General features: G+C 40.5%; 2 long non-coding RNA genes across 7 annotated transcripts; both read left to right on the top strand.

The window, feature by feature from the left end:
• The first annotated feature begins 67,248 nt into the window (after nt 1–67,248).
• LOC109615680 lies at nt 67,249–73,385 on the top strand. Of its 6 annotated transcripts, none has more exons than XR_004575675.1 (11): nt 67,249–68,642; nt 68,773–68,828; nt 69,703–69,932; nt 70,125–70,299; nt 70,406–70,499; nt 70,665–70,769; nt 70,875–70,952; nt 71,091–71,208; nt 71,527–71,623; nt 71,759–71,945; nt 72,044–73,385. It is a non-coding gene; the product is annotated as an uncharacterized LOC109615680 (long non-coding RNA). The 6 variants fall into 6 exon arrangements; XR_002196665.2 differs by having other exon boundaries at nt 70,125–70,499; nt 72,044–72,211; nt 73,287–73,385; XR_002196662.2 differs by having other exon boundaries at nt 70,125–70,499; nt 72,044–72,485; nt 73,287–73,385.
• A 1,279-nt stretch (nt 73,386–74,664) lies between these two features.
• Nucleotides 74,665–110,563, top strand: LOC109615711. The gene is made up of 3 exons (XR_002196683.2): nt 74,665–74,917; nt 108,428–108,539; nt 110,373–110,563. It is a non-coding gene; the product is annotated as an uncharacterized LOC109615711 (long non-coding RNA).
• The last annotated feature ends 33,616 nt before the right edge of the window (nt 110,564–144,179 follow it).

Raw genomic sequence — 144,179 nt, 5'->3', positions numbered from 1 at the left:
CACAGATTTCAGTTAATCTTGACTGCTTGAGCACTTGTTCAAGCAAAAATCACATTTCAAAACCGTTAATACACAGCTCTAAACAATCATTGACAATGACAAATTTAATTTGGAAAATGCTCTAAGAAACTCAAGAGTACAAGCACACAAATTAAAAACACTTGAATCCCAACTTCTCATGAAAAGTTATTTTACTCAATCATTACATAATGGCCCATAATATAAAAAATAAAACTACCAATGTACCCTAGGATGATGAACCCTCCTTTATATCTATGAGGCATTGGTTGATAATGTAAATATATTAAGTACCATAAAATATATGTAAATATCATCACAGCATGGGCTGTATATATTTTCTTTAATATGATTTGACTGAAGAAGACATGAAGCAGAATGTAACTGAAGAGCATGAATATCCAAAAACAAAATAATTTAAGTTTTGTCACCTTTTTCCAACCTTTACAAAAATTGACACAGTTGTTCTGCTGGGCAGGCTGGACCCGCTGCCCAGCCTCTCTCATGGAAAGGCCATGACTGACAACATGGTCATTAATTGTGGCACACATTTTATGTAATCTCTTTTTATTCCACTTTGAGCTACTCCACCACCACACATCTGAACCCCTCTTCTCTTTCCCTTTCTTGGTCCATTCTTGCAAATAGAGAGTTGTGTTTACTTATAATTTGGGAAAATGTGATAAGCATTGACAGTGTGTGTAAAACCAATGAAAAATTATGAACTTTAAAAGTATGTTACCAATCAAGAAAAAACGAGGTATTCCTCCAAGTACCATAGAATAAAGCAGTTGGCATGTTTACTTCAGCGTATCCCTGGTTCATCTTTTCCTGATTCAAACGCACATCCATTATTACTGGAGGATTTGGTGATTATATCAGGATTTTCACTTTTCAGTCACAGGTTTATAGCTTCAACTATAACTATTAGTATGTTTTGCTTTCATCACTTAGGGTTGTTAATTCTCTGAGCACACATATCTTAATGTACCATAAAATCATAAAATCAAAAGTAATTTATGTATTCTTACATAAAATGAGCTTTACCCATGCTTAACGCATAAAAGAAAGGATACATTTAAGGTTTCTATAGCAGGAAATGATTTATGGTGAATAAAATATTGGTAAATGTGAAGAAGAAATAAATATTTATAGTACATTTGTAAAACAATTGCTTAAGAGACCAATGCAGTAGAAATAGATAAATGCATTTGTATGGCTAAGACAAAATAAATTAATATGTAAGGCTCATATCAGAAATTTTACAGAAGCCATGTACGGCAGCAAAAGTCAACATTTATCTAGTAACATGATTTTCAGGGAATTGTATGTCACTAAATGAATAAGGAAAAACCTTGGGAACAACTGTGCAGAGAGTCTACTGCATGACAACATGAATTAGTATAGAAGAGTTTGCCATTTCTAACCTAGGGCATGTGGAGACGATCTCACCCCCCAGAACACACACACACACACACACACACGCAGGCACACACGCTGTGGCAGCCTGATATGGTGTATAATAGCAAAGACACACACCGCAGGAGGCTGTTAAATATTTACACCGTTAAATGCACTGATGATCCCTTGAGCACATCCCATGGTCTCTCTTTCTCTGTCTAACAGCTGAAGGTGGAACCACTCACTACATATGTGAGCCTTTCTTCAACATCTCCCCAATGCCTGAATGTTGTGGGCGGTGTTGGTGTGTGTGTGGGTGTGTTTGTGTGGATATGTGTCTGCGTGAGTGCATGTACATGTGTATGTTTGCCTGCATGTGTGTTAGTTTGTGTATATGAGAGAAAGTAGCTAATATATATTTTTTTGCTTTAAATATATTTTTATTAAGCACAGGTTATAGGAGTTCAGCAGTCACAGATTTGACTGTGGGAATCATATAATTGTTCTTTGTTTACACAGCTCCCAGCCAATAAACATGTTGTATGTTGCCAATCTTAAAATGCCTTTGTTTGGTAGAGAAAACGGATTTTTGCATTTTGTGTAAATAATATACCAAATTCATATCAGGTCATCCCTAACCTGTTTGTGGTAAATGTCCTCACCTGTGTTCCTGATCACTGTCCTTATCTAAGTTCCTCCTTTCTAAGTGTATCTTGTCGCTCGTAGCTTTTCATTTCCGTTCTTTTGTGACCATGAACTTTTATTGTCTTGTTTTAGTTTTGTTATTAAAGTCCTCTGTTCTCTCTGTGCCTATTTTGAGAGCAGCCTTTAACTCAATTAGTGATACTGCAAAAAAACTAGGCAAGATTTTGGCACAAAATATAAATAATTGTCTATACTTTTGTTTTGTCAAAATGAGACCATTGCATTGCTCTTCATTACAGGCACCAAGATAAACTTAGAACAATTAAATTAGTGCAAAATATGTCTGCAATAAAAAAAATACTATTATTCCACCACTGCCCTGTTGTTTAAGGACATGGCTGATTTAAAGGTAATAAAATGAATATACGAAGCCTTACATTGATTTGCTTTTCATACCTGTAAGTAAGCTATGGTTACAAGCTGCAAGTCTTGTACTGTTCCAAGAATTTCAAAACAAATAGCTGAAGGCAGGGAACTCTATTGTTGCGGAATGATCTGCTGAATCATGTTAGAGACGCAGACTCAGTCTTAACCTTTAAGTGTTAACTGAAGACTCGTCTCTTCAGTAGGGTCTATGATTAAGTAGAGTCTGGCCTGAGGGTGTGAAGGTGAACGGCAATGTGCTGGATTTATAAACCATCCTCGCTGTCTTTGCCTGGCGGGCTCTCATCTCCATGGGGATATTCTCTCTCCAATACTATTACAAGAGCTGAGTCACTGACTTACTCGTGTTACCCTATGCCAGGGGTGTCAAACCGGTTCCACAGAGGGCCGAGAGTCTGCAGGTTTTTGGTTTTTCCTATAAATTGGTTCCCAGTTCAGACCTACACAACCAGGTGAGGGTAGAAACTAACCAATTAGTGACCTAATTAATCAATCATGTACAAGGAGAGAGCAAAAACCTGCAGACACTCGGCCCTCCGTGGAACCGGTTTAACACCTCTGCCCTATGCCATTCCTCCCGCTTTTGCGATGGGAGAAAAATCTGTGGTGAACTTGGTTGGTGCACTTTTGGTGGTCTGGGGCATCGCCATGTGGGAACAGATTTTGCCTTATCTGTGGATATTATAAGGCCACTTTGTTTTCCCAGACCAATTCGCTTTTGCCTGATGATTCCACCTGGTCGTCTCTGTCCAAGTCCCCCTGGTTGTCCCTGTCCAGGTGAACCTGATCATCCCTGTCCAAATTCACCTGGTCGTCCTTGTCCAAGTTCACACGGTCATCCCTGTCCATGTTGACCTTGTCATCCCTGTCTAAATCCTCCTGGCCGTCCCTATCTAAGTTCCCCTGGTCGTCCCTATCTAAGTTCCCCTGGTCGTCCCTGTCCAAGTCCATCTGGTTGTCCCTGTCCAAGTCCATCTGGTCGTCCCTGTCCAAGTTCATCTGGTTGTCCCTGTCCAAGTCCATCTGGTTGTCCCTGTCCAAGTCCATCTGGTTGTCCCTGTCCAAGTTCATCTGGTCGTCCCTGTCCAAGTTCATCTGGTCGTCCCTGTCCAAGTCCATCTGGTCGTCCCTGTCCAAGTCCATCTGGTTGTCCCTGTCCAAGTTCATCTGGTCGTCCTCTGCCCAAGTCCAGCTGTCTGTGGTGCTGTCTCTGGATTCTGCCAGACTCTGGACACAGCCCACTTGTGTTTATTGACCAGTTGGTCACCTGAATGTGCAAATATATTGATGTGGCTTTAAAGGTCATGTACTGTTATAATCTTCACCAGGCAGAGCCAGAAGAGGACTGGCCATCTCTCAGAGCTAGTCTCTTTTCTAGCTTTCTTACCCTAGTTGGTTCAGACCCTACTAGGGTGTTAATCCTAGCCATTGTATATACTTCTGTTGTAGTTGAGTTCTCTATGATATTTAATTACAACATTAGATATCATATATGAATAAACAACAATCAACAATGGCCAATATATCATTTCTATTGTTTGCAGTTTTACAGAGTGGTAAATGAATACTCTGCTAACAAGGCATATCCGGGAGTCCAGGGGAATATCAAAGCATACCTGTGTCATGATTCCACTGGTTCACATAGAGAACTAAGACTTCTGATGGTTGATTAATGCTGAGTCAAGTCAAGTCAAGTCAAATTTATTCATAAAGCACATTTAAAAACAATTTATGTCGACCAAAGTGCTGTGCAGTCAAAACATATAGCCAAATAAACATATTTATAGGACATGACAAACAAACAGAACTTCATAACCATTTGCAGACTCAAATGCTAAAGAAAAAAGATAGGTCTAAAGGTGGGATTTAAAAACGTTGCTGCTAGTAGAGGACCTAATATATAAAGGTAGGCTGTTCCACAACTTTGGAGAAGCAACAGAAAAGACACGATCTCCTTTAAACTTCAAAGGTGACCGTGGAACACACAAAAGCAGTTTGTTGGACGACCTAAGGGTCCTTGAAGAAGAGTGCTGGCTAAGGAGGTCTGAAATATATGAGGGTGCTGATCCATGTAGGGCCTTAAAAACAAATAAAAGAACCTTAAAATAAATCCTACATTTAACAGGTAGCCAGTGGAGAGAGGCCAGTACAGGAGTGATGCTTTTTCTCTTTTTTGTACCAGTTGAAAACCTAGCAGATGCATTTTGAACAAGCTGAAGGCGGGACAAGGTAGACTGACAGATTCCTATATACAAAGAATTACAATAGTCCAGACAGGAGGAAATTAACACATGAATAACTGTCTGGAAAAAGCTATGTCTTACAACAGCATTTACTTGTTTATCAAAGTTCTGATCTGAATAAAAAATTAAGATTTTTTGCATAGCTATGTACAACGTTGGATAGGGGCCCTAAGTTATTAACACTAACCTTGTTGGAATCTGTGGGGTCAAACACAATAACCTCTGTTTTTGTATTATTTAATTGAAGAACGTTTTTAGCTAGCCAGTATTTTACCTCTCTAAGGCAATCAGAGAGTGATTTAGGGATTTCTTTTCATACATTTTCAGGGGAAGGTACAACTGAGTGTCATCAGCATAGCAATGGTAAGAGATGTTATATTTCTGAAAGATGGAGTCCAAGGGAAGGATATATAATGGGAATAAGATAGGGTCTACGACAGAGCCTTGAGGTACCCCACAGGTGATTGATGCAGAAGAGAAGAAGTTCCCAATTTTTACAGAAAATGTCCTGTCTCTCAAATGTAAAGTAAGTAGCTTTAGAGCAGTACCCTGAATGCCAACATCTAGTTTAAGATGGTCTAGAAGGATGGCATGATCAGTGGTGTCAAAAGCAGCACTAAGATCAAGAACAATTAAAGTAGTACAGTTTCCATTGTCCCTAAACAACAATAAATCATTTAACACCTCAAGAAGAGCTGATTCAGTGCTATAGGTTGCCCTGAATACAGCCTAGTGAACACTATGAATGAAGCCTAGTGAACGCTATGAATAAAGCCTAGTGAACACTATGAATAAAGACTAGTGAACACTATGAATAAAGCCTTGTGAACGCTATGAATTAAGCCTCGTGAACGCTATGAATAAAGCCAAGTGAATGATATGAATGAAGCCAAGTGAACGCTATGAATACAGCTAAGTGAACGCTATGAATAAAGCCTGGTAAACGCTATGAATAAAGCCAAATGAATGCTATGAGTAAAGCCTAGTGAACGCTATGAATAAAACAAAGTAAACGCTATTTCACTAACAGAAAGGTGCGTGAAAGGGACTGACGTGCGTTTAGCCCCTACTAGACTCCTGGTGGGGAGCCATGCTCATGTTCCTCTATCCTGCTGGGTTTACTGTATTTCCTACACTTGCAGTGGAGAGTACAGCGAAGGGTCTGGCCAATTAGGTTACACAGAAAGAAAGAAATGGAGGGAAAGATAATAGAGGGAGAAGAAAATGAGGAGAGTAAGTGAGAAAGAGAGAGGTGATGAGAAAAAATACTAATAATAAGGGCCTTCCACTGACAGGCTAGACGCTGGGGAAACGCTAAGGTTGAGCGGGAGGAGAGGACAGGTAACAAACAAGTCAGCAGGGAAGAAAAGGCCTGTGTGTGTGTGTGTGTGTCCTCCGGCTCTACAGACTGCCTGACATTGGCCTTCCTCTGAGAAATAAACAGTCACCATAGACATAGTTTTGTACCCCCTTATTTGACAGAGTCAAGGTTTGAGGTATATTTCCGGCACACAAAATTTGGCCATGAAGCATAAGAGTAAAGGTACAACAAAGGGAATTCTGTTGTACACAGCTATGAGGTCTAAATATGACCCTGCCTGCTTCCATACTAAACCATTGCAGATCTATGAATTGCGATAAACAACCACCAATTGTATACATCATAACAATGAATTTAAAACATAGTTATCCTTCCAATCTAGGAAGGTCCTGTCAGCCACCCCATAAAATGTTGTCGCCCCCTATTTGTTTGGGAAAACCAGAATTAGAACACCTAATTAGAGACAGACTGGATTATTTTTTTTAACTGCTGTTGTTTTTAACTGCTGATATATTGGCACAAGACTCTACCTTTCATGGTAACAGAATCAGAATCACACTTACACACACACACACAGTCATATGCACAAACTCAGACACTTTCACCCATGTGCTATCACTTGATTCGCAGGCACACATTTTTCTCTGACACTTTCTCTCTGGCTCTCTTCACAGCTAGTGCTAAGTCAAACACCCCATCGGTCCTGAATCTGCTCAACCACTGCTACCTTTCCAAGCCACCTAAGGTACTACAGGAGACCTTTACAGGCTTCTGATTGTTCTCTCCTGTGGCTTAATAGTCCTCTATTAAACCAACACCTGCTGTACTGCTGGGAGTTTTTGTGCCATTTAATCTGAAGTGAAAGTAAATGACCTTTAAAACATTGAAAAACTTTTCCTCAACCAATTCTAAGTTCTTCCGTTCACCTCAAATCAATGGCAATGCATTGACCAACAGAGTAGCCTATGCTTAGCATCGTTAACCGAGACTGGGTGCCAAAGTGACACTTCCCCTCTCCTCGTCTCTCGTGCTCTCTTACTTTTTCGCTGTTCCTCCTTTTCTCCCATCTCCCTCAGTCTCTCCTCAGTATTCAACTCGCTCTTCATATTCCTCTACACCTCCTCATCAGCTGAAGCAAACAGTGTTCTCATCAAAGACTCCATCACTTTGATCAGGCCTTCAAAGCCTCCCCTCCCTGTCATCAAAGTGCACAGGGCTGGGGAGCGTATCGGCTGGGGAGCCTTCTGCCCTCTGGTAAAACTACAGCAAAACCTCTAGGCTGAAATGCATTACAAATAGTTAATTACTGCATAGGTCTGGGAGACTTTCAAGATTGGGTTTCAAACCACGCCACACGTCCTGTAGAGTGCACTCATTTTAACCAGGTCCCATTAAACGATGCCAAAAGTAGTGTGCTACTGAGAAAGTGTTCTCATTAGGATGCCCCCTGCTACAAAACGTGTGGAGTAGGTGCGGTGGGATCTTACAGAGTGGACTGAAAGTGGACACATTTGGGTGCAAGGTTGTTTGGCTTAGAGACTCTTAGGAAAGAAGAAAATATGGAGGAGAGAGAGTGGGGGGGGGGGGGGCAAATAGAAGAAAGGGAAGTAAAGGGAGGTGACAGAGAGAGAAAATACAAGTAGTGGAACAAAGAGATATGGTCAATGGGTGATAAGATAACCTACATTCTAAATGAAGGGAAGCACCCTTATAGTCCTGAACTTCCCATAAGATGTTGTAGCATTTAAAATGGCATTATAGAAAATATGGATAAAAAAATGCTTATGACGTATCCAACCCAATATAGCCTGAAAGATCGCAAAATGGACGCCAGCTCAAAGCACTCTGCAATAGGGGATTTATGTAGGTAGTATGAATGAAGAATGGTGGAATCACGAAGCCACACCCCCCCTTCCTGGGTGTCCTCTCCTCCCAATCTGTCACCCAGCCGTGCCGGTGTTTTATATAAGACACAAATCCCCACGCAATGTATCGAGTGCACAAAGTGATATTACCACTGATTCTCTTCTGTTGAAATACAAGACAGCGTCACCTAAGGCTGCCACTCTAATGAGTAAAAGGAATGGAAATAAAAAGGAGCGAGAGAAAAAGAGTGGAAAGAGAAAGGGAAGAGAGAAGAGAGAAAGTGATGCACTGGAGTAATAGAGAGAGAAAAACAGAGTGTGAATAACGGAAAGAAAGGGACTCCAGAGGAAAAGTACCATCTGCATGTGAATGAATCTCTCCCGGTGGGATCTCTCTTTCTCCCTGTCTTCTCTCCCTCTCTTTCTTCCTGTCTTTTCTCCCTCTCTTTCAGATAAATTAATGATCTTGGGAACACAGAGCAGAGGCTCTCTCCTCTTTGGCAAAACACATGGTCCTCATATTCACACAGGCCTCTCTATGCCTTTCTCGCTCTCTCTGTTTCTCTCCTGTTCTTTGTACTCTGTGAGATATTAAATAGCTTTGTGGTCTCCTAGGGCAATCTGAGTCACATCCGTTTGTTAAAAACGCTGTTATTTGATTGTCAGGGCTCAAGCTTGGTGGGCTGGGCCATGCCGCACAGCGTCTCTGCTGAAAGGACCATAATCAGGAAACAAGAACGAGAGATTTCGATAAAAAAGGAGCTATGGATTGAAATAGAGAGGGAAACAGGGAGATGCAGAGCACAGTGAGAGGGGGAGAAGAGGGAAGGAGGGAAAAAACGAGAAGAAAAGAAAGTGAAGGAGGAAAGAATGTTGAAAGCAGGTGATTACATGCGTGCCACCCACTGGCTCTCTCCGTGAAGGATTAGCATAGAAGAGAGGACAATCTAGCACTGCGGGCCAGCAGAACAGGAACAGACCAACAGATGATAATCAGAGCGGCATTCAAACGCATTATTGTCCAATTGCACTCATTATTTCCTTTGTAGGAATATCAGGCTTCTCATATGGGACTGCTTGGTAGAATGGCACCCATGTAGAAAATAACAATGTGCTAAGAAAAATAAAGCTCTCTCTGCGGGTTGGATATAAGCCTTTCTAAACTATTTAAGTGAACTAAAAGCACACCTGTTATTATTAAAAAAAACAGAAAGAAGAGTTGGCTGGGGGGGGGGGATCAGTACACTACAGTGAAGACGGGCTCAAATGTATCACTCGAGGACACCAGTTGCCTGTGAACCTTCTAATGAACACGGATTTAGAAGCCCCATAACCATTTCCCTACTGCTTCATCCCAGCAGTATTTTCATTACTAGATATGTAAATCCCTTTATTGAAATGGCAGCATTTTTTCGGCAATGCCTCCCGACCTGTGCCTTTCCTAACCCATAGATACTCTGTTTTATTGCAATAGTATTCTCTCCCTTTCTCTCTCTCCCATCTCCATAGCCCTCTATCCTAGCTGCAGTATACAGTAGCTTGAACAGTCCTGTACAGTTAGCGTTAAATGTTCACATGCGGCTGTTTATAAAGTCTAATAGGCGTGTCCCGGAGGCTTTGTGGCAGTATACAGACATGGAGATTGGGTTTGAGCTGCATTGGCTGGGACAGTCACACACTCAAATACACATACGCACACACACTCACATACACACAGCAGGCAGTACAACTCCTACCTGCCGCAGAGCTGATAAGTGAGGCTGGGCGCTGGGGCCAGGATGTAGGTCTGCATGCTTCAATCCAATAGTGTCAATGTATAACCCAATATACTTCATGTATACATGTGTCAGGAAGGCTGCAGTTCCCAGTGGGATGTAGACGTCTGTCCAGGTTCCTACAGTAATGTGTTTACTACAGTATATGCACATTCTAGACTAGCCAAAATGGGCGACTGTGCTCACTATTACAATGAAGTATGCTGATGAATAACCACATATTCAACAATAATGTTGCATAGTGGAACATACATTTTTCCACATTATGTTACATTTACCCACCTGGGTCAGGGTTCATTAGAGGTTTGTGAGCATTAAATGTATCTGACGGTGTGGATGTTTCACAGCTAAGCTGATGCACACACATGCCAAGTATTCAGGAGTCTTGACCCTAAAGAAGCCTTTGAGAGAGAGAGCATACAGTATTTAACATTTCATTATATTATTGTGGAGTGAATCTGTGATACATTTTATTTGTAAGTGAGAAAAGTGTATCTCAGGGGTCTCAAACCATTTAAAGCATGAGAACTACTTAACTTTTTTTGCAAGTTACTCTTTTTTGCTTTTAATGAGGCACATATTTTCTTCCCCTGTTCTCTGCCACTTCCTCTAAGTCCATAGTGTACACACGTTATGCAATGCTTTCTGTCAATATACCTGGTAAAATAAGCCCATATGAAATCTTTAAGCTTTTTCCTGTACTCAGTTTCTATGGATTCATTAAAATTGCAAGTACTGTAGGCCTATTCACAGAATTAAAATGACTAAATAACATCAGATGAACCCTTAAAGTAAATTGGCACTTCAGATTTTCTCAATTGCTAAGACACTTTTAAAGAAACTGAGGGCAAGTTGATTTCCATTATTACCTAATGAGCAAAGCAGTAACCTTTTTATGCCAACTTTCTACAAAAACAATCCAAGTTGTGTAATTACTTTCAGATTAAATGAAAATATTGACAACTGATACAAACAACTCCCTTGAATGTGAATCTTTTCTGCACATATAGAAAACCTATTTGCACAATCAATCAATCAGCAATCAGAACAAATTCATACATGATAAAGGTCACCTGTGAGTTGCTATTTGCAGGAATGGACCAAGCAGGGGGATTTGATGACAGACGCAGATGTCTGGTGGTGGAGTAGCTCGAAGTGGAATACAAAGACCTATAGTTTTACATGAAATGATTGCCGCAATTATTGACCATGGTGTCAACCATCCATAAATGAGACCTGACAGTGGGTCCATCCTAATGTCACTAAAACTGTGGCATTACTAATGGCAATGGGTAAGTTACAATGCTACACCTCATTGTGTAGAGTACAATAAAGTAAAATATATTTTTTAAATGGCTTTGTTTTAGCATGAAGTATTTTATCCTCTGTATATGCAGCATTGGAAAAGGAACAAACTGTAAAGCCTTTTAGAAACTGCCCATACTGTAATATGTTAACTAGCATTTTAGTGTACAATCTATAATTACAGTTTAAACAAATGGCTCATACATACATATGAAAGATGGTTAACCATGCTACGGTATATTGACATTTGTAATAAGTATTTTTTAGGCCACTGAGAACCTTTTTAATTAAACCTGGTTTTCGGGTAGTGGGGTGGAGAAGTAGCTAATTTCTTGCAGTGTCCAGTAATATTGTTTATGACAGGTTGCAGTGGAACATGTACAAACTGTGTGCTCTTTACAGAATAGTTTAGGAAACTGCCTCCACGAGGCCGCCCCAAGATGAAGCCCCCTGCTCTGCAAAGTGTTCAGTCTTTTGAGTTTGATGACTCCCTCAGCTCAGCCCCATGCACTTCTCCTCTGTAGAAAACGCTGACCTGGGCCTGAGTACTTAAGAGTACATTCCCACTGTCTCTCCGCATTATACGGTCATATTGTATTTACCATTCAGGTTTTTTTAATCTAAATTATGCTGATCGTGACTTTATAAATTGCTCTACACAGTAAACAACAACGGTCACATGATTGGTTGCAAGATCCAGGGTAAGCAGGTTTTCAACAGTCATGTATTCAAGTTAAAGGCAAGTGCACGAAAAAAGCTTCACTTCCGTCTCGGAGTTATACACTAGAATATACTTACGGTAATCATATAGACAAGCTTGCACTACCAGTAAACATCGACGTGTCTATATAGTGTATACATATATAGAATATGGCAGTGGTGATATCTGTAAGCCATCCCTTTAAGAGTCATCATTAGCTGTAAAACACAGAATATGCCCAGACTAAGTGTGATTTTGGCTTCACCCTCTCTTGCACGTTCTTCTCTTTCTCCCACTAACCTTCCACTGGCTCTCTCTGAGTCAGTCAGTCACAGAGTTTATTTTTTTTATTTTGATGAACCATTAAAGCCATGAGAACTCAGGCCAAGAGTGATTAGCCAGGCCTGGTACCATGTTCTTTCTGCATCTCAAATGGCACCCTATTCCATATATTAGTATTCTAATTTTGATCAGAGCTTAAAGGGCCCAATGTAGGTGATACGGTGCCATTTGGGAGCCAGGCTCTGTTGTAATGAGCCCATCAAAACCAGAAAGTGCTGCAGTCATTATAGAACATTCCCATCAGGAATGCGCAGAAATGCATGACATTTCTGTTTCAGTTATTTAAATTAAAGTTTTGTATTCGATGGCATTGTATGGAATTATTTTGCACATTGTAGACATATTTAAAGGAAGGGAACATGTAGTAATATTTTATCTGCAATTATGTCAGGTTTGTGTGAATGTCAGTCTGCCCTTGCTCTGCTTTTCCATTTGGTTGGGTGATACCTGGAAGTGTTTGGTAGACTCCGCTGAATGACATTACTTTGAGCAACATCACAGAAAATGATAACAGTAAGATTTAAGACTTTGGCATTGTACAGTCACAAACAGTATTAGTGCTCGTTCATTGATTTGTTTCACATTGTTATGGCATTAGCTACATTACAAAAACAGAGACAAAAGAGTGCATGATGATACAGTGTTCTCAGTTGATACGGAAATTGACCCACTACGCACCTATGTCAAGTTGCTGAGTACCCTTTACAAAAAAACTTTGAATAATGGTCAATGTCTTTTAAGGCATTCTTGCCTGGCAAACATTTGATAATTTGATAAATTCTCTACTGATGTCCTTTTTTTGGTTTGTAACAGTATAGTGAAAAGACATGCTAAAGGCCCAGCTAAAGCTAATCACTAGTGCATTGATAGCATTTGTTGGTGAAAAAATACCTCTGCCCCATGCGCAGAGTTTGCCGGGGGGAGGGGGGGGGGGGGTACTGCCCCCCCTGGTGGCTGAAACATGTTTTCTTATGTTTTTTTTTAAATGACAAAAAACAACTAAATGGTGGTAGGTGATACATCTGATTTCATATACTGCTTTAGTAAAAATGAGTAAAAAAATTAGTAAACATGTTGGCCCCCCTGGCTCGAATGTCAAACTCCGCCTATGCTCTGCCCAAGATTTTATCACTGGACTAAATCTTCAAACACATGATTGCCTTTTATATAGTTTTGATGGTAAAGACAGCCCTTGTTCAGAAGGGCTCGCCACTGGCAGCAATTTGTCTTCAAGTAAGTTCTCATGTAGCTCCTACATTAGCTGCTACATTACATCACTATTAAACTGGAAATCCATCTATTATCAAACTAAATTTCAAGATGGTTTTCAGAGGTGGAAAGAAAACACTTAGGTTGGTGTCCCTCATTAACAGAATGGTTTACAGAGAACTTGAAGCTGGATTTTCTGGTTTCTTTGGTTCATTATAGGTGCCATTGATTTGTTTGATTATTTTATCTGTTAATTTAGTTTTTGTATTTGCTTCAAATGATTGAGTGGATTTGCTGTGATAGGTTTGTTCACAGGGCTCATCTGTCTAAGAGATGTTGGTATCAGCTTGACGTCCTTGCTGTAATTAAATTAAAAAATATATTTTTAGTTGGCCAGAGGAGGTACAGAAGACATATTTTCATTTGATCCTCCTGTTGTTCTAAAAATTGGCTTCTGAGGTTTATAATTTACTCTTAATCATTTGAGACTTCCACTAATGAAATATGTATCAAAGTCCATTAAACAAATCACATTTCCTGTAGCTGCAGGATTATTTTCCAGCTGTGTGAAAATGCACCGCTCAAATTTAGATACTGTATCTGCAAGTATCTACACACATGCACACACACACAAAAAAAAACACACACACTTGCCTCTAAGCTGTTCCTATGTCATCTGTCCTAAAGTTGGTTTTCTCTCAACTTTCTCCAAGACAACAACATTTGTGCTCACTCAAGGAGAAGAGAACTGTTTTATGTCAAGATAAATTGCCTTCTGTTGGTCCTCTAGAGCTCAGTTTTTGTTCATTTTCTCAACCTCGTTTTTCCTTTTGTCCTTTCTTCATCATACAGATAGGTGAGTAGGAATGAAAGACCGAAGGATAGGCAATCTAACAACTTATAGATGAATAGCTTATTTTCAGAGTAACAAGAGATAAATAAAAAAATTAAAAAAGCATTCTTGTATCACTTATATGCACAGAGTGAGGTACAAGTAGCAAGAATTCAACCAAACATCCTTACTCGCAGATTATTCAAAAAAAAAAAAACATAACATCCAACACTGTCAAATTCCTTACACTATATTTTCTACAGAAGACAAACAGTTAATGATGATTAGTGACAGTATCCAGATAACTTGGCAGAAAGATAAGGGAATTTGAGGGAAGTCCACTGTACTGTTCAAAACAACATTTGGTTAGTCTTAGAGCGTATGGTTAGTTGGACTGCTACTCTAATGATGGAAAAAAAACGTAGACACGGTTGTATTTGTGAGTATCTGTGTGTGTGTGTGTGTGTGTGTGTGTGTATTTCTATTCTCATTCATTTGACAGCTACACCTTTGTATGCCTCCTCAGATTTTGCTAGCAACCCATGTTAGTATGACAGCTGTCTTCCTGGAACTACCCCACATGACCCTGTTGCAGCTCATAGGAAGAGAACAGAGAGTGAAACAAACAGAGGGACAGATAGAAATATGATGACTGATAGAGAGATGGAACAGAGGTAAACAAATAATGACTGAAAAATTTTATTAATAGTATTTCCCTTCATGAAATAACAACACCTTACACTTTGCATAATAAAAAAATACGAAAATGCCCATCCACATACAGCTCACACACACAGTTTGGTCAGGGGGTTAGCCAAATATGACTGGAAGTATGCTTGGCAGACCAGAAATCTGTTAGTGAGGCCAGAGCACTAGAGAATTGTGAAGAAATGCACCTCTCTGGAGCTACCGGACAGCTTTTCAAGGTCAGAACCATTCCTGGATCGATTGGAACAACACAAGGGATTCCCTGAGGCAAGGCAACAGGTGGTAGACGTCTTGACACACTCCCATGGCCAAAGTGTGTGTATGTGTATGATTGTGCATGCATGTCAGGCTACTGCCCACTGTAGCAGGACAACTCCCTGTCAATTCCCTTCTCCTCTCATACTTCAATGACTGGTTCCCCGGAGCCTCTGGGCTAAAAGGGCTGAATAAGGCCCTCTTAGCATGGTATAGTCACCCTACTTTCTCTCTTCTGGGGCTCAACGGGACAAGGCTGGGCAATAGGCAGGGGAGATTCCCAAATAGCTGGCCCCAATTTCTACCTCACTGCTAGGGCATGGGTATCTTGCTCTGATTTTTGACACCCAAACCAAAGGAGGTCTGATCCAATATTTCTCATAGAGGGATCAAATAAATTTTCCTCACCTCCTGAGGGTCATACATTCTCTCAAACTTATTCTCTCTCTACCTCACTGTACTTCTGCTCAGTGACATTTTTAGTTTATAGTTGACTGTGTTAAAGTTGTGTGACTGTGTAAAAGTTTTTTTTTTTTACTATTTTCTTACATGGGATAAGTTCAGTAAAACAAAAATATCTACATTTGGACCATAGCCTATAACAATGTCTCGTTCTAATTATGGGGGCCCAAATTTCCTGAGACAAAGTAAACAAATGTACAAGTTTTATGAGTTTGGAATCCAGATGTTTGCTGGTATTGCTGGGTAATTATAGCTGGTAATGGGAATTCAACTGCCAAAGTGCAAACCAATGTTTTTACATGAGGGGAACTTAAGAGAGAAGGGTAGACAAAGACAGGATATAGCTTTTGCAGGTATAGTTGAGGAAAGGATTGACTTGAACAAAAAGGGAATACAGGTCGAAAGACAACAGAGAGGATAAACAGATACACACACACACAGAGAGAAAGAGGGATACAGAGATACAGAAAGACAGACAGAGCGAAACAGAGATTGACAAATAGGAGAGGAGAGAGCTTAACATGGCATCCTGTGGTAGAAAACAGGTAAAGATACAAAAGCTTGAAAAAGAAATCTGCTATAAAAAGATAATGGACATTCTGATTCAAAAGCTCTCTGGCACACTGGAGGCTGTTCATGGTCACACACTGTTCATGGTCGCACTACCGCGCACAAACACACACAATGCATGCTGCTTTACCATGTACATTCTGAACACAGGTCACTTTCTGTCTCGTTTCGTAGCCAACATTTTGCTACACCCGTAAATCAAAATCTGCGCTAGAGTGTATTTGTCTACTGCAACATAAAACTTTTAACATTTGGATGAAGACATATGCAACATTTCTAGGATTGATGTTTACTGTAAAGAGTGAACAATGAATTTGAACCACATTGCATTTTTATTTGAACTTCAATCAAATACATTCAACATCTTATACTTCAAGAATAGTAGTGAAAAGAAACAACGTAGAGAATTGTCAAATACACCAACTGAATACTTTAGCCCCTGTATTTTGAAGTTGTAAACTTTTTTTGAGTCCCTAAAGTGTGTCTGTAGATGCTCTACATATTATCAACAGAAAATCTGTAAACTCCTACCAAGCCTTACCCATACCTTAACCATTGTAACAAATACGACACAGGAAACCAGGTGGAGTGGTTACGCAGTGCCTGCATTTAACTCTCCTATTGTGCTGGGGTCAAATATTCAAGTTTAGATGTGTGAAACATACCTTAAATTTTTTTTTCTGATCAAAACAAGGCTTTATTACATCCCCAACAATGGCATTCTGAATACAATGAACACATTTTGATAAATAAAAAGTTACATCCGTGGTTTTATGGGTCAAATTTGACCCGGTAGTAATTGTGGGTTTTTCATGCAGAAAAATACATAAATAAATGTTGCCAAACAATCATGAATAACAACACTCACAACAAAACAAAAATAATAGTAATAAAATCCTATGATAATAGTATAATAATAGTGTGTAATAATATGAAAATTAAGTTTCATGGCAAGAAAGTGTATTTACTTGAACTCAATTGTAGAGTGGCAGGCAGGAAATATGATCCCACACATGCACTCCCACTGTCTCTTTCACACACACACACACACACACACAGACACACATACACACATCTTCTGTCCCTCAGCTGTATAGCAGTATATAGGAGAGGGAGCTTTCTCACGCTCTCCTCAAAGTTTGCCTTTACTGAAGACACCACAGTTGTGTCATACTGTCCCATGACACAATACTGACACCTTATTGTGTCATACTGTCCCAAATGTGATGCTGATGAGCACACTTCACAGGAGGAGTTAACTTGGACAAGGTCACTGGCACCTACACTTACAAACGGATGACAGCTAGGTGGCCAATGGTCATCTTTTACAACATCCTGGATGTTTTGTCTTACAGTGAATTTATAGTGTGGACTGAAATTAATCCTGGGTGGAACTCTGTAAAGCCATACAAAAGTAGGCTCTTTTCGGAGGAGCTAGGAAGATCTCTGGTGAGCCCTCATATTGAACAATAGTGATGTCTACCCTGAAGCCCTGCCTATGCCAATGTGGTGATGTCTACCCTGAATCCCTGCCTCTGCCAGTGTAGTGATGTCTACCCTGAATCCCTGCCTCTTCCAATGTAGTGATGTCTACCCTGAAGCCCTGCCTCTGCCAATGTGGTGATGTCTACCCTGAAGCCCTGCCTCTGCCAGTGTAGTGATGTCTACCCTGAATCCCTGCCTCTGCCAATGTAATGATGTCTACCCTGAAGCCCTGCCTCTGCCAGTGTGGTGATGTCTACCCTGAATCCCTGCCTCTGCCAGTGTGGTGATGTCTACCCTGAAGCCCTGCCTCTGCCAGTGTGGTGATGTTTACCCTGAACCCCTGCCTCTGCCAGTGTGGTGATGTCTACTCTGAACCCCTGCCTCTGCCAATGTGGTGATGTCTATCCTGAACCCCTGCCTCTGCCAGTGTGGTGATGCAGCTTCAAGGCAAGGATGCAACCGTACCTATTCATCCACCTGTGCCTACTGGAAACAAGAGGAAGAGATGCCAGTGCTGCCCTCACAAGGACAGCTTCATTTGCCACATACAGCTCCGGAAAAACCACTGCACCTTTTTCTTTCATTTCCCAATTATTTTTTTTGAGTGAGGAATGGAAGCGTTCAATTTGCAGTGGTCTCTTAGTTTTAACCCTTCTGTTCCTCACTCTAAACCTTCCTTTTCAACTTTTTTGGAAAGAAAATGGTGCAGTGGTCTTCTTTTCCGAAGCTCTATGTCCAAAATACATTTACAAAGCACAAAACCAAACATTCACATGCTGCCCGTCATGCTTATTAACATGAACAAATACATTCATTGATGTACGCGCACACACACACACCTACACACACCTTGCCGGAGATGACACTTCTTCTTAAATCCTGTTGTGTGATTGATTCTCAAAAGCAAAATGTTGTTTTAGGAAATTAAACTGACTTATCTCCTTTTTTCATAGGAAAGTATATGCTGTCAATTAACACAGCATATGTAACAATAATTGGTCATTTGAACATATCAGAAAATCCAGACATGTTTTTGGGAATTATTATGTTCATCAACAGCCTCTCAAGATCAAGGTCTGCCTGTTTTGTTCATCATTTTGCCTATTTTAAACAAAAAATGTTTTGTACATTCTCAAATGTGGTCTAAGGTACATAAAATATCTAAGTAAGTATATATATATATATATATATATATATATATATATATATATATTATATATATATTACTTATAAGTATATATATTATGGTTATGGGTGAATAATAAGTTACTTAGCAGATAAAACATTTCATTGTATAATAATTTGTGTAATGAATTCAAACATGGGTCAAATTTGACCCACGAACACTAACAGTGTAAACCCTAACAGTGTAAACTGATCAGTACCCTGGAGGAAATTAGTGATAAACGGTCTTAGTACGTCATAACCAATACAAACAATAACTCACAAAGGAAGTGTGACACAAACAAAACTAAATAATGGATCTTAATGAAAATCAGATGAGATTCATAGTTGTTCAGAAGTCGGGTGATTGGGACCTGGGGAGTGTGCTGCGTTCAGGATAAAAAGGTGTGGAGAGAGAAGAGGCAATCTAACAACCACAATCTAAATCCTAACTCTAATCTTAACCCTTTCCCGAATCCCAACCCTAACCGTAGCAACCAGTTGCTTATCAACAAGTAATGTTTTTTATTTGTTTTTTTGTTGGTAGTATTACTACCTATAGAAAATCTACAGATGGAAATTAGGACTCTCAAAATGATATGTTACCTTTGAGGTAAATTCAGTATTTGAAAAACTATTTGGAACTAAATTTGGTTTTAAAAATGTTGCCATTCGAACAAAATCATTTATGATGAGTATTTGACAGTACTCAAACACAGAAAAATACCTAGTTGTTAAGTACATTTACAAATGCATTTCATACAAGTTCTGATTGCATTTCACTTGACATTGCATTTGATATAAACAGTCCCAACAGGGAATCATTAACCCAGAAGACAAATCATCCATGAGAAAGATCACCCAGAACACATATCACCCAGGAGGAAGATCATCCAGAAGACAGATGATCTAGGAGGAACATCACTCAGAAGACAGATGATCTAGGAGAAAGATCACCCAGGAGGAAGATCCTCCAGGAGAAAGATCACCCAGGAGACTCATCATCCAGGGGAAAGATCATCCAGGAGATTGGTCATCTATGATATATATCATCCACGATATTGATCATCCAGAAGACAGAACATCCAGGAGAAAGATCATCCAGGAGAGTCATCCACATCAATCTCTTACATATACATTCCTTTTTCCACCTGTATTCTATGAAAGGAAATAGATGTGAAAAGTCAAAGTTGGGATGCCAGCTGAAGCTGTATGTAAAAGGTGTGCTCAAGTGTAACTATTGGTTTTGTAAAGGGACTCCATGATTACTGGCAACTTATAAAACAATAAAATGCAATACAAAACACGATACAAAATCCAATATTGTTGCATAATTTTACAAATTAGGAGCTGTTTTTAATTTCACCATTCCTATTAGAATGTCCTACAAGGGCTAGAGACATAGATCTTTTTACCAGTATGAATCCCAGAAATGTATTCTGTTGGTTTGGTACTTTATGGGTTCTAAATATTTAATGTTCTCAATAAATAAAAAGCAGAACTATTGCTGTGGCCAACAACACAATCACAACAAGCAAAGATCTCCACAGTGTATATATTATGGGATTTATGTCCCTCCCCACCTTCGATCCCCCCACTTTCCTCATTCCCAACATCCCTCGCCATCTCCGTTGGCCTCTGAGAGGATTAACAGAGACCAATCAGGTGATCCTCAGCACCGACACGTCATCCAGATCAATAAAGACGAGTGACTTGAACAATGACCCAAATGACACCCTATTCCCCATGTGGCGCCCTATATTGTGAATCATCCCATTGGCCCTGGTTGAAAGTAGGGCCATGTGGAAAACGGTGCCATTTGGGAGGCAGCCTAAATGAACAGCACATCCCCTTTCATTACCACGCCGCTCCCCTCCCGCCCTCCGACGCCTGCTGCAGTGGAAGCCTCACCGTGCAATAATACCATTTACTATTTATTTACACCCTGAACACGATCAATGAATATATTTTAAATAGAGGCGTAAGACAAGCGGCGGGCCTTAATGGCTCTTTATAATGAAAGTCTGAATCCCCGAGGAGAAGAGGAGGAGGTGATTGTTAAATGAAATGTGGTTTAATGTGTTGTTAGGAGAAAGACAGTGGAGTGGATGGTGGATTGCCTGTGTGTGTGTGTGTGTGTGTGTGGCTGAGCTAACTGTATTTGTGGCCAAACAGAGCAGGAGGGGAGAAGCTCTGAATCAGGTCTTTTAGTAATCAGTGTCACATCGGCAGAGAGGCTGTCTCAGACTAATGAGAGGTGCTGACAGCTGGGTCGGTTGGGGTTTGTGTGTATGTGTGTTTGTGTGAATCTATTCACGTTTTACTAGTCTGGAGCAAACTGAAAATCCCCACAAGCGTAGTTAAACAAGGACAATTTGATCTTCCGTTTTGGCATAGGCGTTACATTTAGAGTAAAGTTACAACTGGGATTTGGGTAATTACTGTAACGGTTTGGAGTCAGGGGTGAGGGGTTGTATGTGGAGGGTTAGACATTTGGGTAGGCTTTGCTGGTAGGATTAAGGATTTTGGGGTAGTGATAGGGTGCGTTTTTGCTCTCGCTGAGTGTTGGGATTAGAGTTACGGAAAAGCATCTCAACACAAATGCATGTGTATCTGTGTCTTGCTACATCTCCCCTTCATCATTAGTTTGTGTAGACAGGACTTGTCTTCCGCCAGTGTACCAACGTTTCTGAGGAACATGTCTCCCGGAACACATCGAAAACGCAAAGCATGTCACTGCTAAGGGAAAGCGCCTGGATCCGCTTCTTGCCTACGCTAAACATTAGTACAATTCACGCCAGCATTTCACGCCCTGCATACCCAAAATAATGATTTGTTATGAGAGTCGTCGGTCTGTGACATATTTATTCTCTTTCAAAATTTCAGAGAGGAGACAACATCCTCCCCAGACGCCATGTTACTGGCTAGCTGCTGATGCTCCAAGCAATCCCAGACTACCCCCCCCCCCCCCCCACAACCCCTCTCCCTCTCTGTCAAGTAGAGAAATGACCAGTGATGAGCTCCAAGGTGTTCTGCCTGCTGATGTGCAAGGTGACAGATTGACCGGGGCAAAAAGGGGCCTGCTGATGGAGCTTAACGGTAGATAGAGAGGTTGGGATGGTTCAACTTCCCTGTCCTGTAGAAACCCAAAACTGCAAATCACATCAGAATGGAGGGGGAAGGTGGAGGGAGAGAATGAGAGAGACATGGGAGGGAGGGATGTCAAAAAATGTAGGGGAGGAACAGAGTTGAGATAGTTGACAGGAGGACAGTGACACCACCCGTCTCTGTCCTGAGTTATGGACTAGGAAACAGAGGATGACAGTAACATCATCCTACTCTGTCCTGGGTTATGGAGTAGGAAACACAGGATGACAGTAACATCATCCTACTCTGTCCTGGGTTATGGAGTAGGAAACACAGGATCACAGTAACATCATCCTACTCTGTCCTGGGTTATATAGTAGGAAACACAGGATGACAGTAACATCATCCTACTCTGTCCTGGGTTATGGAGTAGGAAACACAGGATGACAGTAACATCATCCTACTCTGTCCTGAGTTATGGACTAGGAAACAGAGGATGACAGTAACATCATCCTACTCTGTCCTGGGTTATGGAGTAGGAAGCACAGGATGACAGTAACATCATCCTACTCTGTCCTGGTTTATGAAATAGGAAACACAGGATGACAGTAACATCATCCTATTCTGTCCTGGGTTATGGAGTTAGATCGGCTGTCTACTGAAATTAGATTAGATTCTGGATCAAGATGGCGGTGCGTGCACAACTTGAGGCTCGGTGTCTACCCAGATTTAGCAAATTAGCAGTAATTTATTTAATAGTTTCTAGTTTATTCACTTAGGACAGCCTAATATACACTCTATAGTTTTTGTCATCTTCCAACGTCCACTGGAGATCGTGACAACAAATCCTTAATGCATCGACTGTCATACTCAGTTCAAACACTCTTCATGTATTCTTTCTGGGTGTATCAGTTAACCCATTGTTAAGAACAGAAACAGGCCGACCTGTATGGTATGCAAAAATAGATAGATGTTGGAAAATTGCAGATTCAAATCAAAATTCAATATCCTTGGGGTAATATGTGAAGACTGTGATGACATTGGGACTCTCTTGCAGTGAGATTTGCTTTCTGAATCTAACCTTTACATCAATCTCTGCCGGCAAATACTCTGTTTACTCTGTCACTTGCTCTTCTTTGCTCCCTCCACCACGGAGGTCATCAGTTTGTTATGAAGAACCTGGCTTATCAATCTGCGAGAGTCCGATAGAAATGTGATTGAGCCCAGGAAAACAGAGAGCGGTTTAATACAGCGGCAGGATCATGGGTGGATCAATACTCCAGGTATGAACTGATCACTCTTGTTTAGCGTCTTTGGGGGAAGACAATATGTAACCCTGTCCTGGGTAATGATACAATCAATGTAAATAGAGTTAGAGAGGAGCTAAACCGTTCTGAGTAGCTGTCTTGTCAATGTCGCTCTAGGGGAAAGCTTTCTTGCTACTAGCTGCTATTGCCACAAACTGATAAACCTCTCACATTTCTAGAATTTGTCATCGTAGAATGAGATTAGATAAAATCAGAACTCCCACTTTAATTACACTGTTCAATAAAAAAAAGTGTTTTACAATCTTGATTGGAATGACTTCGGTCTTAAAGTAGTCACCTGCTGATACAAAACGAATCTAATAGAAAAGAGCTAGAGCCAGCTACATCCCCTGTACATTTGTCAAGTACTACACAGAGCTTTGTTCAAAGGGTGGTAATGGTGTCTTAAAATGCATTTCAAAACTCTAAAAAGACTCATAATCTGATGAATGTCTGTAATCATTCATTCTCAAAGTGTTATGTAAGGCAAATTATGGAGGTGCTAAAATCCATAAATTCTGTCTTTCTGCATTGGCCATCTATCCGTTGTGGTTTGACGGCAGTGTTCGTTTTGTCTGAGTAGGCTGTTCTGTGGCAGATCATCATCATTATTACCTACGTACACTCTAAGTTGGAAAACAAACATGCATAATCACCTGTAGTTAGTTTCCAAAAGCCAATTCTCATGTGGAACCTGTACATTCTTCAAGCACAGTGTCTGCCATAGCCTACTCATAGAGAACAGGCACCTTTATCCTGCCATAGCCTACTCATAGAGAACAGGCACCTTTATCCTGCCATAGCCTACTCATAGAGAACAGGCACCTCTATCTTGCCATAGTCTACTCACAGATAACAGGCACCTCTATCCTGCCATAGCTTACTCATAAAGAACAGACATCTCTGTCCTGCCTTAGCCTACTCATAGAGAACAGACATCTTTATCCTGCCATAGCCTACTCAACAAGTACAGCATTCAGTTGCTGCAGGAATTCTGAAGGTTCTAGTATTACTGGTGAAATGTAATACAGTAATACATGTAATACATAGTAATACATGCGACAGCATTCTGCATAGTAACCATTTCAATCTTAATCCTTAAAAGTAGGTGTTGTTTCAAAGTAGCCTGTGTCAGTTTGAATTATGTACAGTGAACACACTTTAGAGCAGATGGTAGGGTGTTATTTATCAACTTGTCCAATGAGAAATTTCTGTTTTCTTTTCCATTTCATATTTTCAATGATATAAACGAATGAATATCTGGTAAACGCGCTTGGTGCTACCGTTCTGAAGGCGGTACCTCACCAGATTGAAAAGCGCCGGGCCAAATTCCAACTCATCACACATTTTCCGGCGGCTCCACGGGCTGATTCACTGACAGCACTCTCTCAGTCAACTGGGAAACAGAAGGAGATGCTGATCAGGAGCTGGCTGGGGAGAATTCTCTGAAAGAATTAGCTAATGAGGGTGGATGGGATGGAAAAAGTAAAGAATGAAGAAAAACTGTGTGAGATCTGTCATAGTGGTGTCACTGTTTCCCAATGGCCTATTGCTCCTGTGCATGATTCCTGAACAAGCATGTGATTCATAGACACTTATTTGACTACATGAGGATTAAGAACAATGAAATACATTTAATAAGACTGTATTCAGTCAATTTGTGTGGGAAAAAGACAGGATGAGCAAGATAGGTGTGACGGGTTATATAGAAAGGATATGGTCAGAGGACGATTGAGCAATAGAGGGAATGACTGACATTGAGAATGTAGGGATGGAAGAAGACAAAAGTATGAAAGAGACAGATGCTGATGTTAATAAAGACCACATGGATATAATAAGAGCAAATAGTGCAGAGATGAAGCTGTATTATCATGAGTTTTATTGGCCCTAACAGGTCTGTCCGATGATTCAGAGGGAAACATTATGATCATCCTTCTACATCCTCTCTGAGAACACCGATATTTTGCCTCAACAACAAGATACACAGAGTAAGAGGGTCAGTGACTGGGAACAAAAAAAAAGAGAGAAACAGTTGCGATTTTTGGTCTCTATTCTCTTGTCCCGAGTTAGTCTACCTAGAGTTTTGAGTGTTAATCATCCAAACCTCCAGCCCTGTTCAGAACTGCCCTAGGGAGCACGGAGCCAATTGGTTACTTTGTTCTGTCATGTTTTATTGAGCAAGAGAGGCAGACAGGGAGAGAGATAGAGAGAGATAGACTGAAATAGAGAAAAAAAGAGTGAAGCCATTGTCTGCTTGCTTGTCTCAAACAATAAGCAAAGTGACAGGTGACAGGTGAATTTACTCACAGATAGATAGCTAAATGACAGAGAAAACGAGAGACAATGGCAAGTATGAAATGTTTTGCATGCCAATAATGCAATTTACATTTGAATTGGTGAGGAAGAGAGAGAGATAAAGCATCCAATATAGAAATGCAAAATTGTTTCATTGTTTGTGATCAGGTTGTGTCATCAGAGATTGGCCTACACTGACTCCAGACCCACCCCCTCCTCTTTGTCCCTCTCTCGCATCCTCCCTCTTCTGTTGCCTCAAAGTCTTCTTCTTTCTACATATGCCTCTATCTGTCGACTTCTTCCTGTTCTACTCTATCACTCTATTCAATTAATTTTATTTACCTGGGCAAAATTTGTTTACATTGCCAAAGCAGGTGGAAATTAAGGATAATAAAGTAAACCATATAAAAACAAAGGCATTTCAAATGTTATATTGCTGTAATTGTAAGACAATTTCCAAACTGTTTTTAAGTATGAACAAGAAGGGGAAATATATAAAGGAAGACATACATTATGTTTACTGTGTTCTTTGTGCTCCACCGGTTGTCGTTTTCCCATGGCTATGGAATGGAATTTCGTAGGATAAGGAAGTGCAGCTCTGTTTCCACCAATTAATATTGGTTTGTTGCCTCTCTCAATAGCAACTGCATACTAACTGTACAAGATAAAGTTACTTATAAACTGTGCAGTTTGAATCCTGAATGCTAATAAGCAGATATCCACAAACCATTACATGTCCGTGGGTCTACACACGATTCATCTCAGTGGTTCTCAAAGCTCTCCTGGGGACCCACAGCCATTCCATGTATTAGGTGTGTCCCAGAGCCAGCGCACCTGAATCAACTTGTCGACTTATTATTAAGTACCTGGCTGCTTGATTCAGTTGAGCTAGTTTCAGGGACACACCTGATACATGGAATGGCTATGGGTCCCCAGGAGAGCTTTGAGGACCACTGATTTATCTAACTGTCCAGATTGAGAAACTGTCTCCACTTAAAATTACATGTGGGGTATATACAGTATGTAGCACACAATGATTATGACCTATTTTTCTCTGTTGAGAGTGTTGCTTATTTATTTCCAACCAGATGTCAACGGTTACTGTTTTGAATAATTGAATCAATATTCATACCCAATTAACATAGCACCTCCCTGTTGGATTTCTGATAGTTTAGTGGGACTACCAGCTCTCTTTAACCTTGAGGACAACCAATGGGTCCATCTCCTCTCTACCATGTCTCGTCTTCAGTCGCATTGTGTCTGTGTTTTGAATTCAATTGGTGAAGTATGGGTTTATACTCTTAGGCCAAAGGCAAATGACCACCAACCTTATGTATTCCAGATATAATAAATGCTATTTCTGTTTCCAGTGTTGAATCCGTGTTGTTTAGCTTCTGACTCGTACATGGGAGCCGAGCATGCTGAGCTTGTGACATACGACTCTAAGGTCAATGGATGGACCTTGGGTGGGTGTAGGAGTCCGGATTGGGCCTGATGCTCTGCTCATGTCTGTTTGGCTTGTAGAGATCCTTGCCCCTGGCCCGGTAAGATTGGCTGGGTTGGGGGTATGTGGTAGTTAGGCTGTGGTCTTGATTTTGTCAACCATAGTCTGTTTTCATTTCGCTTCCTTGATTTCCGCCGCCCCCTATCTCTCTGATTTTCTTTTCCCTTTGCCTCCCGCTATCACTTTTTCTCCCTCTCTGTCAGACACTCTTTCACTATTTCCCCTCTTTGTTCTCAGTTCCTCTACCCCTGCCAATGTCACAACTGCCTCTGTGAGGAATGAATGGCGAGAAATTGAGGGAGGGATGTATGGAAACCAAGGCAAGAACAGGGAGAGGTTAGCGCAAGATCAAAGAGTGCTAGAGCTTAAAGCTGCACTATGTAGGATCTTTTCTGTAAAAAAAAGTTTTTCCCCCTAAAAACATGTTGTGTAACCTAATCGGACCCTGTAAGAGTTGTTTAGCAACACAGACAGCTCAGTGCCACTGGAATGACAATTCATAATTTTTGGAGTGTGCTGCTACTTTCCAGCCAATTCTGTTCCAGCAATCATGTTCCAGCCAATCATCTTCAATGAGGTGGGCTTTCCTTGGCTTAAGAATAACGTCAAAATCTGAGTTAATTTATTTGGAACAGGTAATTCTATTTTTCATATTATTGTTCGGAACTTCATTCTCCATTGGGCATTGGTGCGCGTAGCCTGTTGGAAAAAAGTAACTTTGTTCATAAAATTAGAGTACTGTTGCTTTAAACAATCCTGATTGTTCTTATAGTTTTTAAAGACTGTAACAATCTAACCTGTGGATAATGGGTAGTAAAGGGTTTAATTGGAAGGGAATATGTAGTTAGCCATTCAGCTGTCAGTGTGTCACTGAGAGGGGAGGACCTAAAGTGAGTGCAAAAAGACATTGTCAAGAAAAGAAAAGAGTTGCAAGCTAATTACCAGGACACCGAAAATAGTATTTTGTTATTTTCTCAAGGAAGAACTTAATTGTCAGTAAGATAACTGTTAATTAATTGGGTTTGGAGAAAATAGAAGTATTTAAATGTTTACTGTAAATTAGTTATTTTATTCCGCTGCCTATTAAGGAGGAGTGCTCTGTGAATAACTGGATATGCTAGTTGCTTATGGATGCTAGTTTCACGCTAAGCATTAGCAAAGAAAACTAAACATTGTTAACTAATCCAGTGAACCTGGTTGAGTTAAATTGTTGAAGGACTTTATCTCAGAGGATTTTATGCTGTGGATGGTAAAGGATACCAGTTAGCAATTTGGGTGACCGGGAAAAGCCCACATTTATACTGGTTACGTTGGATTAAGCAGTTGTCATACAACTGCTGATAGCCTACTACATTATGTTCTTTTATCAACAAAGACAATTGGGGACCCGAGTGCTTATTCTTATGAGGTTGGACATTTCAACTGACACAACGACCAGGTAATGGCCAAATGTTATTTAGCCCTTAGGAGTGAAGAGGTAGTTGTTTTGCCACTCCGTACATAAGCATCGGACAAGGCCTGCAGCGAGGGGTTTCATTAATATATATGTATCATTTCATTATTTGAGTAATACCTGTATACAAACATGGATGTGGTATATTTGGGTAGTGTGGAATACCTTGATTGATAGATCAAATCAAGATGGATCTAATGAACCTTTAAGTGAGATTAATATTGTTTTATTTTGCTTATTAAATAAGCCCCAGTTTGTACATAAATGGCATGTGATATTTGATTATTATATGGGATATTGGATGGCATTTATTGTATTTTGTCAGTAAGAAATGTTTAAGGAAATGTTATCTCACCACTTAATTGAAATCTAAATTAAAGAGAAGAGTGTAGTTTCTACCAAACATGAGGAACTCAGGGCCCACCGTATCCTAGTATACAGGGCTTTAATTGCCCAGTATTTCCTCCCACTATATTTGCTCCTGGATTGATGTGCTAATAAAAATAGATACAAAGAAAAAATATATATACAGTTACATTAAATCAATTAATAAAATTTAAAGGTTTGATGTTGCTCTGTGTCATTTATTTAGATTTTCAAAGCACACCTCATTGGAGAGACAGAATGAGAGAGAGGAAAGGGAGAGAGATAGAAGGAATCAACATTACACTATATTAAAATGTGCACTATATTCTGTGGACCACTTATTTTTAAAGGGCATACTAAAATATCAAGTACAGTAGTACATATGCATCTAGGTTTTTTGAGGTCAATAGATTTCCCTTCCATAATCCTTTGAAACCTACGTAATATTTTGGTTAATCTCGAGTATTAGAAGTCTGGTTGTAATTCTGAAATATGAGGTTAGGGCAGAACCTACAGCCTTACCGAAGATGTCCTCCTTTACCCCCTGCAGCCGTGCACAGATCCCCATGGAAGGTAATGATGTCACACTTAGGACCACACACACCCCCTCTCTGGACCTCTGTCAAAAGGTTTATTCTGCTCTATTAAAGTGTTTCTGATCAGTCACCTCCTCATTTCACTCATTTATTTATTTTCAGTTCCAGGTTATACATGCAGATGGTTAGTGCCCTCTGATCTTATTTTCAGTGCCAGGTTATACATGCATATTGTTACTGCCCTCTGATCTTATATTTAGTGCCAGGTTATACATGCATATTGTTACTGTCCTCTGATCTTATATTCAGTGCCAGGTTATACATGCATATTGTTACTGCCCTCTGATCTTATATTCAGTGCCAGGTTATACATGCATATTGTTACTGCCCTCTGATCTTATATTCAGTGCCAGGTTATACATGCATATTGTTACTGCCCTCTGATCTTATATTCAGTGCCAGGTTATACATGCATATTGTTACTGCCCTCTGATCTTATATTCAGTGCCAGGTTATACATGCATATTGTTACTGTCCTCTGAGCTTTTCAATTAATCATTGACTCCTTGCTTCTTTTGCGTTATATCACACTGTGTGTTGCCAAACCTTTCCCAAATTCCCTGGCCTTTTAGTAATTCTGCTTGACAGATAACTCATTTGGGAAGTAATTGGCAATAATATGTAGTAATTCTCCATGTAGGATTTCTGTAAAACCTGGGAATTGTACTGGGAAGTTACCGGAACTTTATAACCCTAAATTAAAAAAAAGTATTAAAAGGATGACAGGAGAAAGAAAATAACAATCAATGCTGTTCCTGAACCAAACTCTCTAAATATGTTTCAATTCAAGTGCTGGACATGAGAAAACCAACCGAGCAACAACATAACTGGACACTCAACTCTTCAGTCCACTGCTCGGAAACAGCGACTGATGAATCCCTGCAAGCCCACTAACACAGGATGCCATTACAGCAACAGCAAGACATGTACTCTCTCACACACAAACACATCCTCCACTACTCATACCAGATACTCCTGTCAGGCCTCTCTTTAATGACCACTTACTGCAGAGCGATAGTCCAGGGTTGCGGCCCGAGTCACGCCCTAGGTCTATTAAGTGCACTGCTTTTGTAAAGAGATCCGGTCAAATGCAGTGCAATAGTTACAGTAGTTTGCCGTTTGGGATGCTATCAAGACCCCGGCTCAGCTCACACTAGCATATGTCCAGCTAACAGGAGTTATAGGGAGATAGAACCAGGTTTTGGCTCACTGCCTTGTTGTCACAGACTATGCACCTGCCCTGCGAGCATCCAGTCTGGGCAGACGCATGTGAGTAGTGGGGGTCTAATGTTTGGGTGGTTGAAAAAGAAAGCTGTGGCGGTCACACAAATACATACCTATGCATGCACATAGCCACCCCACAAACACACACAACACACACACATGCACACATATGTACGCACACACTGTCCTGATATCTGGAGGCCGGCCAGCGCAAGGGCCCGGGATAGTGAATTACCCCTCTAAGGAGCACCGCTGGTGGGGCAGAGCCAGTGACTTATCTCCTTAAGGACGAGAGGGTAATGGAGGCCGGCCGCTAGACATCTGTTTCCACACCACGGGGAGATTGGGAGGGAGATAGGGTGTGTGTGTATGTGTGTGTGTGTGTGTGTGAAGAGAGAGAGAGTAAGATGGTCTCCATTCATACGTTGTAGGATGGATGAGGATGAGGGTGACAAAAAAGGCAGGTGCAAATAAGGGTAAGGTCATTCAGGCTATTTCACTATGTTCATGTCCTGAACCAAGGAACCAGGTACAACACGGTCTAGACTCGCTCTCATCGCCTAGGCAGCTGCTCACTATTCAATCACCTTCAAAAGCCAATGAGAGTTCTCACCAGACTCATGTTATATAATGACAACACTGCCTTTAGCACTGTGATTCTGGTTCACTTTTACCGCCGTTTATTGGTACTTCGCTAAATGTCTCCTGGTACATTGTTTTTACCCTTTGTCTACTACTGTTCACCAGGGGCGTGACAAATACAGCATTACATTGATTCGGATGAGGTGGAAAAGTTTTGGAGGGGAGAAAACTCGGCTGGAAGGACCTGTGGGATATGGAAGCAAGCAGAATCATCGTACTTGTCAGATCAACTTACAATGTGTTTTCTTCACCCCAACACCTACTGGCTGGGTGAAGATCCATCATGCCTCATGTGTTCAACACCAGCAATCCTCAGACACATTCTGAGTGAGTTAACAGTTACTTGGGAGGATTCTGTTAATGAGGCTTGCAGCGGACGAAGGGCAGCGGGGCATTAAGGCAGAGGTTTGCCCACAAGACATTCGGTTGAGAAATGTAGTTTTACAGATACCCAGCCTGAAAACCCAAAGAGCAAGCAACAACAAGAAACAATTCATAGTGGCTAAAACATGTATCCCATGGTATATGATTCAGACCCTTGTCCCCATCCCATAAATGCAAAATGAAACACTTGACCCTGTGTCATGGCAATTCCATCGATCGCACTCTTAAAGGAGTAAGAAACAGAGACAAAATACTCTGGGCACAATTTAACAGTTTATTAATTATTTGCAAATAAGAGAGACATGTCAACCGCTTACAAACATAATCGTCCGAGGAGTCTCTAACTTGATACAGGCCATTCCACAGTATATATTACATAGAAAAGGGGTGTGGTAAGTTGTTGCCCATCTGTCTTGTCAATAAAACACATTCCCTTTGTTCTATCACATGTCCTAGGTTTCAAACAAGTCACATGTTGTCCTCCCCATCTGGGTATCCTCCTCAACCCTTGAGGGGGACCTAAAGCATCTGGACAACCTACAGATTTACGATTAATCCTATAATCTACTGTTACCAATCAAGAATGCCCCCTAGGACAAATACCAGATCCCTCTCTAACGCATTCATCTCCACCTCCAAACAATGGGACTCAGTCCTTTAAACAGTAAAAATGCATCATGTTTCAGAATTTCCACAACACCCTGGTCCCCTGGAATTATAGTATAGCAGCGCAAAACAAGGGACTGAGACGGGGTGGTCCCGAGGTACTGGGGCCACATCCAAAAATAACCCCGGGCAAGGCCAACCAAGAAGGATGGAACTCCACCCACTTTGCTAGGCACCAGACCAAAGGGATGCCACACAACAACAACCACCCCGAGACAAGGCCGAGTATAGCCCACAGAGTTCACTCCCATCGCATGAAAACGGCAAGGGGGAGCATGAGTAAGCCAATGACATTGCCCTCAAATGGCCTTGGAGAGAGGAGATCCCAGAGGAGTTGAGAACCCACCAGGTAAAGACAGCAAGGGTCTGTAAACCTAGTGCCTTGCTGTTCACCTTCACACCCCTGGGCCAAAGTAAACTTAATCATAAACCCTACTGAGGAGATCAGTCTTCACTTATAGGTTAAGGTGGCAATGTTTCAAATTGGACTCCTTCTGCCTAACTAGCTGCTCAGCAGGGAAGAAATCTGAGAGTGAGTGTCAAACATGAGATTATTTTTAGTATATTGCTGGAAATGACAAAGGAAAATGTAATATGCATAGACCTAACAGAAGTGAATACAGTTGCATAGTGTAGGCTAGCATTACCGTAAGACAAAAGCACCACTGCTCAAGAGGAGCGAGGAGCCAACCTTTGGAAAATTCTACAAAACACTTAATCCCAAATGTAAAACTCCTGGCACTGCAAGAGTAAACGGGTTGATTGCTTTGAAAATGAATACAGCATCCCAGAATCTTAAGTAGATTCCTAGAGGCAAGAAAAGTAACCCTATGTGTTGATGTAATGGAGCTTGTGTTTCACATCCACACAGGAGATAACAGCACAATGTATTCACCACACATAAAATACATGGGACATAGCAGAAGGCATTTAACCTGTTGAAACTGACAACTGGAAAATTATTCCACAGGACAGGCAAGTGGCAGTGGTTTCTGGTCCTGTTTCAACTAACGCCAATTCTAGCAGTAACATCAGCTTTACATCCACCTAACACATAATATGGAAATAGCCTTGTTCCTCGTGGGGACTAGCTAAAAACATAGTGGGGAGCAAATTGTGAGGTTTTTCTGTTTTGGTGTAGGACTGTGCATATTGTGAAACATTCTGTGGTTGCTTAGAGCCCTGCCTATTGGTTTAGGTCCGGATAGTGTATATATCAGAAACATATCACTTGGGACAACCATTCAAAACTCTGCTTATTGGTTTATGTCTGGATAATGTACATATTAAAAACTCAGAGGATTTGGATAGCAGCCAATTCAATTACTTAATACATTCTGCCTTTTTCAATATCTTTCTACACTGACAGTGCATGTTCATGTCATATGGATAGTCCGAAATGTGTGCATAGGTGGCAGGCTCACATATCAAAAAGCATATCCGAACCATTGTCTGTGAAGTACATTGACATGTTAAATTAGCCTGTATAACTGACATATCTTACTGCTGACTTATTTGTCCACTTATTCCAGCCATCTCACTTGCAAGAAAGAACACTGTACTCATTCATGTAATAAAATAGCTATAACGTACGGCAAAAAGATAATCAAATGTAATCTGACATCCCATTTTAATCCTCTTTGAGTTTCTCTCTGCCTGAGTCTGTGAAACCTTTACCACCTCTTTCAATGTAACGTATACCATTGGCATTTACTGCCACTGAAGGTGGTGGATAAAGAATGATTCAAAAAGTGGAACATTGAGATGGAATTAAATAATGAAAAATAAGTAGGTCTAAGACTCAGAAGGCGTTGAACTCAGATAAGCTGTTGAATGTACAGAAAGAGCAAAGGGCTAAGAGATAGTCTTTGAGCTGTCTTTGTGTCAGTGCCATCATGCCATGGCCTTTTAGGTTATAAAGGAGTTATCAGCTATCAAGGTCTGACCAGGACAGAGGGGTTGGTTGGCCTGATCCCACCCCTGCCTCGAGGCCCTATCTCTGGTTAGACTCACAGGAATTTGGCCTTTGGCTGGAGGTCCTGGGGCTAGGAACCCACTGGCTGATTGCTTTTAAATGGCAAATCACCCGTCTCTCTGTCTGAAAAAAGGAAACAATTCCTATCCGGATCTATGTTCCAGAGGGAGAGATGAAAGGAATAATGCTTTGGAGCACCGATGAAAGGTTCCACCGGGATCCTGAATGGCTGACTGAGTCTTGACACAATAGGAGAGAAGAAAGTTAGAGGAAGAGAGAGTTGCCTTGAACTGATGCAGGCTTACTTTAGTTCAGGTAAACATGCCCTCATCACCTTAAAACAGCACCTGGATTGATTCTTTCAGATACCACACAAAATGTCTGCTTGTTTTTTTCCAAAGGATTTAACTTTCCATCTCCCACAGACAGATCCACTGTCTTATGTTTTTGATTCAACTAATAGTGTTAGAGCTTCTATAATAAAATGCATTTTCAAGAAAAAAATATTCTTAGGAAAATGGAGCAACTCAAGGTTTTCTATTCAGTATATTTCAAAAGCCTTAACACAAAACTTAATGTCAGATCCCCTTTCGAACTTTACAAGCCCTTGCTATGACATCACCCATGAATGGACTGTATTCACAATACACATGAAATGTAAATGCTAATGTAAGTTTAGAGACCATCAGAGATATGTATGTATTAGCATTCATCATTATCACTATTATAGTCATGAAAAGTTGATATACTGTGCACATGGCTGACAATGGTATTAGTCAATTAAGGGAACGAGAACTAAAGACGCCAGCCTTGTATCAGCGATGCGAGAATACGGAACTGAAAGCTTAACACAATGAATGAAGTACTGACTGAAACTCCTCAGAAGATAGGAGTGAAGAAACATCTGGTTCCGATTTCAGATGGGGCCCCACACACTGTCCGTTTCTTATTGGAAGAAAATTGACTGTGTAGGCGTTGGCTATATGATAATAGACCCCCTCTTCTGGCATAAAAGACTGTCAACTTTTGAAATATTGGAGAACATGTGACAACAAAGAAGATCAACATCATGGACTCATACAAATAAAGAAGGCCCTCCTGACTTTACGGTTTTATGATATTTGTTTATGGATTTTGTTTACAAAAGTGTACAAAATCTAAGAGGGAGGTTCTGGTTTGTACTAGTAAAATGTCCTTGTTTTTTCTTTGCTAATGATTAGAAATGTAATGACGTGCTGAGCGTTTATATATTCGAAACATAACTGCTTGTCGTTATCTGTATTCTTGTATGCATGATGATGCAAACCCAGTGCCTCCTTCTTCAGTGTCATGTGTTTTAAAAGATTCTCTTTGATAACGTACAACTCAACATTACAGCCAAACACAGATACCCTTTCCGGTGTTTCCTTTTCAACAACTCCTTCTACAGTTCCTGAATAAGTCTTTCACCTCAGGATAAAACCTCAGTGCTATGCATATTACCTTCTCTCTGGGGAAGCTGATGTGCTACAGATTGCGGTGAAGAGTTTCCCCACTGAGGGACCAATGTACAACAGGACCCTCGTGGACATTGTGTGTGTGTGTGTGTGTGTTTATGTGTGTGTGTTTGGTAAAGAGGGGGAAGGAGGTGTTTATCCTCTGAGTGCCCCCCTGTGGTAACTCTATCACAGGGGTGGCAGGGGGTCTCTTCTGGAGTTAAGTAGAGGTGTGTATTGTGTGTGTGTGTGCCTCTCTTACTTTCTCTATCTTAGTGTGTTTGCGTGAGTAGGCGGGGTCGTGTGCATGTGTGCAATATGTTTGTGTGTGTGTGTGTCTGTACGCGCGGGATAGTGCATTTCCCTCCGGCTGTACTCTACAGCCCAGAGTTGGGAATAGCTGGGTTATTTTTTTAGCTCTCTCTATCCATATCTCTCCCCTACTCCCTCTTCCTAGCTTTCTACCACCCACCCCCACCCCCCTCTGCTGTCTCTCTTCGCTGGGTAAGAGGTTTTGGTGTAGTGTCTCTAAGATAACCTTGTAGAGAGGTGTACCAGATAAGATGGGTCAGCTATGTGGGAGTTTTTTCTGAAGGAGACAAGGAGGTTTTTCATAGCAAAGCATGTTTCTAGCAGTCGAAATGTGCTGCTACAAGTTAAAACGATACGACTTCTCAAAAGTGTTATTTTCAGTGAACATCTGCAAAACATTAAAACTATGAGCAATACGAGGTAATGTATTTCAGTTATGTTCAGATCTGAAATTTTCCTTAATCTCCATTTCTTACCCTCCTGCACAACTACGCCCACATGCACGGGTGTCCAAGGAACGAGCCTTGTTGTTTCAGTGTGAGGTTGTAGCATAACCACCTCAAGCACACGACAATGAGGCACATCTATAATAATAGGCTGTGTTTTGGAACCGGTATTTCTCTGACCTTTAGAGACTATCTCTCTCGCTGAAAATTCAGAAGCTTCTGCGTAAGTACTGATCACATTCTACACCAGTATTTATTCTTCAAAGCTATTCATGTATAGTTTTTCTTCCTCCCCCCACCTAAACTTACGTATATGCTGATTTCCCTTTACATTGCTATTTGCAGCTATGTGGGAGCTATCCTCTGGGGAGAACACAGTGTTGGCCACCTGTGACTTCATAATCTGTAACTTGTGCATTTTACTCACTAAATATTCATATCATTAAACCTTATATCTAACTTCTATCTTTATAGCCTACACTGTTGTTTTGCTGTAAATGTTTGCCTGGCCTCTCAGCTATTTTCTTCACTAAAAGACTTGCTGAGGAGAGAGGTTTGCGTGCTTTTTACTGCTAAATGTATAGCCTATCAATATGCCACAGCTTCCATTTAAAATAACTGTGGACATTTGAAAGGAGAGAGAAAGCTTGATGGTTGTGTTAATGCTTTAGATGGTGATGAACTGATTCTTCCTGATCCAACCCAGACTGATACAACAAATGTATAATTTGTATCATTATGTGGTAGTGAGTTCAACAATCAACTGTAGTCACACTGGACATTGAATGCCTTTTAGTTGTGGGTCCACTCATCAAGTTGACATTACTTTTTAATAATTTGTTCTGAAATGAAATGTTCCTTCACCAATTATATAATGATTGCAGAAGGTCCAATTAGGATGATGGGTCTATTTTTGAATCGGAGTTGGGGCGGCTTTTGTGACAATGGACATTGGGTCCTTGACGTTAGAATTCCATTTGGGAATTTGAATTGTACTACATTTTTTTTGGGACTGTGTAAAAAGGATTAAATTTTTACTGAAGCATTTTAATTTGGAGAAAATATGTCTTCTGCTCATTATAATTTTGTCTGTCTTGCTTTGGGTGCTTTCATATAAACATAGTGTTCATTTTTACTTTAAATATCTGGTGCACAAATACAGAAAAGCTTTGCCTCGTCCTCCCTCATAGTCTGAATACTGCACTCATCTCCTTCCAGAGTGCTCTGAAAGCCTAAATACCACGCTCCTCTCCTCAACAGATGGCTGCTTATTCAAAAACCCTAAATATCTGACATTTAAATTGTATTGCATATATGCATTAGGCCTACCATTGGGAAAACGTTGGAGACTTAACTATACTTCACTTTATAATGATGATCAGTAGATTTATCAAATTAGGCCTGTAACCAATTCTACTATAGCCTATGAGCAGGGTTGGGTAGGTTATTTTTTTTTAATGTAATCCGTTATAGTTAAAAGTTGCCTATCCACATTCGTAATCAGTAACGTAACTTTTGGATTACTCAAACTCAATAAATAATTAGCATTTTACCTTATGGGTTATGTACAGTGCCTTTGGAAATATACTAAACCATTGCTTTTTACTTCAATATGACTGGGCTACATCTCTACATTACACAAGAAAGGTTTGTCAGATATTAACTCATTGCAATTTATCCAAAACCCCTTGATTTTCCAGAATCTGACTTTTTATCTGACCATAACCCAAAATCTATGGATGTGTTATTTAATGCCTATTCTTTAACCTTTTCACGCGTGAGTTTCAAATATTCCTTACCGACCCCCCAGCGTGAGTTTTTTTGCACGTGACTTCGGTACTCTCCAGCATTTGAACTCACGCCAGCCTTTGAACAGTCACCTTGCTAGGTAAGGAACACTACATGCATTGCATTGCAAGCTTCTCTCGTTGACTCGAATTCTAAGAGCTGCAAAAGTTGGTTGATTTATTACTGTAGCTAGCTAGAAAACGTCAGCTAACCGCTAGCAAACGTCAGCTGCCCGCTAGCTAACAAATCGTGACCAGTTATTCAGTGCAGTGAAAATGAATAAACTATATAAAATGCATACAACGGGGAACGTAATTTCTAGAAAGTTTTTGCAATGGTTTTGATCGGTAGTAGTCGCTAATATAATTTGTTTTTGTGCATTAGTGTTGGCTGTCTGTTGGTACGTAACTAACACTTCTTGTCCCGATTTGAATGCTTTCTACCTGGTTAATATCATAGTATGGTCTTGAAACAATTACAATCAGGAAATAAAGTTATAAACACTGTTTGAGCTAAATGTGAGTAAATAATAGCGCGGTTTTACCAGCCATTGTTACGTTACTTGTAGCTAGGTATGCTAATGGTGCGTTCTAAACATGACGTTCTAATCACACCGGTGTGATCGTACGCTCCAGGGACCACTCTACATTGATCACACCAGTGTGATCGTACGCGCCAAAGGGTTAATTTGTATTTTATTCATGATTTTTATTCATGATTGAACCCAAATAACAGTTGCGTGTCTCAGTTGTTGTGTGTATGATCATCATGTGCGCAAAGGTGGGCGCGCATTACCAGATTAGTGATCGATGAAGTGGTAGTTACATTTTCTCTGGTTTTGGCTAGTATGCCTACAGTAATGAGTTACTTGTTATCCGTTACTCCCATACTCTGCCTCTGACGTATGACAGGTGGTATTATCTGGTTTCGGAGATTTACATTTCCTTATAAATGGGGTTACACAAGTAACCTCAGTAGTAAATGTAGGGTATATTGTGTCAGAATGGTGATTTACGATGATTCTTCCAGATTGATTTGACAGGTGGGCGGGACATCCGGTTTGCTGGGTGGGACTTCCTGTGTGACGTATATGGACTTCCTGTATGACGTGTGTTAGGGCGGGACTTCTGGAATGATGTAGCATGTCTGGTGACTTTGTAATTTATGATTACATTGATGTGTCCGTGTTTGATGTTTTACAACGACTGATGAGCAACCCAGACTAGTGTTATAACAGGTGGGTTATGTTTGATGATTAACAAATGGGTCTTAGTGTCTCAGAATATTAAATTCCCAGGCAATAAATAAGTGTTATATCAGCAGCAAGATGTTTGGTGTTCAACAAAAGGGTGCCAGGGTCCAGCAATTCTATAAACCCCCCAGGGGGGGGACAACAGATGTCCTACAGCCGGTGGTTGTTAACCTTTCATGTTTTATGGGATGATTGGCGTGGTATGTGTATTTAATGGTATTGGCACAACACTTATTGCTAATGGTAGCAAGCTCATTATTTTTACAGACAGAGATACATTGATAGTCATTGCTTTCTACCGATGAAGTTGTCGGTCTTGCCACATGCTATGGGTTTTAAGGATTCGAAAAAAGGCTACTTTCCATACAAGTTTAACCCTGACGCGTACGATCACACCGGTGTGATCAGTCTAGAGTGGTCCCTGAAGCGTACGATCACACCGGTGTGATTAGAACGTATTGTTTAGAACGCATCATTAGAACGCCTAGGTACGAGTGACGTAACAATGGCTGGTCAGACCGCGCTGTTATTTACTCACATTTAGCTCAAACAGCGTTTATAACTTCATTTCCTGATTGTAATTGTTTCAAGACCACACTATGTTATTAACCAGGTAGCAAGCATAAAAAAAGTGTTACTTACGTACCAACAGGTAGCCAACACTAGAAGTTAGATTTTCTACAATAAACATAATACGCAAAAACGAATTATATTAGCGACTACTATAGAGCATCTAACCATTTCCTGAAAGAGCTGACAACCTGTCAAAATCATTGTGTAAAAACTTTCAAGTTAAGTTACCTGTTGAGGGTGCTGCTATGCTTTTTATCAATCAAAGATAAAGAAAGGTGAGTAACTCTAAGACCTCATGGTCATTTACATTTGCCAGTCTTTCGGACAGATTTGCCATCCTGGGAAAACTATGATCTTAATTTTAGCTGCACTGCATTACAGGTCAAACTTTGTTAGCTAGCGGTTAGCTGACGTTTGCTAGCGGTTAGCTGACGTTTGCTAGCGGTTAGCTGATGTTTGCTAGCTAGCTACAGTTACACATAAACCAGCTCTTTGCAGCTCTTTGAATTTGAGTCAAAAAGAGAAGCTTGCAATGCAGTGTATTTAGTGTTCCTTACCTGGCAAAGTGACTTCATGTCAACCGTCTGAACGCCACTCAATGCATGTAGCTAACGTGGGGTTAATCCAGTCAGTTTGTTTTGGTAGGGTTCACGCACAATAGTTCAATTGGCAGATCTAGTAGCAAACCGATGGCGCAAACTAAAACAGTATTGCAGCACTACTTTTGTTGAGAAAAAAGCTAGTGATCTTCAAAAATCTACCTTTTCACTGATCGCATTTGGCCATTACTAAATGCAAGAATCGGAATCTATAATTTTTTGAGAGCTTCTGAATAATTACGTAAAACTATTTACACACCACCTATTGCCTGATAGATTGCGTATGTTTTATTGATACAACAAGTGAAGCGTTTCAGTATCTTTCTCGCCGCGATCTTTAGAAATAGGACAGCATTTTTAAGATTGGTTCATAATTATTCAATATACATTTTTAACAGTTACTACCTGTAGAAGTTTGTTAATATAATTTAAATAAAAAATTAGATGCATAACTAGTAAGCAGCGTGGTGTTTTTGGGAAGCTGCAGATTAAATGTTTTGTGACGTCACAATCAAATTCTGGAACTCTGAGTGAGTGCTGAACTCACGCGCAAAAAAAACTCACTCTGGGGGGCCGTTAAGGCATATTTGAAACTCACGCGTGAAAAGGTTAACATCAAGGAGAATGAGAACTATGTTGGCCTGCAACCGGAACCGCATTTCCTACGGTGTGAATACGATGATGGCTAAAGAAAAAGATGAGTTTGTGCAATAGTACACGACTGTTTGTGCTGAGCCCTTTGTCATGCAGGATGAAATAAAGGCTTACTGCGTGAATGATGTGGTCATCTTGAGAGGGTTGACTACACTACAGACTCAAGTTCTTGGAGTGTGGTGGTGTGGACACATTCCGGTCAATAACAATTGCTTTGCCTTGCATGACAGTCTTTTGCAACAGATTCCTTACCAAGGACACCATTGCATTGATGCCCTCAGACAACTACAACCATTGTCAGAAAACATTCTCAAACAGCTCAATCCAATGGCTTGAATAGGTGGCCTCCGATGAGAATATATCAATACAGCACGCCCTGAACAGGGATGAAGTGAAAATCGGTCCCTACTATGTTGATGGATATGCTGAATGAGATGGGGTGAGCACAGTCTATGAATTTCTAGTCTGTTTCTGGCATAGTAACCCAAAGTGTCATTGTTCAGCAAGCATCAATCCAGTGACAAAGATTCAGTACAGTTTGATGCGCCAGCAATGGCTGACAAAGCTAGAGGCTTTAAAAGAACAACACAACGTACACTCACCTAAAGGATTATTAGGAACACCATACTAATACTGTGTTTGACCCCCTTTCGCCTTCAGAACTGCCTTAATTCTATGTGGCATTGATTCAACAAGGTGCTGAAAGCATTCTTTAGAAATGTTGGCCCATATTGACAGGATAGCATCTTGCAGTTGTTGGAGATTTGTGGGATGCACATCCAGGGCACGAAGCTCCCGTTCCACCACATCCCAAAGACGATTTATTGGGTTGAGATCTGGTTACTGCTGTTGTAGCCCCTCCGCCTCAAGGTTGTGCGTGTTGTGGCTTCACAAATACTTTGCTGCATACCTCGGTTGTAACAAGTGGTTATTTCAGTCAAAGTTGCTCATTCTTTCTAAACCCTAGAAATGGTTGTGTGTGACTGAGCAGATTGTGAAATACTCAGACCGGCCCGTCTGGCACCAACAACCATGCCACGCTCAAAATTGCTTAAATCACCTTTCTTTCCCATTCTGACATTCAGTTTGGAGTTCAGGAGATTGTCTTGACCAGGACCACATCCCTAAATGCATTGAAGCAACTGCCATGTGATTGGTTGATTAGATAATTGCATTAATGAGAAATTTAACAGGTATTCCTAATAATCCTTTAGGTGAGTGTATGTTCAATATATATGGGAGTGTGGGTGGAATCAGCTTAAAAACATATCCACAGATGTCAAAGCTTTCTGGAAGACCTTTGATGCTCCAGAGCGCCTTGACTCTCGGGATGCTCCCGGGATGCGGTCATACCAACGCAATTCATTTGAAGTTTATGGCTCGAGAAGGGGAGGATATTCAGTATAACGATGTCTATAGTCAAACCAGGTAACTGATTGTTCACATACTGATTCAGAAAGATCTGTAACTGTTATCTGGGTTTCTATTGAGCTGGTTAAGGCTGTTGAGAAAGGTTATCGCATTGTGAAAATATTCAGTCTGGGATTTCACCAGGACATCAGATTATCTTTTTGCCGATTACTTGAGAACATTCCTGAAGCACAAGCAGAAAGCTAGGGGCTTCCCGCCATCTGTGATTGACGATGATGCTAAAGACCAGTATATCTGTGAATATCATGAAAAGGAGGGTGTGCAGCTTGACAAGGAAATCATTGTTGTAAACAGTGCTAGGCGATCTTTGGCTAAATTGGCAATGAATAGTCTTTGGGGTAAGATGGGTGAGTGGTCTAACCTTATGAACACAATGCTAATTACAGATCCAGAGGAGTTTAGCCACTACCTTTTTTCCAGTGAAATTGAAGTTGGTAATTGCTCTTTCATCTCAGACACAGTTGCAATGGTACCGTGGTGTGACACAAAACAGATACCAATCAAACCACGTAACGGCAACATTTTTATTGCCGCGTTCACAACCGCTCATGCTAGACTCGAGTTGTATTCCTTCTTGGAAAACTTGGATAAACGTGTACTCTACACAGACACTGATTCAGTGATCTTTGTCACACGCCGCAGGGATTGGTACCCCCGCTGGGGCCATTCTTAGGTGACTTGACCAATGAGTTACCAGATGGTGACAGCATTGCTCAATTTGTTAGTGGCGGGCCAAAGACATTGGTTACAAAACCGTTAAAGGTCTGACCTGTCTCAAAGTAAAAGGCATTACGCTCAACAGCTACAACACAACCATTGTTAACTTGGAGACGCTTACACGACTGGTTGATAACTTTGAACGAGGCGAGGGTGGTGATGATGATCACATCCTTGCTACTGCAGACACAATTGCGAGAGATAAAAGAACCTTCACATGGAAAAACCTAGTAGTGTCTAAGCCTCTCAGAGTTGTGTACAACAAGCGTGTACTGCTCCCTGATAATGGGTACTAAATCACATTCTAGGATGGATAGCTGTGTCTTTAGTGGCCCCAGTGACTCAGGTAAAACATATTTTGTGAAGATGTTGTTGGATAATGCTGACGTTATTTTCTTCAAAGAAATTCAGAATATCGTCTAGGTTTATTCATGTTGGCAACCACTGTATGATGAAATGTTGAAGGTGAGGGAGATTACTTTTATAGAAGGTCTACCAATATCGCTGTGTGATGAAAATCTGCTTCCGATTCAGAAAAACAACCTTTTTATTATTGACGATTTAATGAAACATGCATCAGAGTTTGGAGATTAAGTGAGTTTTCACGCAATATTCACACCACCGTAACCTGAGTGCAATTTACCTTGTCCAAAACATGTTTGTTAAAGGGAAATCTAGTAGAACTATTAACATAAACTACCTCATCTTACTTAAAAACCCCAGTGACAATCAGCAGATTAGTATTTTAGGCAGACAGATGTACCCCGTCTTTCTTGATTATTCATGGAGAGTTTTAAAGATGCAACACATCCGCCTTTTGGTTATTTACTTATTGACTTTAAAGCTACAACACCAGAAGACTACCGTCTGGGAACTGGGTTATTTTCAGGGGATTGGCCTGTCGTGCACGTTCCTAATAAAGTTTGATCATGTCTAAACGCATTCGTAGACATTTACCACTTTTGAAGATGTTATTTAAGGCACCGGCAAGTAAATGAAAAGTTATTTTATAATCAGCCTCCAACGACCTCATTATATCACTCTGTGAAATAGCGCTTAATCTAAGTCACAGGAAGTATACCCTTAACAGAATCGCAGCTCCGAAAAGTAAATAGCCAAAAAGCCAAAATGATATACATAGAAAGAACACTTCAGTCGAAAGGAAAAGAAAAACCATCAACTATTCTGGAGGTTTACTACTACCGTTACTAAGTGTTGCAGTTCCATTCCTAACCAGTCTAATTTCATTGAGACATGGTTAAACAACCTGGATCATGCTCAGAAAATGTTTCTGGTGACACAAAATCAGAAAAACTGTGAGAATCCAAAACGAAGCCTGATATGGATTTACATGAGAAAGCTAAAAGATATTCTGCCATTTTACAAAGATTTTTGACTGTTGTGCGACAGGGGGATCTTGTTACAAATACACTGACTTTAAGTCTACCCAGGTCTGAGACTGGGGCTGATGTAATAAACGTGACTGAGACAAATCAAACTGTTGACCGAAATGTTAACCTTGTTGATGCAATTTTGGATAATGTACCAGGGGGGGTTTGGCGACACTGTGGCCCTATCTGGGGGAGGGACAGGGCCAAACAGGCAGGAAAATCAATCCACCCACATTGCCAAGCATCAACCGAAGGGACACCCACCAACCGCAACCACCCTGAATGAGGGCCGAGTATTACCAGCAGAGTGAGCAACAGAGAGACAACAACAAGCCCTGAGAGGCATTGGAGGGAGGGCATCCCAGTGGCGATGAGAGGACACCTGGTAAGACAGCAAGGGTGGACAGTATCAAGCCTTTCTGGTCACCTTCACGCCCCTGGGCCTAAGAGGCAATGGGATGTCTCAACATGCCTTTTACAACTATTCCAAATGTGCCTGTAAAGCGTAAAATCTATTTGAATAAACAAAGATCTGGTGACACAATGGATGATTTAGCCACTCCGCCAGCAACTTGTTATCAACCAACCAAAGCTTTTTTTGTACCCCCTACCACAGACCCCACAAAATGGAAGCCATTTTAATAGGTTTTTATTTTATGCTTTTTTATCATTTATGATACATTGTCAAAGTGTATGTTTTACTTTGAATAATTGTTACTATGTAAACATTGATGTGGTTTTACAAATTGTTTTATTTTTTAATAATAAAGTTGACATTCACATGATTTACAACCATGACACAAATTAAACGATTCACAAGATTGAACATGTTGTATGCAATAAAAAATTTGCTTATCACGCTTACTCTGGTACATCTTAGCTACAAACCTTGCGACTAGCGCATAATTTTCTCGTAAATCATCAATATAAAAAGACATAGCATTTTTATAACTCAGACCTCTTTTCATTAGATAGAGAAAGAACACACAATGTTGTCCACACGTGGTTGAAACCATGTCCTGTACTTGTTTTGAACTGTATTCCACATTCTCACAGGTTTGCATAAAGGCACTGATTGACTTGGGAAAATATGTCAAATCTGGGAGATTTCCAAAACTGTCATAAAACCTTTCGTCTGTTATGTAAATAGCCAGCCAGGGCTCCCTGGGGTGATTGCTCAGGTGTGTATTAACAATCATCATTGATGCAACATCTTGGACTGGTCCACTAGGTAGTTGGTCGCATGCCAGCACACCATAGAAATTAGTCCTAGATGAAAATTGGTTCACCACACCAGTCAACTCTGCGGTATTAATTTCCACACCGTTTTCCTAATAGTATTCAACCATGACTTGTCGCTGGTTCGACACTTCAATAATAGAGTCAAAGTTTGAATAAACAACCAAATTAATTGTGTGGGGTAGTGGTTGTCTGAACCTCATCTCAAGTCGTACATTCCCTGACTTGATCAAGGATAGGTGCTGACCACATTCCTCATCCGGCGCACAATTGAATGCATAAACGGCATTACCATGAAAGAAGTCAGACATGTCAATAGCCAAGGCTTGATCCTTTAGGTGTTTTCCTGAAGCTAAGGCCAATTGGTAAAATTCACGCACTGCTGATCCGTGGTGTAATTTGGTTGGAATGGTTTTCTAGGAAATCGTGTTGCTACTTTAATGATCACCCAGGGAGACATCTACTTGTGAAAATAGGGTGGCTATCAGGTAGTTGATAACCCCAACACGTGCTCCGTCATCAATATTAACTCCGTCCGCTTTAGTGACTTTTACATGTAGGTACAACGAAGTATTGTTTAGATCAACGTAGTCTTCGCCATTTCCTGCAATAAAGACTTCCAGAGGAGCTGCATCTGATATTGCTGATAGGGTCAGTATTTCAATGTATGTATTTTTCTCAATAGATGTCTGTGTGAAAGGAACTGTGAATAAATCCAACTCTGTTTTCATACATTCACCAGACATAAGGTGTATGAGTGCCATCTTTCTAAAATATATTCTTAATCAACTTTGCAGTTTTCCCTTTGAGAGCCCACATGTCTTTTTTTAACCGTGGCTCTTGTTCTTGTCTCATTCTTGCGTTTTTTTACTCTTTGGTAGGCTCCTTCTACCAGGTGGTCTCTTTCTAACACCTTGAGTCATAACCATCAATCCAGATCCGTCCTGCTGTTTTGTTTGTCGTGACATAAAACTGCTGACAACATCGCCAACTATATTCCTAGCCGCATTCTTCAGATGTTGTTTTGCTATTGAGGACCCGCTCTTCAACAAAGGTATTGCCATCCAGAAAAGCCCTCGGAAAAGGCCCCCTAGTCCAGCCCCATACATTGCAGCGCTACCATGATACCTTGATAAACTGTTGCTGGCCTGTGTTATGTAGTATTCAACATACTTTTGAGGATCATCATAGAGTTTCTGAGGCTGCATCTTACAGTCAAAAAGATTGTTTGACGGGTCTGAAGTGTAATTTTGCAATCACCTTCCCCAAGTTTTGTTGTGTTTGAGTCATGTAGTTCAAATGTGTTTTCACCCCATGGAAAAGTCCTCCACGTATGTGGGTATTGGAATTCTATCAAAGATACCTCCCAATCACCATTCAAATCTATACCTTTGGCAAATTTTGTGGTATAGTTTGAACTCGAATTGTTTAGATAGACATGTCTCGATGAGTTACTGGGAAGCGTTATGTAGAAACCACTGTCACCCATGCTGATCGCAGTCAATGTAAATGACGTGATCCTGAATATCCTGGAGTTTTATCCAGTTTCTAGGTCAAGCACTAGGTCAAGCACTGGTATCCAGCTGTTGAATTTCTCAGGCCAACCAAGCCATTTCACAAGATTCATTTTCTTTGCATTCTGTTATTGTAAAATATTCATCTGTGTACCCTTTTTCATAGCCTTTTGTAAACGCACCTCTCAACTTTGAGAGTCTCACAGTATCACCAACCTGGAACTTGTAGCTTTGATTACCATTTCTCATTATTGTTGTACCATACAGGTTCTTGAGAACTAATCTAACGTTTTCTTCACAAACGTCAGCAGGCTTCATCTTAATAGACCGATGGTAGCTATGGTTGTATCCATGAACTAAATCTTGAATAACCTCAACATAGCGATAAGTGTTGGCAGCTGTGAAATACCTCAACATATGTGATTTAATTGTTTTATTAAATCTCTCAAAGTTACGTGCTTGGAAATCATTTCCTGTAGCAAAATGTTTTGTTGTTCTTCTTCATTAACATTTCAAAATGTGAATTAAAATAAACTCCTTCCCCTTGTTCGTTCGTTTCTTTTAATATGTCTTCAAATGCTTGTTTTACCTCGATAGCGCTTTTATTTCTCACCACACGAATCCATGCGTATTTGCTTAATACATCTATGCATGTTTACATCAATTTCATGTTATCGTTTTCCACACTGTAAGCACTCATGTCAACCAAATCCAGCTGAAACTGTGAATTTATATCTTTGAAAAAGTATAGCTACAGGCATGTGTAGCGTTTATGCATCCTGGGCGAGTAGCCAGTCATCGGCCTCGCCATTTTTGAGTTTTCTCCAAGTACGCTCTTTTCAAACCATCTCTACCCACATAAGCACCAGGGTTTGCCGGGTCGTAGTAAATCATTTTCATAACCTGTTCAGACACTGTAGAGCATTTGGGCAATAATGAGAAGTAATACATGTTTAACAGTGTTTTATTCGAGTTTTCAAAATTACACATCATCATAGAAATTACACAAACATTCAGATTTCAAATTCTGTAAACACTTTAGAAATACAATCTACATCCACAGCGAACATGAGACATGTTTCGTAAATTCTTTCTGACAGCTTGATAGTCACAGGCTAAGAGTCGGTTTTTATGCTGTGTTGAGGACGGTGTAAGCTTAAGGCGGGGCTTCAGGGTCTTACGTCAGAAGAACAGTCCGTAGTTGGAGTCACAATCTAACCCACTGACATTTTCCGTACTGCTTCATTCCCTCGATAACTTTAAACAGTACATCTAGTATTATGTGTGCCCTGTTTTGGCCCCAAATAAATCACTTTTCAAAAGGTGTTCCATAAACTGGTATTAAAAACCACATGATCAGTCACACCAACCTTAAACTCTTGGCCTTCAGGTAATTCATAAAATGCAACCTCCGGTATCTCTGGGTTGAAGATGTATCCCCCGATCCGACCGTTGTCCAACTTTCAATCCCGTGCCAACATATCCTGGTGCAGATGATGGATTTGTGTTAAACTCGGTTTCTTGTTGGGTATGCATGTCCGGTAAATTACAAAGATACCGGACATGCATACATCATTCCAGAAGTCCCGCCCTCACACACGTCATACAGGAAGTCCATACGTCACATCGGAAGTCCCACCAAGCAAACTGGATGTCCCACTCACCTGTCAAATCAATCTGGAAACCCTGACACAATATACCCTACATTTACTACTAACCTCCCAAACCCTAGCTGTGAAATATGATTGCAGAGATAGCCTTTTTATGTTCTTCCCTCACATGTGGCTCTAATATTTTAATGGTCCAAGTTCCTGATATGTAAGACACTCATGAACATGCGTGTCTTATGTTTCCTTCTGAAACCCGAGTAGACAAAGCAGAAAAGCATTTAAAGTTGTTGCCTGATGTTTCTGGTGTATTTCAAACCTTTATATTTAGGCTGGTGTGTGTGATCTGTTGAAATTTAACTTCCAGTACACTTTCTTTTTTATAAATACTAATGTTTTCTGACCTTGTATGGCCTTGCAAGGCAACATTAAGACTGGATTAAACCTAATTGAAGTTACAAATAACAGTAGCCGACTACAGGAATTCATCATAAAGTTGCCTAAATTAAACAACTCTACTACCTGCCTCCTTAATCAATTTTACAATTAATATTAAACTGCCACTTGGACTGCCTCTATTCTGGTGTTTGATGAGCTGCCTGAAAAGCTTGCCTATATACAGTAGAGTGCCTGTTTGTGTCAAGCATGCCTATTGGACAATGCATCAAATTGACTTTGGGTCTGGGAAAGAACGAGTGAGAAGCGGCAGCCCACTTGAATGACCTGTCTGTCTCCTTGTTTGCAGTCACAATGAGAAATAACCTTAATTTGCCTAAATGGCTTGCCTAAATCAACTATCTGTGTGAACATGCCCCACAAGACCGGTAATGAGGAGAGCCCTGCTCAAGAAACATTGCTTCAGCTGGTCAGCTTCTGAGCTATAGAGACTGACATTTGTAGGTTCACAAAATACCATTTAAATAGTATATAATGATGAAAGATGTATTAGTTATAACACCTCACCACTATTCCTTTCTTTGTAACAGATCTGAATATAAGAGACTGTGTTGGTAAGAAAAAAAACACCATACTGCATTGTAAGCCTGCTTTAAAGTGTCTTAAATAACCATGGCATTTGAGCTGTATGTAATTAGTATACAAGCAGAATATGTTCTGCAGGGAGAAAGTGTTGCTACCTACCTTGCACTCTTTAAGTAGTATGATGGAAAAAACACAGATGGAGGCTTTTCTCTGGAAACCTTTAAATAACAATGAAAGAAATGTAATTGACAAGCACACACTTGTCACACACACTCAACAAACACTTAATACAATGAAGGAGGCCTGTGAAGGAGTGAGGTCATTACAGCATTGCCACACGATGGACCACTTAGCACTAATTAGCAGCCATTTACCATCAGTAGGGAACCTTGCCTTTGTCTGGGGCTTTGAAAAGCGCTAGGATATGGAGAACATTTAGGTTTTCTCAAGTCTAATCTAGCCTTGAGTAATATGAGTATATTATTAACCTAGTAGCCTGTTCATATGCTACCTCACTTTAGCCACAGGGGTGTTCACCCACACAACACAGCACACATTCACCCACACAACACACATTCACCTACACTACACAACAATGCTAAACACATCACAGCATATTACGACACAGCACAACATATCAAAGCATGACACAAAACAGCACAGCACAACACATCACAGCACAACACAACATAGCACAAAACATCACAACACAGCACAACACAGCACAGTACAGTACAGCAAAACACAACACAAGACAGCAGGATACAACCCAACCAGGCCCAAAAACTCATAGCTGTCCCTGTCCAAAGTCCTCCTTTGGTTTGTTGCAGATCAAGTAGCTGATGATACCTGACAATTCTGGATTTTAGGTTAGGTTTTATAGACTCTCGACACAGCCCACATGTATTTATTAGTTATTACAATTTGTACTCTTAAAATGTTCACCCAGCACAGTCAGATGAGGACTGGCCACCCCTCAGAGCCAGGTTCCTCTCAATGTTTCTTCTCAAGCTTTGATACTATTAGGTAGTTTTTCCTAGCCACTGTGCATCAACTCTGTGGTTGCGTTCTCTTTGGGGTTTCAGGCTGGGTGTTTGTAAAAGTACTCTGTCACAAATGCTGATGTATAAAGAGCTTGATCTGCAACACAACCAGGATGACTTTGGACAGGGGCAGCAACAAGTCTTTGGAGACTGGTACTCGGGAGATGTGGGCCAAGATCTGTTGTCTTAAGTTAAGACAGAGCAGGAGACAAGGGACATTTAGAAAGTGCATTCCTTTGGTTTACAAGGATTTACAGGGGAGAAGGAGAACTGAACCCTACTCCCCCAGCACAATAATGTAGCACTGTAAAAGCTTGGAGCTGAGACGGGGGGGGGGTCCAGTGACACTGTGGCCCTTTTCGGGGGAGGCCTGAATAGGGGTCTAACAGGCAGGAAGCCAATCTACCCACGCTGTCAAGCATCAACCAAAGGGACACCAACCAACCGCAACCACTCTGAATGAGGGCTGAGTATTGCCAGCAGAGTTCACCCCAATTGCACAATGGGCACAATGGACAACATCAACCAGTGTATGCTAAACAGCAAAGACAAAACAATGGACACATTTTTGGCATAAATGGAACCCCATAGAAATGATGCATTATGTGCTATAGGCTTGTGCAGAAAACAAAAAACAATATACAGTCCACAGTACATACAATACAGAAACTTCTGAAAAAGATGGATATAAGATGGACAGTGGATATCAAAAGTCTACACACCCCTGTTAAAATGCCAGGTTATTGTGATGTAAAAGAATGAGATAAAGATAAATCATGTCAGAAATGTTCGACCTTTAATGTGACCTATAACGTGAACAATTCAATTAAAAAACAAACTGAACTCTTTGAGGGGGAAAAATTTAAAATTAAAAACTCACAATATCCTAGTTGTGTGCACACCCTTAAACTAATACTTTGTTGATGCATCTTTTGATTTTATTACAGCACTCAGTCTTTTTGGGTAGGAGTCTATTAGCATGGCACATCTTGACGTGGCAATATTTGCCCGCTCTTCTTTGCAACAGTGCTCCAAATCTGTCAGATTGCGAGGACATCTCCTGTGCACAACCCTCTTCCGATCACCACACGGATGTTCAATTGGATTCAAGTCTGAGCTCTGGCTGGGCTATTCCAAAAAGTAAATTTTCCTCTGGTGAAGCCATGCTTTTGTGGATTTGGATGTGTGCTTTGGGTTGTTGTCGGGCTGAAAGGTGAACTTCATCTTCAGCTTTCTAACGGACGCCTGAAGGTTTTGTGCCAAAATTGCCTGGTATTTGTTCATTCCCTCCACCTTGACCAAGGCCCCGGTTCCAGTTGAAGAAAAACAGCCCCAAAGCATGATGCTGCCACCACCATGCCTCACTGTGGGTATGGTGTTCTTTGGGTGATGTGCAGTGTTGTTTTTGCGCCAAACATACCTTTTGGAATTAAAAAAAGTTCAATTGGTTTCATCAGACCATAACACATTTTCACACATGCTTTTGGGGGACTTGATGTTTGTTTTTGCAAACTTCAGCCGGGCTTGGATGTTTTTCTTTGTAAGAAAAGGCTTCCGTCTTGCCACCCTACCCCATAGCCAATTCATATGAAGAATACGGGAGATTGTTGTCACATGTTGCACACAGCCAGTACTTGCCAGGAATTCCTGCAGTTCCTTTACTGTTGGTGTAGGCCTCTTGGATGCCTCCCTGACCAGTTTTCTTCTCTTCTTTTCATCAATTTTGGAGGGACGTCCAGTTCTTGGTAATGTCTCTGTGGTGCCATATTTTCTCCACTTGATGATGACTGTCTTTACTGTGTTCCATGGTATATCTAATGCTTAGAAAAGTATTTTGTACCCTTCTCCTGACTGATATCTTTCAACAATGAGATCCGTCTGATGCTCTCTGCGGACCATGGCTTTTGCTCTGAGATGTGTCAAGAAAATCCTACTAGAACAGCTGAACTTTTTTTGTGTAGACTTTTTATATCCACTGCGTAAATAGATATAATTTGGTAATATACTTTTTGTTACAAGCTGTATTCTGTCAAATGTCTCATGTGACTGACAAGAACAAGTCCTGCTATCAGTGTATTCCCCTTGTAGCTTGAGTGAACTGTGTCCACTCCATACTCAGGCACACTAGCATCTGAATTATTAAACACAGCATGCAGAATGACTGTTTGTTACTGTTTCACAAAACAATGTCTATACAAACAAAATACATAATGCAAAAAGATGGAGGTAGCTTCCTTTTTTGCACAAGCTGCAGCCCTATGCAGAGTCAATATTATGGTCAAGTGGCTTTACTGAAAAGGCAAGTAGGTACAGAGACGGAAGCTGACACCTACAGAAGGGAAATGTTTCCTGTTTCATTGGAAGTCAATGAATTACCGTAAGTGGACTGCAATTAATAGTTTTCAACAGTAAACGTCTGGAACACGAAGATAAAGATCCACTATCTTTGATGTGTATGTCAAATGCACTATGAACATAAGGGGGTTGGAAGGTACTGGTGTGTCAGAAAAAAACTTTTCGCTCAAGCTAGCTGTATTTTCTCTCACTGTTTCTCCTTGGTGGTATATTTACACCACCAACATGCGTAAATACCTTGCTGGCACCCCCAAAAATATAATTATAATAAACCCATTTGACAACACCCGCAATGTTCGGAAATGGTAGATTGTGTAAAGAATCTATCCGATTTTACTTTTGCTGTGAACACCGGCTGACGTTGAGTATGGCCCCACAATCTACTTGTCTCTCTTCTTTTTCCAGATTATTCTTCAGATGGTGGCAGAAAAGGGCACACTGTACATGTATTAATATAACATCCAGATGTTTCTTGCAATAGAATACACAGTATATGTACATCCATCCACAATCTACTATAGACAGTTAAGCCGAAAAGTATTCATACCCATGCCAAATTTTGAGCTTTTATTTGACCAATAGGTTTCTTCTGGTTGGAAATTACATAAACAAGTGACAAAACACGGTAAGACATTGTGCTGGAGATACAAATTAATAATGTCACTATTTCTGTTCTTAGCCATGATTTGCAGTTGACTAGTAACTGACTAGACAACTACTGCTGTTCAGTTGTTCAACTGCCCTCAATTTATAGGTGATTAAAGTGGTCTCTCATGGTGGAAATTTAAATGGTATAGAAACTAATATTTTCTAAAAAATTTGCAACAATTTCAAGGGGTAATTTTCAAGGGGTAACACAAATAGTTATGTTATTGCAATTCCTAAAAGTTTCATGCAATATTTTTGTTCAACCCCTTGAATTAAAGCTGAAAGTATGCACTTCAAATTTTTCGCAGTGGTTTCATTTCAAATCCACTGTGGTGGCGTACAGAGCCAAAATTATGAAAATTGTGTTAGCGTCCAAATATTTCTAACCGTTTAAAGCAGGCTGCTATCCAATTCCAAATATAATAAAGGGGGATTAAAAAGTGTCTTATGAGCAAGCAGCGACTTCAATAATGCTGCCCAGGCAGTGAATATCAACTGTGGGAGGTACCCAAATACAACACTGTGCAGTGGTAAATCACACTGGCTTGTCATTACATTAGCTAATTGTCAAGTAACAATGACATCCAGATGGATGTGCAAGAAGCATTGATTTGTTTATCAGATATGATCACACAGGGTTAAAAGGTTTTGTTCTTTTCACTGTCATTGGGATCCCACACAGCTTCAGTGATGTAAAGAATGGAGCCCTGAGGTCGCCAGTCTAATGCTGTCAGTGTTCAGATGTAAGTACGTCTTCGTAAGTAGCTCTTGTCTTTTTTGGGGTCGTTATTGTGCTGAAATTTGCCATTCCCCAGCTCACCAGTGTTTTCCTTCTTTAAAATTGTCTTCTAAATGGTTGTTTTTGGTACGTTTTTGGCTGTTTCTGATATTATTTTTATCTGCTAATGAACTGATTGACTTTGTTACACCTCTGACAGGTCCTTAGGATATAGTTATCACACTTTTCTGCTGAGTTCATAAGTGAAATATAAATTAAATTTATGCATAGTACCAACACAGAAAATAATGATATTTAATGCACCATCAACAACAACAAATATTAACACATATGGTTATATTTTCTACTTTTTATTACTGTAACAATAAAGTTTTCTTGAAGGTCAAAAATGTAATTTATATGTAGGCTTGGGCTATGAGTTGAGTAATGTTGCCCGCCAACATAAATTAGATACCATTTTAAAATAAATTATTACTATTAACATGACCAATGATTTCACAGAGAAGTAGCTGAGTTTATCTTCCTGGACATGATATATTTTTTATATTGAACATTGCGAAAATTGAATGTATCAAATATTGTATGATTAAATCTAGTATTGCCATCTAAGTCAAAAGTATGATATTTTGACAGTTTATGCTAACATTCTGGTGTGACTACTGTAGGCATAGTCCTACTCTACACAGCATCCATTTCAGCAGTTTGTCTAAGTATCTGCCCAACCATTTTTCGGTCTGTCGGCTAGACCAGGTAAAAGGCTAAACCAATAACCAAAAACCCCTGGGAAAGAGAGAGGGAGATGTCTGTGTCCTCCCATACACTGTCCCTCTTTCTGTGTGTCGACTAGGTCCGCTGGGGGGGTGGGGTGGGGTGGGCTGTATGTCGGCTCATCATCCCGGCTGACTGTCTAAAAGGCACAACCAGAGAGAAAAGGAAGGTGAAAAGGGAAATGGACCACTCTTTCCACTGTCTGTCTCTCTGTCTTTTAGATAACTCTGCTAAAAGGCTAAAACAGTGCCAATTAAATACAAGTCCATGCAGACTACAAGAATATTTGACATCTTTAAACTGTTCCCTTGAGGAATTGTGATAAAATAAACATAACAACTGCCATAGTCATTGTAAACAGAGAAGCTATTTTAACATGCAAAACCTTACATAGCAATCTGTGATTATATTGTATTGACACACACCTGCAGCCTTGAGTGGAGGTGTTTGTTTTGAGATTCAAGCATAGATTATTGCTCATTTCTGGTCAGCATTGGAGAGTGATTGTTTTCTGAAAGTTGAACAGAAACATAATTTTCTATGCATCTATCAAAATCTAATGGGGTACAATTGTCAGGAATCCACCTCCCAAAACATAAATCCTGAAATGTTTTGAAAGCCAATGTTCTATCAGTGGGTAAAATGTGTTTTAATGACCATGATTTTACATTTATGTGCTCTTTCATTTAATAACAGATTAATGGTATATTCTGGTCAGAGGAGATGGGGAAAACATAATATCCCATTTAATAATGCTTTTAAAACAATTACCTGCACTCCAAATTGCCAAACAAGCCAGTAGATGATAGGGGCATACTTGCAAACATTGTTTTGTCTATATTGTCAAGACAAAGTATATTTTGTTTCCTCATGGTAAACAGTGCATCGTCAGATAAATGTCCTTGGTTTGTTTAACTACCATGATGCAAATCAGTTCCCTCATTTCCCTCACTGTCTCAATGGTAGCAGGCTTGCATTGTTTGTGGCCAGAGCAATAGAGTGATAGACAGCAATGAGCTAGTAAACAATCATTACCAAGTTATCTTTAACTGCTTAATTTATAGTGTTGTTTAAAAAAAATCTCCTTTTAGAGAAAGGTTTGTCTAAGTTTAGGGATAGGCCTAACTTTAGGGATAGAAATGTGGACAATTTTCAAGAAAAAAAAATCTGGAGCAACTTTTTTTATGCATTTACATTTTGTTGTTTCTTGAGATTAACATAAGTCTTCAATTCATTAATTTCCATTTCTATGTTCGGATATGCCCTTGTCGACAGTAATGTATACCAATTTTCTAAACAAAATAATGAATATAATCTTTAAAAAGGATCTTACATAGTTTTTTTGCAATATGCAGTATAGACCGTTATTTTACTGTGGTGTCTCACAAGGGCCTTGGACCTTCCAATCTGTGTAATAACTGCTCAAACTGCCCTCGGAATTAGTATTTTTCCCAAGAGCACAATGATATTTTCTATTGAATGACTGTGGAAGTGCAGTTTGTAGTTCCAATAATTACAGTTATAGTATGATATGACAGCCATGACTGTCTTACTCCAAAAACCTGCAATTGCCAAACAGTATCAGAAGAGATGAGTTTTGAGTAGTATGCATATGCATAGTATACAAAGGGCAAACAAGTTCCTGTGTAACTCACTTGGTCGACCATATCGCTTACAACACCAGGGTTGTGGGTTTGATTCTCTCAGTGGCCCAGTATATGCATGCATTAATTACGGTAAGTGAATGTGGTAAGAGTTTCATTTAAGTACTGCTAAAGTACTTAAATGTAAACCATGCATCAAATGTTTAACTTGCTGGTACCATATTTGACAGTCCTAGAAAAATACAAGACATGATGGGATAAGACAATGAATAAAAGCAGCATGGCACTGTTTAATTAGTACTGTAGAAACACAATGCATTTGGACATTTTTATTGCATTTCTAATCTAATGTTAGAATTACATATGTCTTTAAAAACTTGTCAGACGATGCATGTGAAAAAACGCCATTTATTAATCAAGTTAGCTGACAAAAGAAAATACATATAGGAATGAGGTTGTCTCTATAATGATAGCTGATACTTTGCTCACTCTAATTATACTCCATCCTGGTTGCAAAAAAAAGTTGTGACACTGTGTAAAATATAAAGAAAAATAGAATGCAATGATGTGCAAATCATTTAATCATAGAAATGTTATTGTTTCTTGGAAAATACATGCTTACTTAGAATTTGATGCCTGTAACACGTTTAAAAAAAGCTGGGAAAGAGGCACAAAAAGACTGGAAACGTGTGATATTAAAAAACTAAACCTGTTAGAATATCACACAATTAATTAGGTCAATTGGCAACAGGTCAGTAACATGATTAGGTATTAAATGATAATTGCAGAGAGGATGGGTCTGTCAGAAAAGAGGATGGGGATGGGTTGACCACTGTGAAAGACTGCGTGGGCAAATTGTGCAACAATTCAAGAATGACATATCAGTGTAAAAATGCAAAGAGTTTGGGGCTCTCATTATTTACAGCAAACAATATCATAAAAAGATTCAGATATCATCATCTCTGTATGCATGTATGGAGTCATCTCTGTATGCAAGGAACAAGGGTGAAAATGAATTTTGGATGGCTGTGATCTTCGGGCCCTCTGGTGGCACTGCATTACAGACACAATTCTGTAGTGGACATCACTGCATGGGCTCAGGAACACACTTAAAACCATTGTCTGTGAACACAGTACATCGCTGCATCCACAAATGCAAGTTAAAACTCTACCCTGCAAAGAAGAAACCATACATAAAAAACATCCAGAAACACCAGGGTCTTTTCTGGGCCTGAGCTCATTTAAGATGAACTGAGGCGAAGTGGAAAACTGTCCTGTGGTCTGACAAATCAACATTTTTTATTATTTTCAGGAATCATGGACTGTGTGTCCTCCGGGCTAAAGAGGAGAGGGACCATCCGGTTTCTTGGATTAGATTAGATTCAACTTTTGTCATTGAACAGTACGAGTACAGTACAACGAAATGCAGTTAGCATCTAAACAAAAGTGCAAATAGAAGAGGGCAGGAAATGTACAAGCCATGGCTTTTGCTCTGAGATGCAACTAAGAAAATGTCAGGAAAATCAGAACAGCTGAACTTTATTTGTGATTAATCAGTCACTTTAAATGATGGCAGATGTGTAATTACTTATTTTTAACATGAGTTTGAATGTGATTGGTTAATTGTGAACACAGCCACGTCCCCAGTTATAAGAGGTTGTGCACACTAATGCAACCAGGTTATTGTGAATTTTCTATTTTTCCCCCTCAAAGATATCAGTTTGTTTTTCAATTGAATTGTTCACATTATACACTCACCTAAAGGATTATTAGGAACACCATACTAATACTGTGTTTGACCCCCTTTCTCCTTCAGAACTGCCTTAATTCTACGTGGCATTGATTCAACAAGGTGCTGAAAGCATTCTTTAGAAATGATGGCCCATATTGATAGGATAGCATCTTGCAGTTGATGGAGATTTGTGGGATGCACATCCAGGGCACGAAGCTCCCGTTCCACCACATTCCAAAGATGCTCTACTGGGTTGAGATCTGGTGACTGTGGGGGCCATTTCAGTACAGTGAACTCATTGTCATGTTCAAGAAACCAATTTGAAATGATTCAAGCTTTGTGACATGGTGCATTATCCTGCTGGAAGTAGCCATCAGAGGATGGGTACATGGTGTTCATAAAGGGATGGACATGGTCAGAAACAATGCTCAGGTAGGCCGTGGCATTTAAACGCCAAATGCCCAATTGGCACTAAGGGGCCTAAAGTGTGCCGAAGAAAACATCCCCCACACCATTACACCACCACCACCACCAGCCTGCACAGTGGTAACAAGGCATGATGGATCCATGTTCTCATTCTGTTTATGCCAAATTCTGATTCTACCATCTGAATGTCTCAACAGAAATCGAGACTCATCAGACCAGGCAACATTCTTCCAGTGTTCAACTGTCCAAATGTTGTCAATCTTTTTCCTATTTGTAGTGGAGATGTGTGGTACCCGGTGGGGTCTTCTGCTGTTGTAGCCCATCCGCCTCAAGGTTGTGCATGTTGTGGCTTCACAAATGCTTTGCTGCATACCTCGGTTGTAACGAGTGGTTATTTCAGTCAAAGTTGCTCTTCTATCAGCTTGAATAAGTCGGCCCATTCTCCTCTGACCTCTAGCATCAACAAGGCATTTTTGCCCACAGGACTGCCGCATACTGGATGTTTTTCCTTTTTCACACTATTCTTTGTAAACCCTAGAAATGGTTGTGCGTGATAAATCCCAGTAACTGGGCAGATTGTGAAATACTCAGACCGGCCCGTCTGGCACCAACAACCATGCCACGCTCAAAATTGCTTAAATCACCTTTCTTTCCCATTCTGACATTCCATCAGGAGATTGTCTTGACCAGGACCACACCCCTAAATGCATTGAAGCAACTGCCATGTGATTGGTTGATTAGATAATTGCATTAATGAGAAATTGAACAGGTGTTCCTAATAATCCTTTAGGTGAGTGTAGGTCACATTAAAGGTGCGAAAGATCGACATGATTTATCTTTGCCTCATTCTTTTACAAGACAGAAAAATTGCATTTTAACAGGGGTGTGTAGACTTTTTATATCCACTGTAATACTTGTACATTTCCTGCCCTCTTCTAGTGTGTAAGTTACAAGTGTAATGTATAGATGTGCCATCAAGGCAAATACAGTGCAACATGGCAATTCTAAATGAGCAATGAAGGCAAATTGGGGAGGGCAGAAGTGTACAAATTTACAGTACTAAGTATATGTATATGCAAATGGGAATTAATAGTTGTGTGATGAGGCAAATGCAAGTACAAATGGCAATTCTGATTTTGCAATCGAGCAAGTAGGAGTAAGGTAGTCTGTGCAACTGAAATGCAAGGATAGCATCAATGAGGTTCAGAGGTAGATGTGCATTTAACATCCGAAAAAAAAAAAGAAAAGCAAGTACAATGGCAAATCTAAATGTGCAGTGCAGGCAAATTGAAGGTGCAAGGTAGCATGTACAACTGAAATGTTGGGATAGGAGCAATGAGAACGAAGAGACCTGTGTCAACTGCCTGATGGTAGGAGGGCAAATTGTGGCATGGGTGTGAAGCGTCTCTGATGATGCTGCGTGTCATGGAGTTTGTTGACTGTATTGGATGCTGACCTAAAGTCTATGAATAGCATTCACCCTGCTCAGTGCAACACTGCAGTGGATAGTCTGAGGGGGAGGTCGTCTGGGGGAGTTCAGCTTTGATGGCTTTGTTGTCCTTGTCGAAGCGGGGCAGGGTTGGCCCTGGATGAGCTGTAGGCCTCCGCATCGCTGGATCTGAAAGCAGCATTGTGTGCCTTTAGGAGTTGTTGGAACTCTCTGTTCATCCATGGCTTCTGGTTGGGGAAGGCCTTTATTTGTTTATGGGTGGTGACATTGTTGATGCAAATGTTGAGGTAATCCAGAACGGAAGAACCGTATGTTTCAATGTCTGTATGGGAGTCAAGGGTGGCATGTGTGGCAAACTCTAGTCTGTGTGTTGAAAATGGTGCTGTAGCAATGAGTCTGACCACTGGCTACAATTTGAGTGTCCTGACTAATGGTTTCACAAGTTTTATGAGGTGTAAATAGTTGGGGAGCAGGAACAGTAAACGATGATCCGTCTGCTGTTTGCTAATGGCAGCCTGCAGTTCTTTCATTGCTAGTTTAGCATTAGCATCCGGGGGTATGTTGACTGCAATAACAACAATAGATGTAAACTCCAGAGGCAAGTAAAAAGGCCTGCATCTAATCATCAGGTACGCCCTTCCAGCTCGATTATATTGTCGGGTATATTGTTGTTAAGCCACGTTTTTAAAAAAATCATGACGCTGCAATCCATAATTCATTTTTGTGAGGTGATTCTCAGCCGTATTTCATCCATTTTGTTCGCAGTGACTCCTGGAAAAGTTAATGTTTGTACACCATGTTTTGTTTACATAAATTCACAGCCCACCTCCTCTGGTCTTGCCGGAGTCCTCTACCATCTGATCAGCACTGAAGACATGGCGCCCTTCCAGCTCGATTATGTTGTCGGGTATATTGTTGTTAAGCCACATTTTTAAAAGAATCATGACGCTGCAATCCATAATTAATTTTTGTGAGGTGATTCTCAGCCGTATTTCATCCATTTTGTTCGCCAGTGACGGTCCATTGGCGAGGAAAAGGCTAGCTAGTGAAGGCCGATGCGGGGCTAGCATTAGCCTAGCTCGGAGACCTCCACGCTTCCCATCTCGATAACACCTTCGAGCACTTCCAGTCGGCGATGTGAATTGCGTCTCCCAGGGCGTCTTCACAATCTCCGGTGGAAGTTGGAGGTTATGAAAAACTCTTTCTGTGCATTGTGCTCCAATGTCCAGGAGTTCTTGCTGACTGTATAGAGTGTATGCTGGGCTGTACTGAGTGAATAAACGAATAACTAATAAGTAAATTCCCGCTTATTTGCAAAAACTGGGTAGATGCTGGGCCTCGCAATGTACAGTACGCGCCTCCATCTTGGTCACAATTATTTTCAGTGCAAAAGCCAATATCTGTGATGGTATGGGGGTGCATTAGAGCACATGACATGGGTGACTGCCACATCTGTGAAGGCACCATTAATGTTGAACAATATATACAGGTTTTGGAGCAACATACTGTGAGGGATTTTTTTTGGGATCCCCTGCTGATTTTGTACGTTTTCCCACTGACAAAGAAATTATCAGTCTATAATTTTAATGAGAGGTTCATTTGAACAGTGAGAGATCCAGAAAAACCTGTAAATATTTATATCCAGAATAAATCCAGAAAAACACATTTTAATGAGCGAAATAAGTATTTGATCCCCTCTCAATCAAAATGATTTCTGGCTCCCAGGTTTCTTTTATACAGGTAACGAGCTGAGATTAGCAGCACACTCTTAAAGCGAGTGCTCCTAATCTCAGCTTGTTACCTGTATAAAAGACACCTGTCCACAGAAGCATGCAATCAATCGGAATCCAAACTCTCCACCTTGGCCAAGACCAAAGAGCTGTCCATCACCAAGCAGCTTGGTGAGAAGGTGACAACAGTTGGTGTGATTATTCGCAAATGGAAGAAACACAAAAGAACTGTCAATCTCCCTTGGTCTAGGGCTCCATGCAAGATCTCACCTCTTGGAGTTGCAATGATCATGAGAACGGTGAGGAATCAGCCCAAAACTACATGGGAGGATCTTGTCAATGATCTCAAAGCAGCTGGAACCATAGTCACCAAGAAAACAATTGGTAACACACTACACCGTAAAGGACTGAAATCCTGCAGCGACCGCAAGGTCCCCCTGCTCAAGAAAGCACATGTACAGGCCCATCTGAAGTTTGCCAATGAACATCTGAATGATTCAGAGGAGAACTGGATGACAGTGTTGTGGTCAGATGAGACCAAAATCAAGCTCTTTGGCATCAACTCGCCGTGTTTGGAGGAGGAGGAAGGCTGCCTATGACCTCAAGAACATCATACCCACCATCAAACATGGAGGTGGAAACATTATGCCTTAGGGGTGTTTTTCTGCTAAGGGGACAGGACAACTTCACCGGATCAAAGGGGCGATGGACCATCAAATCTTGGGTGAGAACCTCCTTCCCTCAGCCAGGGCATTGAAAATGGGTCGTGGATGGGTATTCCAGCATGAAAATGACCCAGAACACATTGCCAAGTCAACAAAGGAGTGGCTCAAGAAGAAGCACATTAAGGTCCTGGAGTGGCAAAGCCAGTCTCCAGACCTTAATCCCATAGAAAATCTGTGGAGGGAGCTGAAGGTTCGAGTTGCCAAACGTCTGCCTCAAAACCTTAATGACTTGGAGCATATCTGCAAAGAGGAGTGGGACAAAATCCCTCCTGAGATGTGTGTAAACCTGGTGGCCAACTACAAGAAACGTCTGACATCTGTGATTACCAACAAGGGTTTTGCCTCCAAGTACTAAGTCATGTTTTGCAGAGGGTTTGAATATTTATTTCACTAATTAAAATGCAAATCAATTTGACATGCGTTTTTCTGTATTTTTGTTGTTGTTATTCTGTCTCTCACTGTTAAAATAAACCTAACATTAAAATTATAGTCTGATAATTTCTTTGGGCAAACGTACAAAATCAGCAGGGGATCAAAAAAAATAAATCCCTCACTGTATGCTATTATCCAGACAATCTCTTTTTCAGGGAAGTCCTTGCTTATTTTAGTAGGACAATGCCAAACCACATTCTGCACATATCATAGCATGGCTCTGTAGTAAAAGAGTTCTGCTGTTAGGTTTTCTTTTTGTTCTGTTTGGGTTTTGCCTTTCCTTTTGAATGTAGCCTGTTCTGTTAGTTTTTTTCCTTTGTTCTTGTACATAGCCTGTCTTTGTCATTATTACTTTCACCTGTGTCATGTTTGCCCCTTCGTTACTGTATGTCCCTATTTAAGTTCCTATTGGGTGTTATATCAGTCATTGTTGGTTGTTACGGCTGTTGTGTTTAGAACTTTATCTTTCAGTTATTGAAATAAAAGAGCCTTTTGTTTATACACCTCTGTTCCTGTGTCCTGCTACGCAACCTCCTGAAATCATGACACCTGCCTGCAGTCCCGACCTGTCCCCCATTAATTATTAATGACAGAACTTTCATAATGGAGTAAGCTGCCATTTTTCCCGAAGTGCTTCTCCAGCACCAAGACATCCTACATTTCTAACTATTTACTTGTTTTTTTGGTTTCATATATAAATATACTATATGTACTGTATGTGTGTATACAGTATACACATACAGTATAATGCATTTGAAAAAATCGAAGGACCAGCAACTCCTTGTGTATCCCATAAGAGAACAGGCTGAGAAAAAGAGAAGGGAAAAGAGACAGAGGAGGGAAGAGAGAGGGATGACCTTTCCTCTAACAGAGAATTGCTTTTAGGTAAACAGCACCTCAGGTACAAGCCAGAGACAGGTTGGCATGTACCGCTTGAAGAAAAGAAAAGATCAGGTCAACAAAAAAAATATATAATGAAAAACTAGATGAGGATCACATCACTTAGGGCTCTCAGAGCAGCACTGTGGAAATACTTCAGGATATGTCCCAAATGGCACCTTATTCCATTTTTGGTCTAAAGTCAATCACTTGAACACGTCATTTGTGTGTAAAGGTTTGCCATGCAGTGTGGTGAAATTACCTAACCATGGCATGTTCTGTGCCTTGTGTACGGTGTTTAGAAGCCATAAGAACCTGGAATCAGTCCGGTATTATGTATCTAACTATCTCATTGTACATTAACGTTTGTCCAGGTTTGCAAACATCTATAGGGAAATAAAATAATATCTGCTCTGTATGAAGTGAAAGGGCAGTGAATGGTGAGAAAGTAGGTTAACAGCAGGGGTTAAATTGGGATTTCAACTTTCCAGTTGTATCAAAAATGTTAAACTGCTGGCCAGTGGAGGTATGGGAGCTCAGCTCCCCCTTGGTATCATTTGGACCATATATGCTGGAGCTCAGATCCTGCTGGCTCCCATCCAATCCCACTCCTGCTTAACAGATCAACACCAATTTATAAAGTGAAAGTAAACACAGATCTGTTTGGTTTACTTCAACTAAATTAATTTATGTTTATTATTGTAAAAACTTTTATTCATTAACCATACAATGTTTTTGTCTGTTGTGTCTAATTTCAGCTGTGAACTGTCATCTTCTCAAACTAAAGGCCTATTTGGTATATCTACAGCCTTGTCTGAGAACACACACACATGAAAAGGTATGTCTATTTTTCTTTGAATTGAGTTCTTCAGGATTTCCTGAAGAAAGGATATTATTATCTACCTTTTACCTATTTTTCTCCGATAATGGGATATCCCAATCCCTACGTTTCATTGCAGAAACTCCCAGCAGACTCAGGACAGTCGAGATATGTGTCTTTAAAAACCCATGCAATGCCTTTCTGACCCTTATCATACTACTCGCTCAACCAGCAAGTCTAGACTAGAATCCTTACGGCCCAGGAGTGCACTCTGCAGCCTTGTACCTCAACTGAGCTCACAGATGCCCAAACTGGTTCATTTATTGACCCCCTCACACCCATGCCACAAACTGTTTGTCCTCCTTCCATCAGGCAGGTGGTACAGGTCTCTTTGTTCCCATACCAGCAGGCTGAGGAACCGCTTCTTCCCATCTACTGTAACCCTGCTGAACTCTGTCATGCCAACCATACCCATCTGCCCACCACTTAGTACTGCCTCTCATGGACCTTGCTGCACTACTCCCTTGTACTATTTGTCTACCTTGGAAACCTCATTGCTGCTATCCCTACATTTCAGTTGTACATGCCACCTTGCACCTTCAATTTGCCTACACTGCACATTTAGATTTGCCATTGTACTTGCTTTACTTCCCCCCCCCCCCCCCGGATGTTACATGCACGTCTACCTCTGAACCTCATTGATGCTATCCCCGCATTTCAGTTGCACCTTACCTTACACCGCCAACTTGTCAAAATTGCCGTTTGTACTTACATTTGCCTCATCGCACCCCTATTCATTCCCATTTGCACATACATATACTTAATACTGTACATTTGCACATTTCTGCCCTCCCCTATTTGCCTTCATTGCTTATTTAGAATTGCCATTTTGCACTGTATCTAACTTAAATAATTGTACATTTCCTGCCCTCTTCTATTTGCACACTCCGTTACATGTAAAAGATTACATAAAATTAGTAACTGTAATCAGTTACATTACCAACTAAAATATTGTAATCGGATTACAGATAATTTTGAAAAACTTTATGATAACTTCTGTATTACTTAAATTAAGAAAAGATTAGGTGTGAGAAACAATGACAACACGTTGCATACTTGATTTTGTTTTTAAATGTTTTGAATGAAAATAACTTTTGCACGCATCAGTGTCATCATCATGCAAGCAAGGGTGGGCAAGCAGATTAGTGACCGATGAAATGCTAGTTTAATTTTGGTTGGTTGGATGGCTGGTAAAAACAGAGTACAGTACATCTACGAGAATATTAGCCGACCCATATTGAATGTGATTTATTTATCTAGTATCAACACATCTTTTTTGAGAATACACGTTTTTTTTTTCAAGTTTCAAGGTTTATTTGTGAAATGCACCGAACAATGCCAGGAAAAGTTGCACTGAACAACTCAGACATGATTTGTTTAGAAAATTAGGCAAATATTTGTTATATAGCTGTAACACAACGCTGCCTTCAAGGAACCCCCTATCTTCCTTTTGCGTACATATAACACGGGTTCACACTTTCGTGCTATGCATACCCCAAAGTAATTTTTCCGCAATTTCCTCCCATTAATAATTATGGTGAATACATTTGTTTAATTGACACGCACCAACTTAAACCTATTTGACGTCACCACCATCGAGGCTCGGATTTCCCGAAGATTGACGATTTGTTTATAAACCGAAGATTTACTTTTTTCTTGAAAGAACGTCAACAGGGGTAAGGGTAAAACTTAAATTTCGAACAATGTCGTTGCATTCTGTTCATTTATATGTAAATATTTTTATACTTGTATACAGATGGACATTTATCCTGGGGAATTGTTCAATATCTACACTTATACGTTAGTTATCGTTACAGTATTTTCTTTTTTAGTAAAATAGCATAGCGGTTCTCTAGTTAGCTAACGCTGCCAGCTAGTTTGCAAGTATACGTTGCTAAATTTTCAAAATTCTGTGAGATGTGCTAGAAAATGTATTATTACTAGATTACCCAGACCTGGATTTGATTATTATATTGTGCTTAATCTCCCAATGTTTTTATTATACCTTTTCTGAGGATTTCATTGTTCCCAATAAAGTCCTGCTTTTACCAATACAGTACCTATTCACATTCTAATGTATTCACATTTTAACTACTCACTACAATTCAGCAGTATTGTTCATCAGTATAGATTAAATCAATATGTTGATTACGATTTGGTAGAGATAAAGGCTAAAATACCACAGTAAGAGTGTAACCTAAGATGTATAGGCTTTTTAAGCAACACCATAAGAGCTTTTCTTAGGCGCATAGCAGAGTGCCTGGACACCTTGTTGTATATTGGCAGTATATCATTAACCCCCAAGATGCTGCAATGCTCTTATAAACCAGTTACCAACGATTAAAAAAAAGTTATGTCATACCAGTTGTCATACTGTCAGCCAAACAATCAGGATTGAAAGCATTCAGTTTACAATTAAGATTTGTTTCTCAACTTCACACGCGTTTTTAAAAGTTCACCGTCCCTTAGCTTTGTTACTGTGAGTAAAAGTGCCTGATGTACAACAAGCTTTCACTTTTACTATGACAGAGCTCGATATAAATACGTGTTTATATATTCCTATGTAGATCGCAGATCACCTACACTTTAGTGTGGCTGGGCATATGTCTGTTTTATTTGCATCCCAGCTACTCTATTTTGGATTTGAATCAATAACACACACTTTATTTTTCTCTAAAAGAGTGTCTGGTCAAAGTCGAAGGGCCGAACACGAGGTGGCAATTCTGCTTGGAGATGCATTCCTTGAAGAGATCAACAAGTTTATTTTGTATTATGTAGCCATATGGGATTCATTTCACTCCAGCCACTTAATTCCCATTATTTTCCTACTGTATCTTTCATCACGTTGCATGTTCTAACCCCATGAGAAGGGTCAGTCACAGGAGAAAGGCCAAGTGAAAAGCCATGAAAGCCCCAGAGTCAACTGGTGGAAGAGGTACTAGGATGGGCAGCGTGTGACCACCACTAAACGGAGGAAGAGTGGGCCACGTCAAAAGGTTTCACCTGCTGGTTAGTTTCCATCATGTAAATCTAATGTTATAGATGAATTATATTGACTGATGCCTTATTTCAAATGTAGGTGTCTCGTTGCATGCCTCATGATATGTTATTTAACCACCAAATGTTTTCCTACCCAAAGTTCCTGTTCCTCGATGTCAACGTCTTCCTCAATCTCTACCACCTATCAAGATGCTGGTAAGAAGAAAACCTGAAAAGAACACTACATAACTTTCTGCACAGTCTCCTAATCACATTTTTTGATCTACTGTCCATCCAACTGAAAATGGAGAGATAGTAAAAAAATTTTTTTATATGTATTGATTTGTAGCTATGTTTTTTTTTCTATTGTATACATCTTCTTCTCTTTGAAGATTTGACTATGCAGAGGCTTCATAGTCTTCTGCATCGAGAACCTCGATGCAGAAGACTGTGACAATAGTCAACAGCCATTATTGTCCAGCTGGAGTAAGAGGCAGAAGGGAGTCCAACAATGTTGGCAACAAGCAAGGCCACAGAACCTGGAACACTTGTTGGCTGCTGAGAATGTCAGTAAGATGACATGTAACCACTGTGGCTCAGGAGAAGCTGTCATCTGTTGTAGGGAATGTATGCCTTTAGACTGGTTCTGTGCAGAATGTGATCGTTTGGTGCATAAGCAGCAAGCATTGCACAACAGGCAAACCATTCTTAATGGATATTACGAGTCCATTGCCCCAGGCGAGTCTGTCACCCTCCATGAAGGCAAATACAGCATCTGTGAACAGGGTTGGTGTCTCAGTTGATTGCCAAATTCCATTTTCTAACAGATGTCATTATAGTCTTGCATTTTGGAATAAAAGTACACACAATGCCAAGATTTTCCTAAGTGACATCCTGATTCTGACTTGTCACTGTAGTGTGTTTCCTGCCAACTTCCTTTCCTCCAAGGATATGCTCCTGTGACCCTGTTGATGTTGCAGTCTCTGCTGGGTGGTCGATCATACTAGTTTGCATAAATGGTAGGAATACATTCGATTTATTGATACTAGATAATACTGGAGTTTCTTTTATGTATTTTATCTGCTCTCAGGCCGGTATGATCGGAATGTTCCTGTGCTGACATGCAATCTTTGCAATAAGTATTGGACTCCAGAACTCAATGACTTTGTAAGGAGTGGGTATTGGCCAGCCACCATGCAAGCACAGACTTTATTCCATCAAGACCTGTTTCATTCGTTTGAGGCAATGAAGACAACTGCTCCAGGGTTTAGACAAGCCTTCACGGCAATGCTGGACCAGAGAACAAAGCACCTTGGAAGGGTTTGTACAAATATACATACCAATAAAAACATTAGGGGGGTGGATCTAAGCATGGCATCTAGTAATTACGGTCTAGGAATAAATTGTACTTATTTGTATGGAGAATTTGTTTTTGCAAAAGTAAAATATCTGTGTATCATATATTAATCTACTTAGTAATTGTAAAATCGATAGCAAAATTGTTTGTTCCAGATTGGCAAAGAAACCCCGAATGCCTTTCAAAAGGGTTTTCTACAGTATGTATACTGTAAATTTGAAGTGAACTGTTTGGAATTGAGCAGTTTGTCTGTCCAGCCTGTGCTCCTGAAATGGTGGCTGTTTCAGTGGACAGCAACCAAAAACTTTATCTGTTCCAGAAAACCAATCAGTGAGTAGTATGTGTCCTTCGAAGTTGTTGATTCAGTATAGGGTACTATCTGTATATGCTCCAACTGTAATGGTAGTCCATAACATCTTCTGAACTTATGTTGTAGGGCTGAGGAGCCAGCCTTTTTTAAAGGAGTGATTTTAGTCAAAGACAGTGAGATGTTCAGCTTTGTTGAGGAGGTTAGGGGGGCTGTCAAGAGTGTAAGTATTAAATCAGGTCCATCAGGGCTACTATTTGAAACCTATTAGTTACTGGCATGTTTTAAATTGTATTTGAACTGCCAAGATCCATCCTCTATGAGCAATGGGTGGACATGGAATATGCATCAACGTTTGATCACCTGGCATCTTCACTCGTTCCTGCAGATTCTGTGGAGGGTGTGTGCAGATCCAGGTGGGTGCAGGCACTACTCTTGGAGAAGAAGCTGAGCAGTTGAACAGCTTCCTGTCCAGATGTGCCCTAACCACAAAGTACATGGTCAAGTCAGGATTGTAAACTTCTTTACACCCTAGCCTTACAATGTTTGTTGCATTTGATACAGTTTTATATTTTAAACATGAAGTTGTCCTCTACAGTAAGAACTGACATGCTAACTGTCCATGCCATGGGGTAGAATGAACGAAAAAAGGACAGCCTCCACATCTCCTTGTCAGGTGTGTTGATGTAATTTTATTTAACCAAAGAGATTTGTATTACTAGGTGTAAGTCTTTAAAAAGTAATGGAATTAATTCATGAAAATATACTATACATTTTCACAGTTTTTGACATTTTCCTTGTTTGGTTTTTATAGACAGTAGAAAAGACATTGGAGGTAACTGAAAGCCTGAAAAAGATCCAGGACCAGTTTTATTGCTCTGATGACATGCTGGAACAGTGGGTTTTAGATGTCAACCAGTGGGCCAATAGTGGTAAGAACATACTATACCAATTGTTTTGTTATATATAAATGTTATGAGTTATTTGGTTGTAATACGTATTGCTGAAGAAAATTATGCAGTGTTTATTATTTAGAGATAAGTACTATTTGAACAGGCTGTTTAGACAGTATTGTTCAAATGTCTCTTCCAGTGTAATTCACTACAGTGATAAAAAAAGCACAAAACACATTTGATGATAATCTGTGTCCAGACAGCAACCTCAGGTGTCAACTTTCACTACCCAGAGTTTGTTGCTGTCCTACAAGTTATGCCTGGAGACATAAAATCTGCACTGTCTGCAATTAACAGTTCCAACATTCAGGTGAAGTTCATGGTTTGCAGATCTCCATAGAAGAGCTCTTTGTGAGCATTCGCCGCAAGAATCATTACCTCTACAGACAGAATGGTATGGAAAGTGTAAACATAGTTCACTAGAGAACCACCACTTGTAAATGTTCTATAGTTTTTAAAGCATTTTTTATTTTATGTTTTGGGTATTGCAAAGCTGTTTCATTGTCCCAAAATTGAATTTCGATTTCAGATCGTAACAAAAGGCTCCAGAAGGTCACTCGGAAGATTGCAAAGCAAAAAAAAAAGGCTTCTAGATACCATCCAGAGGTATAACAAAGTGCCCCATCATAATGCTGTTGACGCAACTGCAGTTGGTCAGAAACTTGCAAACAACACTACAGAGAGCATGATCTGGTCATGGCAAGAACAGAACACAGGTAGGTACAGTACCAACATGAAACTTGTATGATGCATTTACAATGTGTCATTTTTGGCACATTTTATCTGTAATGAGAAATATTTCCATCCTTTACAGATGTTGTTGACATTCTCACCACAAATAAGCTTTTTGACCAACGAATGCTAATCTCCCGACTGGCTGAAGAAAAGGACATTCTTGTGAAGGAGATGATGCAGCACTGTCTTTACCTCAAAGACTTAGTGAAAACAGTCCAGTCACTGGTGGCTACCACACTGACAGGAAGTATGTTTGAATCTCATATTCATTCTTCATTACTCTTTCTGTGTAAAATCTTTACGTTTTTGAAGGAAGTCCAAATGGACTCCCGTCGGCTGGGTCCCAAGTTCTTATCTGTCTGCTGAAGAGAAGACTGCATGAACTCTGACTAAAACAGCAGACTGTAGCCAGCTCTTACAAAGACACTCTTGGTCAGTCCTTGGCTGGTGGAAGGTTATTGTGATGTGCTCCTGAGGCTCCCAAGAGGGGGGCCATGTCTTCTTGCTGAAACATACAAAAGGTGAAAATTAGCTAGTATATTAATAATAATTGTCAGTGACCATTAGCTCTAGTTGAAAAGTGGGTCCAAACCAAGTCAGGAATATGCCTCCTACAGCATAAGAGGCTCATTCATTCAAGTTTTTCCTTTAATTTGTCCCCATTCTTGTGCATTGCTTAAACATAAGGTAATAGCTGTAGAGTTTAGTTTCCAGTCACATGGCTCTGAGAGCAAATGTTTCAAACAAGTTGACAATATTTCTTGCAAATTATGTGGCAAATTATGTCCTTACTTTGGTATGGGTCAATTTCTGTTTAATTTTTTCTGGTATATTAACTCACAAATAATGTTACCTACTTAGCTACAAACCTTTCTTACACAGCTTTTGGACACAGATTGCACAGGTAAAATGTCCAAAGACTGATGGTATAGGCATTATGTGTTCAAAAACCTTTACACCTCAACATGTGAAACAATGCTCACTGAAGAACCAAACAATTTTGAATTACAAATATTTTGTCTTTCTTGTCTCTCTTTCCCTGTTTGGTTGCCAAAATGGTGACGGCTGACTTCCTGTGCAGGAAGGCAAAAACATCTGCTGATATACATTTCTTATTGAACACGGTCTCACACTTAATATACACAAAAACAAACAATACATACTGTCATTAATTTTGTGAGCTTGTGTGTGTTTAACGGAGACCTGATTTGTGAGAATTCACAATTTAGTGGATTCAGTACAATAGTATGGTGAGATTAGTATGGGCACTAGGGTCATTAGTACACGCTTGTAGCTTTAAATGAAGGAACGTCTTGTTACAGAGTTCTGGTCAAGGTTGGCGACTGGACATAAACGCTACGGAATCAGACCCCAATCTGTGGCAGCTCCAAAAAAAATAAAATGGCTCAGTTATAAAAATACGCTAAATGTCTTTATTCTTGCTGTTTGCCTTTTTAAATTCCAGAAGCTTGCCACACTGAGAGAAAAAGATGGGATTAATAAATCCAATTTCCCAGATGGAAGAGAGTGGGTTGTCACAAATTATTGAAACAACAGTGCATCAGCCTACAATTATTATTTGGACGATAATATTGGGTACAAAAGATGCAAGTTCCCTGAAAAATGCAAGTTCCCTGATTTCCAACTACTTTACTGGAACCCCAAGGAAATGACAAATTACATGTTTTACTAAAGATGATCATGTGCTGCAATAGAATAGTAGTTCCCTTCTCCAGTCCTAGGACCCAGACTACTGCCTGTTTTCACCCTAGCCCACTTATCAGTGACTGGACTGTGACTGGAACACAAGGTGAATGCATTTAGCTAACAGGTACACAGAACCTAATGGGCTATGAGTCCCTAGATAAATGTTCTGACCACAGTAAGAAAATGTATACACTTAAGATGTTGTGTTACACTTTAAGACATTCTAAGATAAGAGCAGGCACTAAAAATTGTAAATGTCCCCACCTGTGAAAATCAAACCAGCAACCCTAGCGATCCAACGCCATGCACTTACCAATTGAGGGACCTGCAATAGAACCACTGCAATAAAGTACAGTATTGTCTGTCCAATGTTTGTATTTGTAACTACATTTAATTTCTAACAACTGATTGTATACAGTTGTTCGTTAGCAGATAAATAATATTACATTTTTATAGACAAAATTGTGATGCAAATATGTGGCACAATATATTTTAATTCTAAACCTACTGACTCTGGCTTTCAAGCATGAAAAAGACTAGCCATTTATGCAGCAGATTAGGCTACTTTACAGTATCACCTTGGTGCAACGACGGTTGACAGTTTTTTTTTCCAGGCAATGTTGGAACTGGCAGAGGGTGGAAGCACCTCGCCTTGTGACTAAAAACAAACAAAAATAAAATTATTAACATTTATTAACAATTACAATTATTAACATGGGAGGTTTGACAAAGCTAAGGACATTAAGATGTTTTTAAAAAGCATGTGAAGTTGAGAAACAAATCTTAATTGTAATTATAAACTGAATGCTTTGAATCCTGATTAATTGGCTGATAGTATGACATCACAATACTTTTAATTGTTGGTAACTGGTTTATAACAGCATTATAGCATCTTGGGGGTTAATGATATACTGCCAATATAAAACAGTGTACCTGTTGACGTTCTTTCAAGAAAAAAGTAAATCTTCGGCTTTTAAACGAATCGTCAATCTTCGGGAAATCCGAGCCTCGATGATGGTGACGTCAAAAATAGGTTTAAGTTGGTGCGTGTCAATGAAACGAATTTGTTCACCATTATTATTAAAGGGAGGAAATCGCGTCTCAACTGTACGCAAAAAAGACTTTGGCATATGCATAGCACGAAAGTGTGAACCGGTGTTATATGTACGCAAAAGGAAGATAGCGGGAAGGACTCTGCCAAGGGATGATTGCTTTTGTTGTAGCCGACTCAACTCCGTCCATACAGGTAGGCCATGTGATTCTGCCTGCTTTGCATCTCAGACAGTTGCGTTCATTTGTTAGCATTGGCTGCTCATGACTTCGCAGGTTACGTTCGCGCTAGTAAAACGTATTTGTGTGCGGGTGTTCACGATTGCAAACGCGTTTTCTAATGCCTGAATATGAAACTAATCTAAAAGTAATTCAAAGTAATCCGATTACGTTACTGAGTTTGTGAATTCCAAAAAGTTATGTTACTGATTACAAATCTGGACAGGTAACTCACAACTTTAATCGATTACATTAAAAAAGTAACCTACCCAACCCTGCCTACTTAATACTTTCAGTTCCTGCCCTCTTCTGTTAGCACTTCTGGCTGGATGCTAAATGCATTTTGTTGTACTGTACTCGTACTGTTCAATGACAATGAAGTTGAATCTAATCTAATCTTGAATCTAATTATTGATACACTATATACTATATACTATATATGGCCAAAGATATGTGGACAACCGACCATCACACCTATATGAGCTTGTTGGACATGTCATTCCAAAACCATGGGTGGAACGGTCCCTGACTGAGGGGACTGTTCCACTTTGTGTTTTCTGTTTGTCCTTGTCTTGTCCTTGTTTGGTCTTTCCTGTTCTTGTTTCAGTTAATCGCTATATTCATTTCACCTGTGTTTAGCCCCCACCTGTTTCTGTTCTCCTCGTTTGTCTGTGTATTTATTTTGGCTGTTTTCTCCCTGTCGATGTTGTTCATTTTGCTTGTGTGCCTGTTATGTTTTGTGTACTCCTGAACTCCCGAAACCGTTAGTATTCTGTAGTGCCCGGCATTCCGTTTTGCTTTCTTTGCTTTTGTCTATTTAAAGGAAACGCTTTGACATTCTGCGCCTGTCTCCGTCTCCCTTTCTAAAATGTGACAATGGACATTAAAATGTAGTTTACAGCCGCCACTCTTCTGGGAAAGCTTCTTACAAGATTTGAGTGCCAAGAATTTGTGCCTACTCAGCCAAAAGAGCATTTGTGAGGTCAGGCACTGATATTGAATGAGAAGGCCAGGCTCACAATCGCCATTCCAGTTCATCCCAAAGGTGTACAATAGGGTTTAGGCCAGGGCTTTGTACAGGCCCCTCAAGTTCCTGCACACCATCCTCGTCAAACCATGTCTTCATAGGCCCCACTTTGTTCACAGGGGCACATTTATGCTGGAACAGGAAAGGGCCTTCCCCAAATTGTTGCGAAAAAGTTGGAATCACCCAACTGTCTAAAATGTGTTGTATCCTGCAGCATTAAGATGAACCTTCACTGGAACTAAAGGGCTTGGCACAAACCCAGAAACACAGCCCCAGACCATTATCCCTCCACCACTAATATTCCCAGTAGGCACTATGCATTCCAGTAGGTAGCATTCTCCTGGCTTCCGCAACACCCAGCTTCATCCACCAGACTGCCAGATAGATAGATAGATAGATTCATCACTCCAGAGAGCATGTTTCCAATGCTCGAGTCCAGTGGCGGCGTGCTTCACCCGACTCCAGCCGACGCTTTGCATTGCACATGTTGATGTGAGGTTTGTGTACAGCTGCTCGGCCATGGAAGCACATTTCATGAAGCTCCCAACGCACAGTTGCTGATGTTGCTTCCAGAAGCAATTTGGAACTCTGTGGTGAGTGATGCAACAGATTTTTACACGCTTTTTACATATATGAGAGTACTAACTATCTCTGTATGGAGGACACTAGGTAGGAAATGTGATGTCCCATTACTGATGGATCCCAATCACCCTGTCCATACCACCTGCTAGGAATTGTGTATGTGACTGTCATAGGACTGAATAGACCCTTGGGTCATAGGTTGAAATACACCATACAAGGGTATTTTGTAGGACAAACTATTTCTTATAATAGTCTGTGTAATGGTTGGCTATGAACACTGACCACCTCCTATGTGTCCAGGTATAAATGACTGTGTTTACGTTGTAAGCATTTGGAGAGACAAATGAAAGAACTATGGAAGGTTATCATCGTAAACCTCATGCTGAATAAAGGCTCTCCCCTGACTTCCGGTTGCATTAATTTTGTTCATGGATCACAAATGGACAGAATCTTAACAGCATTCAGTGACCCTGCTCTGTGAATTTGTGTGGTCTACCACTACGTGACAGGGTTGTTGTACGCTTCCACTGCACAATTATGGCACTTACAGTTGACCGGGGCAGATCTAGTATGGCAGAGATTTCACAAACTGACTTGGCAAAGGCGCAAACCTATGACAGTGTCTCGTTTTAACTCACTAAGCGTTTCTATACAACCCATTGTACTGCCATTGTTTGTCTGTGGAGATTTTATGGTTATGTGTTGGTATTTATGCATCTCTGAGCAATGGGTGTGGTTGAAACACCTGAACTCAATAATGTGTAGGGGGGTCCACATACCCTTTGTCAAACAGTTTATCTATAATAAAACATTTTATTGATTAAAAAAGATAATCTAAAAAACATGGGTTGGTTTCCCCATTTTATATGAGAACACTTTTGTGGTCTTGGGTGGTCCAATTGTCTATATTTATTTAGCAAAATCAATTTGGTGAACTGAAAGAGGAGAACTATGTATAGACAGTTTCTAATGTATAAATGGGGAAACCAATATGCACAAAAATAAAAAAAAATGTATGTACTGTGTGTACAAAATCTAGGCATCTTTCTTACAGGAAGTTATAGAAACTTGTGCAAATTAATGAGATGTATAATTACACGCTGTTACACACAGGTTGTGGACAAAATAACGTAAACACCACATAGAAAGGGTCTATTACTCTGAAGTTACTAAATCACAATTGCAAACGCAGCTGCGGAGGTTACATTAGGTTGATTGCCAATTTGCAGTACATACAGGGGGTGGACAAAATAACTGAAACACTACATTGAAAAGGACTGTTACTTTGAAGTAATCGAATCCCAAATACAAATGCAGCTGCAAAGATCACATTAGGTTGATTGCCAATTAGTTGTACACATGTGTCAGCTATCAAAGAGGTCTGAAAATTTAGACTTTGATATTTCAGTTTTCATAGCAACAAGAGGCAACTAAGTTCCCAAGAGGATAAATAATTGGTGTGGAAATGCAGGTGCATCGGCCACAAAAACTGCTAATTTATTCAATGTGACAAGATAAACTTTTTTAAAAATCATGACAGTATATGCTGAACTTTGACAAGTTCCATTAGCAAATAGGAATAGTGGTTGCAAGTAAAAGCAAATCAACTAGGCAAACATTTAACCGGATAGTTGTTCAATGACCCAACAGCCTAGCCTCAACTATTTCCACAGAATTGAATCAGCACTTCAGTGAACATATATCCCTAACCCAGTCTATGACCAATACGTTGTGAGCTTCAAAGCTGAAATATATGTCAGGGCTGCCATTTGGATGACGCTTGTATCTAAGGCCAAACAAAAAGGATGCATAACTGAATAAGGAGCACAAAACCTGGACAATAAGCAATGGACAGGTTTAAGTTAGGAGGAAGGATGCATTCTGCTCACAATGTCTGTTGTCAACTGCTAAACATAGTGGGGGATACGTAATGGTATGGGCAGGCATCATGTTGGAGTCATTGGGTTTGATGATTGCTCTGCATCGATGTATAATGACCAAAGAATATATGGACATTTTACAGGACCAGGTCCAGCCTATGGTGCAAACACTCTTCCCTCACAATGTTCCATTATTCAAGGATGATAATGCCTCCATGCACACTGCTAATGAAATACAAGAACGGTTATGTGAACACAAAGATAACATCAAACAGTGCATGGCCTCCCCAGTCACCAGATCTGAACATCATTTCAACCTTATGGGACTCCTGGAGCCCAAATTGTAAAAGTAGATTTCTATCTCCTTCATCCCTCAAAGAACTGAAAGCTTTTCTTCTTGAAGAATGGTGCAATACCCCACTACACACAGTTCAGAATTCTAAGAAAGATTGGAGCGGTTTCAAAGCAAATGGTGGCCCTAGTCCTTAATACGGTAGGTCTTTGAAATTAATATATTATGAAGTTTTTCCATTATTTTGACCTCCCCCATATGACTTTAATACTTTTTGGATGCACATTCGGTACCTAATCTACACTGCTCAAAAAATTAAGGGGACATCATCACAGCATGACAACAAGTCAATTAAACTTCAGGGATATCAATCTGTCCATTTAGGAAGCATAACCGATTGTGAATCAATGTCACCTGTTTTGGGGCAAATGTGACAACAGGTGCACTGGAGAGGCAACAGCAAGACAACCCCCAATAAGAAAATGGTTTTGCAGGTGGTGACCACAGACGATTGCTCTCTCCTTATCCTTCCTGATTGATTCTTCTCTAGTTTAGCATTTTGCTAATGTCCTTGTCACTACTGGTAGCATGAGGCGGTACCTGCAGCCCATTCAGGTGGCACAGGTAGTCCATCTCCTCAAGGATGACACATCAATGCATGCCATCACAAGAAGGTTTTCTGTGTCTCCCAGTACAGTCCAAAGAGCATGGTGGAGATACCAGGAGATGGGCCGTTACACAAGGACAAATGGACAGATCCGTAGAAGGGCAGCCCAACAGCAGGACTAGTATCTGCTCCTTTGGGCAAGGAAGAACATGAGCGTTCAGTTTGCAGTGGTCTGGTTTTCCGGAGCTGTATCCCCCTCCCCTATAACCCCCGCCCCACATACACACAATCCTCAACTGGATAAATCTGCAATACATATTTATAGTAATTTATTAATGCTCAGGCTCCTGTTTCCATTAGTTTGCTATAAATTGTTGCACAAATGGACCAGAACAAATTCCTTGTTTGTTGTGAAACTTACACCGATCAGCCAAAACATTATGACCCCTGACAGGGGAAGTGAATAACACTGATAATCTTGTTATCATGGCACCTGTAATTGGTTGGGATATATTAGGCAGCAAGTGAACATTCAGTCCTCAAAGTTAGAAGCAGGAATAATGGCCAAGCGTAAGGATCTGAGTGTAGCCGCAGACCAGCCAGGGTGCCCATGCTGACCCCTGTCCACTGCCGAAAGTGCCTACAATGGGCACGTGAGCATCAGAACTGGACCACGGAGCAAAGGAAGAAGGTGCCCTGGTCTGATGAATCACATTTTCTTTTACATCATGTGGATGGCTGGTGCATGTGCGTCGCTTACCTGGAGAAAACATGGCACCAGGATGCACTATGGGAAGCCGGTAGAGACAGTGTGATGCTTTAGGCAATGTTCTGCTGGGAAATCTTGGGTCCTGTCATTCATATGGATGTTACTTTGACACGTACCTCCTACCTAAGCATTGTTGCAGACCATGTGCACCCTCTCATGGCAAGGGTATCCCCTGATGACATTGGCCTCTTTCAGCAGGATAATGTGCCCTGCCAAAAAGCAAAAATGGTTTAGGAATGGTTTGAGGAACACAACAACGAGTTCAAGGTGTTGACTTAGCCCCACCTCACAACTCACAGGACTTAAAGGATCTGCTGCTAACATCTTGGTGCCAGATACCACAGCACACCTTCAGAGGTCTAGTGGAGTCCATCCCTCCACGGTTCAGGGCCTTTTTGGCAGCAAAAGAGGAACCTACACAATATTAGGCAGGTGTTCATAATGCTATGGCAGAGCAGTGTTTTTTGCAATAAAGCTCTATCTGATTCTGACAATGCCCTGCCTCATTTGGCAGTTCCTGGATGACAAAGGCATTGATGCCATTGATTGGCCCTCAGGTTCCACAGACCTGAATCCAATTGAGAACCTCTGGGACGTTATGTTTCGTTGCATCCGATGCCGCTCACTGATGCCCTGATCCAGGTCTGGGAGGAAAACCCCCAGGAGACCATTTACCGTCTCATCAGGCGCATGCCCAGACATTGTCAGGAGTGCATACACACGTGATGAAATATATGCAAGTTGGAACAGCCTGTAGTTTCAGTTGCTTACTTTGATTTTCAGTGTGAGTTTGAATCTAGCCCTCAATTGGTTTTGGGATTTTGTTTTCCATTTTCCATTGTTACGTAATTTTGTTCTTAACGGATTACCCAATTTGCAGTAAAGATTTGTATCTTCAATACATCGTTCATCACCCGATGTGTGACTTAAGTCTTCCCTTAATTTTTTGGAGCAGTGTATTACAGTGGGTCTCAGATATATTGACCCACCTGTACTTTTCCACATGTTTTTTTTGTTACAACATGAACTCAAAATGTGTTTAATTGGATGTTTTTGCCACTGATCAACACAGACAGTCCATAATGTGAAAAACAATCCGCCTGTTTAAAATTATTCATGCATTACAACACAAAAAAGGGGAAAAAAACTATAGATTGCATTAGTATCCACCCTCTTTGCAGTGACACACTGGAATGCGCAGTCATGCTAGCAATTGTCTTAAAAGGTTACATTTAAGGTTAAATACACTTGTCTCCGGGAGGTCCCTCATTTAGTACAATTCCTAACAAAAACTCAATCATTAAGACAAAGAAAGAATCAAAGAAAATCTGGAATTAGGTTTTTCCAAGTACCAATCAGGGGTAGGATATAGGAAGATTTGCAGGCATTGATAATCTGTAGCACTGTAAATCAATGAAGTCGCCTATTCACTGTTGATGTTGAGACTGGTGTTTTGGGGGTACTATTTAATGAAGCTGCGGGCTGAGGACCTGTAAGTCGTCTCTTTCTAATAGGAAATACTCTGATGTATTTGTCCTCTTACTCAGTTGTGCAACGGGGCCTCCCCCTCCTCTTTCTATTCTGGTTCCAGCCAGTTTGTCCTCTTCTGGGAAGGGAGTAGTACACAACTTTGTACGAGATCTTCAGTGTCTTGGCAATTTCTCGCACGAAATTGCCGTCATTACTCAGAACAACTATAGACTGATGAGTTTTGAAAGAAAGTAATTTGTTTCTTGCCATTTTGAGCCTGTAATTGAACCCACCGCAGCTGATGCTTCAGATACTCAACTAGTCTAAAGATGGCCAGTTTCTTTGCTTCTTTAATCATCACAACAGATTTCAGCTGTGCTAATATACTAACAAAAAGGCTTTTCTAATAATTAATTAGACATGATAAACTTGGAATAGCAAACACAAGTGCAATTGGAACACAGAACTGATGGTTGCTGATAATGGGCCTCTATATGTCTACTGTATGTAGATATTCAATTAAAAATAATCTGTTTCCAGCTGCAATAGTTATTCACAACATTAACAATGTCTACACTGTACTTCTGTTCAATTAGTAATTTTACTTGACCAAATCTTTGCTTTTCTTTCGAAAAAAAGGACATTTCTAAGTGACCCCAAACATTTGAACAGTACTGTATGTTAGAATGGCTTTCCATATGTGAATGAATGTATTTCACCTCTGTGGCTTTTAATATGCCTTTGAGTAGTATACAATGCATACTGATTCCGTCTTCCATTGCCAAGGTCAACTCACAGTAGTGTAGGCTAATGGTACATCTTTGTGAGGTAAACACAGTATTTCAATGCAGCAGCTACTCCCTCTATATTGACTTCAAGATATGAAGTTTGAGCAAGTCTCAAGGACATTGGTATATGCCATCAAATCAGCCACCAGGGGCAACAGTGATTGTGCTATTACCATCAACTAAGCTAGTAGCTCGCTAGGGCATTGTGGATTGGGATGGCAGATGGCTGTAAGCAGCCAATTCTGGCTCAGAGGTTTATATGTTTATATGTTCAAAGATATTTTTGTTCAGCTATTCCAAAACTTGAATCCTTAATTTCATCAGTTTAAATAAATTCCTAACATTAACCATTAAGTTCATTATATTTTTTACTTTCAAACAAAAACATATCAAACCTAACCTTTAATTTAACTACTGGATGTCCTCATACGCACTGTAAAAACACCCACTTCTGAAGTGTGATGATGTCTTCTTGGTGTGCCAGTGGAAGCACAGTAATGGGAGGTATACTGTAGCAGGGTTACTTACTGTATATGAACCCTAGACAAGGCACACTACATTTCAATATTATTTTGGGGTCCTCAAACATAATTCCAAATCACAGTGACATATTGTCACAAATGGAGAACATTTGGGACAATAAGGCTTCTCAGGGGCAGTCCTGACAAAGTATTTTCAAGTGCAAGACATAAAATTGTCCAGGAAATCTCAAAGAACACTAAAACAAAATCAAGGAATCTGCAGACTCCCTCACTTAAAATCAGTAACTATCAGAAAGACCATTGGCAAAAATGGTATTCAAGGAGAACTAGCAAGGTGGAAACCACTGCCCATTAAAATGATAAGAGCAATGCACCTTTGTATTTCCTTTCCAAAAAAGTTGAAAAGGAAGGTTTTGAGTGAGGAACAGAATTGTGAAATTTCCAGTGGTCTCTTAATTTTAACCCTTCTGTTCCTCACTCAAAACCTTACTTTTTGACTTTTTTGGAAAGGAAAAAAAAAATGTGCAGTGGTCTCTTAATTTTTTCCGGAGCTATATATATAGATATAGATATAGATATATAGATATATATATAGGGACTGTCAAAATGTATGCGTTAACACATGCGATAAATTAAAAACGCCATTCATTTGTTTTGTTGCCGTTAACGCATTTTTAAATTTTTGAGCCTCAGAACCATAGTAAATGGTTGACATTAGCAGGAGTTGTAGCGTATTCATTTGCAACATTATACCTTTATTTGGCACTTGAGCGGGAGTGGTTGAGAACTTTCACATTAGCTTTTTTTAATATAACAACGATTAGCCTATGCATTCATGTCGTGAATCGTGTTTACTCGCTTTCAATTATAACATGCCGTGTATGTGTGAACGGAGTGTAACAGCACATTTGTACTCATATGTTAGAATACAGTCTGCGCTATTCCAAGTTGGAAATTGGAATATTTACAAGAACAGCTGGGCCTCTCTGCTTGTCTGAAACTAATCCCTAGACGCTGTGTGTGCATGAATATACCTGCTAACTTTGCTTTTAGCATGGTAAGTTATTATATGTTTTTGCTAGCCTAAACTAGAAATTAATTTTGTCGCCAGTCGCATTTCCACTAAAACATATTATCATCGCATTACTAACAACTTCTGTGCTGAGCATAAATACATTACATATCTGATGGTGATTAATGTTTGTGGATAAACATCTCTGGCTACATTGCCTATCTTATACCTTTGCCTATTTAAGGAATCTACCTTAAGGCATTTGGAAATCATTGAATAAAGACACGTACTTAGATGCAGCCAAACGCCTATCAAAAAAGCTATTTGTTTGCAGGCCCTGTTCTTGTAGATATTCCAATTACCAACTTGGAATAGCGCAGACTGTGTTCTAACATATGAGTACAAATGTGCTGTTAAACACCGTTCACACATAAACGGCATGATATAATTGAAAGCGAGTAAACACGATTCACGACATGAATGCATAGGCTATTCTACATTGTTATATTTAAAAAAAGCTAATGTGAAGGCTCTCAACCACTCCCGCTCAAGTGCCAAATAAAGTTATACTGTTACAAATGAATAAGCTACAACTCCTGCTAATGTCAAGCAACTATGGTTCTGAGGCTCAAAAATTGAAAGATGCGTTAACGGCAACAAAACAAATGAATGGCGTTTTTAATTAATCGCATGTGTTAACGCATACATTTTGACAGTCACTATATATATCATATACAGTAATATATATTATATATATATATATATATATATATATATATATATATATATATATATATATATATATATATATATATATATATATATATATATATATTATTGCTGTCAACCGATTCAAATAATTAATCTGTAGTAAATCAAAATGAATCACCATTTTAGAATGTGTTCAAATGAGGTCTTACATAAAAAATATTATCCTTAAAAAGCAGGGCATTATGTTAAAAGACATGTTTTATTGTAAACTGTGGACATTGTTTTATTTTCAATAAAATAGGTGCAGGAGCTGTCTTTTTCCAAGTGGTTCCATTAGAACATGGCGCTTAAATGTCTCCCCTCAACTGATCACAATGACTGGCAGAATCTATTGAAAGTTGCTGGTCTATCATCCAACAGTAGATCCTCTACCGTCTTCTACCATTGTGCTCATGATCAAGGCACCATGTACAATAATAATTATATGAGGATTCTGTTTAAAACACCAATCAGCCCCTCTCTCTGGAAAGCCGCAGGCATATATATATATATATATATATTATTACATAATTGCCTGATTGTGTTTATTTGAGCCAGATCACATATTTTGAGCCAGATCGCATTTTTTGCACAATATTTAGGTTCCAAAATCATGTTTCCAATCTGAATAAGGGGGTTTTACGCCAATGTTAGACATTTCTCAAAGAATATCATACAAATTATGTCAGTTCAAAAGCCAGCATCCGTGATGATATGGGGGTGCACTAGAGCACATGACATGGGTGACTTGCACATCTGTGAAGGCACCATTAATCCTGAACCATTTATACAGGTTTTGGAGCAACATGGAGCAAGCTGTTGTCTTCCAGACATCATCTTTTTTATGGAAGACCTTGCATATTTCTATAAGATAATGCCAAATCACATTCTGAACGTATTACAACAGCAGTATGGGTGCTAAACTGGCCTGTCTGCACTCCAGACCTGTCACCCATTAAAAACATTTGCATTATGAAATGAAAAATATGACAAAGGAGACCCTGAACTGTTGAGCATACTGAAATCATATATCAAGCAAGAATGGGAAAAAAAATCACTTTCAAAACTATAGCAATTGGTCTCCTCAGTTTCCAAATGCTTACAGAGTATTGATAAAAGAAGAGGTGATGCAACATAGTGGTTAACATGTTCCTGTCCCAACTGTTTAGAAGTGTATTACTGGCATTGAATTCAAAACGTCATTTATTTTTCCAAAAACAATAATGTTTCTCAGTTTCAACATTTGATCTGTCGTCATTGTACTATTTTCAATAAAATATAAGGATGAGTGATTTGCACGTCATTGCATTCTTTTTAATTTGCATTTTGTGCCCGGTCACAACATTTTGGGAAACAAGAAAATGGGATAAGAAAGGCAAGCAGAATTGGATATAAAAACCCAGCTGTCCTTGAAGGCCACAAAAGGGGACAGTAATGTTTTCTATGTGTGTCCTGACAGCAACAATATAACTAATTCTACACACTGTTACACTGCTCTTAAAGGTGAAGGATTGTATGATCCATCTCTATCCTCTGTAGAACTCCCTTCTATTACTTTCTTTCGTTTCAATGGGGTATTCATTTGAAAGGACTAAGAAAAGGATGAAGTCAAAGAGTGAAAGAAGGGATGGAGAGGTTAGGAAGGTGTGGGGGGTTATGAATAAGCCTGTGTTTGGTCCACAGTGTTATTTCAGGCTTTGGACAGGGATATGAAGGAAAGCTGCCCAGATCAAGGCCTTTTACTCTCTCTCTCTCACACACACACACACACACACACACACACACACACGTCACACATAAAAAAAACATTCAATTTCAACATAGGGATTAGGTCTACGGCAGTAAGCAAGATCCGCTAACATCTACAATCTTTAAAACGAATCATTCACTTGTTGCTGTGGAAATCACATTCTCCTTCACAGTCAGAAATGGATCACAGCAGTGATTGTTCAATATTTTCTTGGCTCCTGTAAAATATACTGAGCTGAACAAGTATTTTAACACCAGAAAACATTGTTGCTTAGAGATAAAGATCCAATTGTACTGTCAAGGAATACAATCGTATCCAGGTAAAGGGGGGACTGGGATGTAAACACTGGTGTCATGGTGAAACAAAAACAGTAGGTCACAGTCACTGAAAAGAAGCTGTGTTTACTTTCACTGCATTTTATTTCACAAAAGGTGGATACACTTATGCAAAATTAAGTTTTTGTTGTAAAAAATCTGATTGAAACAGAATGCTGTTGTTCAGATGCACAGTGAATGTCAAGGAAAACAGATAATGAATGTTTCCTGTGCCAAGTTCTCTTAACCTTTTAGTCCAAGAGTGTTAATTGATCCAAGTGTGTGTGAATGTGTATTTGTTGAGTGTGTGCTTGCTAACAACACGGTGAGGGTGGCCTAGCTTTAGAGTACCGTTTACTGGGGTCACTGAAAATATCTTTAGATACTGGAATTACCTTTACAAAGACAAAACGAGATGGGGAGAGAGAGGGGTAGGGGAGTGGGGGAAGGGGAAAAGGGAGAGAGGATATTTCATGTTTGGCTTAGACAGGATGAGATCTAGATGGGGTGAGATAAGGCTGTGGTCTACTGTGTGGAAAAATCAATGTTAAATCTGCGTGTCTGAATTTCTCGCTCCATCAATCAGAAACAAAAGCAAAGTCTGTGTAGACGATTTTTAAACAGTAATGGATTTCATCCTCACTTTGTCTCTTCCTCTTCATATGAAACAGTATGAGCGCATGGGTATGTATTTTTGTGTATGTGTGTGTACCTTCTGGTTACACCCAAATACACAGACACATACAGACAACCCTGCACAGAAATATTGCCCTATGCTTACAAGATCAAATCATTCCCACTCCTTTACATCCTATAAAAAAAAATAAGATTTTCTAAAGGCACTTATGTAATGAACTATGAATAATTTAATCAGCCCAAAAACCTCCTTTTCCTCAGTGGCAAACCATCACTATTGTAACTAGGCCCTCAGTTGCGGAAAAAGATCTGACATCATACATATAGACAGAGAACTCTGACGCCTGTGCTGTGTATACAGAGCATAACTTGAGACCTTTTTTTCAGACATGTGTAAGAGAAGCAATTGTTTGATGACAGAGTAAAACGGTCATAAGCTAGGCCTTGGCTGTGGCTCATAGAAACAGCACATGTACAGAACGGTTCCAATTACCGATAGCAGGAGCCACGTTAGAAAAAGATACGGTCGCGTCATTTCAAAGAAACATTTGGCAAAACAAACAGTCACTCAAATAGTGGCAGAATGAATTCAACCACACAACTAATCACAATGTTTCAAAACCACGGGCAGTATATTCTGTCAGAGAGAAACCAATAAAAGCGATCTAAAGTTGAAATAACATTTTACACATTGTATTCAAAATTACATGAACGAGATAGCAACAAAACATTAAAGTCCACTCACCATTATGATTATCATTGAAAAACAAAGTCCATTCTCCCATCCTTCTTTATGAAATAAGCGATGTCAGGTTTACATAGCTTGTCTTTTGAATTTTTATTGACAAAAATTCTTCTTTTTCCCACACACACTGAAGAAATTCAATCGGAATTAAGACTAAAAAGTTTAAATCAATGAAAATAAAATTACAAATGATAATACAGTGGATATAAAAAGTCTACACATCCCTGTTAAAATGCCAGGTTTTTGTGATGTAAAAGAATGAGACAATGATAAATATTTTTCTACTTTTAATGTGACCTATAATGTGAACAATTCAATTGAAAAACAAACTGAAATCTTCAAGGGGGAAAATGAAAAATAAAAACCTTACAATAACCTGGTTACATTAGTGTGCACACCCTCTTATAACTGGGGATGCGGCTGTGTTCAGAATTAACCAATCACATTCCAACTCATGTTAAATAGAATTCATTACACACCTGCCATCATTTAAAGTGACTCTGATTAATCGCAAATAAAGTTCAGCTGTTGCAACAGAGACATTACCAAGAACTAGACGTCCTTCCAAAATTGATGAAAAGAAGAAAACTGGTAAGGGAGTATTCCAAGAGGCCTACAGCAACATAAAGGAACTGCAGGAATTTCTGGCAAGTACTGTCTGTGTGCTACATGTGACGACAATCTCCCGTATTCTTCATATGAATGGGCTATGGGGAAGGGTGGCGAGACCAAAGCCTTTTCTTTCAAAGAAAAATATCCAAGCCTGGCTGAAGTTCATCATCATCATCATCATCTTCTTATCCGGGGCCGGGTCGCGGGGGCAGCAGTCTAAGCAGAGATGCCCAGACTTCTCTCTCCCTAGACACTTCCTCCAGCTCTTCCGGGGGACACCGAGGCGTTCCCAGGCCAGCCGGGAGACATAGTCCCTCCAGCGTGTCCTATGTCTTCCCCGGGGTCTCCTCCCGGTGGGACAGGCCCGGAACACCTTCCCAGGAAGGCGTTCCGTAGGTATCCGAAACAGATGCCCAAGCCACCTCAGCTGACCCCTCTCAATGTGGAGGAGCAGCGGCTCTACTCTGAGCTCCTCCCGGGTGACCGAGCTTCTCACCCTATCTCTAAGTGATTGCCCAGCCACCCTGCGGAGAAAGCTCATTTCAGCCGCCTGTATCCAGGATCTTGTCCTTTCGGTCATGACCCAAAGCTCATGACCATAGGTGAGAGTAGGAACGTAGATTGACCGGTAAATCGAGAGCTTCGCCTTGCGGCTCAGCTCTTTCTTCACCACGACAGACCGATACATCGATCGCATTACTGCAGAAGCTGCACCGATCCGTCTGTCAATCTCCCGTTCCATCCTTCCCTCACTCGTGAACAAGACCCCTAGATACTTAAAATCCTCCACTTGAGGCAGGCACTCTCCACCAACCTGAAGTGGGCAAGCCACCCTTTTCCGATTGAGGACCATGGCCTCGGATTTGGAGGTACTGATTCTCATCCCCACTGCTTCACATTCGGCTGCAAACCGTCCCAGTGCATGCTGAAGGTCCTGGTTTGAAGGGGCCAACACGACAACATCATCCGCAAAGAGCAGAGACGAAACCTGACACCCTCCAGCCCCTGGCTGCGCCTAGAAATTCTGTCCATAAAAATTACGAACAGAACCGGCGACAAAGGGCAGCCCTGCCGGAGTCCAAAATGCACTGGGAACAAGTCTGACTTACTGCCAGCAATGCGGACCAAGCTCCTGCTTCGGTCGTACAGGGACCTGACAGCACTTAGCAAAGGACCCAGGACCCCATATTCCCGAAGCACTCTCCACAGGATGCCGCGAGGGACACAGTTGAATGCCTTCTCCAAATCCACAAAACACATGTGGATTGGTTGGGCAAACTCCCATGAACCCTCCAAGACCCCGTAGAGGGTACAGAGCTGGTCCAGTGTTCCACGGCCTGGACGAAAACCACACTGTTCCTCCTGAATCCGAGGTTCTACTATCGGCCGTGTTCTCTTCTCCAGAACTCTGGCATAGACTTTCCCGGGGAGGCTGAGAAGTGTGATCCCCCTGTGGAACACACCCTCCGGTCCCCCTTCTTAAAAAGAGGGACCACCACCCCGGTCTGCCATCCCAGAGGCACTGTCCCCGACCGCCATGTGATGTTGCACAGTCGTGTCAACCAAGACAGCCCCACAACATCCAGAGACTTGAGGTACTCAGGGCGGATCTCATCCACCCCCGGTGCCTTGCCACCGAGGAGTTTCTTGACTACCTCTGTGACTTCATGCTGGGTGATGGAGTCCACCTCTGAGCCCTCATCCTCTGCTTCCTCAGTGGAAGACGTGATGGCGGGATTGAGGAGATCCTCGAAGTACTCCTTCTACCGCCCGACGACATCCCCAGTTGAGGTCAACAGCTGCCCTCCTCTACTGTAAACAGCATTGGTAGGGCCATGTTTCGTTCTCCTGTGGCGCCGGACGATTTGCCAGAATCGCTTCGAGGCCAGCCGATAGTCCTTCTCCATGGCCTCACCAAACTCCTCCCAGGCCCGAGTTTCTGCCTCCACAACCACCCGGGCTGCAGTCCGCTTGGCCTGCCGGTACCCGTCAGCTGCCTCAGGAGTCCCACAGGCCTGATAGGACTCCTTCTTCAGCTTGACGACATCCCTTACTTCCGGTGTCCACCACCGGGTTCGGGGATTGCCGCCTCGACAGGCACCAGAGATCTTACGGCCACAGATCAGAACGGCCGCTTCGACATTGACGGTGGAGAACATGGTCCACTCAGACTCAATATCTTCAGCCTCCCTTGGGATCCAGTCGAAGCTCTGCCAGAGATGGGAGTTAAAGACGTTCCCAGCAGACCCTTACAGTAAGCTTGGTCTGTCCAGCTTCCTCCCCCGCCATCGGATCCAACTCACCACCCGGTGGTGATCAGTTGACAGCTCCGCCCCTCTCTTAACCTGAGTGTCCAAGACATACGGCCGCAGGTCAGATGAAACGACAACAAAGTCGATCATCGACCTGCGGCCTAGGGTGTCCTGGTGCCACGTGCACTGATGGACACCCTTATGCTTGAACATGGTGTTCATTATGGACAAACTGTGACTAGCACAGAAGTCCAATAACTGAACACCGCTCGGATTCAGATCAGGGGGGCCGTTCCTCCCCTCCTAGAAACTCCAAGAAGGTCGGGTACTCTGCACTGCCGTTCAGCCCGTAGGAACAAACAACAGTGAGAGACCTATCCCCGACCCTCTCGTTCACCGGGGTAAACTCCAACACATGGCGGCAGAGCTGGGGAGCTATAAGCAAACCCACACCAGCCAGCTGCCTCTCACCATGGGCAACTCCAGAGTGGTGAAGAGTCCATCCTCTCTCAAGGAGTGTGGTTCCAGAGCCCAAGCCGTGCGTAGAGGTGATCCCGACTACCTCTAGTCGGAACCTATCAACCTCACGCACAATTTCAGGCTCCTTCCCCGCAAGCGAGGTGACGTTCCACGTCCCTAAAGCTAGTTTCCGTGTCCAGGGATCGGGTTGTCTAGGCCCCCGCCTTCGACTGCCGCCTGATTCTCTCCGCACCAGCCCCTTATGGTCCCTCCTGTGGGTGGTGAGCCCACGGGAAGGCGGCCCCACTTCGCTCCTTCGGGCTTAGCCCGGCCGGGCCCCATGGGAAAAGGCCCGGCCACCAGGCGCTCGCGTACGAGCCCCAACCCCGGGTTGGCTGCAGTTGTAAAAACAAACATCAAGTCCCCTTAAAGGACGTGGGAACGTGTGTTATGGTCTAATGAAACCAAGGTTGAACTTTTGGCCATAATTCCAAAAGGAATGTGTGGCGCAAAAACAACACTGCACATCACCCGAAAAACACCATACCGACAGTGAAGAATGGTGGTGGCCGCATCATGATTTGGGGCTGTTTTACTTCAGTTGGAACCGGGGCCTTAGTCAGGGTGGACAGAATTATAAACAGTCCCAAATACCAGGCAATTTTGGCAGGAAACTGAGGATGAAGTTCACCTTTCAACACGACAACGACCCAAAGCACACATCCAAATCCACAAAAGAATTGCTTTACCAGAAGAAGATTAATGTTTTGGAATGGCCCAGCCAGAGCCCATACCTGAATCCAATTGAACATCTGTGGGGTGATCTGAAGAGGGCTGTGCGTAGGAGATGTCCACGCAATCTGACAGATTTGGAGCACTTTTGCAAAGAAGAGTGGGCAAATATTGCCATTTCAAGATGTGCCATGCTAATAGACTCCTACCCAAAAAGACTGAGTGCGGTAATAAAATCAAAAGTTGCTTCAACAAAGTATTAGTTTAAGGGTGCGCACACTTATGCAACCAGGTTATTGTGTTATTTTTTTCCCCTGATTTCAGTTTGTTTTTCAATTGAGTTATATCCACTGTATATAAAAATATGCTGCTGTGGAAAATAATTAAGTGACCACTGCACCTTTTTCTTTCCTTTCCAAAAAAGTCGAAAAGGAAGGTTTTGAGTGAGGAACAGAAGGGTTAAAATTAAGAGACCACTGCAAATTGAATGCTTTTGTTCCTCACTCAAAACTTTCCTTTTCAACTTTTTTGGAAAGGAAGGAAAAAGGTGCAGTGGTCTCTTAATTTCTTTCTGGAGCTGTATATAGATTTGTATCTATATATAGAGGGCGTAGAAGGCCCTGGCGGTTCCCCACTGCTTTTCCTGATCTTCCTGACACACAGACTGGGGGGAGAAGATGAGGTCGGACAGACAGAGTAAGGGAGGCAGAGAGAGACTGGAGAGGAAAACAGTAGAAATGAGAATAGAGGCAGTTACAGTAAGTTATAAAAATTATGTTGATGTGCCCTTAAGCAAAGCACTTTACCATAATTGCTCCTATAAGTGGCATTGGATGAGAGTGTTTGCTAAATGACTAAACCTTTAACGATGCAGAGAAGAGACATACCAAAGTTAGTTAGTTTAAACGATCTCAAGCCAGGTCAAAGCTTGTTTTTAGTATCAGTTTTGAATCAGTTTTCATCACTTTCCACTTAGGTCATAAAAAGTGGACAGTCATTACAAACACTGCATGGATTGTCCACAGGGATGCTCACTGTCAATGTCTATGCAGCATTAAACACGGCTGTGGTTCACATGCCTGCAATTTAAATATCAGTTAGTGGCGCTGCCTGTGTATGTTTTTGAAGTGTGTTTCTCACTTCAAGATGAGTGATTGCTCTTCGTCTGTGGGCATGTAGTTGATAAATCATTCCAGGTTACCACGTGAAGCTATTGTGACTGTTGCTGACATTGAGATTGAATGAAACATCAATACTAGATGGTCTCTGAAACATGACGTCAGATTCCGAGCTATCAAACAGTTGTATCAATCCATCAAACGGAAAGTAATCTACAACACTATATTACGTATTATATGCATGTTATTTTTTATTCCTTATTTAAATAATTTTAAATAATTAGCAACATTTATTTTGGAATCCTTCAGTACCTTCTCTGGGACAGAAGCTCAAAAATGTAAACAGTAACAGGTTGAGAGAGAATATTGTAAGATGTATGATTTCCCAAAACCTCCATCATACTATTTTGTTGGCCAGACAGGACTGGACAGTGCCATATCTGTGGTTTTCACGCGGGGGGGGGGGGGGGGGGGGGGGGGCTGGATGAGGGCAGGGTTTAAAGATGGTTGGTTTGGCATCTCTGTTAAAATTAGACTAATTATCTTCTCAAATAACTTAACGTCAGCATATTGCCTCTCAACTTCCCAGCAAGTCACAGGAGTCGAAACACACATTTACTCATACATGTACCACAAACACCCACACCCACCTGCCCGGGCTGACGTGGGGCTGAGAGATTTGTCTCTGTCACATTAGATAAAGTCTACCATCGGCTCATCAACACTCTGGCACTGAATTCTCTTTCTCATTTTGCTTCTGGACTGAAAACCTCACAGAGATTATGCTTTCCATTGAGTGTGTCTGAAAGTTGTTTCCAACATGAGAGAGACTAAAATGAACACACAGTTTAATTATGAGTTCCATTCTAGCCTTCAGGAGATACTGTACATCTGCTACATGAATAATGTAAGGGGACTTGATAAAAACATGTTTTATCACGGTTTTTGGAAATGAATTGTCATTTGGTAATGAATGTATTTTTATTTATTTTTTAATAAAAAGCACAGCAATGATTTACAGTTATAGTATGCATTCATTGTAAGGAATATACAGATACAGGAGTATATTTTTTCCTAATTATTTTAAAAGCATTATGTATTATGCAAACTTCCCCTTATCAATGTTTTGATGCTTAACACGTATATATAGTACAACAGACGCACAAACACAACCTCAATAACACTATCACAACCACAGTAACACATAAACACAAACTCATAAACACAGAATTACATTTTTCATGGGTGAAAGAAAAAAGTGACTCCTTGTTTAATTAATGAAAATGTAATCCTGAATCAAATTAACCCATTGAAGGTGTTTGTGTGAGAGAAAATCAATAACAATGTGAGTTTTATTATTTTTGGAATAATCTATCTTGATTGACAGTGAAAACAGATTTTGGCAGTGGCTGACACGTATGGTGCCCCCTTGTTTATTGAATAACCATATTGAATGTGTTGCAGAGTGAGAGAATAGCAGTTCGAGTTCAGTAATTTTTGGCCCCTTTTTTTCCCAGTGAGGATATAAGTGTCTATTGCCCCCAAACAAAAAATACACCCATATAGTTTGCAGGTCAGATAAACTCTGAAAATTTATGAAGAATTACTCTTGATTGACCGGGGGCACACATTTAGCTGGTGGGTGAAAGGAACAGTTTCCTTAAAGAGCACAATGTCCTAAGTAAAAATCTAATTGGATTCCTTCCAAAGCATCACGCTACTGATCATATTTTTCCACTGCACTCTCTAATTGAAATGCATGTACATCAAATAAAAAATTTAAAATCTTTGCTTGCTTTCTAGATTTTATAAAAGCATTTTATTCTAATTGACACTACGGACTATATTACAACATCCTCCAAAGTGGTATAGGAGGAAAAACATATGAAATCATTAAATATTTGTATATGGGAAATAAGTGCAGCCTTAGAATCGGAGATCAACATACAAATAATTTTTCACAAGGCTGTAACCTGAGCCCCATACTGTTTAACATTTATATAAACCAGTTAGCAGTGCAGTTGGACCATTCCTCAGCCCCTGGCCTCCAACACCAAAATGAGACTGTTAAATCCCTATTTTATGCAGATGACCTAGTGCTTCTTTCACCCACAAAACAGGCTGCAACAGCAACTAGATCTGCAAGAACAATTATGCCAGAATTGGGGCATGGAAGTAAACCCCCCAAAAAACGGAATAGTTGTATTCCAAAAAAAGCCCAAATGCCAGGAAATTAGACACCTCCTTATATTAGGTAGAAACATAATAAAACAAACAATGCAGTACACATAACTTGGTCTACAAATTATAGCATCAGGCAACTTTGGAATGGCAGTGAGTTCTCTAAAAGAAAAAGCTCTCTATGCAATAAGACAAAAAAAAATGTATAAAACAAATAGTCCAATTAAATTTGGTGCAAAATATTTGATAGTGTCATCAAGCCGATTGCGCTCTATGGAAGTGAAGTATGGGGTCCACTCAGTCACCACAGCTATACAAAATGGGACAAAAACCCAATTGAGATGCTACATGCAGATTTCTGTATTATTCTTAATTTCCAAAGGAGAACACCCACAAATGCATGTAGAGCAGAATTAGGCCGATTCCCATTAATTATAGACACCCAAAAAAGAGCACTACATTTTTTCATTCATCTTAAATCAAGTCCCGAAAACTCCCTTCAATTCAATGCTCTTAGAACCCAAGTGTTGAACCCAGAAAAGAGCCCCCTATGTCAGCTGGCTCTGAGACTTAAACATGAAAAAACACCCAACACACATCGTTCTCAGACCAGCATTGCTTCCCAAAAATAAATTGAGATTAACCAAATCATCAATTTGGTCAAAGCATCCTATTTAGAATATTGGAAATAAGAAACAAAGACACAAAACAAACCAAGTTGCTATTGGCCCCTAAACAGAGATTATGATTTGGTTGAATATTTTTTAACTGTCAAAGAGGTGAAGTGACCACACCCTAGCAATTGAAAAAGGGAGACATAAAAAATCCAGGTTAACAAAAGAATCCAGAGTATGTGGTCACTGTAGGACAGGTGAGGTAGAGACAGAGATTCACTTTCTCCTGAAATGTGACAAATACACCTCCATAAGAGAAAAGTATTTTGAAAATTGTAATTTAATACAACATGTTTAAGAATTGGACAACAAAACAACATTTTAAATAATTATTGGAGAGGGACCTACAGCAAATATTTCAGCCAGATTTATTCACATTTGTAACACCCTGAGTAATCATGAGTAATCCTACACACACAAAACACACACAAATATAAATACTTTAATATTTAATACAACATACATTTAAACACACAATCGCACACATATAACTACATTATTATATTTATTTATTTTGAACATGATTATAATGATAATTGTATGAATCAGTTTCCTAATACATTATAAAATGCTTTGGCAACACTTGAAAATTGCAACATTCATGCCAATATTGAATTGAATGTTATTTATTGAATCAATAAAGGTAATTTTTGTAATAATCTTGATTGACAATGGGGCACAGATGTACATGGTGCTGAATGAAAAGTTGGTTCCTTTATTATTAAGTACAAATAAAATGTGAACTAAAATGAACCAATTGAGTGGACTGGTCAGAGAGACACTCACTAAGTTGGTGAATTCACAAAGAATCACTCTTGATTGACAGATACTCTGCTTACTTATTTATTGAATTAAAATATACCAGAGTGACATTAAACAATTGAATCTTTTGGTGAAAGAGAGACTAAATTACATAGTGAATTTAGTACATTTTGAAACAATCCATTTGTATTGAGAGGGGGCACAGAAATGTTGACCCCTTGCCCTCAAACCTCGAAGGCAATTCCACTTCATTTTTTCATTACAAATTAGGTAGAACTAAAAACAAGCAGGCTCCTGGCCTTGGCCGGGTAAGAATTGAAGATCCCTGTCTATAGTTTAAATGAAAGTACATTGGCTATAAAAAGTCTACACACCCCTGTTAAAATGCCAGGTTCTTGTGATGTAAAATAATGAGACAAAGATAAATCATGTCAAGACTTTTTACACCTTTAATGTGACCTATAATGTGAACAATTCAATTGAAAAACAAACTGAAATCTTTGAGGGTGAAAAATAAAAAAACCTCACAATAACCTGGTTGCATAAGTGTGCACACCCTTAAACTAATACTTTGTTGAAGCACCTTTTGATTTTATTACAGCACTCTTTTTGGGTAGGAGTCTATTAGCATGGCACATTTTGCAAAAGCACTCCAAATCTTTCAGATTGCGAGGACATCTCCTGTGCACAGCCCTTTTCAGATCACCCCACAGATGTTCAATTGGATTCAGGTATGGGCTCTGGCTGGGCCATTCCAAAATATTGATCTTCTGATAAAGCCATGCTTTTGTAGATTTGGATGTGTGCTTTGGGTTGTTGTCGTGCTGAAAGATGAACTTCATCTTCAGCTTTCTGCCAAAATTGCCTGGTATTTGGAACTGTTCATAATTCCGTCCACCCTGACTAAGGTTCCAACTGAAGTAAAACAGCCCCAAAGCATAATGCTGCCACCACCATGCTTCACTATGGTATGGTGTTATTTGGGTGATGTGCAGTGTTGTTTTTGCGCCACACATACCTTTTGGAATTATGGCCAAAAAGTTCAACCTTGGTTTCATTAGACCAAAACACATTTTCCCACGTCCTTTAAGGGGACTTGATGTTTGTTTTTACAACTTCAGCCAACCCGGGGTTGAGGCTCGTACGCGAGCACCTGGTGGCCGGGCCTTTCCCCATGGGGCCCGGCCGGGCTCAGCCCGAAGGAGCGACGTGGGGCCTCCTTCCCATGGGCTCACCACCCACAGGAGGGACCATAAGAGGCTGGTGCGGAGAGGATCGGGCGGCATGCGAAGGCAGTGGCCTAGACAACCCGATCCCTGGACACGGAAACTAGCTCTAGGGACGTGGAACCATAACACATTCCCACGTCCTTTAAGGGGACTTGAAGTTTGTTTTTACAACTTCAGCCAGGCTTGGATGTTTTTCTTTGAAAGAAAAGGCTTCCGTCTTGTCACCCTACCCCATAGCCCATTCATATAAAGAATACGGGAGATTGTCGTCACATGTAGGACACAGCCAGTACTTGCCAGAAATTCCTGCAGTTCCTTTAATGTTGCTGTAGGCCTGACCAGTTTTCGTCTTGTCTTTTCATCCATTTTGGTGGGACGTCCAGTTCTTGGTAATGTCTCTGTTGTGCCATATTTACTCCACTTGATGATGACTGTCTTCCCTGTGTTCCATGGTGTATCTAATGCTTTGGAAATTATTTTGTACCCTTCTCCTGACTGATATCTTTCAACAATGAGATCCCTCTGATGCTTTGGAAGCTCTCTGCGGACTATGGCTTTTGCTCTGAGATGCAACAAAGAAAATGTCAGGAAAATCAGAGTCACTTTAAATCAGAGGTCTCAAACTGGTTCCACGGAGGGCCATGTGTCTGCAGGTTTTTGGGTTTTCCTTTAACCCTTGGTAGCCTATGGGGCTTTCGGTCGGATTTCACTAGTGGGACATTTTGGGTCCTAGATTCATTTCTGTAACAGATACAACCTATTATGATGTATCCTTTTAATAGCAACCCCTCTGGCTACAATAAAAACACATAAAAACAGACTTCTGGGTCACTATTTATAAAACTCATCTGTTTGAAAGGCAAAAAAATTGTTTTCGGAAAACATTTCTGCCATTCAGCATCAAGATTTTTTTTTGAAAGCATTATGAGATTTTGTGTCAATGGTATTTCCTCATACTGTCATGCCTTTACTATCAAATTACACTGTAATTGAGTTGAAAATAATGAAATAATTATATAATAGAAGGTAAAAAATATAGGCACCCCCAAAAAATTTGGTTCTTCTACCTAGAAATAAAACATTATGAAATAAATAAGATTGAATGTTAAAAACCCATGTAATGGGTGTAATGACTCAAAACGGCCTGCAGATGGCAGCACTAGATCGCTAGTTACGTTTGGACTTATATATTTTATAAACTCAGAAAAATTACCAACTTCTTCCCAAAAACTCAAGAACATCCCCATACTATTTTGACTAAATATGAATTTTTATATCTTATATATAATACAAACGATGTATTATGGTTCAAAACATCATATATAGTGATGTACACACGTATAATATCTATCCTTGTCTACAAATGAGCCTTTCTAAGATGCATTGGCAATGGCGTTGCCTGGTGAAAGGTTCTCATAGCAACCCAAACTATACAACTATACAACCCATATTATACACGGAAAACCCCAATTATACACGGAACGCTTCAGGAAAGTGGCTACAAATAATATACCATTGGAATCGGACGATTATGGCGAATCTATTTAAATTGGTCCCCAGTTCAGACCTAAACAACCAGGTGGGGGTATAAACTAACCAATTAGTGACCTAATTAGTCAATTAAGTACAAGGTGAAAGCGAAAACCTGCAGACACTCGGCCCTCCGTGGAACTGGTTTGAGACCTCTGCTTTAAATGATGACAGGTGTGTAATGACTTCTATGTAACATGAGTTTGAATGTGATTGGTTAATTCTGAACACAGCCACAACGCCAGTTATAAGGGGGTGTGCACACTTATGCAACCAGGTTATTGTAAGGTTTTTATTTTTCCTTTTTCCCCCTGTTTGTTTTTCAATTGAGTTGTTCACCTTATATGTCACATTAAAAGTGGAAAAGTTCTGACATGGGAAAAGTTTGTCTCATTCTTTTACATCACAAAAACCTGGCATTTTAACAGGGATGTGACTATTTATATCCACTATATACTCAAAACGTATACCCAAAATCTTCTCAACGTCTCTCAGTGAAGTGAAAACCCAAAAAGGTTAATGTAGGTAAAGAAAGCCTTTTTTAACATTTAGGTAAGTCTTTCTCCCTTTCACCCACATCCACTCTGATGTACTGTAAACAGACATATTGCAGAATGCATCTTTGAAGCATGTCTCAGTGTTTTTTTGTTACATTTTTTATATTTATTTTTATCAAACAGAAATAGAACGTAAAAAAAGCACTTGTTACAAGTCTCTTTTTTTCACTAGATGAAATATGCATGAAACTAAGGGGAATAAATATAAAAATAAACAGTTTCTGGAATATTGGGCATAACGTTTGAATGATTGAGGCATTCAGTTGCCAACAAAATAGTGTTGCAAGCATTGGCAGTAGGTGTTTCCTGTGTCATACTTAAAAGAGTCACAGCATTACCATGTGCACTTAAAAGGGACATTTTGATGAACAAATTGAGGTGACTAGCATATCTAAAAATACAGTATCTCACAAAAGTGAGTACACCCCTCACATTTTTGCAAATATTTGATTACATATTTTTATGTGACAACACTGAAAAAAATCACATGTTTCTACAATGTAAAGTAGTGAAAATACAGCTTGTATAATAGTGTAAATTTGCTGTCCCCTCAAAATAACTCAACACACAACCATTAATGTCTAAACCGCTGACAACAAAAGTGAGCACACCCCTAAGTGAAATTGGGCCCAGTTAGCCATTTTCCCTCCCTGGTGTCATGTGACTTTTTAGTGTTACAAGGTTTCAGGTGTGAATGGGGAGCAGGTGTGTTACATTTGGTGTTATCGCTCTCACACTCATTCATACTGGTCATTGGATGTTCAGCATGTACCTCATGGCAAAGAACTCTCTGAGGATCTGAAAAAAATATTTGTTGCTCTACATAAAGATGAGCTAGGCTATAAGAAGATTGGCAAGAACCTAAATCTGAACATTGGTTTAACAGGACCGATTCCATTCAGAACAGGCCTCGCCATGGTCGACCAAAGTTGAGTGCACGTGCTCAGCGTCATATCCAGAGGTTGTCTTTGGAAAATAGAAGTATGAGTGCTGTTCAGCATTGCTGCAGAGGTTGAAGGGGTTGGGGGACCTGTCAGTGCTCAGACCATAGGCCACACACAGCATCAAATTGGTCTGCATGGCTGTCAACCCAGAAGGAAGCCTCTTTTAAAGATGATGCACAAGAAAGGCCGAAAACAGTTTACTGAAGACAAGCAGACTAAGGACATGGATTACTGGAACCATGTCCTGTGGTCTGATGAGACCAAGATAAACTTAATTGGTTCAGATGGTGTAAAATCAACATGACACATTCATATTTTCTAGATTCATTACACAAAGTGAAAAATGTCAAGCCTTTTTTCTCTCAATCTTGATGATTATGGCTTACAGCTCATGGAAATAAAAAATCCAGTATTTCAAAATATCCGAATAAAAAAAAAAAAAACAGAACATGAGAAGAGCTCTAATCAGCAAATTAACTCAAAACACCTGCAATGGTTTCCAAAGTATGTTAATTTATGCACTCAATTCTTGGTCAGGGCTCCTTTTGCACAAATGACTGCATCAATGTGGCGTGGCATGAAGGCAATCAGCTTGTGGCACTGCTGAGGTGTTGGGGAAGTCCATGTTGCTTTGATAGTGGCCTTCGGCTCATCTGTGGTGTTGGATCTCATTTTCCTCTTGACAATACCCCGAGTTGGATGGCCAATCAAGCACAGTAATAACCATGGGCAGCAAACGTGTTACCAGTCGTTTTGGCACTGTGGGCAGGTGTCAAGTCCTCTTGGAAAAGAAAATCAGCGTTAACATAAAGCTTGTCAGCAGATGGAAGCGTGAAGTGCTCTAAAATCTCCTGGTAGACGGCTGCATTGATTCTGGACTAACACAATGGACCAACACCAGCAGATGACATGGCACCCAAAGTATCGCTGACTGAAAACTGGACTACACTGGACTTCAAGAAACTTGTATTCTGTGCCTCTCCACTCATCCTCCAGATTCTGGGACCTTGATTTCCAAATAAAATGCAAAATGTACTATCATCTGAAGAGAGGACTTTGGACCACTGAGCGACGATCCATTTATTTTTCTCCTTCAAACCTTTGCAGGTGTTTTGAGTTAATTTGCTGATTAGAGCTCTGTTTCTGTATTGTAAATTGTTTATTCTAATATGTTGAGATACTGGATTTTTTATTTACATGGGCTATATGCCATAATCATCAAGATAGATATATTTTTTTTAATATTTCACTTTTTTAAAATGTTTCACAAACATATTCTAGATGTTTCACAATCTAGAATATGAATGTGTCACTTTCTGATTTGAATTATGGAAGAAAACACTTTTCCACAATATTCAAATTCTTTGAGATGCACCTGTAATCATTTTTCTTTAATCTATTGAATGAATCAAAGACATAAAGCAGAGAAAACGTACATACCCTAATGACCATGTCCCCAAATCTGATAGAGAGATAGAGAAAGAGATAGAGAAAGAGAGAGAGAAAGGAAGACAGAGCGAAGGTATTTTCACCACATCCTGGTTAGATTGGAAGTTAACTTCTTATCAGATATTCAACATAGGCATGTGATGTCACACATCATTGCTTTTGTAAAGGTGACCGAATGGGGGATGGCAGGAGCTCTTGGGCCAACACAGACTAATCTTTGGATACAGTGTTGATAAGACCTCTACAGTGGTGCTATAACAACCAATCTCAGAAATCTATAGTTCGGTCTATAACTTTTTCAAGTGGAGAAGCTACAGAAACCAAATGGTATGAACAGTTTTGCACACTAAAAAAGGTATGAATCTCTCAATGGTATTATTACATCGATTGTGACATACACTAAGCTATAAAGTAATTTTATTTTCTCTCATTACTACGGTAAACCATGCCATTAGCCCCACTAACGCTATAAGTGCTATATGCAGTGGGGAGAGACATTCCATCTATTATATGCTTCACAAGAACATACAGTATAATGTAAATAAAGCTGTGCTCAAATGCTTACAAAAACAAAAATGGTCTAAGAAAATACCAACAAACTCAACAATTAAACAAACAAATTATGGATTAAAAAATATTGTATTCCCTCTCCTTCAGACTACTTCTGAGCAGTTCTAAGTCTGCATAACAGCATTCAGACGACCGTACAGTAACTCTCAACTAAATGAGGTTGTCCCATGCAGTCCTGAGCTCCACTCGTCTAAGGAGTCTTTTACCATGGATATCACATGTGCTTTAATCTTGTTAAGTTTGATGTAATTTACTATAGGATTATGGTTTTTAAACCTTTTATCTTAACCAGTGGAAGAGGCAATCCTTTTGGCAATGCTTAATTTGAACAGGATGCAAAACATCTCCCATCTAGACAACTGGAACTCATTGTTACAGATCCCTGGTTGTGTATCAAACCCATGCAACTTATCCAGAAAGCCAAAGCCAATCAAACTTCCAGAGTCCCCAGTTGCCTCGGGATCCTCCCAAAACACTCCTCTGGCTTCCACTACAAGACGGTTTATGATTAGGTGTAGCCTGGCCCGGGGGCGTGAAGGTGACCAGAAGGTTTAATACTGTCCACCCTTGCTGTCTTGCCAGGTGGGCCATCGTCGCCACTGGGATGCCCTCCCTCCAATGCCTTTTGGGGGAAGAATCACTGACTTGTTGTTGTCTCTCTGTTGCGCACTTGTTCAATTGGGCTGTACTCTGCTGGCAATACTCGGCCCTCATTCAGGGTGGTTGCGGTTGGTGGGTGTCCCTTTGGTTGATGCCTGGCAATGTGGGTGGATTGATTTCCTGCCTGTTGGGCCCTGTCCGGGGCCTCCCCTGGGTAGGGCCACAGTCTCGCCGGACCCCCCCCCCCCCATCTCAGTACCAAGGTCTTCCGCTGCTATACTATTGTGTTGGAGGATTGGGTCAGTTCTCCCTCCCCACTAAGTTTTCCTTCTCCACTATAAATCGTTGTTGATATGAGGAATGCATTTTCTGAATTTTCCAGGTCTCCTCCTGTTTTAAACTATAGGAAACACATGAGGTCCTGGTCCACACCTGCGAAGTACCTGGTTTGGGGGGCCCGTTGCTGTCCCTGTCCTTGTTCATCTGGTCATACTTATGACCTAGTCTAAATTTAAATAGACTCTGGATTTAGCCCACATGCATTTATAAATTATTCCATTTGGACTCTTAATATCTCACCCAGCACAGCCAGAAGAGGACTGGTCACCCCTCTGAGCCTGGGTCCTTACTAGGTTTCTTCCTACATTTCGGCCTTCTTAGGGAGTTTTTCCTAGCTACTGAAATTCAACACTACTGTTGTTTGCTCCTTGGGGTTTAAGGCCGGGTGTTTCTGTAAAAGCACTTTGTGACAACTGCTGTTGTAAAAATGGCTTTATAAATACATTTGATTGATTGATTGAAGACCAGGGTACCTACTGTGGGAAACAGATTTTTCGAATTAACATTTATTTCAGTACTTTGATTAGTCCTTCAGAGTTCCTGTTATTCTGTTTACTTAATGTGCTATGAATGATAATAGCTGTGTGTCATATGGTCAATGTCTTTCCCTTCGCTGTTTTCAGGAACATTGTAATGAATGGAATGTTGGCTGAGCAAGGCTCCTAGTCTCCATCTATGTCTGGAAGACACTACTTTGTGTTGGTCTCTGTACTTGCACTATTTTTGTTATAATATTTATCATTAGGGAGTAGGTCTGGAAGTCTGCCACACAGGATCAATAGCTTCTTAAAAATACAATACATGAGCAGTACGTAGCCCAAACACAAGGCATAACATCTAATCAGCGACATGCTGCAAATCGATCATTCAGCCGAATGCAGCCAAACCCCGGCATTTAGCAGTGCACACAACCCTGTGTTGTCGTACAACCCCGCAAAATTGAAAACATTGCAGACTATGACGATTAAGCATTTGTTGGCTTTCGTTGCACACATTTCTTCTCAGCTGCATTCATGACATCTCCATGCATTCACAAAAACCCATCAGACCAAATAATATTAATAATATAAATGAATTATTGGAACTAGATCAAAAAACACAGGGATGAAGCCTCGGAAGCCCAGTCCTAACAACGCCACTGGAAATGTGTTGGCTACACGCGGTTGTTGAGATGCATCACCCTGTTTATTCCTTATGACAGCCAACAAAGTTTGCCGTTTTAACAACTGCAGTTAGCTTACCTTTATATTCATTCTAATGCTTGTGTGCATCTTGCAGCAAAACAAACAGTCTACCAAGAACATAATGATGTGTGTTTCATTGTCTGTATATTTACATATTTATCTGTGTTCATTGTCCACGTTCTTGCATGTTCATGCATGCAGTTTTGCGAGTGCATGTTTGCATGTGTGTGTTGGGGGCGAGGGATCTCTCCCACTGTTCTGCATGTCTCACAGAGAGGTTGCGGACTCAGTGGGCTGCGTACTCAGTGGGCTGCGGACTCAGTGGGCTGCGGACTCAGTGGGCTGCGGACTCAGTGGGCTGCGGACTCAGTGGGCTGCGGACTCAGTGGGCTGTGGACTCAGTGGGCTGCGGACTCAGTGGGCTGTGGACTCAGTGGGCTGTGGACTCAGTGGGCTGCGGACTCAGTGGGCTGTGGACTCAGTGGGCATTACAACAGGCCTGGGTTCACATACTATACATTTTACAGTTTTTTTACGATTGCTAACAAGCATTGTTCAATACTGCGGATACATGTGCAAAACTCTAAATACACTAATCAAAATAACATGCAACTTGGCAATGCACATCCTACGTGTCTCAAAAGCCAATCTTTCTACCAAATGAAAGCTAACAGTCTCTCATGACTTGCACACTTTGTCGTTCATTGTATCATGACCTGTAAAACTCTAAGAACAGCCACTACTTGAAAATGTGTCAATTTGTCTTTAATTTCATATTTCTTTTTGATTAACTAACTGTCATTTTTACGAAAGAACTGTAGCATACCTGTACAGTATAGAATGCTCTGCAAGATACGTAAATAAATAAAGCAGACAGGCTGCAATATGCTTCAATAAAATGTCTTGGATTTTAGCAAATTCCTGAATTTCGCTTTTTGCAGAGTAATTCCAAAATACACAAAAATAAATAATTCCAGTACTGTTAAATAAGCAAAAAGTGTATGAAACAGATATCCAACAATGTTAGTCAACCCTCTCTGCAGCATTGGGCCACAAGTTCTCATCCAGATCACACCATATGGCCTCTCGCGCAATACACCTGGGAAGGAATTTCTTTGCATGCCTCATCCATCCCTGGCAACCTTCTGGAAAGATTTCCAGGCATCCTGCAATCATTGCATCCAAGAGAGGCATTGGATCATGTGGATGGTGGTCATGAACTTTCCACATCCACAAGGAAAATAATTATTCTAAGGGGTTGAGGAAGGGAGAGTATGTGGGGGAGGAAAAGTCACACCATCCCGAGATGGGCTGCAAAGCGCTCTATGACTGCATGGGAGTGGTGAAATGCCACATTGTCCCATACAATCACTGCCAGGTTTCCATATTTCCTCTGACTTGCCCATTTTTTTCTCCTGGCAGAAGCCTTCCGTAGAGGTCATACATGAATAACATCATTTAGAGATTCTTAATATTTTATTTCTATTTTAGAATTTCAACATTGCTTTTACTGTAAAAAAAATTTAAGAAAAAAATAAAAGAAATTGCAGTCTAATTCAACTTTGAGTAGATTTTGAACTTAAGTTTTGATAAGGCTATCTTAACCTTTACAAAATAGTCTCTAGATTTAGAGAGTTTTTTGGTAAATGTTTTTTTGGGAGTCAAGTATTTACTGAATGCATTTTCTGTCAAAACAATGAAAACTGATCCGTAGGTTGCTACATAGAGTGTTGTTTTAATAACTGTATTTAGAGTTTTGCACACGTATCTGCCATATTGAACATTGCTTGTTAGCGATTGTAAAAAATCTTTAAATAATTTAATATTAAGAAAGGCTAGTTTCTGCTTGCCTTGTGCTAGGTAACTGAAAGACACACGTACAATATCTCAAGTACAATATCTCAAGTATAGGCAGGCTTGAGGCAAACTATTCAGTATATTATTGAACTCAGTTCTGCTTCAGACTCACTGGAATGCGAACAAGGTGGTCTTGTGTTGTTACACCACAGGACCTTTGCTCGGGAACAAACAGAGTGACATATTGATTGCTTCAATATGGAACAGGAAGCTAGTATCCTAATCGTGGGCCCTTACTAAAGGGTTTGGTGTTCAAGATGCATCTGCATGGTTCAGTATCCTTTTACCTTTCATATTTCACAGTTCTATGAACCACTTCCCATTTAGAAGACCTTTGGCTTCAGTGGTGGATGCACAGGAACACACGCATGCAAGCAAACAAGCGGTCAGGCATGCACAAACTTGGCAGGCATTAACGCGTGCACACATTCATGAATGCTCACAAACACACACACACACGCACACGCACAGGCACAATTTCTGTCTCTCTTTCACTTTATCTGTCTTTCTCTATACTGTTCTCTCTCACTTCTCACATACTCTCTCATCTCTCCCGGTCTTCTATCATTGCTCAATGTCATTTTTAATGAACTTCAGATCACATCGTCATACCCGTCTCAAATCATAAACTTCCATAATAAGTGAGAATAGATTGTCCACGGTGGTAGGGATATGCTTCGGTTTTTCCGTCACTGTAATTGTAAAATATTGGACAATACGTCATAATTATACGCTAGCTACCCTGACCGCTACAGTCAAATCTGAACATTTCCCTCTGTGTGTATTTCATAGTGACTACATTCTTTTACAATTCTGTGCGTGTGTGTGCGCGTGTGTTTGTGTGCACGTGCGTGCATGTGTGTGTGAATAACAGTGATCAACGTTTGTGTGTACTTGTATGGACCAGATGTCCCCACAAAGCAGGACAACCCTGGAAAATGTGATCACATCAGGGGTTCATTTCTGGGGGAAATTAACAATCGGGCATAGTGTTAAAATTGGGGTTACTGGTTAGGCCTTATGCCTAAGTTAAGTGTGGGCATATTAATGTTAAGGGTATGGTTTACTTTAGGTTTAAGGCCAGTGAATAGGATTTTTGGGGTCAGGGTTGGGTCCCAGGGCTCCACAGTGATAAAAAAATAATCTGGGTGTGTTTGTGTGTGTCAGAAGGAGGAAGATGTTTCCCGCAGACCTACGCTAGAGACTAGTCTTCCTCGAGAGGGAAAAAATGAATAGAATAAATAAAGAGAAAATCTAATTCTCTCAGCTGTCACAGGCAATGAATCAGCAGAATAAATTCTCTCTGGAGATAAACAAACATGATATTTCAACAGAGGGACAGAGGATGGAGAGGAAAGGTGCACTCGTAAAGCTCGCTGACCCAGACGCTAAAATGAACCACCTTCTCAATCAGGAGATCCTCTGGCAGCCATGACTTCAGTACAGGTGATATTTCACACCGAATATCGACAGAAACGATCACATGCACATACAAATGCACATAGATACACACACACACATACACATTTACACACGTACATAGAGGGATGATGTAATTTGATCAGAGAGCTAAACCAGAAAAGGAACCAAGCAAGCCTAGTTCAGCCGGCCCGCTACTAAAAGTGAGAAATGTTATTGCTCTCGCTGGATTTGAAACCCAGTCTCCCATGTGGGAGGCAGCATCCGTAACTATGAAGGTGTGAGTGTCGGTGTAGCATCTGGACATTCCAACATTTTGTCACGCATTACTTACTAGTATCTACTAACTTACTACTTGGAATAGTCATAGGAATTAGGCAACTGCTAGCTAGACTGAAGACGAACTTTACACTGCCAAAGTTATTCAATTTCATGGCACAACACTGTTTGTTTTTCTTTCATTCGTGAATGAAACTGACACAATATCAATATAGGTGACGATAACTGACTTTTTTGTCAAGTGAAAATATGAGGGAATCGTGGAAACCCCTACTCCTTTACTGCCCAAGGGGTTGTGATCTAGCCCAAAAAGCATGCACAGATGCGTACTTCGAAAATACACCAGAAATAGTCGCAATATAACTGTAAACAGTTTTATTTTAGACTCACTATAACATAGCTTCTGAAGGTTGTAGCCAGCAATGTTTTGTCTATGCTGAACAAATCCTAATGCATCATTTGTTTTGACTGTGATGAGACTCGAACTCTGAACCTATTTGTTGATAGTCCGCGTCTCTAACCGCAACGATATTTTACAAGGGTCAGTCAGTCAGTAAGAGACATTCGCTCTTCTTGGCCGGCTCCACTAACACGGTCCGGCAAATAAATTAAGTAAAAAATAAATACATAAAGTCTTGATTTCATTTGGCATTACTTCATCTAATATCAAGAGGATGATGTCATGAGGTTTTAGTATTAGTTTTCGTGTTTTAGTATTATTTAGCTCACCATCCATACCACCATCTTTTGTATTGGAACTAGTTGAATGAATGAATACATTTCTGAACAGTTCCTCCTGGACCACTGTTCTATCAGATAATCGTCATCACTCTGCTTTGGAGAACAGTGGTTTCATTGTCTCTCCTCTGTGTTCAGAATATCAGGACAGAAAAATGCTTTACTAAGCAATCTTGAACAATGTTGATGTTGAAGAGAGCAAGAGAAATCACTGGTGGTTGTTGAAGCATTTTTTTGGAGCAATGCAGTTGATTGGTGAAGATGTTTTGCAGTAGACATCCATAGAGGCATTACGCTGCTTCATTTCCTAGTCCATGACCTTACTTTATAAGTTAGACATATTTAAAACAATCTGTAAGTTCATTTTTAGGTGCCATTATAAGACATTATTGTACAGCTTTTTAATCACTAATGTCTATGTCACTCCCAAAGAGAAGAAAACCAGTCACATTTTTAAATGTATTTACTTAAATGTCCCAGTAAAATTCAATGGACACCTTTAGAAGACACATAACTCCTCTTGACATTTAACGGCTAAAATGACAAATTCCTTATAGATCATGTGGTCGAGGGATATACTATATAAATGGAGAAGATTTAACATAACAGCAACTCAGCCTTGAAGTGCAGAAGTATTTACAATAGTACAACTTGCCCATTTTGTTTCACTTTCACATTAAGCTATGTTTTGTGTTGATCAGTGGCAAAAACACCTGATTAAATCCATTTTGATTTCAAATAACACATTAAAATATGGAGTCCAAGTGGGTGAATACGTTTGAGAGCCAGTGTATAAGCAATGTAGTATTTCATTATTTTTATTTTTTTTTTAATGTCTTTCAGTGTAAACCAAAGATGTCACCGTGAACGTTATCATCACCGCTAAAAGGTTTTACTGGCGAAGTTCAAGTGGATTTTGAAGGTCAAACAAGTAGGGGGCCTCCTTCACACATCTCTGTGAAGACCTTACTGTGTCGGCTTAAGTGTTCTTTAGGAAGATTTAACTCACAAAATGTTTTGGTCGCATCTTAATAATTCCGAAAGCAACACTCAAATGTACAGTGAAATAGACATAAACATATCTGTAATGTTGTAGTCCTCTCTCTCTGTCTGTTTATGTATACAGTATATGCAAAACTTTTATATATATATATATATATATATATATATATATATATATATATATATATATATATATATATGTGTGTATATATATACATATTATATATATAAAAAAGGTTTTGCATATACTGTATACATAAACAGACAGAGAGAGGAATACAACATTTCAGATGGAGGAGGGGAGACAGCAGAAGAGTACAGAAGTAGATTGAGGTAAGTAGATACAGGTGATTGTGACATAGGAACAGGAACAAACAAAGACGGATCAGAAGTTTTTGGTGAATTGAGAACAAGTTAACTGAATTGATTCCTTAGTTATTGAATCTGACAGTTTCCAAAAGACAACAAATTGAAATTTAAAGGAGGTTGAAAAAAATTTCAAAGGGGAAAGTGTCATGCATAAGTTATTTGACAGGTGAGAAAAAGAGAGCAGAGAACGCATTTTACAGCAGAACTTTGTGATATGAGTGTTTACTGGAAGGTGCCGGAGCCTAAACCTTGGCAAAGGATCTTTGTCTCTATTCATTAATTTATTGGATTGTTTTCAAAACTTCGGTAACTGTTGTTTTGACAGCTGTAAGTGATTACCATAGAAAACACACACTCACAGGCAAGGGCATGCACACACACACACACACACACACACACACACACACAGACAATGGAAGGAAGTAATAAAAGGCTTTTTCTTAAACTGTGAATGTGAGAGCAACACTGTGTAGACAGAGATTACACTATATTCCATTGTGTCCTCTGCCATTTGGAAGAGCAGACAATTGTGCTCCAGACTTTACCACTTAGAGAGAGTTGTTGGATTGCGTGAGATATAATATGATTTGATAAGTCCCTGGGATTAAATCTCTTGAAGAACAACAGGGATTTTTCCCATTTAGATGTTTCTGCAAAAATACTAATAGTGATGTATACTCTGGGTGTCACTTTTTTATTCATTGTTGATCATAGAAGCTTGTGGCTAGATACCTCTCAGAACTTTTGCACAAACACTTACACAAGCACACCCCAGCCCACATACCCACCCACTCACTACTGTATTGTGGTCAGATCTGAAGGGTGATATAGGAAGTGGTTTTCTTGTCAGCCGATGGATTTCACCTCGAAATCAATAGTCAGCTACTGACATCAGCCACTAAAATAGTGAACCATTGCACTATCGTCCTACACTATTTAGAGTGTGCGATGCTTCGTGAGCCGTGAAATTAATAAAATAGAATGCTCTCAGTAATTGCCCCGGAAATCGAGAGCTGTGGCGGAGAGAGCGAGAGAGAGAGCGAGAGAGAGCGGGAGAGGGACAGACCGAGAGAGTGGATGGGGGCTGAGAAAAGGGCTGTGAAATCAACGGGCATCAGATGCTGCCGTCTCTAATAAGTTGTCACATTATTGACCTTCAAGCAATTAAGACAGGAGGGGAGAGGGGTTTTAAACGACATAGGGGGGTGATTGGACAAGATGCAATAGGTGACAGGAGGAAGGAGAAGGAGGAAATGATGGAGAGAGGGAAGCTGGAAAGTGCAGAGAGAGGAGAAATAGATTGACAGGGGTTGATGTTCAGATAGGTTGAAATAATATGTCCACAGGGAAGCTCCCAAAGAGATTCATCATTAAAAGCCCTTGACAAGAGACAAGGAGAGCTGTGGAGGCGATGCTTATTCCCTTCCTGGCCTAAACACACTCATGGCTGATATCAAAGGGTCTGGTCCCTTTTTAGGATCCGATAGAATAGAATTATAATAGAAAGGAATAGAAAGTAATAAAATCTAACTGTAAGATGTCACCTGTTATTGTTGAAAAGGGTGGAGAGAGGCGTACAAGGAGGGAAGGGAGGACAGGAGGAGAGAGGAAAGGAGAAGAGAGAGAAACACTACAGAGGGAGGCGAGAGAGGGATGTGTGGATGGATATCGGTCCAACATTCTTTAATAACTGGGGCGGAGAAGGTCTGGGAACCAAAGATGAGCAGCCCAGCGGATGCAGGAAGAAGGGCAATGGGGTCGCACGGCACAGAAGGGGAATACATACGGCGTGACACAGCCAGGAGATTGATGCGTTTGCCTGCAATCTACAAGCCCATAAAGCTAAGGGCACAGTCCGTGTCTGGACTTAAAAAGCAACCAGGGAATTTGCGGGCAAAGGTTCAGCTGGAGCTGTCATAACATTCCTCCAGCATGGCAACACACAGGATAGCAAGCAGAAAACAAGGCCCCTACGTTCATATGAGTCATTCTTGTTACTCGGTTTACATTTTGGTACCAGTTTTTTTTGTTCTGCAAAGCATGTGTTGCCTGTTTTTTGGACACTCAAATTCTATAACTGATGCAAAAGTGATGGACACTGACTGTGTGAACTTCATGAGACACCATTCCTTCTTATTTGACAGGTAATTGAAGGGATAAGGGTAGGGATTAGCTTGTGGACAGTAACAAACTGTTTTCTAGTCTATTTCTAGTCCAGAATATTTGTGTCTGCAGCATACAGAACCACATTTATTCACACACACACACACACACACACACACACACACACACACATACACACACACACACACACACACACACACACAAAGAGCATCTTCAAGGACAAGACATCGTCCTATTAATTATCAAAGCCACCAAAGGTAGAAAATAAGCATCCCAGAGTAAAAGCACAATGTGTTAGTGTATGTGAGTGAGTGTGTTTGTTACTCATGCAAATGTCATCATTATTCCTGATGTAACACTTGCATTTGTGATTCAACACTGCCTCTAGAGGACGTTACCAATAGCTACAGGGACCAACATCTGCAACACTTAGCCTACGGAACTATTAGAAACGAACCCCTAACCTTAGACACAGCTGAAGAAAAATGTTCATTACGTCCCTCTAGAGATGCAGTGGCCCATATCGAGCTGTTATCTACATAGTTAACTAGTACACTACCTTTGACAATACATTCATGATCCCTGTCCCAAAAGATTGCACTATGTAGAGAGTAGGGTGGCATTTGGGATTCAGCATTAAACTCAGCTGTGAGCAGGACTGCTCGATATTGGCACCAAGTCTTAGCCAGCTAATTCAGTGAATCAATTAGAAGCGCTATTCCCCCGGGAGTTTGGGATGAAGTGGAGTATAGGTTTTCACTCAGGCTGGATCAGGGACGTCTACGGAGCAGAGTAGAGGAGAGAAGGTTACACCCTCAGGCTCTTCACTTGCTGCTTTAATCTTAATCTTTAATATGAGAGCATATGAAAGATACGCAGTTCACCTCAATAATACCTTATAGCAGTCACAGCCTCCTGGCTGTCATCTTCAGCTCCCCCTGCGCTCCATCACGCCGCTGTCTTTACTGCACCTCTGTCTCACACCTGCCTCTTTCTCCTCCTACTCTTTGTGATCCTCTCCTGCTCTACCTCCCACCCCCTTCCCTCTTACCATATTCGCCTGCCCTGATCCCCTTTACCTCTCCCTTTTCTGTTCGCCTCCTCCCCTTCCGTTCTCCTCACCTTCACTTCTCTTTGTCGCCTTCACCTACTCCATTCTTACCTTTCCTTATTCAACACCTCTCTTTCACCTCCTCACATTCACTTGTCTGCCTCCCCTTCACCTCCTCGTCCTCAGCACTCTTGTCCTTCAAAGCTCAAAAACTGGTTTGACTAGCGCCGGGATGGAACACTTGTGCCTGAGAGTCGTATTACACCGTTTATGGTCATCCACCATCCCATTCCACAAAAGCCCCATCAAGCCCACAGCCAACTTGATGCTAATGCCATTCATCATTTCTCCGTGTGACCAGTTTAAAAGCTGTATATCCATGTCCCCTTGACTTGGGAAAACCTCCCATTTTCAAGTCCATCTGGAGTGATCTCTGGTTAGCTCCATCCTTTCACTCCCCACTTCAATAAATGATTAATAGCAGTGCGTTACATTGAGCCAATCAAGTTTCACTCAACACGTGTGCATGCAAAAGTCTATGGGTGTTTATGGGTGTGTGCGTGTGTGTGTGTGTGTACGCTGCCATAACTCCCTTGTCCAGATTGATAAAAGCAGTGTTATTACCACAGTATGCAATATTCAAATAAAGCTTTGTCATCTAATAAAGAGAGTTACATCCCAGAAACCTTGTATTATTCATACCTCCAAGGCCTAATCCACTACTGATCCATGCTGACACAGACTGCAGATGGAATTACGACACACACAAGCGTGCATGCACACAAACACACGCATATGCAAATTCAGTAAAGAAACAAACTTGAGCACCTACACGCACACAGCTCATTTCTCATCTCTCACGTTTGATTTATAAAAAACGTGACTACATCAGCAGTCACAGAGCTTATGCATATCCCCAGCCTAAAACCACACAGAGCAAAACATAATATGTTGAAACTCAGTGGCTGGGAAAAACTCCATGACAAGGCACTAACCTAGGAAGAAACCTAGAGAGAATACTGGTTGCATGGAGTGGCCAGACCACTTCTGGCAGTGTTGGAGATTATAGCAGCCCTCTAAAGGCCAAATTGTTCATCAAGACATCCATATATATATACTCACCTAAAGGATTATTAGGAACACCTGTTCAATTTCTCATTAATGCAATTATCTAATCAACCAATCACATGGCAGTTGCTTCAATGCATTTAAGGGTGTGGTCCTGGTCAAGACAATCTCCTGAACTCCAAACTGAATGTATTTGACAATCTGCTTAGTTACTGGGATTTTCACGCACAACCATTTCTAGGGTTTACAAAGAATGGTGTGAAAAGGGAAAAACATCCAGTATGCGGCAGTCCTGTGGGCGAAAATGCCTTGTTGATGCTAGAGGTCAGAGGATAATGGGCCGACTGATTCAAGCTGATAGAAGAGCAACTTTGACTGAAATAACCACTCGTTACAACCGAGGTATGCATCAAAGCATTTGTGAAGCCAAAACACGCACAAGCTTGAGGCGGATGGGCTACAACAGCAGAAGACCCCACCGGGTACCACTCATCTCCACTACAAATAGGAAAAAGAGGCTACAATTTGCACGAGCTCACCAAAATTGGACAGTTGAAGACTGGAAGAATGTTGCCTGGTCTGATGAGTCTCGATTTCTGTTGAGACATTCAGATGGTAGAGTCAGAATTTGGCGTAAATTAGAACATGGATCCATCATGCCTTGTTACCACTGTGCAGGCTGGTGGTGGTGGTATAATGGTGTGGGGGATGTCACAAAGCTCGATTCATTTCAAATTGGTTTCTTGAACATGACAATGAGTTCACTGTACTGAAATGGCCCCCACAGTCACCAGATCTCAACCCAATAGAGCATCTTTGGGATGTGGTGGAACTGGAGCTTTGTGTCCTGGATGTGCATCCCACAAATCTCCATCAACTGCAAGATGCTATCCTTTCATTGTGGGCCAACATTTCTAAAGAATGCTTTCAGCACCTTGTTGAATCAATGCCACGTAGAATTAAGGCAGTTCTGAAGGCGAAAGGGGGTCAAACACAGTATTAGTATGGTGTTCCTAATAATCCTTTAGGTGAGTGTATATATATATATATATATATATATATATATATATATATATATATATATATATATATATATATATATATATAATACATACTCCTCCTGAGTAAATATACATGTCTCTTTTGTTCTCTTTTCTTAACCAAGTTGTAAAAAATGATGACTGTGGGGACAGAGCAGGCAAAATGTCAGACTCTCCAAAGCAAAATGTAAATGTAATTTTTTTACTTTGTTGTAAGGGGTGAAAAAACATAGTTGACGGGTTCCCACTCTGAAGGTTTCCCGGGGACAGCAAGGGAAATCAGCACAAGAGAACATAATCTTAGTGATAAATAAATATAAATATAATGACTCCATATTGTTTGTAAATATTGTTTGTAAATAAATTACCATAATATGTAGGATGTCCTTAGTAAAGGTTAGCTACTCGTTTCGTCACAAGCCTAACACTAAAATGGCATGTGTCCCTGGGACCACCCAGACCATTCAGAGACCCAGAATTCAGTAATGACAAGTCTGTTTACTTTGACTTATGTATGTGTGGGTGCTATATCAGTTATCATAAGCGCTTATAACGTGTAGATTGTTTGACACTAATTGTACAATAAAACGGCATGTGTTTCTGGGGCTATATAAAAACTTTTGAAACCCAGGACTCAGTGATGACAAGTCAATGGCATGTGTTCCTGGACCTTACCATACTGCTGCGAAATCCAGGACTCTGGATTTCTTTTGAAACCCAGGACTCTGGTCTGGTCACTTAGACTTACATACAGCTCTGGAAAAAATTAAGAGACCACTGCACCTTTTTCTTTCCTTTCCAAAAAAGTTGAAAAGGAAAGTTTTGAGTGAGGAACAGAAGTGTTCAATTTGCAGTGGTCTCTTAATTTTAACCCTTCTGTTCCTCTCTCAAAACCTTCCTTCTTGACTTTTTTGGAAAGAAAAGAAAAAGGTCCAGTGGTCTCTTAATTTTTTTCCGGAGCTGTATGTGTGGTATTATTAGTAGCCCTACGAACTCGAGTATGATGATGAAAAAGTAATGCCATCGTAATTTTTATTGAAGTAATACAATTTATTCCAATCCAGCAGTTACAATACAGAACATAGTTACAAGTCTTGTAAGTCTGGGTAAATAGAAGGCTATAGCACAAGGTGTCAGAAAGTTTTTTTGAAAAGAACAAATTCCTAGATGGTAAGCAACAGCACAACGTGCTCGTAACAATGACCAACTCAAATAAACTTTGGAAATATGTCTATTTATCCAAAAATCCGACATATCTAAAACACTCCCCCAACTAGTCATTAGCATTACTTTACCTTGGCAAACAATGAACACAAAGGACAGGAACCATCCCACTTAATCAATGCAAAATGATCGGATGGACGGGGTGTTGCTGCTAGTTGTTGTCAGACATGCAACAAGGACAAACATTTTTATAATGCTCTAGTAAAGATTGATCCATAAACCATATAGTACAATAATGCATAACAGATTATTCAGCCCTTAATGGGGAACAGGGGAAATCCAAATACTAAAGATAAATGTCTAAAATATCATGCATTTAGTTACACTCCAGTTTGCTCTCCAGGTGAGCTCAGGAGTGTGGGGCTGATGGCCCACACCTGGTGTTCCAGATCTTTAGAAAATCAAATGTAATGCAGGAACCCTGATCAACATCACCAAGGGTCTGCTGGAGACTGGGTGGGGCAAGATGCTCCTCTTCGTCCAATAAACGTCCACTCTTCCTCAACAGACATTTCTCATTACATTACAAATTAATTTCCCTGTGCAATTGATAATTAAAACTTGAAGCTTATCATAGACAAGTGCTAAAGGGTTCGGACGAATATAGCGCAGCGACCAGGTGGGCTGTGGGCAGCAACAGCAGGGGTTGTCAGGCAGAATCTAGATCAACAACACGACCAGGTGAACTCTGGGATGGGGACGGCAGAGAGTCAGGTCAGGTGGTCCTGAGGCACGACCCAAGGGTTCAGCTCCAAATAGAGGGAATGAGGGGGGAATCTGAGGGAAGAGACGAAACAGATCCCACGGGACAAGAGTTAAAACAGGGAAGAATACATGGACTACTCTGACTGACCCTAGCTCTTTGGCACATAGACAACTGCTGCATCGATTCTGGAGACTAAGAGAGTGGGTCAAGGGGACACTGTGGTCCCAGCCAAAGATCACCTTGGACCAGGCCAATTAGGCAGAAAATGACCCTTCCCACTCTGCCAAGTATTAACCCCCGCCCAACAGGAAAATAATTCACTTTAGACCAGGTTATCTCTAAACATATCTGGTGGTGTTGAGCCATGCTCTGCTCATGTTGAATTTGGTGAAAAGCCTGGCGTGACACAGCCTCTTAAGGATGGCATGGGGAAGCCTGAATAAGCCAGTGACTCAGCCCCTGTAAAACGATCAGATGTTGGCAGTTTCAATGGAAAGAAGAGAACCTGATCAGGCACAGACAGAACGGATGGATCGTCAGAACAATCACTTACCATTCTCCTTGCAATTCAGACAGACAATATGGAGAGTTTAGACAATGACATGATTAGTTGAACAAGCCTGCTGTTTAAAAATGAATGGAGCTTTGTTTTGTAGCAAATCATAGTTGCGTTGATGTTTGCTCTATCACACTGGTTTGCATCTTCATGAATTCATCACTGCTCAAGTAAAGGCCACATTCACTTGGGGAATGTGACTTTTTAGTCAGCTTTGCGTCTTCATCAAAAAAGATGTTGGATGTTGTTGCTATCAGATAGGGAAGAAATTATGTCTGTATCTCACAATGCTAGTTTCTTGTGTCGTAGAAAAACAACTAATGGCGTGACCTCATGTTGGGCTGGTTTACTTGAGGTCCTCAATATATATTTGTTTTACCCTGACACTCTTTGGTAGGTGGAGGAAGTCTGGAAGAGCATCAAGTATATATTGGTTGTGCTAGAATTAATTGTGCCGCTTTTGAAAGTCCTTGTACATGCAATTCCTCTCAATATGCTGTAAACATTATTACAGTAAAAGAATAGCCTAGTGTAGGTCGGCTCTTTACAAGTTAGTCATTCCTACTTCAGTGTGCTTCAAAAGATTAGTCCAATACTCTTCAAAAGAAATGTCTTACATACATAAATGCTCCACATCATTTCTCCTTCCCTTCCTCTCTTCCTGTTCCTCTTCAGCCTGTCACTCTAGACCAGGTTGAAATGCTTGGCATGTTGAAAAGGGTTGGCATTTTCACTAGAAAATAATTTGTTTCTAGCTACACGTATCTCTCCCTCCCTCCTGCTGACCCCTTTGCAATGTGGTATGTACGTGTGTGCATGCTTGCCTGATATTGCCAACTGTGTATTTATAATGTAGGTGCTTTGAATCCTGAATGCTGATTGGCTTATAGACTTGGTAGATGCAAGCAATACGGCACGAGGGGTGTAGTATATGGCCAGTATACATACCACAGACGGCTAAGAGCTGGTCCAAGGCACGATACATCGCTGAGTACAACATTTTTTACTGCTCGAATTGTGTTGGTAAACGGTTTATAAAAACAATAAAGCATCTCAGGGGTTTATTTCATATTGACAATATGCCACAGCTATGCAATGTGTTGTGGGTAACTATATATTTGTATGTATATATATATATATATATATAGCTCTGAAAAAACTTAAGAGACCACTGTAGCTTTTTCTTTCCTTTCCAAAAAAGTCGAAAAGGAAGGTTTTGAGTGAGGAACACAAGGGTTAAAATTAAGAGACCACTACAAATTGAACGCTTCTGTTCCTCACTGAAAACTTTCCTTTTCAACTTTTTTGGAAAGGAAAGAAAAAGTTGCAGTGGTCTCATAATTTCTTTCAGAGCTAAATATACAGTTGTGCTCAAAAGTTTGCATAACCTTGGAGAATTGATAATATATGTACCATTTGTAAAGAAAACATGAGTGAACAGGCAAAACACATATTTTATTTCTTATGGGAATCATATTCAGATGTAGGTTTTAACAGAATGGCACAATCATAAAACAAAACATGGCAACAAGGAAAAAAAATTACTGAACCCTGTTCAAAAGTCTGCATACCCTTAGTTCTTAATACTGTGTATTACCCCCTTTAGCATCAATGACAGCATGCAGTCTTTTGTAATAGTTGTCTATGAGGCCCCGAATTCCTGCAGGTGGTATAGCTGCCCATTTGTCTTGGCAAAATGCCTCCAGGTCATGCAAAGTCTATGGTCATCTTGCATGATCCGCACGTTTGAGATCTCCCCAGAGTGGCTCAATGATATTAATGTCAGGAGACTGTGATGGCCACTCCAGAACCTTCACCGTTTTCTGCTGTAACCACTGGAGGGACAACTTGGCCTTGTGCTTAGGGTCATTGTAGTGCTGGATAGTCCAAGAGCGTCCCATGCGCAGCTTTTATGCAGAAGAATGCAAATTGTCTGCCAGTATTTTCTGATAACATGCTGCATTCATCTTGCCATCAATTTTCACAAGATCCCCCATGCCTTTAGAGCTCACCACCCCAAAACATCACCACCACCATGCTTTACAGTGGGGATGGTATTCTGTTCACTATATGCCTTGTTGACCCCTCTCCAAACATAGCATGTATGGTTGAGACCATAAAGCTAAATTGTGGTCTTGAATTACAGTGACCATAAAACACTATTTTGGTCTCGAATTACAGTGTGCCAGAAGCTGTGATACATGTCAAGATGTTGTTGGGCATATTGTAACCAGACTTTTTTGTGGCATTGGTGCAGTAAAGGCTTCTTTCTGGCAAATCGACTATGCAACACATTTTTGTTCAAGTATCATCGTATTGTTTACGCATCTTTTCATTTGTGAAATAACAATTACATTTTCATTTAATTAATTATTGTTTACCTACTTATTACCATGTTCCCAGCGTTGCTCAGGCACGCAAAGTATGCTTGTTATGTTCGCTTGATTGCCTTGCAAGTGTGCATTGATTTATCACCAAAAAAAAACAGGCTCTTGGATAAGGAGGTATCAAATGAAAAAATTAAATACTGTAGTTTCTGATATTTTAGTTACTAGACTAGCCTAAATGCAGTAGCTCTGTTTAAATAGCTATTGTATAAGCTAGCTAGTTGATAAGTTAACTAGCTAGTAAACTGGCTAGCTACGTGTGAGAGACTGAAAATGAGCAGTTTTTGTAAATCCCCAATATCAACTAATATGCTTGTCTGTTTATTCAGTAAAACATTTTTTTTATTTAAAACATAGCTTCACAGAGAGTAAAAAAAACAGTCAGGGATGAGAAAGATCAAAGTGGTGTAGAAGGAGAAGAGAGAGGTTAGTTGTTTACTAGTGTTAATTAATTAATATGTTTGTTTAAAAAGACCTAAATATTTGTATCTAATCCATTGAAGTGGGAAACTTGTTTGATGGAATGTGTGTTTAGTCCAAATATATTTTTTTAGATGAATAACCTGATTAATTACCTACACAAGGCCTTCCTTTTTACTCGGCTTTATTGATACTGTTTAAAAATGCCATAGGTTTTCATTTATATTGATGAATGATTTGTGTTATCACAAATATCCTGAGAAAGTTAAAGATTACGCAATTTTTTTACATCACTGCACACGACTACTTCCTTAAGTAGACCGTAATGGATGGAACGGACACATAGCAGTTCTATGAAGTTGGCTTTAGCTGGAATGATCTACTAATCTCCCACAATGATGACAAACTACCAAGAAGCCACTTCAGCCCATTCATCAGGATTGAGCTTGTTTGTCTACTCAGGCTATCTTACTGGGAATGCATGCCTAAATAGTTGGCAAGCAATTACTGAATACATTTTACTCTTATTATTATTTACTCTCTTAGTATTTACCAAGATGTTATCAAAGGTACTGAGAAGCTTACAGGCAGTTTTTGTAAAAAAGTATGAAAGCGGAAGAAGTATGTTAAGTATTCTATTTTAATACTTTATACATTGTCATAGGAATATTTTTACTGAATAAATGAAATCTGTAGTTTGTGGTAAAAGGCTAACTAATTCATGTAAAACATCCCGTAACAGCCCACACACACACACACACACACACACACACACACACACACACCCACTAATACAGTGTGTACTGCACATATATAAAGACAAAAACACACGCAACTGACCAGATGAGCCCTGCTCAGGGTTAGGCTACTGATCACATTTGTCCTCAAAGCTCTTTTCTCAAGCTGTTGTTAGCTGCTGCCATTTTCTGAGAAGGGGAAAGAGTGTCAGAATCAGAGGGAGCTAAATCACTTTTACACAACTAAAGCCATGGGCTTTATCTTATCACAGAGAGACACAGTGAGATCTGTATCACAGAGAGGGAGAGAGGATTGTGGATCTGGGTTGTGTTGTGTTCTACCTCACTGGGTGTTAGAAACACAATGCTTTGGATTTGGCCTGATCCTCCTTCAGATCCGGTAAGGAGGGAAGTCAACAGGCGAGTAAAAGACCTTCCTTAGCCAGGTGTTTATTTGGTGATGCTGATCTCTTCAGATTGGCATTGCTACTGTTGCATGTCACTGTTCCTGACCTTGATGTGAGCTGGTATAATTACTCTGGCTTTTGCTTACAAACGTAGGTTCAATAACCAACAGACGTAAGTATAATTATCCTTTCGGCTGTCTTTTGAAGCCTGTCGCCTCCTCCCTGTGCAGCTTGGCTCTAATGATGTTGGATGGTTGTATACAGCACTTGAGCTCAACAGATGGAATGACGGCAACAGCTTTCTTTGACTGTTCAGCTAAGACCACGTCACTTTAAACCAAACTGACCTTTCTTTTAACTGTCTCTGTCCTCTGCTCTATCTAGCTTTCTCCCTTTCTACCACTTTCTCTCTCGGTCCCTCCTGGTCTTTGTATAGCTGAATCTCTCTGTTGCTGTGTCTCTATATGTCTCTATATGTATAGAGCTACATATCTGTATCACTGTATTTCTATCTGTCTCTGTATTGCTGTATCACACTCTCTTTATATCTCTGCCTCTCTCTCTACCCACTGTATCTCTATGTTTCGTTATCACAGTATTGTTTTATCTCCCTTCGAATTGCTTTATTTCTCTGTATCTCTGTATTTATGTATGGCTGTGCCCCTCTCTCTCTAATGCTACAGTATTATTATCTCTGTGTATCACTGTATCTCCATCTATGCATCACTGTATCTCTTTCTGAATCGCTCTGCATCACTGTATCTCTTTCTGAATCGCTCTGCATCACAGTATCTCTGATCTGTAACTATCTCTGTATCCCTATATCTCTGATCTGTATCTATCTCTGTATCCCTGTATCTCTGATCTGTAACTATCTTTGTATCCCTGTATCTCTGGTCTGTATCTATCTCTGTATCCGTGTATCTCTGATCTGTAACTATCTCTGTATCCCTGTATCTCTGATCCGTAACTATCTCTGTATCCCTGTATCTCTGATCTCTTTCTATCTCTGTATCCCTGTATCTCTGATCTGTAACTATCTCTGTATCCCTGTATCTCTGATCTGTATCTATCTCTGTATCCGTGTATCTCTGATCTGTAACTATCTCCGCATCCCTGTATCTCTGTATCCCTGTATCTCTGATCTGTAACTATCTCTGTATCCCTGGATCTCTGGTCTGTACCTATCCCTGTATCCCTGTATCCCTGTATCTCTGATCTGTTTTCATCACTGAATTGCTGTTTCTCTGATCTGTATCTGTGTATCTCTGTATATCATCAGTATTGATGTGTCCCTCCCAAGCTCTCCCCCTTTCTCTCTTAATGCGTCCCCCCCATCATTTAACCCCTCCCCCATGTTGAATGCATATAAACATTATTAACAGGAACGTGTTATTCAACAGTAGGGTGTTGGTCTCTGAGATGTAATTAAAACGAACCATATTGATCACTTTTGGTGGGACGGCGCAGTGTATTGTATAATAGAAATAACTGTCTGCATGAATAAGTGGCACTAAGTTGATTTATAACAGGAGTCCCAATACCTGGAGGATAAATCATTGATGGCCATGTTCCTATAGAGTTCAGAAATACACTACGCATAAGGGAATAATGAACCCTGCACCGCTGTCTTCCTCTGAGTTTGAGTGTTGTGTGTGTGTGTGTGTGTGCGTGCGTGTGTTTGTGTTGTTAATAATTGCTGCCTCTATGTCATCCCTTTGTCTGGTAAATTCCTAGCGAAAGGGTGTGTAGCTGAGCCTGCATGTTAGGCTAAAATGAATTTATCGTGCCACATTTTATATCCATTACATTAATTTAAGGTCAGCTCATCACTGGGATGATGTAGATCACAGTGGGACTGCATTGTGTGTTTCTCTATGTGAAACACACAGTGATAGTGGACAAGCTTAAGAGCAGGCCTTAAGATTTTCTATATTGTTGTCAGTGTTCCCTCTTGGATAAGTAGTATAAACATTGTGAACCCGACAGACAGAAAGATTGACACACACTGTGCCTATAAAGGAAGGGCAGGTTTTTAGCAGGACACAGAAACAGCCATTACCCTGAGCTGTAAAGTGTTGCCTCTATGGTGCTCTGGCAGATCCCATATCCCCCTGAAGCAGTGTGTGTGATGCAGTCAGATCCAAAGTGAGTGTGTGTGTGTGTGTGTGTGTTTGTGCATTGGGAGCAGGTGATTTCAGCACATCAGATAAAGCACAGGGAGGAGAGGACAAACACTGCTGGGGAAATCACACATCACAGCACTCACATAGCAGAAACCTCTGAAGTGCTTTGAGTGGTTTGTGTGAATGCAATCACACACACACACACACACACACACGTATGCATGCATGGACACATGCACACACGCACACACACACACACACAGTGAGAAAACATTCGCACACACCCTCAGTGATCCAAACACCCCGACTAACAACCTTTCATCACAGCCCCAGTGAGAAGATTCTTCAGCCACTGAATGGAACAACAGTCAGGAAAGGTATTTTGATTTGACAGTGACAGCAAATAATTGAGTTTAAACCAGGATCTGAATCTAATCTAAACAGTATGCCGTGGAAAGAGATGCAGTACATACACATGCTGTACATACACACAGAGTACAAACACATGCTGCACATGCTGAGTTGTAAAGAGGTGTCACCTGTTTCTCTCATCAACTCCTTTGATTGCTAATTGAATATGTTGGCACAACTCAATTTCAGCCAGACAAAAATGTATTGACAAACAACCACAGGTCTATCTTTTAAATTATGCAATGTCATACAGTTGACAGCTGTGGAGATACCGTTGTGAATTGCACCAAATTAAATAAATGATTAATGTTTTCTAGGTGACAGCGTGGTTAAAATAAAATGTGGGTGTGTAATTTTCCAACGGCCTGCTGTCTAAGTAGACACTCAACATGCCCTAAGACTTTGACATTGACTTCCTATGCACCCGTTATTTTGGGAAGGAGATATATGTCCATGAATATGACATTTGTTAAAAGCTTTCTCAGACAAACCCACCTCTGCCATCCGGTATGATAATAACAACAATCCTTGTCTTAAAAGGATGTACAGACCGATTGTCTTACAGGATGAAAGGTGAGGCGGTGGGACGATTTGGATTTCTGCCGATGAAACCACTTCATAACCACCTGTCATCCTTTTGATGTTTGATTTGTCCTCCGTCACGCATATAGAAAGACAACACGCACACACAAAAGCACAGTCAGGGCACAAACACACTCGGAGCCACCACCCACACTCAACACCCGATACCAAGCGATCACAATAATATCCGACCGCCAGATGTCAATAGGGTGTTTTGGTCCACATCAGTCCATGAAAGGGATACAAGAGAGAGGGACAGACTAAGACGAGGGGGGACGCTCTACAGAAAGCAGATCCTCCTCGGCGATTCGTCACATCAATTAGGAACTCTACTCCAGGAACGGGATTATGAGGTCTGTAAAGTGATGGACAGATCAAAGTCGGGAAAGGGTATCAATGCCTAAAACGTTTTACTTTTGGTGTTTCCAGCAGGGGCTCTTCAAGTCAGAGAACTCTGAGCTTTAAGGTGAGAATTGGATTTGTCATTTTTAGTCGGATGACCTTTAAAAAAATTGTTATCATAACTTCCCAGAAATGTTTGACAGTACTCACACGGTAATCTGTAGCCCCACCCAAAGGCCTTTCACTCATAACAGTCTTGTTGGTTTGGTCTAATATAAGTTAGGTAGCTTACATTTGTAACAGTTGGAAATGTTAGAAATGTACCTAGGGCCTTCTCGGGTATCACATGGAGTCATCTGAAGCTTGAGAGGAATACAGTGCAGAAGGCACGTAATGAAGATGACTGCAGACGTTATCACTCTGAACTAGGCCCCTGGTGGGCTTTATGGTGCCCTGAGACGCTGAGGCATCACTGAAATGTGAGCCATACAGTGTAGAGAAGTACAGTAGATGCACGACCTAGGCTGGTTTCCAGAGTATCTTTTCTGATCACACCATTAATAATTATTCTGTGCAGTAAATACATGCACATGAATACACTTCATGGGCATGTATTTACAAGACAACACACCACCATTAGAAAGACCTCACCAACAGTAGGGAAACCTCGCCAACATTATAAAGACCACACAAACAGTAGGAACATCTCACCAACATTATAAAGACCACACAAACAGTAAGAAGACCTCACCAACAGTAGGAAGACCTCACCAACATTATAAAGACCACACAAACAGTAGGAACATCTCACCAACATTATAAAGACCACACAAACAGTAGGAAGATCTCACCAACATTATAAAGACCACACAAACAGTAGGAAGACCTCACAAACAGTAGAAAGACCTCTCCAACAGTAGAAAGACCTCACCAACATTATAAAGACCACACAAACAGTAAGAAGACCCCCCCCCCCCCCCCACACACACACACACACACCTGCCTTACTTGAAGGCTTATCAGGGTGAACATAAAGAGTAGGACAGGGGCCTCCCTAAGGTAAATTTCCAAATTGAGAACTAATGGCCTGTTTTGTTCAGGCCCACACAGATGGAGAGGAAGAGTAGACAATGCTGCATGAAGAGCCTGGAGGCAAAACCTAGCCAATGCCTAAAGCCGCCTACGTTTCTTTGCTCAGTTTTTCTACTGTGAGTTGAGTTTGTAATAAAAAGCCTCTGGGCATTGTACTCTATGCCCATCTCTGTGTCCTTCCTCTGCCTTCTGCCTTACAATATAAGGGATGCATTGAATTCTACTATGAAAAGTGTGTGACATTTGAGGATCTATAGCATACTTGATATTCTCAAAGTCACATAATAGAAAATTAATGTTCTATTTTGAATCAAATGTGCAAATCACCAATTATTTATTTTAATAGCACCTCCTGTAGCATCAGCTGTGACCATTATGTATCTCCTAAGTGGCACATTTCATCACATTACTGTTTGGAATGCTTGTTTGAGGGGTGACTAACTGAGGATTGAAAACAATAAAATATATAAAGTCAAATCATAAGTAATTAAACCCCAAAAAAGTGTCATATTACCAGATTTTAGATACAGCTTTAAATTAGCTAGCTAAATGAAGATTAAGTGGGAGTCCGAAGAATTTGATTTAGCGAAGGGTTTTGACATGGCTACAATGTTTTCAACTAAATACTGTATATACCTACTTCAACAATGTTGTCATTATATTTTCAAGCCCTTGTAGTGTAATTTAGACAAAACAAGGTTCTGTTTAAAGATGGTTAGACCCATTCAACTTTTGACCACAATCATAGCTGTGGGGCCTGTAGAATGTTGATGACCATAACAACGACGCGACCGAGTGATGTTGAGTTGCAATCCATTCATTTTAACATGGCATTTAAAATCCTACTCAAATGAGCAACTTTCAGAATGGTGATTTGGACACGGACATTGACTCACTTCCCCTTTTCTGTATGTCAGTAACATACACCGATCAGCCTTTACGTTATGACCACTGACAGGTGAAGTGAATAACACTGAAAATCTTGTTATCATGGCACCTGTCAGTGGGTGGGATATATTAGGCAGTAAGTGAACACCCTGTCATCAAAGTTGATGTGTTAGAAGCAGAAAAATGGGGAACTGTAAGGATCTGAGCGACTTTGACAAAGGCCAAATTGTGATGGCTATGCAACTGGTTCAGAGCATCAACTTTGTGGGGTGTTCCCTAGTCTGCAGTGGTCAGTACCTATCAAAAGTGGTCCAAGGAAGGAAAAGCGGTGAACCGGCGACAGGGACATGGGCAGACAAGTGGATGTTACTTTGACACGTACCACCTACCTTAGCATTGTTGCAGACCATGTGCACCCTTTCATGGGAACTGTAATCCTTGATGGCATTGGCCTCTTTCAGCAGGATAATGCCCTGTGCCACAAAGCAAAAATGGTTCAGGAATGGTTTGAGGAACACAACAACGAGTTCAAGGTGTTGACTTGGTCTCCAAATTCCCCAGATCTCAATCCAATCGAGCATCTGTGGGATGTGCTGGACAAACAAGTCCAATCCATGGAGGCCCCACCTCCCAACTTACAGGACATAAAGGACCTGCTGCTGACGTCTTGTAGCCAGGTACCACAGCACACCTTCAGAGGTCTAGTGGAGTCCATACCATGCTATGGCTGATCGGTTTATTTCCTTTACACTCTGCTTTCAGCTGAGAGGGTGAAAAGTAAAACAGTCAACTGGAATGTTCTCTCCATTTTCTCCCCAGTGTAATTATCTCTACTCTGTTAGTCCTATATTTCGCTGTGCTGTGCATCCTGGTCTGTTTGTCCTTTTCCCAGGAGTGTTATTAGTGTAAGACAAAGACAGATAAAATGACTACAGGCCTCAGTGCACCGCTCATCACCACTCCTCTAGCAAACTCTTCAGTCACTACTAAAACTGGCTCCTAATATGCACACACACACACACACACACACAGACACACATACAAATGCAAGCAAGCATGCACAAGATGTGGATTAATATGTGGATTAATAAAAATAGGCTCCATTTAGGCTCCATTGACACAAGAAGCCCTATTCAGATTGTTTAGGGGGAAAAAACATACACATCCTCCATACACCCACAAAGCACACCTTTTACCAACCCCTACACTATGCCATGCAAGAAACAACTCTGTTCTGCATTATGAGTAATCTGTGACGTTTCTGGAGATGTGTGTTGCTCTCAGCTGTAGAGACATTTATGAATCAGTGCCTTGGTGGACTGTAGAGGAGCAGGTTTACAGCTGATCTATCAAGCCCCCACCCTAGCTAACATCTTTGGGCAGATGATGATCTCAGACATACACACTCTTACTATCTCTTTGGTGGTATAGGAACTCATTACACTCAGCTACAACAGCAGACTGTCTACGTTAACGAGTAAACCAGCAAATTGCACTGAATTGTGTAAAATAAATATATTTACATAGCCTACTTAAAACATATACTTTATTAAAGTAAGTTTAAGTGATAAATATGCTTATTTATATTGTAAGAATTTGAAATAGTTATTTAAAGATAAGAATGCACTGCTAAGCTGTATGGTTGTATCACCTAGCTTTCTTAAAATGTATGCACGGTAGTCACTCTGGACAAGAGGGCCTGCTAAATGGCTAAAATGTAAATGTAAAATGCAATGTCTTTTTACATTTACATGCAATTGCTTGCTAAAATGCAAATTTTAGTACAAATCCATGTTACATGTTGTTTACACGGTATATCGAATCTAAACCCGATTTGAAAAACATCTTTCACTGGTCCCGTTTCCCTGTACAGACAACGCATGCATCAACCGAATGTTGTGTGCCAGGTTATCAACATGTAACATATGATGTTTGCTGATGCATGATGAAACATCTATCTTGGGGTTGTAAGATCAGATTCTTTTTTTCATTAATTGAATCAGTTCTTTGAAAAACACCACATGCTTGTGTGCATCACAGAGAATGCAGCTATGAAACCATTCTAGCAGGCTACAGTATATAAGAGAGTGCTCATTTGAAATGATATTAAGTAGGACAGGAGGAGTGATTGAACTATATGTGGACATCCAGGTGCAAGAATTTGGGCAAAGGAATTCCAGTCTCTATTATGCTTCACTTCTTTCTGAAAGAGAACCAAGCTCACAGCTGCTCCATTTTCCAATTGGGAAACTTACAGTTGCTACCATAGAGACCATCAGATGTTACCGTAACAACAGACTTTCACAGAAGTCCACCACTGCTACATACTGTACTTTGTTCTAACCGTGCAACAACGAGCCAGGCTGAACCAGAAATCAATTAAATTCTCACAAATAAGGGGAATTTTGTTTTGCATTATAATATGACCATGTGATGTATAATTCAAGGAAACTACCAAATAGTATTATCCCACGAATCTGAATTCAGCAGCCAGCACAACAGGTCTATAAGTGAATGCCAAGGTTTTCCCATGGTACAAATGGTGCTGTTACTAATTACTTGTGTGGGTATATTCTGATACTGTGTTGGTTAGAAGATCCCATTGAAAGTTTGTTCTATTTAACTTGTTGAGTTTTTGTTTTCAGCATCTATGTCAGATTATAATGAATAACAGACAGAGCTCCCGGCAAGTGACAATGGATGAAATTGATCAAAATATCTGTTCAGAGGGTTAAATGTGTGAAAATCTATACAGTATGTATCAACACATTTTGCAGCTGTAAAATAAGCTGTGATTTGCCAAATGCTCTGGGTAATGACATGACGTTAATGATGAAAGGACAGTTATAGATTCACCAAGCGTGTATTGATGTAATGGGAGTCCCTTGGTGTGGAGGAGAGCTTTGGCTTTCATGCGTCCCCCATGATTTATAAGGCATTAATTGGATGTAGCTCTGATCACTGGGTGGGAGAGGAGGGAGGAAAGGAGGGACGGAAGGAGGGAGAGAGGTTGAGGCAACCCCGGTCCATCTACAACCTCCAACCCCGGTCCATCTACAACCTCCAACCCCGGTCCGTCTACAACCTCCAACCCCGGTCCGTCTACAACCTCCAACCCTGGTCTGTCTACAACCTACAACCTCCAACCCCGGTCCATCTACAACCTCCAACCCCGGTCCGTCTACAACCTACAACCTCCAACCCCGGTCCATTTACAACCTACAACCTCCAACCCCGGTCCATCTACAACCTCCAACCCCGGTCCGTCTACAACCTACAACCTCCAACCCGGGTCCGTCTACAACCTCCAACGCCGGTCCGTCTACAACCTCCAACCCCGGTCCATCTACAACCTACAACCTCCAACCCCGGTCCATCTACAACCTCCAACCCCGGTCCGTCTACAACCTACAACCTCCAACCCGGGTCCGTCTACAACCTCCAACCCCGGTCTGTCTACAACCTACAACCTCCAACCCGGGTCCGTCTACAACCTACAACATCCAACCCGGGTCCGTCTACAACCTACAACCTCCAACCCCGGTCCGTCTACAACCTACAACATCCAACCCGGATCCGTCTACAACCTCCAACCTCCAACCCGGGTCCGTCTACAACCTCCAACCCCGGTCCGTCTACAACCTACAACCTCCAACCCCTGTCCGTCTACAACCTCCAACCCCGGTCCGTCTACAACCTCCAACCCTGGTCCGTCTACAACCTACAACCTCCAACCCCGGTCCGTCTACAACCTACAACCTCCAACCCCGGTCCATCTACAACCTACAACCTCCAACCCCGGTCCGTCTACAACCTCCAACCCTGGTCAGTCTACAACCTCCAACCCCGGTCCGTCTACAACCTCCAACCCTGGTCAGTCTACAACCTCCAACCCTGGTCCATCTACAACCTACAACCTCCATCCCCGGTCCGTCTTACTCAGTGCGTAGAGTAAGACAGAGTGAGAGAATATAAAAGAGTGGGAGAAAGACCGGGAGATTATTCCATAACTAAAAAAACATACGCAGACATGACTGAAATGGTGGATGGGAGTCAAATCTGAAACCACACAAGGCCATAAACCCCCATATCAGAATTGTCATTATTCGCAAAGAACATTACACATACTTACAGTTTTACTTGAAATTCGTGCTGCTAGTGGACTATATTTAAATTTCATTACAACTGAGTAATCGAAATCTCCAAGCTTTTAAAACATATATCATGTCATCTTGCAATTATCCACATTCCTCTATTTTCTCCTCCCCTGCAACTTTTCCCTAGATCCCCAGTGTACAAGAAAGGTACTGTCTATCAATATTCCCGGGAGAATAACAGTTATTAAACAACCCTAAAGTTTCCAAATCTGTTTCCTCAGTTGTATATTTCTATTTTCTTTGTTTGTGATCTTGATGTAACAATTATACAAAAAACACATTGGATATTCTGAGTACTTATCCATCATTAAATTACATCAGAATAAAGAAAATATATTCCACTTTAACAGCTCATCTGGCACTTTAATTGAGCTTCCAAAATTGTTTTTCCAGTCTTTGAATATGTAGCACACTGTGTCTGCTATTTCATTCAAATAACGTCTATTAGTTTCAACTTGTACTTGATAATTATACACATTTCCAGGCCTACTTCATAGTTTTGAGAAGGTTTTGTGGAAACTGATTAGGAGCGGCATTATTTTTCTCTGATTCAAGCAAACGCCCTACAAAGTCCCCCAAAATATCTGTGCACGAATGTTCTGTTGCTATTTACAGTAAATCAGGTAAAGGTAATGAGTTAAAGTTCACATATCAAATGAGTGGACCAAACAGACCAGGGCAACATGCTGGATATTAATTACAGATATTGTGTTCAGGTTTGCTTTTTAAAAAAAGCCAATAGTAGCTAAACAAGGCTGAAGTAATAGCAGTGTTGTTTCTGTTAATTAGTTGTTGGGAGCCTGGGGTTTCACTGGATTTTGTTCACTAGACTTTGCAAAGAATATAAAAAAAAATGCATTTACTTGCTATGCAAGCTATTTATATATTTTTTTCAAGCTACCAGTAGTTAGGGCTCAACCTGTTGGAGACCCATGTTGCATATCTACAGTTGATGCAGTGCAGGGAAATGAACACACTTTGAGTGTGTGTAGTGTGGCTATTTGGTATGCATCTTTTTTACGTTTGTTAATATTGTTCGACAACAATTAATGGAACAATATGAAATAGCACTTGTTTTCCTGTGAGCATGGAGCAATGTTTAGCACACCTCGGCTCTTAAACTCAGCAAGTTACAGATTAAACAGAATAGAGCTGGTCAACAAAGTGCTTACGTGTGGCTGGAGAGACCATGTACTTAACAGTAACTTACCTGCTGTTCTGTTCTGTTCTCTAAAAGTCGGTTAACCTCTAGCTCTGTAATAACAATGAGTGGTTAGACATTTTTGCTCATTTCTACAGCAACATTATTTACCTTATCCAAGTATGGATACCAATGCTTTTGTGGGTTTGGTGACTGTTGTGTTATCAGAAACACTAATCTAACACTGCAATCCAGGAATTATGTCCCTACATATATACAAAAACACAGAGACACTTGTATGACAGTATGGAATTATATGATTGTATGTTTCACTGAAAGTTTAATGTGCCTAGATAATGAGAACAACAGATTCTCTTTGTAGCTCACACTCTGCCAAACTCAGGAATGTGAAATGTTTACATTGACTTGATTTGGAATTGGGGTCATTGTAGAGATGTGATCTGTGATAGGTAGACATGCCTTCAATGTATTGTAGCAACCTTGGTAAGGACACTACTCGCCCCTCCAAACGGGTATCCCTACTTGGAGCAGTAAAGATCCTTTTTTAAACATTATTTTCAAAGATTTCTGGCAAAGGTTAGCTAAAGTAATCAAGTGGACTAATATGTGGAAGATTTGCCTAAGGCTGGATGTATTTTTCAATAGCGCAGATCAAGTCTGACATTTGAAGTTTGAAATGACAAACTTTAGAAGCCTTTTTATACCTGGAATAATGCACTTTAATAATCTGCTACTAGTTCGTTGTGAAAGGAAATAAATGAAGAAATGTACGAAAAAACCTCTTTTACAGATGTCAGACGGATCCACAGAGGAATCGCGGCACTTCCCCAAGATTGTGTTCATATAGGATGAAATCTGTTCATTTCAATATTTTATGGTTTATGTTTAAGGGCACTTGAAATAATACAGCAGGCTTTTAAATTCAATATGCCTGATCAGTGTCCTGTAAAAATAGCTAAGGAAAGAGTGTCCAAAGATGGTCCAATGTTCCCAGCAGATGTATCCGGTGCACTGGGCCTGGATGCTTTCATTCTGACCGATGTTCACTACCACTCACCACTTTCCTGTCCACTAAAAGCTTATTAATGCCTGGAAAAAAATATATATTTAAAACTAACAAAGGATTGCAAAGGCACTCAATTTGTGGCGAGACCCAGTAACTGTTATAAAAGAGGAGGTGGATGGTCAGTTGGAAGTTAGTCTGACTTTCTGTTTTCACTAAAAGTCCCATGACACTATCTAAAATGTGTGTCTTCAAGCATTCAGATATATTTTAAAGTGTCTGGTACAGCAAACTGGTGCTAAGGCCTGAAGCTAGTATTTACTCAGCGGGATAGACAGACTTGTATAAATGAGTGTTGATATTGGCTGTAGCGGTGGACAGCTGAATCAGAGTAAAAACAGTGCTTGAAGCTACACTAAGCTAATAGCCTTATCTAATCAGCAGATATCTCATTAATACTGTGTACTCTTTACTCCTTCAGTAAATAGAAAACTCATCACATCTTATCACCGCTGCCTGGAATAACTCACCATATGTTAGTTAGACACAAAGCGGATTTCTTTAATGATATTTACATTGTTTTTTAATCTATTTAATTGATCTTTGAGTGTTTGTCTGGTTTTCTTTGTAAATCTTTTTGTGAATCCAAGCCTTGCTGTTAGCCGAGAGGAGGATAGTAAAGCACGTACGGATGCACACGTGCATGCAATCTAATATACATGCACACGCACGCACGGACAGCACACGCAACTTTGAAGAGTGTTGTCATACAAACTGTATGAGTCCACAAGAGTACGTCCATAACTCCCCTCATTGCTAAACATATCCTGCCTGCTGTTCATTTTACATTATTAAGAGAAACACAGTGTTGAGGGACTGACTGACTGACTGACTTGGGACTGGCAGGCTACTTTTCATCCTGGTAGCATTGCCATAGGCCTCTAAAATGAATCAGCTAGCGAGAAATGTTAAAACTAGACGAGTTCTATTAAAAATAGAGCGCAGGTCCTCTCCCTCCCTTCTCTCTCCATCTCCCACAGTCCTCCAGTCCTATTCCACTGATGTGGAATACTAGCCCTTCTTCAAACACACACACACACTCTTCATGCATGAATGTAGGGTTATGGCCCACTGTTAAAAGGTTCAATGTGATCAATTCCGCTTAAATATCAAATAGCCGTTTCTATTGTTCGCTCCCCGTCTGTATGAATCTGTTATTTTACCAGGTAAGTTGACTGACAAAACGTTCCCATTTACAGCAACGACCTGGAAAATAAACACAGACAGAAGAGAGCTGATGAATGAGCCAGTTGGGAACAGGGAGGCATAGGGGGATGTGATGGTGTGGGTTGCCATATTGAAAATATAACGTGGCCAGGATATCCGTGTACGCACCCGTAATGTTATGGGCAGGATAGAGAGGTATGAGAAAGTACTGTATGTGACTGGTGTGAAGCGGCTAAACCGGTTTCAACCCTTACCCTGAGACCTTGAAGCAGTGCTTGGCTTTCCAAGGGCTGCCGCTTTTGTGGGGCAAAGGGTTATGGTGCTTCACGGGTGACTGTTGCTGATGGTTTCGCTCCTAGGAAGAGGACAAGGAGAGGATGGGAGTCAGGACTGTTACCTTGATGCAGGAGGAGGTGGTCGAAGTGTGTTGGGTGTAACTGCTGTAAAATGGCTACACAGTTAGTGTTGCGCGCTGTTAGCATTTTAATCGGCGACGGCAGTCGCTCAGAGACCTTGAAGTAGTTGTTTTGCAAGGGCATCGCCCTTTGTGAAGCAGTAGTAATGTCTCGCTCAGGCAGGAGGATGGAAGGAAAACTGAAATATACATTGAGCCTCTTTAAAGTGTCCACAGTATTGCAGGCAGTCGCCTATTCTGTCTCTCGGGGCCATGCTGCACTAAAATCTGCCATCAAGCTTTTACCCTATAACACATTTGTAGTTCTCTTAGCTCCAGTTGTACTTAATTCCCGGCCTTGGCACCCGGAGTACTGCTTGTTTTCATTGATTTCAAGATTTAGATCAGGGAGAGATAGAGTAACATGAAACGGGAAAAGAGAGAGCGGTAGTAACAGATACAGACAGAGTGAAAGAGAGAGAAGGCGATAAACGCATGTACAGTATATACTGAAGAGATATGGGAACAGAGAGGGAGAGAGGGACGGAGAGAGGAACATGGAGAGACACAGAGGAATAGAGAGGAACAGAGAGAGACACAGAGGAATAGAGAGGAACAGAGAGAGACACAGAGGAATAAAGAGGAACATAGAGAGACACAGAGGAATAGAGAGGAACAGAGAGAGACACAGAGGAATAGAGAGGAACAGAGAGAGACACAGAGGAATAGAGAGGAACAGAGGGAGACACAGAGGAATAGAGAGGAACAGAGGGAGACACAGAGGAATAGAGAGGAACAGAGGGAGACACAGAGGAATAGAGAGGAACAGAGAGAGACACAGAGGAATAAAGAGGAACAGAGAGAGACACAGAGGAATAGAGAGGAACAGAGAGAGACACAGAGGAATAGAGAGGAACAGAGAGAGACACAGAGGAATAGAGAGGAACAGAGAGAGACACAGAGGAATAGAGAGGAACAGAGAGAGACACAGAGGAATAGAGGGGAACAGAGAGAGACACAGAGGAATAGAGAGGAACAGAGGAAGATTGAGAGGAACAGAGAGGAAGAGCGAGAAAAGGATAAATGGATGGATGTTGGTGGAGTTGATTGTCTAGTGTCTGTCTGGTGTCTCCCTCTACAGTCCTAGTAATAGTAATTGTGTGTGATTCCCGGCCTTCATCATTACTCCCCATATCTCCCCCCTTCCTCCAAGCAGACTTTGGTTAGAAGACTGAAGCCACATGGCATCACAGAGAGGTTAGAAGATAACCCAACACACCTGCCACACCAAATTAAATAAGCTTCATACACAGCGCACACTGCTTTCATTCTTCCTATAAAAGCTTGATGTGTTTACAGCCTTTACATTTTTACTCAGTCAAGGACATCCACAAATCCCTTCTTTGATATGGCTTCATTCCATCCACCTAATATTTAATCTCTCTCTCTCCCTCTCTCTCTCTCTCTCTCTCTCTCTCTCGCATTTCACACCCTGTCACTCCTGCTGCACTCTCCTTTCCCATCCCCCACATACTAGTCTGATGGGGTGCTAATGAATCAGTGATTTCCAATCCCCCGGGCTGTCCTGACCTCTGACCTCTGGGGTCAGGAGTTAATGTCAGGGTAATCACTCAGCACAACACTCAGCAGGATAATCCATCATGCTGCACTAGACCACACCATTAAACAACATCAGAAAGCAGCAAGGGGGGCAGCAGGCAGCGTAGCAGTTACAGCAAATGACAGGTAACTGTAAGGTTGCTAGATAGAATCCCAGCCGGCTAGTTGGCAAACCTGTTGTTCTGTCCCTGAGCAAGGCCGACTGCACAAATTCTTCCTAACTATTTCTGTAACTGAGAGTGCACTCTCAGTCGGCTTACCAGGTAAAATAAGGCTAGCAACATGCATGTATGCTCTCTGAAACAATTAAAATATTTGCATCATCCAAGCTTTTGGAAACATTGGACTCGAAGCCTGTATATGTTTTATAAATGATGCCTCATTGGCACCATTCTTAACTGTTTTGTATTGTTTTATTTATATATATCTGTATTGTGTTATCTCTATGGATCTCTGTGTCTTGAATAAAGTTAAAGTAAAGTAAATAAGCATTGATATTATTAGTGACATAATTGTGAGAAAATAAATTGTCTCAAGAACACATTTTGCACTTGGCATATTCTTTATTTTACAGTCACTGACAACTGAGTTCAGCACTCACAGTAGCATACGCTTACATATATTTATTTATTTTCCTTTTTTTTTTTTACTTTCAACACAAGCAAAAACCTCTCTTAAGTCTTTCCTTTCAGCTCCCAAAAGGACTGTCAGTTCTAACAAAGACAGAGAGGTTTTATTTGAAGGAAGCTACATTTGCAGATTGAACGGTCCTTTCTAAAATTATCAGGTTCTTTTATATCGCAGCTGTGAAGAATTCATGCTCATGTTTAATTTGTGAAGGACCGTTAACGAACGTCTGGGTAACAAATGTCTCCTCCAGCTACCTGAGGATTAATGGGAGTTCACCAGGTGGTCCAAGGGCTTTTTATAACATCAATACGGCTATTTAAACACCTTTGTCTGTCTGTCTTTCTGCTTACCAGTCAGCCCGCAGGCCCACCCGCCCCACTTCCAGACACAACGCACTGGAAAACAGTGTGAGGTCAGGACTATTCGTGCCATTACCTAGCAGCACACTAGGCAACACAACACATTTCGACACTCTCAGGAGTAGGAAAAGAGCAAATGCATATATCTAGCGAACAGCAATCAAGTCCATCCGTGGTGCGGTGGCAGAGTCTGAGCCCAGAATCAGTGGACCAGACCAGTCCTCTCATTCTCCCTCAAAACACCTGTCCCCCAAATGGATACATCAATCCTGATTTCACGCCCCGTCACCCCTCCTGCACTCAGGTGCACCACTAAGCCACGACTCCCTCCCGATTTCTACCACAACAATTACTATTTGCCTTTCAGAGTTGAACACGGATAAACTAAAACAAACAATAGCTTGTGGTAGGAAAAAAACGGAATATTTTAGAGGGACGGTGGATGGAGCGTCAAATCAAGGTGTAGAAGAAGAGAGTCTAAAACCTACAACGCGGGGCCAGTCGGGTCAGACGGAGACTGTGTGAGTAGGGTGCGACGCGCAAAACGTGACATGGAAGGAGTGGAGGGGAGAGACACACACCCACACACAGAGTTTGTTCCATTTTCTTGAATACCTTTTATGAAAGGGCTAGAACTTTTTTTCGATTTGCTCTCTGTGGCCTGGGTTAGGGTTATTTGTACTCTTATTCAAGTCATTTCAGGAAATGTTTTACATTTTACAAAATCACCTCAGTTACATAAATGATGTATAGCCTAATCAGAAATATACACCACAGCAAAGTGAAGCACGCGATTGTTCCAGTTATGCGAGGGATCAAGGGGACTGGGCTCATGTATTGGAGATACTCTCCTGAAGACTACAGTGGAGCAGATTGACCGCAGCTGAACGGTGAGAGAGAAATGGAAAAAATACTTTATTTGCACTAATCTACAACTTATTACACTAGTGCAATAAAAAAGCTAACAAACACAGATGTTGGGAAAAACATTCAGTGAAGGCAATACTCAATAGGCACTTGTCTCATTTCATTCTTAAACACGCAGAACTGATCTCCCATCTCAATCCACACCACAGAAAATAAAACAGTGTCTGTCATTCGGCTGAACAGCTCAGACACACCCCTCTCCTCCCCTTTCGGCCCCGTTTTTTCTCCGTTGTCCTACAGGCTCCGGCTGTTGGTTGCATCTCGGACACTCACCAACACCGTCATCACCCCTCTCTCATGTGTACAGGGTCCAGATAATACCTTGTCACTCACGGTTTATGTCGCTGGACAAATTACACATCATACTGTATACGACGGTTACACTTCAAGATTGCACTTCCTGTTTTCCCCGGTTGCTAGCAGCATGGCAGCACATAGCTTTACTTGGACTTGACCCTGTGTAGCGACCCCAGATGTTTCAACTCCTTTGAAATGACAATGATAGTGAGGTGTCTCACGTGCAGCCCCTCTCCGACCTGGGCGGTGTTTGACATGGAGAAAAAAGATCACTCAGGATTCTCGCACCAGCTCGTTCATAAAGTTCCCAGTCCTTGTATTTATAGGACACGTGAGGTGACATGTCATACTGTTGCAGTTTATCAATGGTTGAGCATTTACTGCTAACTACTGTAGACCTTTGACTAGAGAACTCACCCTAAGACCCTTTATTAATGAATCACAGGAAGGAGGAAAACGAACCCTCAGTAAGTACTGAAAGATAAGCTTTCCTGGTCGCATTTCTGATACCCAATACCTTTCTATTCATGAGGTCCTACCCTTAGAACCTCTAAATAGAATAAGAGAGAGGATGTTTTTTTTCTCTGTTGAGTATATGAAATGGTAAACACTTGTGATTTTAGTGTAGGTTGAGGCTACAAGGTTGTCAACAAATTGGTTTGCTGTTTCCTATTACTATTGCAAAAACGATTCCATTTGACAGCATGTTCTAATCAATTCGACCTTTAGCTTGCTCCACTTGTTTGGTCATTGACATTTAGTAAGCTAAACTATCTATTAACTCTAATTGATTTCATCAGTGGAACAATTCTCATTCTTGGCAAAGGGAAAAAAATATGTCGGGAAGATAATTTGCTTGTCAACAGGTCAATTGCATGTATTTGGGTAAAATAGATACATCACCAAATAATCAGTCTGAAAGAATAACAATAACCTGTCAGGCATAAATAATATACATCAATGGTAATATATTCTTTCTATTTTTGCTGTCAGAGTTTACCATGAGGGGTATACCTTACTTTTGTAAATAGCAATAATCCAGATTTTTTTTTAATTATTATTAAAATTTATTTACTGAAGTATTCTAGAGGGTTAGTTTGACTATTACAAGAGAACGTTCCGATCTAATTAACAGTACTTTAACCAAAGTACATTTTTTCAGTACTCACACACAAACATGGATCACACACACACACACACACACACACACATACACACACAGCAGCAGCAGCACTTTGCCTAATAGAATAAGAACAGGAGTCAGCATTCTGGTGGTGGACTGAAGCCGCATGGTTAGTCTTACTGATGAATACTGGGTCAGGGCTACAGTAACACTAAGCACCTTTACTACACACACATACACACACATACACACACACACAATACAAACCCCATTTTCCCAAACCTTTAACCTGAAAACGTAACCCTAACTTTAACCCCAAAAACCTTCCTTCAAACCCATATCTAACCCCTGACCCACAACGTCAATTTTACATTTTACCATAAACCTAACCATAACCCTAACCATAACCCTAACCATAAACCTAACCATAACCCTAACCATAACCCTAACCATAAACCTAACCATAACCATAACCATAACCTATGAGGGGCCGTATAAGACATTATTCATTCTGATACTCTCACATACATACATTCTCCTTTCACATACATGTATTTTCACTCTCACATACATACATTCTCCTTTCACATACATATATTTTCCCTCTCATATACATACATTCTCCTTTCACATACATATATTTCCACTCTCACATACATACATTCTCCTTTCACATACATATATTTTCACTCTCACACATACATACATTCTCCTTTCACATGCATATATTTTCACTCTCACACATACATACATTCTCCTTTCACATACATACATTTTCACCCTCACTTATGTACATTCTCCTTTCACATACATATATTTTCACTCTAACATACATACAGTTTTTTCTCTCATAAGAATATATTTTTAACTCACACATTCATACATTTTACCCTTATATTTCTATATTTTAACTCACACACAAATATATTTTTCTCTCATATTTCTAAATTTAACATACATATTCCTACATTTTTTATCTCATGCACATGCAGTCACAATTTTAAATAATATATGTATATAAGCAGAAAATGTATGCATGTGTAAAGAAAATATATGTATGTGAGAGAAGAATGTATGTGTGTGAGAGACAAAGTATAGTGGAAACGGAAGGAGTATAGTTGAAACGGATGGCAGAACATTTCTCGCGATGTGATTGGCTGTCAACCTCACCCTGTGATTGGCTGAGAAACTCGAGCAGAGTCTTGTTCAGGTCGCGATCAGCATGGACGGGGATGAGACGAACGCTTTGCAGCGAGCCATTGGAGTTTTAAGAACTATTTTAACATGCTCTGATACTATTTCTTCCGTTGAGCACCAAAGGACATGCTCATCTGCACCTAACGTTGTTCACAGCACGGCAGAAAGTGAAATGAGACTACTTTTCAGATCAGGGGGCAACTCACCCCATATGGAAAAAAATAATATTTTTGCAATTATAGAAAATAGATTACAAAATGTATTTTGAAGCCCGTATTAAAATGCTTTTTTCAGGTCCTGTGAAAGTAAAAAGATGAAATGTAATTACCGACGTATTGATTATATCACATTTAAGTTCGAAACACATTTTATAGATGTGCATTACCAAAATACATATAATCTTAGTCACAAATATAGACTAACGTACCAAGGTAAACTTGGTAATACCAATACTTGCTTTTCCTGCTAACCTACTCCTGGTTGGAGTAGAGGTTAGCTTACCTAACTGTGGAACAAAAGGTTGCCGGTTCAAATCAGCACATTCTGATATATTTTGACATGCTTTTTAAAAATGCAATAAATACATTTTTACAAATACATTTACGCGGCCAATTTCAAACATTTTGTACATATATTTACCAAATGTATTCAGGAATATATTTTCCAAATGTGTTCGGAAATATATTTTCCAAATGTATTCAAAAATATATTTAGAATACGTGTATTTTCTGTATGGGACAAGTCAGTACTACAGGCCGAGCAGCTCACGCTACACAAGACCAAACCGGAGGATCACGGCAGTCTTTGCGATATCAAACGCAGCAGCACTTTGGTAATTGGGTCTCTCGTCCAAGGAAAAGGTAAGAATAAATAAGCTCTATTTTTGTGGTGCTGATTTGTATAACTGATTGGATTGTATGTTGGTAAGTGATCGCGCTTTTTTCCCCACCTGTCTAGCCTTAACCTGCCGCAATTGTGTGCCTTCACTGCACTGACATATTGTAAGGCTTCAATCATGCTATTTGTCACGCTAAGTTTATGTCCTGGCTTCCTCAGATGTAAATATATCAATTACGTTACTCTAATGAAGAGAAGGAACAACAGCCATTGAAGTTAGTTTAAGGTTGGATATTCGAAATACATTCGTTAATCTTTAGCGACAACTTCTCATAGTTTCAGCGGCAGAAGCAGCAGGAGTCCTCTGGAGGACGGTTAGCCGATTTTATGTTGAATATCCAACCAAAAACTAACTTCAACCCGGTCCGCGCAATGGCTGTTGTTCCTTCTCTTCATTAGAGTAACGTAATATATATGTATGTGAAAGGAGAATGTATGTATGTGAGAGTGGAAATATATGTATGTGAAAGGAGAATGTATGTATATGAGAGGGAAAATATATGTATGTGAAAGGAGAATGTATGTATGTGTGAGAGTGAAAATATATGTATGTGAAAGGAGAATGTATGTATGTGAGAGTGAAAATATATGTATGTGAAAGGAGAATGTATGTATATGAGAGTGAAAATACATGTATGTGAAAGGACAATGTATGTATGTGAGAGTGAAAATATATGTATGTGAAAGGAGAATGTATGTATGTGAGAGTATCAGAATGAATAATGTCTTATACGGCCCCTCATAATAACCCTAACCATAACCCTAACTCTGAACTGCAGACACACACCTCAACTTAATCAGCAATCTGCCAGAGAAGGGAAGCATACACACAGTAATTATTTGCTGTATACACAAACACACATGCAAACATGTTGCACCGACCTGCATCTTATTGACCTTCCTTATCTAATTAAGGATGATTATAGTCTCAGCAATCTGTACTGTTAAAAGAAAATGCCTTTGTTCTGCCTCTTGTCTTGCTTCGCTGCTCACTAGAAGGATGTATGAGAAATGATCTTATCAAATAAATGTTGGCCTCAGACCTACACTGTAATAAAGACAACTTAAGCAATTGCTTGAATAGCATTTTTCCATGAGTTAGGGGGAAGTTCAGGAAAACAAATT

This window comes from Esox lucius, chromosome 4 (genome assembly GCF_011004845.1).
Source record: "Esox lucius isolate fEsoLuc1 chromosome 4, fEsoLuc1.pri, whole genome shotgun sequence".
Lineage (NCBI taxonomy): Eukaryota > Metazoa > Chordata > Actinopteri > Esociformes > Esocidae > Esox > Esox lucius.
The sequence above is the reverse complement of the archived record's forward strand: the minus strand, read 5'-3'. Positions and strand labels throughout refer to the sequence as shown.